The 134928-nt window shown below is 42.2% G+C and overlaps 1 protein-coding gene across 1 annotated transcript; it reads left to right on the top strand.

Annotated features, from left to right (window-relative positions):
- Positions 1-20984: 20984 nt before the first annotated feature.
- On the top strand, positions 20985-128678 carry B3GLCT (beta 3-glucosyltransferase). Its single transcript, XM_061170930.1, has 15 exons — positions 20985-21363; positions 35436-35485; positions 41151-41190; positions 54062-54171; positions 70601-70677; positions 71493-71604; positions 79767-79903; positions 84303-84366; positions 89148-89267; positions 90824-90893; positions 100833-100946; positions 103053-103152; positions 109652-109771; positions 118853-118997; positions 128081-128678. Exons 1-15 carry the CDS (start codon positions 20985-20987, stop codon positions 128246-128248), a joined length of 1806 nt encoding a protein of 601 aa, XP_061026913.1. The 3' UTR covers positions 128249-128678.
- The last annotated feature ends 6250 nt before the right edge of the window (positions 128679-134928 follow it).

The raw sequence follows: 134928 nt of genomic DNA, 5'->3' as shown, positions 1-134928 counted from the left end.
GCTGCCCTCCTGGCTCGAGCCACTCACCATACCCCTGACCCAAACCCAACGGCCACCCCATACAGGACCAGTGAGGGGATTCAGTGGGCTTACAGCAGACACAGCGTGACCACAGCCAGGAGAGCAGGTGAGCCATGGGAAAAAAATCTCTGTTGAAACATTTGTGGGTTAAGAGCAAACCCGAGTGTATCTGAGACCAGAGGAGTCGAAGTGTAAATAAATTGTAGAAATGAGGATGCTTATGCAGAGAGTAGGAATCCTAGAAACGTGAATTTATTCTCTTTGCCACCCAGGGGAGCCAGAGATTCATGAAAATCTTACACAAAGCTGCCTAAGAGCCAGGGACGAGGAATGTAGTATTTCAGTTTGGGCTTTTGCAACTTCAGGCAACAAGCAGACAACCAACCAACAAAAAAGAACAAAAAAGGAGAATGTATTGATTCACGTAACTTGCAAGTTTTGAGGTGCATCTGATTTGGGCTCAGCCATATCCAGGGGCCCAGGTGGGCTCATCATGACTTGCCGCAACTTTCTTTATCCACCTCTCATGTGAGCTCTGCCCCGCGATGCTTTCCTTCCATCGTGGGCCTTGCTCACGTGGGGGCAAAGCCAGGCCTCTCATGTGAGCTCTGCCCCGCGATGCTTTCCTTCCATCGTGGGCCTTGCTCACGTGCGGGCAAAGCCAGGCCTCTCATGTGAGCTCTGCCCCGCGATGCTGTCCTTCCATCGTGGGCCTTGCTCACGTGCGGGCAAAGCCAGGCCTCTCATGTGAGCTCTGCCCCGCGATGCTGTCCTTCCATCGTGGGCCTTGCTCACGTGCGGGCAAAGCCAGGCCCAGCTCCAGCTCGACGTAGTAATTACCCCTGGGAGGAGGAGAGGGGGTGGGCGTCAGGCACGTTTTCCAGAGAACCTCCCAGGTCTCGCTGAGCCGGGTGCTTTGTATTCCATCCTCGTTTTACAAATAGGACTCAGCTGGATTAAGTGATTCCCCGCACTGTGAAGCGGTTAAGTGGTGGAGCGGGTGTTAAACATGGAAGCCTGTGCTTGCTCAGTAGGGGAGGGGGAGTGATGGGGACGGTCCTGGAGGCTTTGGCTGGCAGGGTGGAGGGTGAGAGGGGGGGACGTGGGTGCAGGTGGGTGTGAGGAAACAGAACGTGCTTTTAGGTCATTCTTCCCTTTCTTCAAGCACAGCCTAAGTCATAACATCCCCAACAGGTGAGTCCCAAAGACTGGGACAGAATTTTCACTCCATTGGGGCGCAGGGCAGTCTGCGGGGATGGAGTGGGGAGGCTTCAGGAGGGTTGGCGGGGACAGTACTCCTGTGGGAGCCCGCACGGGGTGGAGCCCAGCCCTCCCCTAGGGAAGGGGTACGGAGGGTCCGCCAGCTGCTCTCAGGCGGTGAGGCTGGCCCAGGAGGTCCTCTTACCATCTGGAGCCCCGCAGCCTCGAGGCTCCCATTTCCCTGTTAGTTGGGACCGAGCTGCTAAGTCTGGTCTGTGTGGAGGCGGGCGCTGCCTTGAGTCCAGAGGGGTGGGAACAGCCCACAGAGATGACACTCGAGGCCAGTGGGGGCACAGTAGGGGGCCGACCGAAAGGACGGGGATTAACTGTGCATAGAGTGACTGAACTGCGATCTAGAGGTCTCTAGAAAACAAGGGTTTCTCAGCAAGCAAAGCTGACATTCCAGCTTCTCCTTGAATGGTCAAGAATGTTCAGGAGAACGCTAGGTAATGGGAAATGAGGTAATGTCCAGAGCACAGATGACCTGGAGACAGATGAAAGCCGAAGCCCGAGGAAGCCAGGCCTCGCTCTCGAAAATTTAATCCATCTGTGACTTGACTCTAGTTATTGTAAGAGCACAGCCCAAGCCTTACAGTAACTGGTTTTGTGCGCTTTGGATTTCTTAGCTTTCTTTTGATTTTACCTAAGAATTTAAAAATATTATATTTTGTTTTAGTTGGAAGGAAGGAAGGGAGGGAGGAAGGAAGGAAGAAAGAAACAAAGAAAGAAAGAAAAAGAGAAAACAACAGTCACACACACACACACACACACAAGACTTGTGAGCTGTGTTAGGGTTGATGACATTTGGATGGCGCCCAGGTCCCGTCTCACCCTAGTCACCTCCTTAGTTTCTGTAGAGACAAGATCAGGCAAAGGGGACCCCATTGCTGTGAGGCTTTTGCTTCAAACCCCAGTGTAGAAATCTATCGGTAGTGAAGGAGATCCTTTTGCTTCGGCTACCAGCAGACCTGAGGGGCAGCCTGGGCTTTCCCCCCCGCACCGGATCCACACATATTTACTGCTCTGATAACCATTCAACAAACATTCATTGAGTGTCTACTACATGCCAGGCACTGTTCTAGGCACTTAGTCTTTAGCAGTAAAGAACACACAGAAATCCTTACCCTCATGTAGCTTACATTCTAAGATAGGGAGACTGACAGAAAAATGACAGCTGTGGTAAGCACCATGAAGAAGACTAAAGCAGAGTAAGGAGGGAACGGGTAGTACAGGGTAATGTGTGTGTCTGTGTGTGTGTGTGTGTGTGTGTGTGCACATGCACGCACATGTGTATGCACTCCTACTTTAAATAGGATGGTAACAACTGAGCAGAGACCTGAAGGAAAGAGGGAATGACATACAAATATCTGGGGAAGAGATTCTGAGTGGAGGGAACAACACATGCAAAGGCCCTGGGGTAGAAGCCTGGTTGGCAGGTTCAGTGAGTAGCAAGGAGGCCAGTGTGCCCTGAAAGGAGTGGCAGAGGCAAGAGTGACAGGCAAGGGGGTCGGAGAGGTATTTGGGATCATCTACGACCATCTGAGGCCTCATAGGCCAAAATAAGATCTTTTATTTGCCCCTGAATGACATGTGAAGCCATTGGAGAGTTTGAGTAGAGAAGTGACATGAGACTCATGGCTCTCACAGGATCACTCGAGGCGCTGCATGGAGTCCATAGCAACGTTGTTCAATAGAAATATAACATGAGCCACAAACGCAAGTCATATACGTAATTAAAAGTTTTTTTCTAGTAGCCACCTTGACAAGTAAAAAGAAACAGGTGGAAATATTTTAATATATTGAATCTAATATACCTAATTTATTAAGAGCACAACCTGTGATCAATATGAAACGATTGAGCTCGTTAATACATTTTTTATATACTAAATCTTCAAAACCTGTTGTATATTTCACTCTTACAGCATCTCTTACTTTAGAAGAGTCATATTTCAAGTGCTCAATAGCCCTTCCTGGCTTGTGGTTATCCTGGGTAGCACAGGTCTACACTGCAGGGGGCAAGGGTGGAAACAGGGTCACCAGGTCGGATGTTCTTGAGATGGTGCAGATGAGAGAGAATGGTGAGGAAAGATGAGGCTGGGGGCAAAAGCACCCCAGGGATGAGCGATCCAGAGAAACAATAGCTGCTCCCTAAGGCAGAGGGTAGAACTCGCTGAATCTCCCACCCGTGCTCGCTGTAGGGAGAAGGAGGAACCGTGCTGGGAACAACTCCAGGCCTGACACAGGGCCTCACATTGGAGGAGGAGACTCCAAAAGTAGACTTTCGGCTCTGGCTGAGCATTGTAATCCCATTCTCATGACACTCCAGCACCAGGAAAGCCCCACCATCTCTAGATCCCCAGGTTATTATGGAGACTTGACCGTCTTATCAGCACTCTTCCACAGTGTGCCCTGGGGTGGGGAGTGGGCGGAAACTCTGTTTTCCCTTTGAGGCCTGAATTTCCTGATTTGTGTTCTTGGCTTGTTAATCTCAAATGCATTCGATAGTCAGGTTGGGTCAACCATATTTCTTTCTTTTTTTTCTGTTCAGAATGTGTATTTATTTATTTTTCTTTACTTTTTTTTCTTTAAAAAATAATTTTTATTGGAGTATAGTTGATTTACAATGTTCTGTTAGTTTCAGGTGTACAGCAAAGTGAATCAGTTATACATATACGTATATCCGCTCTTTTTTAGATCCCTTTCCCGTATAGGTCATTACAGAGTATTGAGTAGACTTCCCTGTGTTATACAGTAGGTCCTTATTAGTTATCTATTTTATGTATAGTAGTGTGTATGTGTCAGTCCCAGTCTCCCAATTATTCCCACTCTCCCCTTACCTCCCGGTAACAAGTTTGTTTTCTACATCTGTAACTCTGTCTCTGTTTTGTAGATAAGTTAATTTGTACCCTTTTTTAAGATTCCACATATAAACAATATCATATAATATTTATCTTTCTCTAACTTAGCTTACGCAGTATGACAATCTCTAGGTCCATCTACATTGCTGCAAATGGCATTATTTTGTTCTTTTTTTATGGCTAATATTCCACTGTATATATGTACCACATCTTTATCCATTCCTCGGTTGATGGACATTTAGGTTGCTTCCACACCTTGGTTATTGTAAATAGTGCTGCAATGAGCATTGGGGTGCATGTATCTTTTCAAATTATGTTTTTTTCCAGATATATGTCCAGGAGTGGGATTGCTGGATCATATGGTAGCTAACCATATTTCTATTGCTCTCCAGAGAGAAGGTTAGGAGACAATCCTGGGTGCCCCTTCTAGCACCAAATTATGACTTTCATGGGTCTTCGGCGCTTTTGTCTTCATGAGCCCTTTTTCCCATAAAAAATAAAAACTATATTTTACTAACCCATTGGTAAAAAGATGAATCTATTAATATTATATATTAAAACATTTTCTTTGACCTAAAGTTATTTTTTTCTTCTGATTTTAAAAGAACATAAAACATTGTCCTGGGCCGCTAAAAGAACTGTGGGCCCCAGACACCGTGCCTCTGTGCCCAGTGGGGGAGTTGACCCTGGGCCCTTCACAGAATTATCCTCCCCATCCTCCTCCCCCTTACCTCCCACAGAAATCGATAAGGGCATTTGAGTCCCCCAAGACCTTTATGATGTGGCCTCTAAGCTGGCTCAAGGCAAGGCATTCGTTGCTATACCCGGGGTCACACTCAGCGACAGGCTGAGAACTCATCAATAATTGATTTCCATGCCCAACTGGGTTTCCCTCAGTTTTACATAGTGAGCATCAGGTGTGAACCCAGCCTAGCTAACTCAGGGCTAGTATCCAAAATAACTCAAATTTTGCATCAACATATAACACTTTAACCCTCTCATTTTTTTTTCCCACAGAGAAATTAAAGTTGAAGGGACAAATAAAAGATGTATTTTTTTTTCTTTTTCCCCTATTCTTCAAAATCTGGCCAGAGCAGTCACAGGTGCTTGGTGGATTCTGGATTCTTTTCTTTATAAATTTATTTATTTATTTATTTATTTATGGCTGTGTTGGGTCTTTGTTTCTGTGCGAGGGCTTTCTCTAGTTGCAGCAAGCGGGGGCTACTCTTCATTGCGGTGCACGGGCCTTTCACTGTCACAGCCTCTCTTGTTGCGGAGCACAGGCTCCAGATGTGCAGGCTCAGTAGCTGTGGCTCACGGGCCTAGTTGCTCCGCGGCATGTGGGGTCTTCCCAGACCAGGGCTCGAACCCGTGTCCCCTGCATTGGCAGGCAGATTCTCAACCGCTGCGCCACCAGGGAAGCCCCTGGATTCTTTATTCAATTGCTCAACCTTGGCCACCTTCGACTGATGTAACCTCTTCAATACCTCCCATGGGTGTCACTGGGGGGTGGTCACCTGTAGTTTGGTTCTCCTCCTTCCAGGTACCTTGTGGGATAATACTTTCCCTTTAAATTTGGACATGGCCACGTGACCTATTTTGGTCAACAGAATGGGAGCAGGAGTGTCGTGTGTTACCTCTTGGTGAAAGGCTTTAGGACAGTGTGTGTACGTGACCATGTTCTCTTTCCCTGCCCTGGGTCCACCGTGTGGCAGAGATGGGGTGAAGACGTGTGTCTCTGACTGAGGACACCAGAGGGCAGAATGCCCTGATATGGACATGTGTTGTGCACAAAAATAGGCCTATATTTGTTTTTTGTGGGGTTTTTTTTATTTGACAGTGAAGCAAATCTGAGGCTAGAACACTTCCATGGCTGTATTTCTCCATTTCCAGGTCTCTTTTGTGTCTCTCTTTTCTAAAGTTCTCTGAGGTCAGTATAAAACATACGAATGTAACATACTGGTTACACGCTGTAATATGGTTCAACCATGTTCAGTGTTTGGCTTGTGGTAACATTTCCTAGAAAGGTTGACACATCCCCTCCCTCATGTGTGGCTTCGCAACTTACTTTGCCCAAAGAGATGTGAACAAAAATGATGTGTAGTTTGTTGTATTTTTTCCCCTTTTGGTATAACTGCCAAGGTCCCAGGCATAGGCTGCTCTGTCATCTTGGGTCCTAGAATCAGAAGGATGTGGAGTAGAACTTCAGCTGACCCTTGACAGACACTTAGTATGAGAGAGAAATAAATCTTTATTATGTAAGCCTCTGAGAGTTTGGGGGTCATTTGTTACTTCAGTATAGCACAGCCTAACCTGACAGATACATAACCTCAAACCCATGAAATTTCAAAAACACCAGTAAATCACAGAACCGAATATTACCATTATTGGAGAAGAGGAATTTTCAGACCTCATTTTCAGCCTCCCTCCCCATAGTGGATGGAATACTTTAACCCATATTTATCCTTATTCTCAAGCACTGTAGTGCTTATGCAGAAGGAGAACTTGATGATCTGAATGATTAGAATTCAAGACATTCCCTGGCCTGGGTTTTGCTAGTGAGCTGTGTTGTTGGTCTTAAAAGTCTAGACTGACAAGACCTACTCCTTTTTTTTATGTTCTGCCTCCTCAGGGCCCTGCTTGTCATTTCTCACCAGTTGATTGCCTGGGCAAGTGGATTTGCTCTGCTCTACTGACCCAGGCACCTTAGACTTGGAAGGGAAGGATTGGAAGCAAAAGGCTTCTCTTAGCCTCTTGGCCTCAACCATATTCAGCCATATGCACCCAGCCTAACTCCAGCTCAGCAGTAGAGGTTGTCGTTCTAGCAGTTCTTCGGCTACTGTTCCTTGCGGGTAAGACAGTTAGGAATAAATCCCAAGGGGGAAGGATGAAGGAGTGGTCTATTACCCTAAATGCCACCTCAAACCCTAAGCAGCTCCTTTAATAACATATACAATCTACTGTTAATTTCCTTATCTGTAGGGTTTCCCAGACAAAAGCAGCATTCCTAATAGCTCACCCATATTATTGTTTCCAAATACCCCTTAACAGAAATGTAATGCTGTCTTGAGGGAGAAGGAAACAGAGAACAAAATAAAGAATACGTGCTCAGTTAAGACTCTTTATGGACCTATTTCAAGTTAGCTTTTTCTAAAAAAGAAAATATTGAAGGGTATGTTTTGGAGGTTTATTTGCAGGATGCTGGGAAATGATGCTCTAGAACTTCATGCAGAATCAACACTCCCCAGGCCCCTCCCCTCCAGGCAGGTGCACTCAGGCTCTCCTCAGAGAACTCACACAATTTTTAACACGTTAATACATTGTTGCCTGATTAGCTTGGCCATCAGCAGTATAATTTAAACAACTAGAATGAACATCATGAAGGACCACAACATAAGAGTATTTTTTAAAGATTCTATTTTTTAACAAGTGTTCACTCTCAGATAATTCTCATAAGAAAAAGCACTGAGGGACTTCCCTGATGGTCCAGCGGATAAGACTCCGCGCTTCCAATGCAGGCAGCCTGGGTTCAATCCCTGGCAGGGAACTTGATCCTGCATACCACAGCTAAGAAGTCCAAATGCCACAACTAAAAGATCCCGCATGCTGCAACAAGGATCCCGAGTGCCGCAACTAAGACCCGGTGCAGCCAAAATAAATAAATAAATAAATATTAAAGAAAAAAAAAAAAGGAAGAAAAGTTTGAGCCTTGAATGCCCAAACTGAATAGAATTTTCAGAAATGGGAATTGTGACTATTTAAAGTATATTCCTAGTTTTTTGGGTTTTTTTTTTTTTCCCGACTCAAAACTTGTGTGAATAACTGGGCTTTTGGCTTGTTTGGGGAGAATTTCACATTTGCAAATTAATGACCCAGTCCTAGCTGAGATGGTAATGTCCAGATACTTCATTTCAAAACAAACTCAGATCTAGAATTTTTAATAGCCCAGGCCTGGGATTGGATTGTGTTCATTTGTGCCCTAAGGCATACATCCAAGACTGACAGGAGAAAACCCAACTGAGCACGAGTGTTGGGACAGTTTGAATGAAGGAGAGCAATTTGCTTGAGTTTTACACTGCATTTTTTCCGTAAGTCATTTAATGCACCAACTTCTACAATCAGCCATTACTGAGAAATTATGGGAACCTTGAAGTATTTATAAACAATGATTTCTAATGTTATATAAGTTAATTCAACAGATATTTATAAGCACCTACTTTGTGTCAGGCACTGTGTAGATACACAGGCAAATTAGACAGGGTATTGAAACAGAATTATAATAGGATATGAGAGATGATATGAATATGATAGAATTATGCCCGAAGGGTGTGGTCCCAGGGATGGGGGTGGAGAGAGACAGGAAAGAAATATTAGAACTTGTCTGCATATTTTTTATCTCACACTTTAAATTTTTCTATTTTTGTATTTTTTAGATAGACATCATTGGTCCAGTGACACACATATAATTTATAAACAGACATAGGTAGCTATGGTGCATAATTGGTCGTTTAGAGAACACTGCTAAATGAGACCAGAAACAGGAATTGATTGAGGTGTGATCTGAGGTGTGGAGGACTCAGAATAACTTCCCCTAATAAGCAATATTAGATCTGAATGCCCCAGGAAGCCTGTGATTTTGCCAGGCAGAAAAGTGGAGGGAGCGTGTTAGAAGAAGAATATCACAGTGTCTTTCACATGTGTGAAAGAATATGACACTTTAACCACATGTGGGGAGGCTGGAGGGAGCCCTGCATCCGTGTTGGGATCGGCAAGGGGAGGGAGAGGCGAACCAGGTGGTGGAAAGGTCGAGACCAGGGTGTGAAGGACTGTTTGCCAAGCTCTTGGCCCTGTGTTTTACCCCGTGTGAAGGACTGGAGGGGAGGAAAGAGAAGGACGGCTGATCAGACCTTCCCACTGCCCCACTGGACCAATCTGTGGGATCCTCTTCCTAGTTGTGATGCTGAGTGGGTCTACCTCTGCAGGAGGAAGAAGGAATGAGAATCAAAAAACTCTCCTGCCTCACCGAACCTCTAAAATGTAGCCCCGAGCAGGAGAGGGCCTCAGATTTTCAACTCTTGGACCATAATGGTCCTCCAGCAGTCCATAGCCAAATCCGTACTGTTGGTGAGCACAGAGGTGGTCTCAGACATGGGGTTAGATAAGCATCGTCTTTGTACTGACTGTCTTTTCCACTCCTAATAACGTGTTATTCCTATTACTAGATACCTGTCTGAAATCACAAATTACCAAATTGTGAAACCAAATGCCCTCTTGAACAGTCTGCAGTACTTAATATTGTTGGCAACATTTTTGTACTAGTTCTGGGTCTTAGTTGCAAGTAGCAGAAATTGCTCAGGCTGATTTAAGGAGAAAAGCAACAGAAAGGTACTGGGTAGCTCAAATAATCTGGGGGGATTGGGGAGTGGACATGGCAGAGGGGCAGGGAACCAGGCCTGAAGGCCAGGAAACCAAGAATAAGTCCCTAAATCCTGCTGGAGATTGATCCATGGAATCTGCCGCTGGCCCTGGGCATTGCTGCTTACACTGTTGGTGGCACCAACACTGGATGACCTGTTGCTGCTGCCACCTTTCACTGCAGTGTCCCCTGCAGCATCCCTAGCCATTTGTTCAGAGCCTGGGACGTGGGTGTCTGATCGGCAGGGTCAAGGTTATGCCCCCACTTCCTCCCTAGCTGCAAGGGAGGCTGGGAAAGTGATTAGGCTTTGCTCAGTAAGGTGAGGAATTCCCTCAACATAGCAAAGGGCTGAGATGCTGGAGAGTCAAAAGGAATTCCCTGGTGGTCCAGAGGTTAGGACTCCACGCTCTCACTGCTGAGGGCCCCGGTTCAATCCCTGGTCGGGGAACTAAGATCCCATAAGCTGCGAGGTGCAGCCAGAACAAAAAAAGGAAAGCTGCACATTCACTTTCTACCTCCTTCTGAAATGCCTGGTCTGGCTCCCCACAACCTGTCTGAGTGCTTTGTCACTCGCTTCTCTTCCTTTCCTTGACCCTTAAGTGAGGACAGCCTCTGTGATATCATGAAAACGTATTTGGTCTTTTCTTTGGCTCCTGGCACAGAGCTCCTAAAACCCTTGGAACTTCCTAAGTGATAAGCGTGATAGCAGTTTCTTTCGTTCTAATGAAGTGACTCTCGGTGGGCCCCTAGATACTTCAGGGTGGGGCTGGTTGCCAGAAAGACCAAGCCTTGATTAGAAGCTTGGAGCTTTCAGCTCCCCTCACCCCCATCACTCCCAACCTCCAGGGAAGAGAGAGATTGAGGCTAGAGGCTGGAGATTGAGTTAATCACCAATGACCAATTCTTTAATCAATCATGCCTATGTAATGAAACCTCCATAAAAACCCGTAAATGATGGCATTCGGAGTGCTTTCAGGTTGGCCAGTACTTCCATATGCCTGGAGGGTGGGGCACCCCAATTCCCTGGGGGCAGAAGCTCTTGTGCTTGGGACCCTTTTGGATGTTGCCCAAAGTACCTCTGCTTCTGGTTGCTCATGTACATCTTTTGTAATAAACTGATAACCCTAAGGTGACTTCCTCAGTTCTGTGAGCTGTTCTAGGAAATCACTGAACCTGAAGAGAAGGTGGTGGGAACCCCACATTTTTAGCCCCTCGGTCAGAAGTATGGGTGATGCGGGCTTGCAACTGGCATCTGAAATGGGGCAGTCTGTGGGACTGAGGCTTTTAACTTATGGGATCTGACAGTAAGTCCAGGTAGATAGTGTCAGAATTGAATCATTGGACACCCAGCTGGTGTCAGAGGGTTGGAGATGGGGTGTTGGAAAAGTATTTGGTGTCAAGAGGAAAAAACCTAACAGCCCTCAGGATGGTGCCCCTAACTTGGTGTTCTGCCATTTCCCACTCTCTTTGCTCTTAATGACTCCTGTGAACTTTTTTTCCAATTCTTTTGTGGGTCACTTCGAATCTGTACTTCAGTCACTGACCCTTTTCTTGGTTTCATTCTTCGTGTCTATCTGCCTACTGAATGTTTCTATTTAGCTGGCCCACCTTCACCTCGAATGCAATTTGTCTAATACAGAAAACAGAAACACTTAACATGCCCTTTTCCCTCACTTCTCTGACCATGGTACTTGGCCACTCAGATTCCAAATTCAGAATCACGCTAGATTCCTTCTGGTTAATCCTCAGTCTTTTCGATTTATCCTTCACGATGACTCCTACATTCCCTTTCTTTTCCTAATTCTGCAGCCACGGCTCTAGTTCAGCTCCTGTCGACTTATGCCTGGACCATCACAATAGTCTTCAAACCACCTCACTGTCGTCTGTATACTCTGGTGCATCCAGATTCTCCCTCCAGAGACTTCTCTGGTGAGAGTCAGTCTCTCAGCAACACAAAGGGTCACTACTGACTATCAAAGAAAGCACAGCTTTGTAAGCTTGCCATTCAAGGCCTCAACCATCTTGCCTCAACTTCCTTCCACTGTGCTAGCTTCATATATTCCGTGATTTAACCTCAAACATTTAAGCAGACTGAGGGATGCTACCTTGAAGGGATCATAGAAAGAAGAATATGTTGATTCCAAACATTGAGAGGTCCTTTAAATTCTGTGCCTGCCATGTTCTCTTCTCTTCCAACACCACTGCCCCACTTTAATTTCTCCCTATTCTCAACCAACCCCTGGGTGCTTCAGTGAGTCACGGCAGCTTCCCCGAGCAGAGGCATAAATGGATCTCAAGATTTGGGGTCTCCTTTCTTCTCCTTCCCTTCTGTCCCTCCCAAAGTAGATGTCAGTGTACAAAGCAGGGAAACACCAAACCAGGACTTACCTCCTCTCAAAAGCCAAAGAACATGACAGTTTAATTAAGCCAGAGATTCCAACATCCACTTGACTTAAAGCTAGTAAAATGCTATTTCTGAAAATTGTGTTTCAATTGTGGGAGACATTATCATGCCACAGCTATTTTATTGTTATTGAAGTCAAGGAATTATAAAGGAAGTATATTTTTAGAAGAAAAGAGACATAAATCACATTTTGGTTCTAGCATTTTCAATTAAATGATGTCCGTTTCGCTAAGCCTAACATTTCTCTCGTGGATTAATGAGATGTCCTCAGGGCCCTGTGGCCTCCTTCCCTGGGCCTGGTCAGGTGCCCCCTCCCCTCCCAGGGACTTGTGTCCTCACCAGGGCCAGTGCTCACTCCTGGGCTTGCTACTGTCCCCTGCAGACAGCTTTCCTGTCTTCTCACCCTGAAGTCATCTGTGTGCTAGAAGACACTTCCTGATGTGATGAACTGTGGTCACACTGTCTATGCGCCTTCCTGCAAGTATTTCTCTTACTTCACTGACTTTATGTCTGTACGTCATTTTCCCCCTTTTTCCATTTCTACCAGTTTGGGTCCTTCCCCCATTTCATGACCTCTATTCAAATCCCACCATCTCCCTGAAACCATCCTTGATTATCCCAGCCAGAGTTTTCTTTCTCCCAAGAACACTCATAACTGCTCAATTTGTCTAGATTTCCCCTCTAACGGCCTTGTGTGCGATTATTTGTGTGGTTACCTGGTACATAGTGAGGAGCCGTACACAGGTAAGGTGACATACTTGTCGTCTCGTCTTTTCTTTCCAGATATTTTGTGAGTTTCTGAAGGGGAGAGGCTAAGTTCTAAAAACTGAACCTTTAGATTCCACCTATAAGTGATGTCATAGGATATTTGTCTTTCTCTGTCTGACTCACTTCATGTAGTATGATAATCTCTAGGTCCATCTATGTTGCTGCAAAGGGTATTATTTCATCCTTTTTTATGGCTGAATAATATATTTTATATATATATATATATAACCAAAAAAAAGGGATACATAGAGTTCCCTGGTGGCCTAGTGGTTAGGATGCTGGGCTTTCACTGCCGTGGCCCAGGTTTGATTCCCTGGTTGGGGAACTGAGATCCTGCAAGTTGTGCAGTGCAGCTAAAAAAAAAATAAAGAGATACAAATGAACTTACTTAAAAACAGAAATAGACCCACAGACATAGAAAACAAACTATACATAAAATAGATAACCAACAAGGACCTACTGTATAGCACAGGGAACTATACTCAATATTGCAATATTCTGTAATAGCCTATAAGGGAAAGGAACCTGAAAAAGAATATATATATTCAAATATATATATATATATATATATATACACACACACACATGAATCATTGTGCTGAACATCTGAAACTAACACGGCATTGTAAATCAACTATTCTCCAATAAAATTTAAAAAAGAAAAAGAAAAGAAAACCTTGAACCTTGTTGGTGCCCCCTCACACCACCTGGCATCGCATCCTCAGAGCAGATGCTGGGATGTTACAGGACGGAGGTGCAGAGCAAGGATAGGTGGTGTGTAGCACCGGGCTCAGCAGTACCCAGCTCTCCTCTCATCTGGCTAGGAGGGCTGCACCTTCCCCAGCCTGCAGTGAAACCTGCGCAGGGGTGACTGTCGCAGAAGCATTTGTCTGCTGGCGCTCGTGTTCCCACTGCAATGATGGCCGTGAAAGGGAACTTGAGCTGAGATGGCAGCTAGCCTGGAGGTCACCCACGATGCAGAACAGCTGGCCTGGAGGCGCATCCAGGCCAGCAGCAGACCCGGCAGGATCAAGAAAGCCTTGGTAGCTTTAAGCCACTGAAATTTTCAAGTTGTTTGTTACCATAGCATAACGTTGCCCATCTAACTGATATTTGTTATATTAACTCCTTAGTGATTAGGAGTATAAATAGGTAATTGAGAGGCAAAGTGGGATTCTTGGAAACTTGGCACCTTAAATGCAACAAATCTAAACCAAAACGGGGAGCAATTCAGGGTAAGAAGGAGCATTTTGGAGTCAGACTGACCAGGGATTGAGTCCTGGCTCCTACAGTTTACAAGTTATATGTCTTGAACTGGCAGTTTGCAAGCTTTTTGGTCTTAGGACCCCTTTGTACTCTTAAAAATTATTGAGGACCCCAAAGAACTTTCGTTTATGTGGGTCATGTCTCAACATTTGTTGTACAATATTAGATATAAGACCAAAGATTTTTAACAGTGATTTATCAATTCATTAAAAATAACTATACTTAACCTATCACATGTTAATAGATTTTTATGAGAAATAACTATATATTCCCCCCAAATTAGAAGACTGTCATTAATTTACATTCTTGTAAATTCTTTTTAATAAATTTTTTTAAAATCTATTTATTTTATTTATTTATTTTTGGCTGCGTTGGGTCTTCGTTGCTGCGGGCAGGCTTTCTCTAGTTGTGGCGAGCAGGGGCTGCTCTTTGTTGTGGCACGCGGGCTTCTCATTGCCGTGGCTTCTCTTGTTGCGGAGCACGGGCTCTAGGCTCAGGCTTCAGTAGTTGTGGCATGCGGGCTCAGTAGTTGTGGCTTGCAGGCTCTAGAGCGCATGCTCAGTAGTTGTGGCGCACGGGCTTAGTTGCTCCACGGCATGTGGGATCTTCTCGGACCAGGGCTCGAACCCGTGTCCCCTGCATTGGCAGGCGGATTCTTAACCACTGCACCACCAGGGAAGCCCCCATTCTTGTAAATTCTTTAATATCTTGTTTAATAGAAGATGGATTCTTATATTTGTTTCTTCATTTTATCTGTTGGGATATATTGTTTTGGATGAAGTAAATGAAGAAAATCCAGCTTCACAGATACACAATTGGAAAATGGAAGGGTTTTCAATAATCCTTCCATAAAATTGTGGACATTCTTTGATATTACACCAAAATTCGAGACAATCAGGAGTTTATTAAAGGTTAGTTGTAACATGAATCTGAAGCCCTATCAGTGAACTTCTGTATGAGGTTACATTAAAACCCATTGGTCTGTCTTTTACTTTGAATGGAACTTTTTAAAAGCCCATTCATGAGTTTGTAACATCTTACATAAGTTGTTTGGAAAATATTGTTTCCAAGAAGTTGCAGGACTTCCAAACGTTGACACATGTTGTTATACAGTATCAAAAAATCACATTTATTAACACCGTCATTGACACTGAAAAGTCTTCACGGATGGGGAGGCTATGAAGCTCATGGGAGCAGAAACAAGTTGTCCAAAAGTCGTCTCACGTCAAAGCTTGAATCTTATAGTTGTCACAAGTAACATCAGTTGTTTTCCTCGAAGTGGCAGGCTCACTTTGTTTATTTTTGAGAACATGTTTGCCCAGTCCCTAAGGCTGAATAACCATAGTTTACCTGTCAGTCTATCAACTAAAAACCATGTTCTGTGAAAAAAGCAACTAGTTTAGCTTGCAACTTGAGCAATCACACAGGTGCTTTTCCTTGAGACAACATCCTAGTTTGACATACAGCAGGAGTACTTTAATGTTACGCCTCAGTTTGCCCCACAAAATGTTAAAAAGATGTGTGCTCAAGGGTGTAGTTTAATAAAATTATTAATTTATTCCGCTTTAGCAAGGATCCTCTTAAGTGAACTCGGCTCTTTTTTTTGTTGCCACTGCCTTGATTAGCGCTAAGGCAATAATACTTTTTCCCATGAATGCTTTTGCACCACTGGTGGGAATTCAACACAGAAAAAAACCCCAAGTAATGTTGTAATATTTAGTACTGTTATAAAAAGTTTTGACTTGTGAACCTGGGTACCTGAAGGAGTCTTAGGGACCCCTGAGAGGATCATGGACCACACGTGAGAATTGCTGTCCTCATGTAAGCCACCTGACCTCTCTAAAATAGGAATAAAGCTGTTTTGAGAACTAAATAAAATATTATTTAAGAAGAAATAATGCATGGAGAGTACTTAGTATCGTGCCTGGTATATAATAAGTGTTTGTTAAATGTTTGCTACTACTATTAGTCTATTGATACTGTGAGGGTATAGCTACCATTTACAATAGTAGTCGTGATGATACTCTATCATTTTTCTCCATAAACTCATTCCTTTGGCAGATCTCCGTTTTAGTTAATGGCTCCATCTGTCTCCTTTTGTGGTCCCTTTCTTCACTCCAGCCAATATCTACTCACTCACAAGTACTGTTGATGTGACCTCTGTCACACCTTCACAATGGTCCCTTTTCTCCCGTTCCTGCTGCTACCACCCTGCTTACAGAGTGTGATTTGGTGGAAAGAAACTTCCATTAAAGGCAGTTCTGGCTGTTGGTATTTGACCTGCCTGAGACTCAGTTTACTAATCTGTAAAGTGGGAAAAACAATAGTCCTTTTATATATTTTTTAGTGAGGATTAAATGAAATAATATATTTGAAAGTAACTGGCAGAGTGTCTACCTATGGCAAATGTTCAGTGCACGTTAGCACATTTTAACAATACAGTATAAATTCTTCAAATCCATGAGCATGGATATCTTTCCATTTATTTGTCTTTTTCTTTCATTTATGTCTTGCAGTTTTCAGTGTACAGGTTTTTCACCTCCTTGGTTGATTTATTCCTAGGTATTTTATTCTTTTTGATGCAATTGTAAACGGGATTGTTTTCTTAATTTCTCTTTCTGATGTTCATTATTAGTATACAGAAATGCAACAGATTTTTGTGTATTGATTTTTTATTTTTTACTGAATTCCTTTATTAGTTCTAACAGTTTTCTGATGAAATCTTTAGGGTTTTCTGTATATAATATCATGTTATCTGCAAATAGCACAGATCCCACTACTGTTGGTGGGAATGTAAATTGGTAAAGCCACTATGGAAAGTAGGAAGGAGTTTCTTCAAAAAATTAAAAATAGAACTACCAGATCCAGCAATTTCACTTCTGGGTATTTATCTGATGAAAACAAAAACACTAATCTGAAAAGATATGCACCCCATATTCACTGCAGAATTATTTACAATAGCCAAAAGATGGAAATGACCTAAGTGTCCATTGTTGGATGAATAGATAAGGAAATTGTGGTCTATATTTGGTGGGGTATTTTTGAGCCATAAAAAAAGAACGGAATCTTGCCATTTGTGACAACATGGATAAACCTCGAGAGCGTTATGCTAAGTGAACTCAGACAGAGGAAGACAGATGCTGTATGATCTCTCTTATATGTGGGAGTTAATATATACACACACCAAGCTCATTGGTGGTTACCAGAGGTAGGGGGGGTAGAGGATGAGAGAAATGGATGAATTTTTTTAAGTTTAAATAAATTGAATTCTAAAAATGGATCATAGAGGGGAAATAAAATATACTTAAATTGCAAAAAAAAAAAGTTAGATGCAGACACTTCCTATTGCTCGTGTTGATAAGCCTATTGGGAGCGATTCCTGATCTCTACTGAGAACGGAGGCTATGTGATTCTAGAAAGGAGAACAAAAGAGCCAAGTGGATAATCTATTTCTGATCAGAAGTTTCTAGGAGATAGCTTTTTCTGGTAGAGAAGACTTTACACCTTTTTCTATCTTAAAAAAAACCCCAAAAAACAGAATGGCAACAGCGTCAGATTTCTGGGCTTGTCCTGGGGGCCTGCCGAGATGGTAACCTCTTGTATTTCCTGGATCTTGGTTCAGGGCTGATAGTCTGTAGGAATCCCACGGTTAAACCTCTTATGGTAAAAATGGTGGTTCCGCTAATAATCTTGGAATAGCTTTGGAAGCAAAGGGAGACAAGCTCCTCCAGGGTGTGGGAGAGACCCCCATATGAATTGTCATCGGAGTGTTCCTCCTGAGCGCCTGCTGCAGAAGAGGCTGTGGCCAATGGGTCTACTCCAAGCCATGCAGGGTTTTGCTGTCTCTTCTCCCGTAGGGGATAAAGATTCCCTTGCTTCCCTAAAGGTTAAAGCCTCAGGTGAAGTGACTGGTTTCTCTCCCATGGCCAGGTATGCACTGACTCTGGGGGTATGGGGCATGGTTAGCAGATGGTTAAATCATGGGTCTGATTATCACAAAGACCCAGTTTTAGACATTCTAGTCCTCCGTCAGACGCCAGGCCGGATTTTAGGTTTGGAAAATAACCCCCAAGGGCACTCATAGTTCATAAGGCCACTTTTCAGTGTGCAAAGAGAATGGCCTTCCTGACGCCGTGTAAGAGGGCCCTGAGAATGGAGAGTTGGAATCTGTCCCTTGGTCTTTGCTGATTCAGGACAGGATGCCCAGTCATGGGACAGAGGCAGCCAGCTGGGCGGGGCTGGGCAAGAAGCCTGTGCCCTTATTGCCACTCCCCAACCCACCAGACAACTTTGAGTTTTGCTTTGTGCATGTGTGCCTCTGCCTGGGATGCCTTTCCTCTTTTTTTCAGCCTGGGAACCTCCTATTTCCCCTTTAAGACCCTGCCCTAAAGTCACTTCTGCTTTTCTGACCAAATCCCAAGGCGCTGATAGATTCTGTTTTCGCCTCTGTATGTTCCAAAGTGTTTCCACCTGTGCTATAGCATAACATTGCAGCAGGAACATTACTTCTGAACGTTTCTATCTCCCTCACTGGACTGTTGAGTTCTTGTGCCCAGGGCCACGCGTTATGCTTCTTTGTATCTGCCCCAGAGCCTAGCAATAGGCGTGCCAGCTAGAAGGCGTTCAGCGTCAGCTGAATGAATGAATGTAGTCCAGTCTTTTGGGCCTATAGTTATTATGAGATCAGAAACCATCTGTTTGGAACTTATTAGATTATTTGGCTATCTATGGTTTTCTGCATATATCTTTATGTTCTCCTTTAGTATTTAGAAAATTCTTTTAAAAATTACCGGTCTGTTTTTTTTTTTTTCTTTGGCTGCGCTGCGAGGCATGCGGGATCTCAGTTCCCTGACCAGGCATCAAACCCGTGCCCCCCTCAAAATTACCAGTCTGTTTTAATCATGATGCAATAGGGCCCCCCCAAAAGAGGTGACACCCTGTTCTACCCCTGCACAGGGGAAGGGCATACTTTTGAGGGCCAGTGTGGGGATGGCATCTGGAATTCAGGTGAGTGAAACCCAGGAAGGCAGAGCTGTGACCTGCCCTTTTTTCATATCACAGTCTTACAGTGCATGAGATTAATTGTTCTCTATTGAAAGGTGTCCCCTTACAGTTGGTGTTCCAGGTGCTGAGGCAGGCCATGCATCACCAGGAATGTTAGTGTCCCCGCGAGCACGTTTGGTTCCAGGAAACTCTCAACCTGTAATCGGGAGGGAGCACTCCCAGCAAGTCCATTTATCACATGATTAGAGAAAGTGAAAGGTAATCCTTTTTAAAATGTGAGTTATGGAGCTTTGTGATGTGCCATTTATCTGTGTCTGCTGTGGGAAGGAAGAACACTGGGGCAAGTTTATGACTTAGACGGTGCTCTCGGCTGTATTTAGGGCTGTTTCCCACACCTTTACTCCACATGATGAATTTGGATGAAAATTTTGATTAAGCACCTAGAGTTGCTTGTTACCAAACATGGAGTAGGTATGTGAACACATACCCAGTAAGTAAGCTGCTTAATTTCTAGGCTTCTGTGTCTGTTTAAACACCTTGGTTTAATGTTTAATATCTAATATACGTGAGGAATATTTTCTTGGAAGAAAGCTAAACAGCTTTGGAAATTGGAAAACTTCTAGAACTCTAAACCAGGCAGGTGGGTTTTAAAGAAGGATAGAAGGGATCAATGCAGTCAACCATAAATTTGCAAACCTTCACTAAAAAAGGCACTAAAAAGGAAGGCACTTCACTAAAAAGGAAGCAGTCTTACATTTCTTTTCCCTCCCAGATAAATGGTGTTGATGTGGAGCCACAAACCTTGGCTGAATGGAACAAATGACACTATTTGCATTCACATAAAATGGAAAACACACAAAATACTTAGTTCCCAGTTTTAAGATGGCAACATAAACCAGAGAGAGAAAACCCTTTGTCTCCAGACTTCCTTTTAAAAAACTTGTAGCAGCTGTTGTAAGGACAGAGGACCATACTGGCCTCATGTGTTCAAGGTTAAACCTCCCAGGGAGCATTCATGTTTATTAGTCTCAAGACAGCAAACATTCATTCAGCACCTGCTTTTCTATATTCCCCACATCTTACTGGTATCCCTAGGGCCTGGCACTGGTCTTCATGCAATGTTTAGCAAGTGGGTGAACGCTGCATGTCCATGTGGAAGATGCTGGTGTTCATGGGGTGCCTGGCACACTCCCGGGCACAGAGTGGGCATCCAAAAAATATGACGAAGTATGAATGAAAACATTGGTGTGACCTTCAGGAGGTCACGGTCTAAACTCAGGTGAGCATGAGCCCTTGGTCCTGCCTCCTTCCTGGGAGACAGAAGTGAGTCAAGGCTTGGGGGAGGCAGAGCGGGTGCAGGACCCTCAGAGGGGGCTGCAGTTCTTCCTCTGTAATTGCTTCCTTTTAGGCCACCATCTTCCCGGCTGGGGAGGGACGGTCACCTGGGGACAAGAGGGACTTTCCAAAGGAGGTTTCTGTGGTCCCTCCACTTTCCTGCATTCTAATGTAATTTACTTTTTATCAGACTTTTGAATAAAAGTCCCTCCCTCTTCCATTATGGTGAACACTTAAAATTACATTTACACAGAATTACGTTTACACAAATTTCTATTAAAAGCCACATTCCAGGCCTAAGCTATTGGCCAAATTCCATTAAAAAAAGAATATGAAGTAAATTAGTTGAGCTGATTAAAAGCACCTTCATCAAAGTAGAACATTGGTGCCAACGATGTTGAGTTGAATTATTGATTTTTTTTACAGAGCAGATGGTACATTAGCAGGAAGAAAAGTGATTCTCCTTCCCCTCCTCTGCCGCCCATCCCTCCCCGCTTCACTCTGGGGATAAGAAGGGGCACCAGTGACTTACTGGCGACCAAGGAAAGGGAGGTGATGGAGTAAGGTGGGAGGGCACGAAGGCAAAGGATGGGGCCTAGGTGAGGGAGAGGAAGGAAAAGGAGGGGTGGAGACCGCAGGGAGCAGAGGTCAGATGCCTGGAAGGAGGGCGCTGTCCCCACGGAGGAGCGGCCACCTCTACCCGCACCCCGGCCGCGGACCCCAGCCCCGGCCGCGAGCCAGGCGGGCGCGGGAAGGGCGCTCCCGATACCGGCCGCCAGAGGGCGCGTCCGGAGCCGGCGCGGAGCTGGGGGAGGGAAGAGGGGAGCCGGCGGAGGAGGGTCAGCCGCGGCGGCAGGGGCGGCGGCGGCAGCGGCGCAGCTCCGTTCCCCGCGCGTCTCCCGTCCCCGCGCGTCTCCCGTCCCCGCGTCCGGACAGGGCGCGCAGCCCCGCCGCCGGGATGCGGCCGCCTGCTCGCCGCGGCCGCCGCCTGGCGCTCCCGGCACTGCTCTCGCTGCTCACCTGCTCCCTGGGTAAGTAGCGGGCGGCCCGGGCGCGCACGGGAGAGGCGCGGGCTCCCCGGGAGCAGCCGCCCGCGCCCCGCGTCCGCGCCGAGGGAGACGCCGGGCGGCCCAGCCCTGCCCCGCGGGCGCCCGGGCCGCGCCCGCGGCAGCGCCCTCTCGCGGCGCCCCGGCCGGACTCGGCTCCCCCGGACCCTGGGGCCCCGGGGCGCGCCTTCCCGGCCCCTTTCGGCTCGCGGGGTCCCGCCGCCGCCGCGGCCCGACTCGCGTCTTCCCGCTTCCTTCCGCTACGAGCCGGCGGCCGGCCGGCCCACGAGGACGCGGCGCCCACCCCCACAGGAAGCGCGGAGTGAACGCAACTGCGAGAAACTTTGGATGGAGGGAAGCGGCGGCCGCGGGCCCGCCCCCTTGCCTTCCGCCCGCGCCCCGCCGGGCCCCCCCGCGCCCCGCCGGCCCCCCGCGCGCCCGGCGCTGGCGGCAGAGGCTGGAGGCGGCCGGGCTCCGTGGCCCGGGCCCCCGCGCGCTCCGCTCCGCCCGGCCCGCGAGGGCGACCGGCGGTGCCCCCGGGGCTTCCTGAGCGGTCTCGCGGACCTGCCCTGGCCCCCTAGGCTGGGATGCCTACCGGGCACCAGCCCCTTCTACGGATTCCTTGACCAGGAAGGGAGGACCGGTGTCCGGCTGGGCCTCCGTGTATCGGTCGTGCCTCTGGGGAGGCCGTGGGGAAGCCTTCCCGAATCTTGCGTCTTCATGGGGGAAAATTAGAGAACACTTCTGTAAACAGTGCTTGTCTGCTGCTGCTGTAATGCCCTTTCCCTTTTTTCTTCCATGCTCCTCACAAGAGCGTGCTCCCCCCTTTATCATAAAATAATGTGATGAAAGTTTTTTAAAAAAATCATTGCAATTGACTTTCATGATGTGTTCAAGCTTGGAGGAAAAATTATTCCTTTTCAGTGTTCTCAGGGTTGTTGTCTTCTATCCCAGACTTTTGTGTTTCCAGCCTGTTAAGAGGCAGTAATTTCAGAGTTTTAGAAATGGCAGACTGGTGCAATTTAGGAAAAGACATAGCGTCATCGTACACTGCTGTTTTGGTAGCCCACCGGACAGCCGTTTTGATTTGGACTTAAATTCTCCGAATAAGGACCTTAATCCGTGTACCCCTGGCATGTCTATAGGAGCTCAGTAAGTGTGGGAAAATCGAGTGAGATTAATTGGTAATTGTTCAGATGCGTGATTAAGTAAGTAACAATGTAATTTAAAATGTTTGGGCACCTTGGGCAGAGAAGGCTATAACTGATGGTGGGGAGCAACTGAACTTGGCGGGGATCTGCTTTAGTGGGAGGAAGAGTGCATTGCTTGGGAGGGGGGCGGACAGCCCTGGGAGAAGGGGAGGCTTGAGGGGTGGGACCGGGGCTAGGGGACTCCTGGCTGCATCAGTTGGCCTGCTGCCTAGACGTTTTGCAACTCACCAAATGGGGTGGGTGGTAACTGAAATTGGCATTCTATTTATAGCCCTGCACTTTGTAAGATGTACTGGGGATATAATACATGTATATAATATATTCACTATACAGGCTGAAGTGCACACTTGTGTTGCTATGTGTATCTGTTTTTCACTGCACGTAAGGGAATATCTGCACTGTCCACACTTGGTGTAAGGCAGTATCTGCACTGTCCACACTTGGTAATACATTAAAGGACGTAAAGAATGAACTAAAATGTCCACATATTTTTAGAGATGTCTATTAGCCTTGTGAAGTTGTCAGATAAGCACGATAAGTAAAACATAAAACCTATTAAGAGTTCCCCGGGAGACATTTGGCTTTGTGAACTAGCTTTCATGGGTTGGTACAGAGAGGAAGCTGTATTCTTCCAGGTCTGAAGTAAATCTTGAGTTCCTTTTCTTGAGCTCTGCTTTGATGTAGTGGAGGGGCACCGAGAAATAAAAAGCTGTGGTAACCAGTCTTTGTATATCTTGAAATCGGGGTTCTTGGACTCTTGCTGAAATAGAGAACATGATAGGAGTTCCAAGGCATGTGAACAATCCAGACAGAGTAAAGATACCTTAAATATTCCCTTATAAGGGCGGGGTGGGGGCTGACTGTATATAGTTTAGTTTTCCCACAAATTGTAGTATATTCATTTGAGCTTTTAGAGAAAAGTCAATATAGAACATTTATTTTAAACCCATATGGTTATAGAGACAAAATCCACTGCAACTTCAGTTCTGAAGTCCAAAGCTAGTACTAGACTTAGAAAATTTATTCATGCCTCTAGGTCAGCCACTGTGTGGCTTCTCGTTGCCTTGAGTCTCAGTTTTCTCATATAAAACAGGAGGCGTAGACTAGATAAAATACTAGAACTTTGCCATTTCTTACAGTTTTAACTGATTCTGTTGTAGCAGAATCTGCTATCTGCTACTCCAAAACCCTTAGTTCCTTCTTTTCCTGGATGAAAAACCTCTTAGCTAATCAGCACTGTTATGGACTGAGTTGTGTCTTTCAAATGCCTATGTTGAAGCCTTGATCCCCAATATGACTGTATTTGGAGAGGCGCCTTTAAGGAGGTAATTAAGGTTAAAAGAGGCCATAAGGGTAGGGCCCTAATCCAATAGGACTGGTGTCCTTATAAGAAGAGGAAGAGATGCCTGACAGGCTCAGAGAGAAAAGGATGTATGAGGACACAGTGAGAAGACATCCATCTAAAAGCCAAGGAGAGAAGTCTCAGCAGAAACCAACCCTGCTGGCACCTTGATCTTGGACTTCTAGCCTCTAGAACTGTGAGAAATAAATTTCTGTTGTTTAAGCCCCCCAGTCTATGGTTTCTATTATGGCAGCCCTAGCAGACTAATAATACAGGGGTAAGGGGAAGGGTGTAGGAGTGGTAGTGGTGGTAGCAGTGTGTCTAGTGGACAACATTTTTCAGTGGCCCTTGCAAACAGCGGTAGCCAATGAGCTATCTGTAGAGCTCTTTGGGTGCGTCTCTTGGTAAAGCTTATTAAAGGTGGCTGACCCAGCTGAGATGCAGGTCCTCTGCCATTGTTTCCTCCTCCTTCCCATGGCCTATTATGTGACTCTAATGGCTGGAGCTACAGTGGCCATCTTGTGACCACGAGGTGACCTTGAAGACAGAAGCCAGTAGTAAGGATGGTAGAGCAGAAAGGATGGCACCACCTGGGTGCAAGGTGGATGTGGAGTGCTATGCCAGGCCAGCATTGCCTATTTCCATACTTGTATTGCATGAAAGAAAAAAAATCTGCCTTGTTTAAGCCTCAGTCGTTGGTGGGGGCGGGGGGTGGGTTATTACATGCAGCCAAACCTAATTCTAATTGATACATCTGTGAAGAAGCGTATTTGAACCAGTGGTAAAATAATAGATGTTAACGTTTATCTTTCGTATCCCTGTGTCTACTCTGAGTCGGGATTATATTTCTTAGCGCCTGCCAAAATTAGGGATGATTTTTCATTCTGAGCCAGGTCTTGCTCAGATTCTTTTCATTGCAGTAAGTCAGACATTTTAGGACCCCAAGAGTCACACCTGGCTCCAGGTTGGTTTGTGTTTTTTTATTTTGGATTTTTAAGCCCTCCGTTTATCTCCTCAGCAGTACTCAGATATTATTGGCACAGATTTTAACCGTCTGGATGGATTCTCTGTTGTCCAGGTGGTCCAGGACCCCCAAGCTGGCATGGCCCCCTTGCTCATGGACTTGACCCAAGGGAGCTGGCCTGTGGCCAGTAGTCAGGCTGGGGGTGGGGGGCGGGTGGTGGAAGGGGAGGGAGGAAGAGCAGCTGTTTCTCATGGGGGTGGGGGAAGGGAGGAGATGTCCAGACCCTCTTGTTAACTTCTTCTGAGGAAAACACTGTGGGCCTAGTATGTGAGCAAGTCGTAATTACTGATCTCATTTGGACCATTAAGGGCCAGGTTTTTTGCTTTTCATTAGAAACATTATACAGCAAGCCTAATTTGCAAACGTTACACGTTTTGCTTCCTTGTAGCATTACAGGTAGTCCATCTTGGTGTTGAGCAGATTCTGGCTGAAGAACAATATACAGGAGTGCTAATTCCATCTTTCCAAATATAACGGAAAAACGATGGTGGGTGTCAGGGGTTTATCAGACCTCTTAGTGATTGAGAGTCTCTCTTAATGTCACATTTCAACCGTCTGATCACTAAGCTCCTTCCAGAGAAAACAGATTCAGTGTAGGTGCTGATTTGAACTACGAGAACGTGTTAATAACTTAAATAGTATTAAAAGGAAGAGCTGTACGCACAGTTTCTTCATCTGTTCCGGAAGGGTCGAGTACTGTCCACTATGTGTCAAGCCCTGGGGTTGACAGGGCAGGAAGGAGAGCGATCTAGTCTGTCCCTACCCTTGGGGAGCTTGCAGTCTTGAAGGGGACATTGAACACGAACTGCACCAGGGGCACGATTGCAGCCTGCCCGGTGCTGTGGTGACGGCGTCCAGGGCTCTGTGCTAAGTGTCGCAGGGACGGTGTGGCTTTTTACCTGGAGCCTGGAGCAGTGGCTCCCAGCAGGGGGCCATCTTGCCCCCCAGGGAGCGCTTGTAGACGGCTGTCACGGGGGCTGGTTTGGCAGGAGAGCTGCTGAGTGGTCTGCAGTGCACGGGACAGCTCGCACCCCAGAAGAGTCGATTATCCGGTCAAATCGTCAATAGTGCCGGGCTGAGAAACCTTGGAGTTTCTTTTTTTCTTTTTTTTTTTTTGCCACATCGTGCGGCTTGTGGGAACTGAGATCCCGGACCAGGGATGGAACCAAGAGGGCCCAACATTGAAAGCCCGGACTCCTAACCACTAGGCCACCAGGGAACTCTGGAGTTTCTCAAGGAAGGGCATCAGAGCTCAGACCCAAAGGGGAAGCAGAGAGCAGGTCCCTGGAGGGAGGGAGGAAGGAGGGGAGCACGCCCGCAGGGGCAGAGCTGTGCTGGAGGAAGCTGGTGGAGAAAGGACAGGACTGGAGAGGGGAGGGGCTGGACGGTCAGTCGGGGCCGCTTATGCAGGGCTGTGAAGGCTAGTGGAGGAATTCTGGACTTTGTCCTTAGAGTGGTAGGGGGTATTGCAGGGTTGTCTTAGGAGAGTGACAGTGATTTGACTTCCATTTTAACAAGCTCACGCTCGTTAGAACAGGGATGGGAGGGGCCAGTGTGGACGTGAGGGGCCAGTGAGGAGGCCACGTGAGAGCTGATTAAGAACCTGAGGCGCGGTGGTTGACTGGCCCAGTGGGCTGAGAGGAGGGTCAAGGATGTCATAGGTTCTTGCTCTGAGCTGTAGGTGGAGAGCACTTCCGTTTACTGATACAGGCACTGATGGAGAGGGACCAGATTTAATCAAAAGAAAAAATTTTTTATTGTAGTTAAATATATACAACATAAAATGAATCATTTGAACCATTTTTAAGTGTACAGTTCTGTGGCATTAAGTACCCAGATGGTTTTCTAAAATTTACTTTTAATTTTAAGGGGAGGTGAGGATGATGAGTTCCATTTGGTCAAGTTGAGTTTGGGGGTGCATGTGAGATGCTTAGGTACCACGTCTGGTGGGCAGTTAGATCTGCTGGTCCGGAACTCAGAGGAGAGGTCAGCTCAAGAGAGATTTGGGGGAAATTTGAGTTGTTTTTTCTTTTCTTTTTTAAAGAAGAGAGCCTTGATTGACAACATAAATTTATTTAGACGTTTACTCAGAATGTATGTGTACTGAAGATTTGGAAGAAGTTGGGGAAGCATACAGTCTATCTGTAAAGCTGTAGGTTTAGACAAAACAAATGAGTTAAAGTACCATCAAATAAGATTTGAATGCATCTCAAGTATAGCAATGCTGGTCTCTCCGAGGGATACGACTTGCTTCCACTCATAAAGGAATATTTTATGATCTGAAAAGGTGATATGTTTTGGTTGACATCATTGCTTCCCATAAGAAGCTTAAGGCTCTTTGCACATCACGCTGAATTTATCTTCTCCAGATCCTCGAGGGTGGATATGCAGGAGCTTGTTTTTCATTTATGGAATGAAGGAGGTAAAGGAAGATAAATGGCCAAAGCCTGTTGGGAGAAAAGCCTCGTTCCGTTCCCTTGAGTGCCAGTCTCCCTGACCATCCCAGTGCGTGTCAGACTTCAGCACATACGGGGACACCTCAGGGTCTTAAAGAGTTCACTTTGTTAAGGTCCCCTTTGTTAAAATGCAGGTTTCTGGGTCCCAGCCCGAGAATTTTCTGATTCAAGAGAGCCAAAATGAGGCCCCATGGATCTGCATCTTTAATAAGGGGCCAGGTGAGTTGTGTGTGCTGGCAGGTGCAGAACCCTTCTCAGGCCCCCCTGGTCCAGGTGTAAACTGGGACTGTTACTGGGTGATTTTCCTGCAAGTCTGTAGAATGTAAAGGTGATTGCTGGTTGCTTTGTCTTTGAGATGAAGTAAGGAGCTGTTCTGGAGAAAGCAAAGTGTGGAACTGAGGCCTGATATTCGGCAGTCAGGTGTTCTGTCTCTTTGGAAAGGGAACTAGAAACCCCAGAATTCGAACTAAGAAGTCTTCCTCTGGTTCCGGCATCGTTTGGCAGATTTATAGACGCTACTGGAGGGGCTGTAGTGCGTGGGGCATGAGTCTCAAAAACAGGAGCAGTACATTGTTGGAGCAGAGATTTTTGGATAATAGACAGGTGAGTTCCCAGAGGCGCTAGAACACCTCAGGCCGTGGATGCCGCGGATTCAGTGGCACCAACGGGGGTGCTTTTTGGGACCGACTTTTTATGTTATAAAATTAAGATACCAAAAGCCAGGCATAAATGAGCCTGACAGTTAACTGCTGAGTAGACTGTAGCAGTGTAAAGGAATTGTACGGAGTGCCCATTTCCTCGTGTTTGTACGTTTGCTCTCCCGGAGCCCCTCTGTGTGTTCCGGAGTGGGCTGTGTCATCAGGATTCTTCGGCCCCTCACCCATGACTCAGCCTATGGAACGTGCTTATGACTCTCTCCCCAAACTCTGTTTGAGTTAGAATTTTCTTGTTTTCAGATCCTGAGTGGCAGATGGGTTTTCGTATCATCTGTTTAAATGAGATACGAATCAAAGAAGCCAAAGATCTTTTCCTTCCTAAAATACATGGTTATTTCCTTTTTCTTCTTTTTCCTCCCATTTAGTGTCCTTCCTGCGCGTATGCTTACCCTCTGGCACGTAGAATATATTGGTCCTGGCAAACGTCGTTTCCAAGTGAGGGAAAATCTGTGTTCCAAACTCCACTTTCCCACTGACTTCTGTGAGGAAACAGGGGACGTGTTTGGAGGCGAGAGCAAGTGTGGGCAGCCGTGGGCTCGGGCGAGGAGGAATGTCAGGTCTGTGTGCTCCCTGCCACAAGGGGCTGCGCCTCTCGTTGCTTCTCCCAACTGGCTGCATCCTTTGTAAGTGAACCCATGGAACACCGCAAAGGGGTTCCCAACACGAAATGCCGTCCAGCTCTCCACCTGCTGTGGTGGCAGAATTGTGCTGGCGTTGTCCCCAGGGCGGCAGATCTCTTTCCCTGAGAGTTTGCGGTTGGTACGTGGCACCTGAGCAAACGGCTCAGCTCCAGCTCTTCCCGTAGGCCAGGCCCGGCCCTGGACGTGTACAGGCACTGCCTTAGTCCTCCCTGGTTTAAGTTCCCCCTGTACAGGGAGGGAGGCGGACGCCCCCAGAGGCCTCGTTGCTGAGCTGCTCAGCGGCGGGTTGGATGGCACGTGGTGCGTGAGTTAGGCTCCGCGTGTGACCCGGGTGCTGCGCTCGTCCGCGTGGTCACGGGGTCCCGCGATGCGGCGTCTTCCCTCGTTCTGTGGAGCTCTCAGGAGAGGGCTCCTCCAAAGGCCACCTTGGAGGCGCCTTACACGCCTGCCTCCTCCTCTCTGCCTGGCCATGCCTTATTGTCTCCTTTGCAGTTCTGTCCCTGAGATATCGGGGCTCCCCTGCCCCCGTCTTCCCCGTCCAGCCTTGCGCCCTCAGTTCCCTCGCGCGTGGACACACTGAGCATGGAGGCTCCCCTCGCGCCTCTGCGCCGAGCGGCTCACTGGGGCCCAGGCTGCCGTGGGGTGTGTCCGCTTGAAAGCCCAGCAGCACCTCGGGAGACTGGGAACCAGACTGAGTTTTCCCACAATCCGCTCACCGCTCATTATACTCTAGCGTGTGACGGGCACCCCAGTCTACCCGCCCCTCGGGTCTGAAACCCGGAGTCACCTGCACTCGTCTGTCTGCCCGCTCCTTCCCTGCTCTCATCCACCTGCAGGGTCCGTCTCAAGGCCTGGAGACTCTGCCTCTTCAGTATCTCCAGCTCCACTCTCGCTCCCCACGCCGCTCTGTCCAGGCGCCGCCTCGTCTTAAGTCAGTCCCTGACCTCCCATTGCCTGGCTCCGTTACCCTCCCAGCTGGCATGCGCGTGTGTCTTTCTTTGTCCCTCCACAGCCCACCCCACACGCTGCCTCTGGAAACTTGTCTAGGGCACACATTTCCACATGGCACTCCCCTCCTTAAAAGCCTCCCAAAGCTTTTAATGGCACTCAGAACAAAACCAGACTCCCTAGCACTAACCCCTTTCCCATGTGGCCCTGTCATCCCCAGCCTCACCTCTGGCCCCAGTCACACCCTCCCCCCGGGGTGTCCACGCCCGGGTCGCTCCCCTCCCCCTGGCTGTCCATGCCCAGGTCGCTCCCCTCCCCCCAGCTGTCCATGGTCTGGGCACACTGGGCTGTTTAATGTGCTTTGTGTGCAGAAGCCCGTTTCCAGGCCTCCTCCTCTGTACTTGAAGTCTCTGCTGTCTGGAGTTTACTTGCTCAAGCCCCACGTTGAGCTTGCTGCCCTGCTTGGTGCTTTGCCCTCCCTCTTCAGGGGCTCCCTTGCAGGTGCCACTACAACAGCTGCCAGCAGAGGGTGCCCATCTGCACTTGGTCTTTGGTGGAGGGACTCGTCTGTCACGTGAGACCATCAGCTCCTTGGGGAGCTGCTTATTCATCTTCACCCGGCTCCTGGCATGACGCGTGGCCCGTAATACATGCAGCCACTCTTTGATTTTCTGTTGAACAAACAATAGCATAGATTAATAATGATAGTGACGGTAGCTGCTCACGCCCAGAGCCCTCAGTGTGTGCCAGGCCCTGTTCTGGGCCCGTTCCATGGGCTCCACCACTGGATCCTCAGCCGCCAGCGGCTGGCTCTGCCCTCTGTCCTCAGCCCTGCGTAGTGACGGGCCCTCCATCCTGTGGTTGGGTGCCCCCTCCTCCCCCTGACATGTCCACAACCCTGGAGACAGTGGATTTGTCAGAGGAGGATGAGGAAAGCAGGTCCTGCCCCAGTTCCTGGACCAAGCGCATTTGTTTCTGTTTCCTCTGCTGCCAGGGATTATCTTCAAAGCAGGTAGTTGGAACAAAGTAAATCGGCTGCAGGCCTTGCATCCTGGAGCTTCAGGCCCCTTCGGAGGAGCTGCGATTAAACCTGGAAGCCCTGGGGAGCCCGAGCCGCTGGGGCAAGGCTGTGCCACTGAAACCTGTTCAGTGAAGTAGGTCGCAGAGAAGAACGGACCAGGGGGAGCCCTGAGCCAGGGGGCTCCAGCTGCGGGCTCCCAGGGGTGCAGTGAGCTCCGACCTGTCCGGCCCGGCTCAGATCCCTCCCTCCCGGCTTGTGTGGAGGACCCACGACCACCCGGCCCCACGGCGGTCGATCGTTTGTTTCCTCTTCCAGCAGGGCTACTGCCAGCACCTCCTGAGCCTTTAGTCTATGCTGAGCCCTCGCTGGACACTTTCCGCCTCGTCTCACTTCATCCCAGCAGCTCTCCTCTGAGGGGGTCATTTAACGTCTTACTGCTTTCGGTTTTTGGTGTTTAATTTGGTTTCTCTGATAAATGTTACCGGGAGAGCTTGGGAGGGTAAGTCCGGCACAGGAACAAAACAGTTAGGCGTTAGGAGGCGCAGTCGCCTTCCTGCCTGGGGTGGTCCTGCTCCCTCCCCCCCTCCCAGGAACAGAAGACAGTAGGTTAGTGTTGCTTAAATCACTGCAATTAATTCCTCTCCCGTTTTCTCGCACTCGAGGGCTAGGCTGGCCTATAAATCTTAGGCCCAGGTTAGCTGTACAATTTGATTTATCTCTCGGGATAGGTGTGCTAACGCACATTAGCTGGCTTGAATCATTTAAAGTTATCGTGAGAAAGGTCTTATTTCTGTTGCCTGCCCTGATTTGCACTTTAAATATAGTTCCCTGTAGCAACTCACAAGAATTCATGTTGAAAATAGAAAAGGGAAAATTACTTTTAAACAGCAGTTTGGCATAGAAGAGCATGATTTACTTTGGAATATTTCTCCAACTGCGCATTAAGGCCAAGCTTTCAAGAATATTTTTTTTCCCCACTGAACCTGGAAATTATGAAGCCAGACAGCAAACACTGAGCCTCAGGGGGCCTCCCCTCCCCCCCGGGCCCCCCCTCCTCTGTGTGAGATACCTACTCTGTGCTCTTGTTAGGGTTGTTGAAGGTGACAGGTCGTTTCTTACCTCACTTGCTAATTTTTCTCACTTTCCTCCTCTGTCAGCACCATTTCTCCTTCATTTCCACGAACTGCAAAAGCTGGCATTTTGTTGGTAGGAATTCTGTAAATGATTCATTATTTTAAATTTGGATTTGTTAATGGTGTAGCATATTCTGTGCCTTCAAACTGCATTTGGTTCCGTGATGATTTCTTTTGTTTTATTTAGATTATGGAAATGCAAAGATAAAACCAACTAGTATTTTTTGGTAATATTCATCTAATGGGGATTATCTTGCCATATTATGATTTGCTCTTATGCCTGAAAGTAACGGCATTTCTTATGTTATCGCTTTAAATATTGTATAATTTATTTCTATCGTGGGAAAAAGGAGTTCTTAGTTTCACAGCAGAGTGATAGGGAGAAATATGTTTTGTTTCCTTTTTTTTAGAAGGATATTTTACCGTTAGGCCGATGTATTTTTGGAGAGAAATCAAATCTAGTTTACCCTTCCCTCAGTGCAGCCTTGTCTGAATAAAAGTATGGTGTCTTTATTCCATAGAGACAGGGAGGATTTGTGGAATTCACTTGATTTACGGGGAACATCTTTCCTCTCTGTAATTCCTACTTTAAACTGTAACACTGTCAACTAATATTAGTTGCTTATTTATGAAAGGTGATATGTTAGTAGTATTTAGAACCAACACCAACTAGACAGTTTTTCTTCAGTACAGAGTCTGTGTTCTGAAGGGCAGGGACTTTTGTGTTGACATATTCTTCTTTATCACGTAGCTACCTGGCCTGGCAAAAAAGTGAGGTAAGACTAACCCTGGTTATTAGCTGAGGGGTCACTGAACTTGTTAAACTGGGAAGGTTATTTTTCTTGATAAAAGAGGAAATTCTGGGGGCTTCCCTGGTGGCTCAGTGGTTGAGAGTCTGCCTGCCAATGCAGGGGACACGGGTTTGAGCCCTGGTCTGGGAAGATCCCACATGCCGCGGAGCAACTAGGCCCGTGAGCCACAACTGCTGAGCCTGCGCGTCTGGAGCCTGTGCTCCGCAACAAGAGAGGCTGCGACAGTGAGAGGCCCGCGCACCGCGATGAAGAGTGGCCCCCCGCTCGCCACAACTGGAGAAAGCCCTCGCACAGAAACGAAGACCCAACACAGCCAAAAAAAAAAAAAAAAAAAAAAGCTGACGCAGCCACAGATAAAATAAAAATAAAAGTAAATTAAAAAAAAAAAGAAAAAGAGGAAATTCTTACCCAGAGAGCTTTGACTGTCCATGTTTGGAATAAGGCATCGATGGGTTTGGGGAAGATGGATTTTTGAGTCTCAGGTCCTGCATTAGATTGACCTCAGTTTTTATATCCCGCAAGTTGCTACGGTGTTCTGTTTTCTGGAATTCTGTGATGCTGAGTGGTGAGTGGTGTTGATGTGTTGCAACCTCCCTGTATGATGTTTATTAATAATTCTATTTTTGAGATCTTCTTGAGGGTTTTAAATGTGCATGCTAGTTTAGAGATAAACAAAACCAAAATATTAAATACCCAGAAACAGAATTTAAATGGTGTTTGAGGTTAAATCTCTCCTCTCTTCTTAGAACTTAATGAATGATTTGGGCTCTGCATTTGCTTTGGCGTGTGTGTGTGTGTGTGTGTGTGTGCGTGTGTGTGTAAAAAGTGAGAAAGCAGATCATACCCTAGTGAACATAAATTAAATGGGGGCACTAAGCTCCTTTGTTCTGCTGGGTTGGCAATGTTCATTGTAAGGAGGAGACAGCCCTTAAGTGACGGATTGGGAAGACTTGCATTCATTCGTTCAGTCACTCACGTGGATAAATATTTATTGACCTTCTGTGTGCTGGCTGTGTTCTAGATTTGGGGGCAAACAGTACATAAAACCACATTCCCAAAGAAAAAAACCCCATATTCCTGCCTTCATGGAGCTTACGTTAAACTAATATATAAGACAAGCAGTAAACAGATAAGTATATATTATGTCAGTGGTGGTAAGTGCTCTGGAGGAGAATAAAGCAGAGGGAAGGGCGGGGGCAGTGGTGGGCTTCACTCATGGGAGCCACATACAACACCTGTTGGCCTCTCAGTTCCCCCAGAGAGGTTCATTTGGATTTCACCCTGCCTTCTGAAATGTCATCCTGGAAGTGGGAATGATTAAACCACGTTAGTCGTTTGCTTCTTAGCATGAATATGTGTTAGATTATTTCCTTTGAGCAAATGTTAGTTGAGAGAGAATTTGAGTTAGCGGATGTCTGGGGATAGGGTGGGAGGGGTCAGAGGTATCGGGGTGGGTGGCGTTGTCTCCTGCTTCTGAGTAGGACCTCCTGCTGCCCAGGGACCACCCCCCAACCCCCATGGCCCTTGCACTGCATTACTGCTCCTTGGAATTGCCTGGCCAGCCCTTCAGTACCTTCTTGCTCCATGGCATGGCTCGTTTTTTTCCTGGGAATGCTAACTGGGGAAAGCAAACTCTACGAAATGCTTTCCTCTTAGCTTTTCAGGAGACGTGCACTGTAAAATTAAGGCATTATTCTTTGTCTGGTTAACCTTCCTGACTGTTTGGTTTATCATTTTGCTTTCTATTTTCCACATGTTACTGTCAGGTTACTATTACTATTATTTTTAATGTGGAGCCTGGATGTGTCTCTAGGGATATCTTTGTCTGTTTACGCGCTCCGACTCACAACGTTAAATCATTCTAAATGGGGAATGATTCTAATTCCTCTCGCTCCCCTGGCCCCGTGGCTTCAGCAGGGTTCTGGTAACTCTCTCCTGCGTGCAGCGCGCTGCTGACCCGAAACCGCCGAGGCGGAAAGCTTGCCCCAGATTTAGCTCTGCGGCCCGCCAGGCTCTGGCAGGCATGTGAGAGTAGGAATTTGTACTTCTTCCTGCTCGATTCTCAGCAATTCCCCTTTGCTTCAGAAGGCACCAGAATCCAGGTTTCTAAGAAGTTGTATTCCGTATGCATCTATCTTGTGGTTTATAGCTACAGACACGAGTGGTATACTCAGATCCTAACTCCTTTGATGTAGTATTTCCTTAGCTGGTAACCTGAGCATGTTGCCTTCACACCGATGGATAATCTTAAGTCTGGAGAGAGGCGGCCTGCGGTACCAGTTTGTAGCAATTGCAGGTGCTTTTAAAAATGAGCAAAATTGGGCTTCCCTGGTGGCGCAGTGGTTGAGAATCTGCCTGCTAATGCAGGGGACACGGGTTCGAGCCCTGGTCTGGGAAGATCCCACATGCCGCGGAGCAACTGGGCCCGTGAGCCACAACTGCTGAGCCTGCGCGTCTGGAGCCTGTGCTCCGCAACAAGAGAGGCCACGACAGTGAGAGGCCCGCGCATCGCGATGAGGGGTGGCCCCCACTTGCCGCAACTAGAGAAAGCCCTCGCACAGAAACGAAGACCCAACACAGCCAAAAATAAATATAAAAATAAATAAATAAATGATTACTATAAAAAAAAAAAAATGAGCAAAATTGATCATGTTAAAGTATGATTTTTTTCCCCATTTGAAGTAAAACTGTTGAATATGAGAATGAATCCTTATTGCTGATTTTAATGTAAAAATGTTTCTCTTTTTTTACAGCTTTTGCTTTGGTTTCTAAAGATGTGAAGAAGGAGGTCAAACAGTCTAAGGTACTAATTGTAAAGTCAAATCTATTCCTCCTGTCTGAGGTTTGTCTGTATTTTCTTTAATAGGAGCTGTAATGATTTCATCTTTCAATGAATTAATGAAATGCTGGTTAACATAGATTTTTGAACCCACAGCAGCAACTTACAGATAGGCTTGCTTGAAAAAAAAAATCCTTTATAGTTAAGGCAGATCCACTTGGTTTTAAATTTCATTTTAAGAAAAAAGGTGCTTGGTTATGAAGCTAGACATTTTAGAAGTCTTGCTTGGATACCGTAGTTTTCTCCAGTCTTACTGTGTCTTAACCTTGGCCTTAATTTTCCCAGCCTGTGAAAGGATTATGCTGTGTCAGGGTCACAAGAGCCTGAGTGTCCCTCACCTTGAAGGTGGCACCCTCTGAGAGGGCATCCTGGGGACTGGTCAAGAGACCCCAAAGGTGACTGCCAGGCTCCTTGCACAGTCAGAACCCGAAACCAAGACGTGGGGGACCCATGGAGAGGGGATAGCACTTTTCCAAATCTCAGAGCTGCTCCTTTTCCATCATTGGTTGCATTCAAGAACTGCGTCTAAATTTTACCATTTGGGGTTGCGTTAGATCAGTTTAGCATATGAGAAAGAGAATGTTTTAAAAATATGAGTTGTTTTTGTCACATTAATTAAGGCTCAGTTGACTATTTTTTTACCTCACAATTTAGTATAAAAGCATTTTTAAATAGAATGTTTCTTTTACCAACAGAGTATGATTGTTCTAACTATACCATGGGATCCCTAAATGCGAATAATAATTCCTTACAGTTTTAAGATTCTTTGTGATTAATAAAGCATTTTCAGACATTTCATTTAATTTGATTTTCTCAGTGATCATGTTATTGCTAAGCAAAGCAGACATTCCCATGGAGAGCAGAGAAAATTTACCCTTGGAGAAGTCAAGTGATTTGATCGAGGTCACATGGCTATTAAAAGGTGAAGTCAGAATCCAAATTTTCAGACTCCTTGAATTTTTCACACGGCAATTTTGTATTACATTGTCACGTGCATTGTCACGTGTGTGTTTGGCAATAATGAGGCTCATTTATAATAAATTTAAGGGTTATTAATAGGGAATTAAAATTTTGTGTAATAAATTTAGAAATTATAGCCCATTCTTTCAAATGGAGGTTTTTACTAATCTTTTCAAAAGAGGAAATATATATATATTTGGCCTTAAATACATATATAAATAGAGATAGAGAAAAGGTGAGTCCTATATCTTAGTGTTATCTTTCATGCAAAAGTATTAAAGCCCTTGAAAAATGCCGTTAACCCCATCTGTGCTTAGGCTGCAGAGCCGAAAAGCCATTAATCCCATGAGGAGCGGCAGTGATAAAATGTCTACTGTAGCCCATACCCAAGGCTGGGAGATGGAGGAGAATCAATTTGTCCGAGGTCATCTGTCGATGAACCTGAGATAGGAGTTAAGGCTCTTACCAATAACCGCGTTAATCCGGGATTATCATTAGTTTATCACTTAGCAGAACCGATCGGGATCTGACACTGCTGCCCAGAAGGCCGCCTTCCGTCCTGCTCACCACACTGCTCGCTTTGGTCGAGGGCTCTGGTTCCCTAGAACTAGGCCAGCCCTGCTCAGGGCTGGGGTCCTTTCCCAGACCGCTCAGATTCTCTGGTTGGCAGCTGGTAGCTTCATACCAGAATCCCGAGGCTGCCGGTGCCCTGTCATCCTGCCCGGGGCTTGACCTCTGGCCCAGGCTCCCCTCCTGGGCTCCTGGCCCCTGGCTCTGTCAGATTCTCACCCACCCCAGCTTTCCGTGGAGCCTGCCCTCCCAGGTTCGGGCTCAGGCTGCTATCTCAGCCAAGCCACCAAACTGTCTTCCAGTTGCAGTTTTGCCCGGCCTTACATTCTGTGCTGGCTTGTGATCCTGGACCCTGTGGGACGTAGGCTTAGAGCCGGGCTCTGGAGCCAAACTGCTGTGGTTCACGGCCCTTCTACAACCCTGAACCCCTGCGGGACTCACCAGACCTCACTGTGTTCATCCGCCTCGTCTGTAAGACGGGGTAACAGGACTGCTCTCAAAAAGCGGTTTTGAAGATGAAGTGGGTGTGTGTCCACCACCTAGAGCAGTGCCATTCCCTGTTTACATGCTGACCTGCTGTAACAGCAAGGAATGTCTTATGCAGCCTTTCAAGAGGTACCCACACAGATCAAAGTAACAGAGGAACCACAGACCTTACTGCTTTTATCAGTTAAATTTCTTTTATGGCGGTCGTTGACTTCATATGAAGCGGATGATGAGGATGATAAAAAGAGTAGGAGTTAATAATTACTGAGCATTTGCTTTGGGCAGACATTACATCATCTGACGAAACCCTCACAACAACCCTGGCAAGTAGGTCTTGTAATTGGGATTCCTATTTCACTGAAACCGAGCCCTGAACTAGTGCATGGTAGAGGCAGAATTAGAGCACGGGCCCAGCTTACAACTGAGTGTAATGATGACCACATCTGAATCAAATGAATGATTCATTCATGAAATGATTCATTTCATTCATCAAATGAATGATTCATTCATTTTATTCGAGATCTAGGGGGTGGTGATTGTTTGCAACCGTGTAGAAGATGCCAGTTTACGTCTCTTTCTTCTTAAAAGATTTCATAACAAATTCTTTGAGGTTGTTTTATCTTCTTTTAATGAAGGATTTATAAACTAAGCATCGCATATATGGATTGCAAGTGTTGAAATCTATTGTGCCTTAAAAATAAAACCTGCACGGAAGGGTGACTTGGATTTGTCTTTTCCTTGCTAGGATAGGAGCTGTCTGGGGGTTAGATGCCCTGGTAGCAAATGTCGTTCCTGTCTGAGTAGCAATTCCGTTGACTTAGAAAACTTTGACAGTGAGCACATTTTGATGGATATTGATGTCAGTGTCAGAAACATGCGGCAGCAGAGATAATAAAACAAACCATGTGTTTCTTCTTAGGAAGAACTAAGCCTTTTCACGAGGGAAGCTGGAGACAGAATTTTAAATGTTCTGTCAATTCGTTCATTTAGTCTAATTTTCTTTCTCAAAGGGGAAATTACTGAAGACCATTCTGGTTCCGTTTCAGTTCACCTAATTCAAGTATTTCTTGGATATTTTATTTTTACAGTTTACAAATTGAGCCATTTGAAATGGCTAATCATGTCCTAGCTATTGTGTCAGGCAGTCGGAGCTGCAGGGCTTAATAACAAATAGAAAGCTGTGGAATTTTGGTTGATTTTCTTTGGTTTTACCAAGGCATCTGGTAGAAAGTCCAATTCCTGTTCCAGCTTGTTTAGTCTGGAATCACTGAGTTCAGGATATTTCTTGTGTTCTACTTCTGGATAAAGGTGACTTTTGTTGTAGGTATTACTCTTAGTGTACTCTCAAAATATAGTTCCATCTAATGACACATATTTTCTGAAGAACGCCTCTGGAGGAGGACCGGGCATGTGTTATCGGTGGGTGTAAGGAAGGAATGCTGGAAAGGAGACAGAGACCTGGATTTTAATCCTGGCTCTGTGGCTGGAATGGCTGTTGGACATTGGGCAAATCCTGTATCTTTCTGAGCCTCCCTTACTTGCAAAGGGGGGAGTGTTGGATTGGATCATTTCCTGTGCTATTTTTTAAAAATTGTGGTAAAATACACATAACATAAAATTTACCATTTTAACCATTTTTAACTGTACAGTTCAGTAGTGTTAAGTATATTCATACTGTTGCACAAGCCGTCTCCAGAACTCTTTTCATCCTGCAAAACTGAACCTCTGCACCCAGTAAGCCACAATTCTCCATCCCCCTCCCCCAGCCCCCCACCACCCTGCTTTCCATCTCTGTGAATTCAGTGGTCCTAGGTACCTCATTTAAGTGGAGTCATACAGTCTCTGTCTTTTTATAACTGTCCTATTTCACTTAGCATAATGTGCTCGAGGTTCATCCATATCGTAGCAGGTGTCAGAATTCCCTTCCTTTCTAAGGCCGTTGTATGGAGGGACCACATTTTCTTCATCCATTCCAGTGCTATTTTTAAATCTAAAATCTCCAATTTTCCATTATCCTCATCTGGCAGCCAAAGCCGTGGCCTGGCAAGGAGAAGGCAGCCTGGCCCAAGGGGAAGCCGAGGGTTCCCTCCCCGAGCGCAGGCCATGGTCCTGGCCAGAGGGGCAGTGAGTCCACATGCGCTAACCTAGGACGATAGCCTGGCTCTGCTTCAGCACATGTAGGGAAGTGGCTTGAGCTTTCCAGTCTTCTTTAGTGGCTCTTCTGAAAAGAGCTTTATCAGGATTAGGTAAAGTGTCACTTGATCCCGAGGTACAGCGAGTCAGTACGTAACTCTGAGGTTCTTCTCGACTCGGTGGTATTTCTGTTCTTGAGACAAAGATAATTTCAGAAAATGCTACCAAAGGTGGCCGCTCCCCTGTGTTCCTCCCTCTCCTCCATCGGCTGTCACGGTCCCTCCTGCATCCTAAGAGGACACGTCTCTGTGGCAGCATCTTGGCTTTTAAGCTGTTCCAGTTTTGTTGATAAAGGCTCACAACTGCATTTCTTGTTGCAGTCTGTGAAGAAAATGGAGGGGTATTTGGCACCGTCCATTTGTCATAATTATAGCATGTGGCAGTTGCAAATGGAAAGGAGCAGTTAGAGAGAAAATTTCTTCTGCCAGAGAAGACAATGAAAGTGGCAGATTTAGCTGCTGACACTCTGTGCTTTGTCAGAGAAGTCTTTGAAGAGCTCCTCCCCTGATTTACCCATGATCAGGATCAGGTACTTCTGTGCTCATGTGCCCACGTCCAGATTTCTGCGTCTGAAGCTCTGCAGCTTTGAGACGTCCCTTCTGTGCTCATGAAATCTCATGAGCCCGAGGCTGACCCCCTCCACAGTCTTACTCAGGCCCTCAGGGCTGCTTCTCAGGTAGGAGAGAACACGGTGGTGTCATTCTTTTTTCTTTTTTTTTTAGATACACCACGCAAGCACAATATTTATTTATTTATTTTCTTGCTGCGCTGAATCTTCGTTGCGGCGCGTGGGGTTCTCTAGTTGTGGCGCACGGGCTCAGTAGTTGAGGTGCGCAGGCTTAGTTGCCCCGCGGCATGTGGGATCTTATTTCCCCGACCAGGGATCGAACCCACGTCCCCTGCATTGGAAGGAGGATTCTTAACCACTGGACCACCAGGGAAGTCCTGGTGGTGTCATTCTTGACGGCAGTACGTCTGAGCCCCCAAAATGTTAAATATGATAATTAGTAGAGCTCATTTACCCGAGGAACACACAACTAGAATCGGTACTATCTCTGATATGTTTGTAATGCTTAGCATTTGCAGGTTTTTAAAATTAACCCTCCCAAGAGCATCATGAACCATCTTACTCTGGAAGAGCAAGCCTCACCTCAGTTCAGTGACTTGCTCAGGATCGCATAAGAGAGGAACGGCCCCATAGGAATCTTATGCTGTGATGCAGAAGTATTGATACATTGTTGCTGTCCCCCCCCCCACCCCGCCCCTTAATTTTGGTCTCTTTCTTTAGGGAAGCATTTCCAAGCTCTCATTTTCAATGTCTACCCCCAAATGTTAATATGTACCATACATATTTATTTGGTGTATTGCTAGTTTTGTTATGTGACGAGATTTATCTTTTTCTCTTTTATTTAAAATACAGAATTTGGAGAAAAGTGGTATATCAGAGAAAAATGACATAGGTGAGTAATGATTTCTTTTTTAACTTAAGAGTATGTATCCAGCTGTATTTCTTGTAAATTATATTTCAGTGAAGTGAATTTTCCTTTCTGATTTTATTTATGGGATAAATATTGTTGTCCAAATAGTCCGTCTTTGGCTCAGCCTGGTGTTTACCCTCATGAAGACACAGGGAGAACACTTTTCAGATTGACATATTGGAAGTAACAGCTAATATGTTGGATTTAATTCCCTCGGCCACAGTTTACTGAGTTGCCAGTAAGGACAGATTCCCATGCCAGGGGGGCCACTGTGAGGGTGCAGAGGCGAACGAGACAGAGGCTGTTCTTAGGGTTGCACACTTCGCGGGATGAAGGGTCAGCCGTGGCCTTCGCTCACGTGCCCTCCGCTTGGAGCCGGTCGCCACTGCTGACCTTCAGGCAGCACGCCCGTCCCCTTCGGGTCAGCTTGGCAGCCGCGTCTTCTGTTAAACCATGGGGTGAGGCCGCTCCTGGCTGCCTTGCAGACACACTGTACCCGCCTCACAGCCCATCAGCACCCGTATCTGCACTCCCTTTTACACACATCTTTCTCCCCCCATGTATTGTGAGCATCTTCAGGGGTATGACCATGAGTTCAGATTCGGATTCCGTGGGCAGCGGGCCCCAGGGTGTTGATGGGAGGGCAGGGCCACGCCTCTGTGTGTTGGATCTCTTCCCAGAGGGTGTGAACTTGATCATTGTCAGTCATCCCAGGGTGGGCCGTGGAGACCTGGGAGGTGGGCCTTTGGACGGGGGAAAGGGACGCTTTCCTTCCTAGGCCCTCCTTGCCTGGGCCTGGGTTCTGAGGCGTCTAGAAGGCAGGAGAGGCCCCCCTCCGGGTGGCAGGGTAGGATGGCCTGTGCTGGGCCCGGTGTGCGGGGACCACACGGGGTGGGCTGGGGTCTTCGGATCTGAGAGCAGCCGTGTTTAAGGAGCCACAGGGGTTCATTGCTCTGCCTTCCCTGCATTACAACACCCTGTGTGGCCGAGCTACTCCTCACGGGAGGAGACTTAAAATCCTCAGAGATTTTACCTCTGCGGCCAACCCTTGTGCGTTCGCGCATTTGGCTGTGTGTTTATTTTGTGGGAGCGGGTGGGCCTCTTCATAGTAAGTGGTTCTTAAATGAACAATGGCCCTGGTCTGGAATGTGGTCTTGAACGTACCTGGGGAGCTGCCTGAGCAAGTGAATCTACAGTCTCCAAGTTGCAAATGGCAGATCCAGTGATACTGAACTTGGTATCAGTTCATCTGAAAAACGACTCGGGGAGCTTATTTGCTCCAGTCTTAACGTCAGTCTACAGGACCGGGGTGGCGATGGGGCTACTGAAGCAGCCATCCCAGCAGAATCAGTGCCTGGATCCTGGTCTCACAGTGCTCAGGGCTGGGTGACCGACTCCAAGCGTGGGGCAGTCTTTTTTCCTCTTTCGACTCATTGCCTAATCAATACATTCACTGGTGACCATTGTTCTCACCAAGTACGACATCACTCGAGTGGCTCTTCCTCTGTGTGTGTGTGTGTGTGTGTGTCCATCCCCCAGCCTGAAGTCCCAGGCACTTGTTATGCAGCTTTTGTCAGAAGACCATCACATTGATTTCTCATCGGAAAAACACCAGCGTGAGACAATTTTTGACCGAGAGAGATTAGTACTTAGTGGAATGGTTGGTGCATGGTATATACTCAGAAATGGAGAATTAGAGAACCTTTGATTACTTTTTCTTTTTTTGAATTTTTGAATTGTATTTTATTTATTTTTTTGTACAGCAGGTTCTTATTAGTTATCCATTTTATACATATTAGTGTATGTATGTCAATCCCAATCTACCAGTTCATCCCACCCCCCCACCACCCCCGCTGCTTTCCCCCCTTGGTGTCCATACGTTTCTACTCTACATCTGTGTCTCAAATTCTGCCCTGCAAACCGGTTCATCTGTACCATTTTTCTAGGTTCCACATATATGCGTTAATACACCATATTTATTTTTCTATTTCTGACTTACTTCACTCTGTATGACAGTCTCTAGATCCATCCACGTCTCTACAAATGACTCAATTTCGTTCCTTTTGATGGCTGAGTAATATTCCATTGTATATATGTACCACATCTTCTTTATCCATTCGTCTGTCGATGGGCATTTAGGTTGCTTCCATGACCTGGCTATTGTAAATAGTGCTGCAGTGAACATTGGGGTGCATGTGTCTTTTTGAATTACGGTTTTCTCTGGGTATATGCCCAGTAGTGGGATTGCTGGGTTATATGGTACTTCTATTTTTAGTTTTCTAAGGAACTTCCATACAGTTCTCCATAGTGGCTGTATCAATTTACATTCCCACCAACAGTGCAAGAGGGTTCCCTTTTCTCCACACCCTTTCCAGCATTTGTTGATGGTAGATTTTCTGATGATGTCCATTCTAACTGGTGTGAGGTGATACCTCATTGTAGTTTTGATTTGCATTTCTCTAATAATTAGCGATGTTCAGCAGCTTTTCATGTGCTTCTTGGCCATCTGTATGTCTTCTTCGGAGAAATGTCTATTTAAGTCTTCTGCCCATTTTTGGATTGGGTTATTAGTTTTTTTTAATATTGAGCTGCATGAGCTGTTTATATATTTTGGAGATTAATCCTTTGTCCATTGATTCGTTTGCAAATATTTTCTTCCATTCTGAGGGTTGTCTTTTCGCCTTGTTTGTAGTTTCCTTTGCTGTGCAAAAGCTTTTAAGTTTCATTAGGTCCCATTTGTTTATTTTTGTTTTTATTTCCATTACTCTAGGAGGTGGATCAAAAAAGATCTTGCTGTGATTTATGTCAAAGAGTGTCTTCCTATGTTTTCCTTTAAGAGTTTTATAGTATCTGGTCTTACATTTAGGTCTCTAATCCATTTGGAGTTTATTTTTGTGTATGGTGTTAGGGAGTGTTCTAATTTCATTCTTTTACATGTAGCTGTCCAGTTTCTCCCGCACCACTTGTTGAAGAGACTGTCTTTTCTCCATTGTATATCCTTGCCTCCTTTGTCATAGGTTAGTTGACCATAGGTGCATGGGTTTATCTCTGGGCTTTCTGTCCTGTGCCATTGATCTATATTCCTGTTTTTGTGCCAGTACCATACTGTCTTGATTACTGTAGCTTTGTAGTCAGAAGTCAGGGAATCTGATTCCTCCAGCTCTGTTTTTTTCCCTCAAGACTGCTTTGGCTATTCGGGGCCTTTTGTGTCTCCATACAAATTTTAAGATTTTTTTTTCTAGTTCTGTAAAAAATGCCAGTGGTAATTTGATAGGGATTGCACTGAACCTGTAGATTGCATTGGGTAGTATAGTCATTTTCACAATATTGATTCTTCCAATCCAAGAACATGGTATATCTCTCCGTCTGTTTGTATCATCTTTAATTTCTTTCATCAGTGTCTTACGGTTCTCTGAGTACAGGTCTTTTGTCTCCCTAGGTAGGTTTAGTCCTAGATATTTTATTCTTTTTGTTGCAGTGGTAAATGGGAGTGTTTCCTTAATTTCTCTTTCAGATTTTTCATCATTAGTGTATAGGAATGCAAGAGATTTCTGTGCATTAATGTTGTATCCTGCAACTTTACCAAATGCATTGATTAGCTCTAGTGGTTTTCTGGTGGCATCTTTAGAATTCTTTATGTATAGTATCATGTCATCTGCAAACACTGACAGCTTTACTTCTTCTTTTCCGATTTATATTCCTTTTATTTCCTTTTCTTCTCTGATTGCTGTGGCTAGGGCTTCCAAAACTATGTTGAATAATAGTGGTGAGAGTGGACATCCTTGTATTGTTCCTGATCTTAGAGGAAATGCTTTCAGTTTTTCACCATTGAGAATGATGTTTGCTGTGCATTTGTCATATATAGCCTTTATTATGTTGAGGTAGGTTCCCTCTATGCGCACTTTCTGGAGAGTTTTTATCAGAAATGTGTGCTGAATTTTGTCAAAAGCTTTTTCTGCATCTATTGAGATGACCATATGGTTTTTCTTCTTCAGTTTGTTAATATGGTGTATCACATAGATTGATTTGCATATATTGAAGAATCCTTGCATCCCTGGGATGAATCCCACTTGATAGTGGTGTATGATCCTTTTAATGTGTTGTTGGATTCGGTTTGCTAGTATTTTGTTGAGGATTTTTGTATCTATATTCATCAGTGATATTGGTTTGTAATTTTCTTTTGTTGTAGTATTTTTGTCTGGTTTTGGTATCAGGGTGATGGTGGCCTCATAGAATGAGTATGGGAGTATTCCTTCCTCTGCAATTTTTTGGAAGAGTTTGAGAAGGATGGGTGTTAGCTCTTCTCTAAATGTTTGATAGAATTCACCTGTGAAGCCATCTGGTCCTGGACTTTTGTTTGTTGGAAGATTTTTAATCACAGTTTCAATTTCATTACTTGTGATTGGTCTGTTCATATTTTCTGTTTCTTCCTGGTTCAGTCTTGGAAGGTTATACCTTTCTAAGAATTTGTCCGTTTCTTCCAGGTTGTCCATTTTATTGGCATAGAGTTGCTTGTAGTAGTCTCTTAGGATGCTTTGTATTTCTGCAGTGTCCGTTGTAACTTCTCCTTTTTCATTTCTAATTTTATTGATTTGTGTCCTATCTTTTTCTTGATGAGTCTGGTTAATGGTTTATCAATTTTGTTTATCTTCTCAAAGAACCAGCTTTTAGTTTTATTGATCTTTGCTATTGTTTTCTTTGTTTCTGTTTCATTTATTTCTGCTCTGATCTTTATGATTTCTTTCCTTCTACTAACTTTGGGTTTTGTTTGTTCTTCTTTCTCTAGTTCCTCTAGGTGTAAGGTTAGATTGTTTATTTGAGATGTTTGTTGTTTCTTGAGGTAGGATTGTATTGCTATAAACTTCCCTCTTAGAACTGCTTTTGCTGCATCCCGTAGGTTTTGGATCATCGTGTTTTCATTGTCATTTGTCTCTAGATATGTTCTGATTTCCTCTTTGATTTCTTCAGTGATCTCTTGGTTATTTAGTAATGTATTGTTTAGCCCCCATGTGTTTGTCTTTTTTACATTTTTTTTCCCTGTAATTGATTTCTGATCTCATAGTGTTGCGGTCAGAAAAGATGCTTGGGAAAAAAAAAAAAAAAAGAAAAGATGCTTGATATGATTTCAGTTTTCTTAAATTTACTGAGGCTTGATTTGTGACCCAAGATGTGATCTATCCTAGAGAATGTTCCGTGCGCCCTGAGAAGAAAGTGTAATCTGCTGTTTTTGAATGGAATGTCCTATAAATATCAATTAAATGTATCTGGTATGTTGTGTCATTTAAAGCTTGTGTTCCCTTATTAATTTTCTGTTTGGATGATCTGTCCCTTGGTGTAAGTGAGGTGTTAAAGTCCCCCACTATTATTGTGTTACTGTCGATTTCCTCTTTTATAGCTGTTAACAGTTGCCTTATGTATTGAGATGCTCCTATGTTGGGTGCATATATATTTATAATTGTTATATCTTCTTGGATTGATGCCTTGATCATTACCAAGTGTCCTTCCTTGTCTCTTGTAACATTCTTTATTTTAAAGTCTATTTTATCTGACATGAGTATTGCTACTCCAGCTTTTGATTTCCATTTACATGGAATATCTTTTTCCATCCCCTCACTTTCAGTCTGTATGTGTCCCTAGGTCTGAAGTGGGTCTCTTGTAGACAGCATATAGATGGATCTTGTTTTTGTATCCATTCAGTGAGCCTGTGTCTTTTGGTTGGAGCATTTAATCCATTCACGTTTAAGGTAGTTATCGATATGTATGTTCCTATTACCATTTTCTTAATTGTTTTGGGTTTGGTTTTGTAGGTCCTTTTCTTCTCTTGTGTTTCCCACTTAGAGAAGTTCCTTTAGCATTTGTTGTAGAGCTGGTTTGGTGGTGCTGAATTCTCTTAGCTTTTGCTCGTCTGTAAAGCTTTTGATTTCTCCATCGAATCTGAATGAGATCCTTGCTGGGTAGAGTTGGGTAGAGTAATCTTGGTTGTCGGTTCTTCCCTTTCATCACCTTAAGTATATCATGCCACTCCCTTCTGGCTTCCTTAAGTATATCATGCCACTCCCTTCTGGCTTGTAGAGTTTCTGCTGAGAAATCAGCTGATAACCTTACGGGAGTTCCCTTGTATGTTATTTGTCGTTTTTCCCTTGCTGCTTTCAATAATTTTTCTTTGTCTTTAATTTTTGCCAATTTGATCACTATGTGTCTCGGCATGTTTCTCCTTGGGTTTATCCTGCCTGGGACTCTCTTCACTTCCTGGACTTGGGTGGCTATTTCCTTTCCCATGTTAGGGAAGGTTTCGACTGTAATCTCTTCAAATATTTTCTCGGGTCCTTTCTCTCTCTCTTCTCCTTCTGGGACCCCTATAATGCGAATGTTGTTGCATTTAATGTTGTCCCAGAGGTCTCTTAGGCTGTCTTCATTTCTTTTCATTCTTTTTTCTTTATTCTGTTCTGCAGCAGTGAATTCCACCATTCTGTCTTCCAGGTCACTTATCTGTTCTTCTGCCTCAATTATTCTGCTGTTGATTCCTTCTAGTGTATTTTTCATTTCAGTTATTGTATTGTTCATCTCTGTTTGTTCATTCTTTAATTCTTTTAGGTCTTCGTTAAACATTTCTTGCATCTTCTCGATCTTTGCCTCCATTCTTTTCCTGAGATCCTGGATCATCTTCACTATCATTATTCTGAATTCTTTTTCTGGAAGGTTGCCTGTCTCCAGTTCATTTAGTTGTTTTCCTGGGGTTTTATCTTGTTCCTTCATCTGGTACATAGCCCTCTGCCTTTTCATCTTGTCTCTCTTTCTGTGAATGTGGTTTTTGTTCCACAGGCTGCAGGATTGTAGCTCTTCTTGGTTCTGCTGTCTGCCCTCTGGTGGATGAGGCTATCTAAGAGGCTTGTGCAAGCTTCCTGATGGGAGGGACTGGTGGTGGGTAGAGCTGGCTGTTGCTCTGGTGGGCAGAGCTCAGTAAAACTTTAATCTGCTTGACTACTGATGGGTGGGGCTGGGTTCCCTCCCTGTTGGTTGTTTGGCCTGAGGCGACCCAACACTGGAGGCTACCCAGATTCTTTGGGGGGTCTAATGGCCGACTCTGGGAGGGCTCACACCAAGGAGTAATTCCCAGAACTTCTGCTGCCAGTGTCCTTGTCCTCACAGTGAGGCACAGCCACCCCACACCTCGGCAGGAGACCCTCCAACACCAGCAGGTAGGTCTGGTTCAGTCTCCCCTGGGGTCACTGCTCCTTCCCCCGGGTCCTGATGCACACACTACTTTGTGTGCGCCCTCCAAGAGTGGAGTCTCTGTTTCCCCCAGTCCTGTCGAAGTCCTGCAATCAAATTCCGCCAGCCTTCAAAGTCTGATTCTCTGGGAATTCCTCCTCCCGTTGCCGGACCCCCAGGTTGGGAAGTCTGACGTGGGGCTCAGAACCTTCACTCAAGTGGGTGGACTTCTGTGGTGTAAGTGTTCTCCAGTTTGTGAGTCACCCACCCAGCAGTTACGGGATTTGATTTTATTGTGATTGCGCCCCTCCTACCATTTCATTGTGGCTTCTCCTTTGTCTTTGGATGTGGGGTATCTGTTTTGGTGAGTTCCCGTGTCTTCCTGCCGATGATTGTTCAGCAGTTAGTTGTGATTCCAGTTCTCTCAGAAGAGGGAGTGAGAGCACGTCCTTCTACTCCACCATCTTGAACCAATGACTGGTGGCGCAGTGGTTAAGAATCTGCCTGCCAATGCAGGGCACACGGGTTCGAGCCCTGGCCCCAGGAGATCCCACATGCCATGGAGCAACTAAGCCTGTGCACCACAACTACTGAGCCCGTGTGCTGCAACTACTGAAGCCTGTGTGCCCAGAGCCCGCGCTGCACAACAAAAGCCACCACAATGAGAAGCCCATGCACAGCAACGAAGACCCAACACAGCCAAAAATAAATAATTTATAAAAAAGGAAAAAAAAAAAAAAGGATAGCTTTATTGCTTTGCTAGCAAAGGGAGACACACCGGGCTTCTGCCTCAAAGAACTGTGTGTCCCGACCTTTGATTGCTTTCCCCTTCACAGAAGAGTTAATCCTCCTACAGGGCTCCCTCTGTAGCCATCTCCGGTCCTGTCTCCTGAAAGTTCTACAGCTACCGTCGGCTTTAGCACCGAGTGGGTCCTCGCTGTATCCTTGACTATCTTCCCTTCTCGCCCGTCACACTCATCATTATTGTCAGGCACTTAGTGTGCGACCCATTTATCACGCATTCCTGGAGGAGAAACAATGACAATCTGTCTTGAGTTGTGACAGTGTTTGCTAAAGGCAAATTGCAGTGGGTTTAGGGAAGTATCAGCAAAGGGATGGGGGAATAGCGGAATCGTCTTATTTGGTTCCACTGACCGGGCAGTGAGAGCTTAAGAGTCAGGTGGTTGAACGGCATGAACAGAGAAGACAACCCGGATATCTAGACTCGGCCAGAATGCGATGCAGTCCAGGAGGGCTTAGGATGTATGTCAGGAAATATTTCTTGGTGCCGATATAAAGAGCAGCAGGAATTTAAGAACCAAACTGTACTATGCTGGTTCTTTTCTGGAATGGGGGTAGGGCTGAATGTGATCGTCGTTCATTGTGTCAGGGTTGTAGGACCTGGGTACACCTTTCCGCTTTTGCCTCACACAGGTAACTCCAGCACATGCATTCCGTTCCTTACCTCACCGTACAGCCTACCCTAACTAATACTTTCAGGGCCCAACACTCCATTTGCTGTCCCAAACCTTCACTGCTCTCTCTGTTGGAAAAGTCGTCCCTGGGTGTCCCCAGGACTTGGTGTCCTCATCACATCCTCTGGGGAGGCCCTGCTCTCTGGGGTCCCAGAGCGCTCTGGGGCCCTTCCCCAGTTTGAAAGCTGTTAATCTATAGACCCGGCCTCTTTGCGTGGCACGTAAATCCTTCCTGACCTGATCTGGCTGACGCAGCCTTCCTCTCTAACTTGATCACTGACTGTTCCCTTCATCCTTTTCTCAGAAATGCCTGATAAACTCCCTGGTCACCTCTCAGGGCTGCTCCCAAGATAAGGTAGACTGTGGGCTCTGTGATAACTCTCTTCTTTCTGCCACTGATCTGCTACCTTCTGTGCCTGAGTCTGTAGAAAACTGTTTTATTTTACTTTTTAAATGTTTATTTCATTTTTATTTTTTTAATTTTTAATTTTAATATTTTATTTTTTTGGCCGCACTGTGCGCATGTGGGATCTTAGTTCCCCGACTAGGGATTGAACCCGTGTGCCCTGTAGTGGAAGTGCGGAGTCTTAACCACTGGACCACCAGGGAAGTCCCACTGCTGCGTTTTAGAGGGAACTCAGGAAACACCCCTCCCCAGAAGCTCTCCCTGCACTGGCTCTCCTCCTCTGTGCCCCCAGGGTCCCCGCTTGGCTCTGCAGTGACACCCACGGCCTTGTGCTGTGATGGTGTCTTCTGAGCTAGACTCCCGTGCTGGGGTCACGCTTGCTCCTTTGTGTATCCTGGATCCTCGTGCTTAGGAGAGGCTTGGAGATGTTTGCTGAATGAGTGCACACAGCATGCGAGATCCAAGCACGTGATAAAGGAAGGGGATGATCTCTCAGGAGCAGAGGAAACAGCACAGGACCCAGATAGGAAAAGGGGAAGAATTCGCGTTTTTTCTTCTCCCCAAGCCTCGTCCCCACACCAAAGGGCTGCTTCTGTGCCAACAGTGGGAACTTTGCTGATCTGGTAGAGGAGGTGGTGGGAGTTGATTCCTGCAGGGTTAACCTTTTGACAGATGGAGCTGCTCTTTTTTTTTTTTTTAACTTAAAAAAATTTATTTATTAATTTATTTAATTTATTTTTTGGCTGCGTTGGGTCTTCATGGCTGCGTGCGGGCTTTCTCTAGTTGTGGCGAGGCGGGGCTACTCTTCGCTGTGGTGCACGGGCTCTAGGTGCGCAGGCTTGAGTAGTTGTGGCACACGGGCTCAGTAGTTGTGGCTCTCGGGCTCTAGAGTGCAGGCTCAGTAGTTGCGACACACGGGCTTAGTTGCTCCGCGGCATGTGGGATCTTCCCAGACCAGGGCTCGAACCTGTGTCCCCTGCATTGGCAGGAGGATTCTTAACCACTGCGCCACCAGGGAAGTCCGAGCTGCTCTTTTAAAAAAATTTATTATGAATTATTTTGAACATACAGGAAGCTACAAAGAGTAACATTGTGTATCTACCACTCAGATTAAGAAATAAAATATTCCTAACACAGCTGTAGCATTTAAACCATTATCTTGATTTGGTGTTCATCATTCTCCTGTGGTCTTTTATACTTTCCCGTCATATTTGATATGTATACATGCATATATATGGTACATATCCATTTTTTATATATTTGTGTTTATATTTTTGTAAACCATTGATTTATACTGTATGGTTATTCCCTCGTGCCTTGCGTTTTCAGCATTCTGTCTGTAGGGTTCATCTCCAGTATCCATCTGGCTTGATCCATGAAGTGTCAGTTAATCTTTATTGCTGTGTAGTAGTCCAATTTGTGTATCCTGGTAGTGGGTATCTGGTTTGCTTCCAGTTTTTTCTTTTTACAAAGTGCTGCTGTGAGCACTCTTGTTACATACCCTTGTACATGCATTGAGAGTTTCTCAAGGATGACTAATAAGGGTGGAGTTTCTGGGTCATTGCACATGTGCATCTTCAACTTTATTAAATTTTTCAAAAATTATTCTTTGAGGCTTAATGACTCCAGTCTTAAAAAAATAAATCTTTTTCATTTTGATAAGTCAGTTACGTTAATGTTTCAGATGTAGTGGATCGAAGGTTACATTTCAGTTGAAGTAGAAGATACCCGTTTGAGCCTTATCTGTGTGTCTGATTTATAGAGCCAAGAAGCTGATTTAAAACAGAGATCGGTATGTGGAAGGTTCATATTTACATAAACTCCTACAAAGAAAGAACGAGGTCATATTCAGCAGGTGGTTCAGCATTTCCTTTTAAATCTTTTGTTGAGTTTTAACCAGAGAGCATTTTGGATTATTTTTAGGATCTGGACTGCTCACTGTGGAGCTATTTGTTGTATGAATATTTGAGTGAATAAATGAATGGAACTATAGAGCTGAACATGAGAACGATAAAATATAATGGAATAAGTTAGCATCCCTGAGTCGAGGGGTTAAAGTGAAAAGCTCCTGGTTGGGGGAGGGTCCTCACATTCATTTACTGTCAGCCTGCTGGAGGCTACAGTTTTTTAAATTTAAATTTTTAAAAAAATTTTATTTTATATTGGAGTATAGTTGATTAACAGTGTTGTGTTAATTTCAGGTGTACAGCAAAGTGACTTAGTTATACATATACATATATCTATTCTTTTTCAAATTCTTTTCCCGTTTACAGAGAAAATTCTTTTCTCTGTTTCCCAACAGAGTTCCCTGTGCTGTACAGTACTCCTTGTTGGGTATCCATTTTAAATATAGCAGTGTGTACATGTCAACCCCAAACTCCTAGTCTATCCCTCCCCCCGACCCTCCCCCCCACCCCCCCCACCCTCCCCCCCACCCCCCGTAACCAGGGGTTCATTCTCTAAGTCTGCGTCTATTTCCGTTTTGTAAATAAGTTCAGTTGTATTTTTTTTTTTATTAGATTCCACATATAAGTGATATCATCTATTTGTCTTTCTCTGTCTGACTTACTTCACTTAGTATGATCATCTCCAGGTCCATCCATGTTGCTTGGAGGCTAAAAGTTTATGTGACATCTGCCTTCGGCCAACACCCCTATCTGGTGGCAGGGTCCTGACACAAGTGCAGTTTCTTTTCTTTATCACGAGCTCAGAACCTGGGCAGGCCTGATGTGCTTCCCTGGTGCGGGGCCTGAGCAGCCCCCTCTGAGGCGAGACCTCTGTGGTCTCCCCTGGTCTGGACCCTGTCAAGACACCGGCTGCCCTGAAGCCAGGCTTAGCTGGAGGCAGATATGGCCAGTGTTGCTGACAGGCTTTTATGTAGCCCTTCCTGCCACAGCCCTGCTGTGTGGAATCGTGGCTGTTTTCCTGGAGATAACACTGCATCCTGGCCAGGTGCCTTGTGAGGTCATTGCTGAGTGTCACCTTGAAGTGCTGTCCAGAATATGCTTGAGGTAGAGTGTTAGCTTGCTAGGGCTGCTGAAACAAAGTGCCACAAACCGTGTGGCTTCAACAGAAGTTTGTCTCCCGGTTCTGGAGGCTGGGGTGGTTTCCTCTGAGGCCGCCTTCCTTGGCTTGCAGGTGGCCGTCCTCTCCCTGTGTCTTCACAGCATCCTCCCTCTGTGTGTCTCTTGCCCAGATTTCCTCTTTTTATAAAGACGGCAAGTATTGTATATCGGATTAGGACCTATGCTAATAACCTCACTTTAACTTGATCACCTCTGTAAAGACCCAATTCCAAATAAGGTCACATTGTGAGGTACTGGGGGTGAGGACTTCAACACATGAAGTTTGGGGGACACAATGCAGCCCCTAACAGGTAGACACACTGTAGGATTATGTGTGAATTGTTAAAAGGCTTCTTGCAAACATTGGATTTTCAGTGACTAGGGAAGTGAGTGTTCTTTCCCACATTAACATTTGCTTACTTTCTGACAGATGCAGGAGCAAACACAGTTTGCTACCACAGACTTGGTCTAGTACAGCGAGCTTATTTACTTGCTAACTTCTAGGAAGGAAGTTGCAGAGATCAGTTTAAAAAGGGAGATTTTGTTACTAGAATTACATATAAATTGATTTTTTTCCCTAAGAGTTTATTGCCTGAAGGCTTGCCTTGTGGTTGTTTTTTTTTTGACTTGTTTTCAAGTTTATTTCAGTCGTTGTTAAAAAAATACCTGAAAACTTTTTGTTATTGTTGTTCTAGATTTAAAAGGAATTGCATTTGTCATCCAGAGTCAAAGTAATTCTTTTCATGCAAAGAAAGCAGAACAGTTAAAACAAAGCATCTTAAAGCAGGCTGCAGATGTTACACAGGTATGTGGAGATGACTTGGAATGTCAGATAATTACTTATTTCTGGATTCATTTATGTTTTCCAAAGCTCTTGGTCCATAGATGATCAATTTTATTTAGATAAAATAACCTCTTTTTCGTTTTGCTGGCTTAATATGGGCTATATTGTTTAAAATGCTCTAGTTAATTTCTAATGCTCAAAGCATCATATTCTAAATTATTATATATATATTTTAAGAGAATTATATAAATGTATAGGACTATCATGGTTTCATCATAAAGTATGATAGAAAAAAGTGGAAGAAATAACTTTTTAAAGGCAGAGCTTAAAATAGCAAAGATAATTCATGTTCAAAATTTTGGTAACAAGTTCTAAGGCAATTTTTATGTTGAAATAACACTTTTCATTAACCTTAGAGCGGTGCTTCTTCTGTGAGTTTCTTAATCCATTTTCTAATTGGATCTTATTAATTGAACTTTTGATTTGATTTATAATGTAATATCCAAGAAGGATTATGGAGAGAAAGATTGACACGTCCAGGTACACTTTAATGACATTTAAAATAGGCGTGAACTGAGTTTAAATCTGTTCTGAATGATGCTGGAGGTTTGGGGCAAAGGAAGATCTACCTTCTTGTGCTGCCATATAGGAGCTTTCTTTTTTAGCCAAGCAAAGAAATTCCTCCCAGCCCGCTCCACTATATGGCTGTGGCCTTCAAGACAGAAGTGCTGTCTGGAGGTAAAAGCCATCAAGAGCTCTCTGACAAGAGACCTGTGTGTTTGACAGACCGCTTCTTTCTGTTGGTGGGAGCCGGGAAATAAAGGGTTGGAAATATCAATGGAAAAATGAACAACTGTAATGGTATTCAAGGTTAAGGCACTGCTGACAGTAAGGCTTACTGTGCTTAATCTTTAAATGCTTTACGTATGAAATTCATCCCCCCTCCCCACGTCCCCGCAAGGACAGACCCTTGGTTCCTCTACTTGGAGCATCATACCTTCTCAAGGGAGAGGAAAGTGTTGCAGGCTCTAGACAGGTGGTGGTTTTTTGTTTTTGTTTTTTTTTTGGGGTACTTGGAGATAGGAGCAGCTTGATGAGTTTAAAGTTCCCCTTTGTCTGGAAACCCAACTTTGGAGATTTTCTTCTACTAAACCTTTTCAGATTCCATCAGAGAGGAAGTCCTGCAGCAACCTTGACAGGCTGGGATTCCTCCGTGGGCTCTGGTAGAGACCTCCGCGGGGGTCGGGGAGCAGGGGCCCACATAGTCCCTCAGTGGGGTCCGGGTGAGCATCCATGGAATTTAGCTCCGTTGGGCCTTGGCTGTTACCCCAAACTGTGAATCAGTGATGATGTCAGGACAGAGTTATGTATCGTTTGAATTCATATATGAATTAAGGGCACATATATCTCTGTACCTTGTTCCCAGAAATACCTTCTCTTTTGTAGAGGCAGATTCATGTGTGTTTTATTTATTTATTTTTAAAATAAATTTATTTATTTTTTGGTTGCGTTGGGTCTTCGTTGCTGTGCGCAGGCTTTCTCTAGTTGTGGCGAGCGGGGGCTACTCTTCGTTGCGGTGCGTGGGCTTCTCATTGCGGTGGCTTCTCTTGTTGCGGAGCACAGGCTCCAGGTGCATGGGCTTCAGTAGTTGTGGCACGAGGGCTCAGTAGTTGTGGCTCGCGGCCTCTAGAGCGCAGGCTCAGTAGTTGTGGTGCATGGGCTTAGTTGCTTCGCGGCATGTGGGATCTTCCCAGACCAGGGCTCGAACCCGTGTCCCCTGCATTGGCAGGTGGATTCTCAACCACTGCGCCACCAGGGAAGCCCTCATGTGTGTTTCAGATTATATATCTTCCCCATTTAATTCATACTGATAGACCTTGCTGTTAATGTGGGTGACTACATACTTTGCCAGCCAAGGCCAGTTGATTGAGTATACCCCCAGTACTTCCTCTACTATTTGTCAGCTCCTTTTTTGTTGTTTTTTAATTGTGTGGTTTTTTTTTTTTTTTTGGCCTTTTTTTGTGCAAATGGGTGCACATCACTGGCTCCCTACCTGCCTTTCCCCCTTCCCTCTTCTGGGAAGAGTAGCTTCCAGGGAACCAGGGGCAGGACAGTGCTCCTAGGACTTGGTTCACAGTGGGGAAGAGGCATGGGGTACCTTTTGGTGGGAAGCAATATAGATTATAAAGTGTTCCTCCTTCTTGTCTGCCCTGTAGGCGGAAGGTGCTGCTAGCGGCTGGGAATGCCTGCTTCTTCGGGAGGCCTGGGGCTCTTTAGAGGATCAGGCCTGGGATGCAGGACCACTGGGTACTTAAAACTGGCAGTAGACTCTGGGGAGGATGGTTACAAGGTCCCGTCTAAGCTGCACTTGGTCATCATATTTAGTGATGGAGGCCAGGTGGCTGCAGCTGATAGGGTGTGGATCCAGTGGAGCCATGGGAACCTCCTTACCTTTTGCCAAGACGGTCTTACCAGAGCTTGTAAACTAGAGACCCCGTCTCTGATCCCAGCTTCATTTCCCACCACTCATCCCCTTGCATTTTTTTGCTAATAGTTTTGAACTTCTCGTGGTTCCTGGGGTCACTTGTTATGCCAAGCCTCTGTTCCCTTGCACAGGATGACCTTCATGTTGACAAGCTCCTGGGTCCCAGTGAAGCCTTTCTGTGCAGCGTCTTGACCTGCAGGGACAAATCACTTCCTCCTTGGTTCCACTTTTATTGTATACTTTTCACTTTGTACTATTTTTATTTGTTACATCTCTGTCTCTTTTATAAATTTCGAGAGCAGAGAGTGTGTCTTACTAGTTTTTGATGCCTCAGAACCAAGCACAGAGCTTTCCATGTACTGAACCTGGTCCTCAGTGAATGTTCATTAAACTGAGTCCCTGAAATTCATTATCTAATTTTTCCTTATTCTCTTTTCTGTTGTAATAGAAGTTTCCTTTTATTTCTCTTATAGTATGGTCACTTTTTTCTTACACTTTTTTTTTTTAAATTGAAGTATAGTTAATTTACAATGTTGTGTTAGTTTCAGGTGTACAGCAAAGTGATTCAGTTTTATATGTGTGTGTGTGTGTGTGTGTGTGTGTATATATATATATATATACTCTTTTTCAGATTCTTTTCCATTTTAGCTTATTATACAAAAGTAGGTCTTTGTTGTTTATCTATTTTATATATACTAGCGTGTATATGTTAATCCCAAACTCCTGATTTATCCCTCCCTTCTCCTTTCTGCTTTGGTAATCATAAGTTTGTTTTCCCTGTCTGTGAATCTGTTTCTGTTTTGTAAATAAGTTTGTGTGTATCATTTTTTTTAGATTCCACACACAAGTGATAGCATATGATATTTGTCTTTCTCTGTTTGACTTCACTTAGTATGATAAATTCTAGGTCCATCCATGTCGCTGCAAATGGCAATATTTCATTCTTTTTAGTAGTATTCCATTGTATATATGTACCACGTCTTCTAATCCATTCATCTGTTGATGGACACTTAGGTTGCATCCATATCTTGGCTATTGTAAATAGTGCTGCTATGAACACTTTTGTCTACACACACACAAACACACACATACCCTGTATGAAATCACAGGTTCTTTGAAGGCAGATGCTGTGGCTTGTTCTGTTTTTGATTCCTCCATAGCACCTTCAGCATAGTGGGTATTCAACATAGGACAGTTGAAATGAACCCAGAATAAATTGAACAAATGCAAACTAAACGTTATTTTAAGTAAATTATTTTATCTATTAAACATTTTTTTGTTAATTTTTATATTGATAAGGGCCAACCCCTCTCATATTAAATATAACTACTATTTTACTTCTCCCAGGGAAGCCACAGAGTTTAGGGAGAAGAGTAGACTAAAACACTGAGTGTGTGTTGATGCTTGGAAAGTATGATCTCATGATTAAGTGAATGACAGTGTGGGAAAGCAGCAGAAAGCTCACTGACTGCTCTCACACAGACAGTATAACAGTGACTAAGCGGAAGCAGGGCGGGCTCTGTCTCCCATCACAGAAGCGAAAATGGCTCATACTCCTTTCTTGGCTTCCCCTGTATCCGGGGAGCAGAAAACCATCAGGCACGCTTGCCCCCGAGTCTGAACTGGGACTGGGAATGGTCCAGGAGGAATGCTCTCTGGGATGTGGCTGTGATAAATGCGGGTTCTCGGGCCTGAAATGACGGGGGTGCTAGTGGCCATGACAGGTGACCAGTGCTGGTGGGGTTGGTGGCAGAAGCCAAGCTGCACTGGCTGTGACAGAACTCCTATCCCCCCACCCCCACCCCACCTCCCCCGCTGGCTTCTGCATTAGGACTGGGAGTGTTGATCCATTCACACAGTGTAAGTTTCTCCTCCAAATTCTAATTTTGAAACATTTCCAATTAGGAGGAAATTGAAAGAGTACCTCAAAAACCATGTATCTTTCTTCAGAGTCAACAATGTTTCAACATTTTCCATCTTTGTGTGCACAAACCCTCTCTCCACACACATAAACAGATTTGTTGAACCATCTGAACCTAAGTTGCCCACATCATGACCCTTCACATCTAAATAGTTCAGCACGTGTCCCCTAAGAGGCAGCACATTCTCTAAGTCCATGATTCCCTTGTCACTCTTAAGAAAATTAAAAACAATTCTTTAATATCATCTAATAGCTGCCCCTTATTGAAGATTCTACAATTCCTAAAAATACTTTATGTCTTTCCGTTTCTTTAATATTACAAGAGTCACTCCCTTTTCCAGCCATTTTCTGTATGTGATGCATTTGAAAAATACTTTGTTTCAGATTCTTTTAAGAAGTTCCTTTTCTGCTCAAACCAGCCCCAGTCTCTTCCTGTTACAAATCTGGTCTGGTCCACACAGCTCTCCTTGCTGAAGGAGCACATCCACATGCACCGGAAGGTGACTTTCCCACATGCTCAGAAAAGAGTAGTGATTCCGAGAATGGGCTATGAAGTCAGAAGGTCTGGGTTGGAATTGAGCCCCATCACTAGCTGGGTTAGGGCAAATTACTTAACCACTGTGAGGGTCAGCTTCCCAAACTATTATTACTAATTACTTCCCAAATTATTACATGAAAACACGTAATATTAATAATAGTCTCTACTGAGTAGAGTTGTTGGGAGGATTAAGTGAGTTCATGAGTGTAAAGGGCTTAGAATCATTGTCTGGATTGTTGTCTGGATACACTGTAAATGCTGTGCAAAGGCTCTCTTTAAAGATGCACCCTCTTCCTGGTAAGTTCTCCCAATTCCTCCCTCTATAGCTCATTAGTTTCCTGAGAAAATAGCCCCTAATGGAAGACATTACAGGCATACTTCATTTTATTGTGCTTCACAGATACTGCATTTTTTTTTTTTTTTTTTTTTTTTTTACAAATTGAAGGTTTGCGGCAACCTTGCATGGAGCAAGTCTGCAGGCACCAATTTTCCAACAGCATTTGTTCACTTCGTGTCTCTGTGTCACATGTTGGTAATTCTTGAAATATTTCAAACTTTTTTTTATTATTATTGTATTTCTTATGGTGATCTGTGATCAATGATTTTTTGATGTTACTATTGTAATTGATTTGGCTTTTTTTTTTTTTTTTAGCAATAAAGTATTTTTAAAATTAAAAAAAAACAAAAACAAAAAAACAATGACTAAGGAAGGTGGTGATTGACTTCCCCCGCAAACAGTCCATCTTGGGGGAGGCAGCTCTGCCCTGGTTTCCTTCTGTCTCGTTACTTTGCCGTAAGCTGAGGAGCCTAGTCTTCATCTACGTTGTTGAAGCGGGCTCACCACCCTTACGTCTGTCTGCATGCTGCTGTGTGGAGGACAAGCAGCTTCCTTTTAAGGATATAGCCTTGAAGTTGTACACACACAATATTAGCAACTGTGTTTTCGTGGATGCATGATTCTCAACTCTCAAAACTTACAAAACAGTTCTATTTCTCTAAAGCATTGAACTTTTCTAACAGTTTATTCTGTGCTTCTGTTTAGTTTCAGTATGCTTCTACTTAATTTGTATAGTCCTTTGCATTTACAGTTTGCCATTTAGACCACCTGTTTAGCTGGTGACTTAGATTGCCACTAGGTGGCAATATTGGTTTTACATTTAAAGACACCTAATTAAGCAGTATCATCAAGCAAACCCCTCTCCCACAGCATCTAATCTCCGTGATAATAAATGGAGTCTAGACTAAAGCAATTGGAAACCTCCCTTTAATTATCAGATAGTCTGTTTTTCTTATTCTGAAATTCTTTCCTAGCATGGAAGCCAGCTATGAGTACTGAAGTAGTTATGACAGAACTTCGTTTTAGCACTTGGATTTAATTTGCGTACAAGATCCAGGGTGTACTGTTACGACTTAGGTAATTTCATATTTGGGTTAACAAGTCTTTTGGTAGTTGAAATGGCTGGAAAGATTTTACAGTTTGCAACTGTACATGATACTGGTTCATTTTTTTCTCTTTGTAGAGTTCTTTATGTTACGTATGTGATTTAAAGTTGAATTTATTCCATGAATAGCATCTCGGAGATCCACAGATTGTCAAAAGCTCACACCGGGTCTGTAGACAATACCTGGGGCCATGATGAGCTACCCTGACCTAGAACTACATGAAAACAGAGAAAGAAGATTAACTGCAGAGAATTAAGTGCTGAGATGCACAAACTATAGGGCAGCAAAGTCACTTGGAGAGGCAGGTAATGGCTCCCTAGTTGCAACGTGACTGGAACTTGTTTTAAGAAACTGACATATTCTTGAAAAAGAATTGACAGCCTCGTCATCAGCTGGGGAAGATGAGGATGGCCAAATCCGGGGCAGAGTTGTCAGGGCATCCCCAGAGCTGTGGCAGGAGCGGGCTGGCTCCTCTGAGGGGTCAGCCCCATGGTTTGCGAGGTATGCGCTGTGCCTCTAATGGGACAGGATGTCACCTGCGACCTGAATCATGAAGTCTTCAGGTTGCAGTTTTTGTTTTCTCCATCGATTTGCCCACCACGAGCATTCACCACAGTTGCTTAGTGAGGGAGGAATCAGCCATAAGTTTTATCATCTGAATATTTATCTGATAGTCCAAAATATCTCTTCCACACCACCAGATGTCTAGAACTGCTGTTTATTTATTCATTACTCCTGTCGGGTTGCACTTGACTACGAAATCTGCCAAAAATTAAGGTGCAAAAATTTAATGGTTTCTGCAGTTAGGCATCTGCTTCTAGCTGTTCTCTTGTGCTTTGGCAAGGCATTGCCTACGCCTGTTTTGCCTCAAGGTGCTAAAATGTGGTCTTATTGAAAACACAAATGTTTTTCATTCTTCACATGTGAGTATAGAAACAGGAGCCTAAGCGAACTTTCTATCTGAAACATAACACTGTACTCGGAGTCGTTACCAGAGTGGTGAAGCTGTTTCCCTTGTTTTCTGAAACAATCTGGGTCATTGTGAGTTGTCACTCCCATTTCCAGGTTTGTTGCTTATAATGCAGTTCATAATGGTTTTGAAGTCTATAATGATATAGTTCTTCTAGTCAGGAAGCTAGCAGACTTTACCAAGTGCTTCCTATGTACAGAGAACCATTCTGGATTGCTGTGGAGCAGAGTTAGAGAGGAATTAGAAAAGATACTCTAGTTCTTTGAATTACTTATAAGATAGATGGTAACGATCTCATAATAGAAATGACTGTATCATTAAGTAGAAATTAGAAATCCAAAATAAGTCTATTAAAATGTCTATTCAACAAATATTAATTGCACATCTGTAGCTAATTAGGTACTTTTGAATGTAACAGGACATCTCTAGACAGTCCATGGGGCCCTTGAGAAAGACGATGGTCACGAAGCTGTTTAGGAAGTAGAGCGATATGTAAACAGCACATGAAGGAAGACTTTTATCAGATCAGATAGGAGAGACAGGAAATTAGCTGGAGGGATGTTGGTTTGGAACAGGGAACCAGATCTGGAAGACGAAGACATGAATCATCAGGAAGGTTTGCTTTTGGGATGCTAGGGGACCTAGGATTTGTTCGGGGGGGGGGGGTGAGTAAAGTATGTTTTAGCAGGAATAGTGATCTTTTTAGATCAATATGGATGGAAATTAGAGCTGGTAATATGGTTGACCAGTACAGGGTTCCTAAATGTACATCTACAGATAGAAGAATGCAGATTTGGAAGAAGTGCTATCTTTTTTCTGGAGTGTTTTCTCCCTGCATTACAGATGGAAGGGTAATGTGAACTTATAAAGATTGACTATTCAAAGAGGTGCATGAACAAAAGCCAGGTGGAGGTAAGGCTAACAGAAACCCATAAGGAGAGTTTGTGTGACAATCTCTGAATTAATCAGGCACTTGAGTGTGTTTTGTTTTAAACACCTATTATGTGCATGGCATCTGTGTGTCAATTGCGATTTGACTTCTGCTTTTTGAACTTGAAAAAAATTCCTTCTTGAGTAAATGTTCGTGTGAAAATTCTTTTTTTTTTTTTTTTTTTTGTTACATGAAATGGGGACAGACAGCTCAGTCTCTGGCGAAGACTCTGTTGGAGAAGCTTGAGTTTATGTTGTGATGGAGAGGCTGTCAAATGAGAGTTTTTTTCCCCTTCTGGGACCTGGGATCCGGTAACCAAGGCTGATCCTAGATTGACATAATTTTTACTGCACCTTCAGAAATGTATCAACACTTGCTTAAAATTATAGAAACCATTAATGTTCGCCAAAGGAATTTCAAAATAAGATTAAATGGGAAGCAATAAAGGAGAGAGGAGAAAGCATCATTGTGTTTTTTTAAAACTAGGTTCTAGTAAAATAAAGACTCATGCACATTTTGAAGACTCTGAAGTATGACCTTAGCACAAGGCACAGGTCATGTATGGTTGGGGAATCACTTTGAATGGGAGACAGGGAATAAGTCCCTGTAGGAGTGACTACTCAGAGAGAGGGGACAGGCTGAAGTTAGAATGAAGGCAGGACCCGAGGGAGGGGCAGAACCACGGATAAGTTATGGATCCTTTTTTTTTTTTTTTTTTTTAACATCTCTATTGGAGTATAATTGCTTTACAATGGTGTGTTAGTTTCTGCTGTATAACAAAGTGAATCAGCTATACATATACATATATCCCCATGTCTCCTCCCTCTTGCGTCTCCCTCTCACCCTCCCTATCCCACCCCTCTAGGTGGTCACAAAGCACCAAGCTGATCTCCCTGTGCTATGTGGCTGCTTCCCACTAGCTATCTATTTTACATTTGGTAGTCTGTATACGTCCATGCTGCTCTCTCACTTCGTCCCAGCTTACCCTTCCCCCTCCCCCTTCCTGTGTCCTCAAGTCCATTCTCTACATCTACGTATGGACCCATTTTTAAGGCATTCTCCAAATACAGAAAAGAAAATTCAGAAGTGGGTTAGGCTTATAAGGTTTTCTTTTTGGGGGGGGGGTGTATGGTGCCCCTGTAAATTTCATTTTATGGCAATATTGGATTACATTTTCTGTTTTAGGCCAAAAGGGGCCAGACTAGCTGCTTAGAAACCTCCATACTCTCCCTTCCCACAGCTAAATACCTTCTGAAGAGAATAGACACTTCCAGTTTTGTTGCCTTCTTTTGTGGTATGAACTTTATTTAAAAGCTGGCAGAATCACAACCTTACAGATAAATGATTCTTTCTGCTTATTCACAGAAAGTTTTGGAAATCACTGTTTTCTCAAGAAGAGTTAGGTCTTGGCTCATTAGTTTAAAAAACCTCATTTCCATGCGATAAGCCAGGAAAGCTGGGAGCAAAGCCTTTCATAGATTAGCGTGAAGAAGCTTGAGAAAATGGCCTTGTGTTTTCTAGTTTTAGACTGTTTTTTATTGGCAAGGAGACAGCGTGAGGTGCTTCATTAAAAGGTTAGCTGTGAGAGTCAAGTCGCTTTCACAAAACTTTCCTTTTTAGGTGAGAGCAATTGGATGCTTAATTACTTAGTGAAAGTTTGTTTTTTGTTGTAATCGGTAGGTGTTAAGTAATCACATTAAGTTATTTATTAAAGTGGAGTTCTTACTACGTTGCTGTTGAGTAAGAATTTATGCATCCATTTACCAAATCTTTGTGGAATATTTGCTTAGGCAAGGGCCTGGGCAAGATGCTCCATGAGGAAACAGAGCAGTGAGACCGAGTGCACGTCCTCAGGGGCTTGCTCAGCTGTAATGGATTCTTCACACCATGTTGTGAACGTGGGTCTGTGTTTGGCGCCCAGCATTTGGACACCTTCCCTTACTGGAGATTTCTACCTGGTGTGAATCTGGTGGGAGTGGGCTTGGCCCACTCAGGACATCAGAGGCCAGACTTGGGGTCTCCCCAGCTCATGGAGGGTGGCCAGCTGGATGTTGCCATGCAGGACTCTGAGTCTGGAGCTAGGGACCCATACAAGTGGTTTATTTATTTATTTACTTACTTAATTTATTTATTTATACTTGGTTGTACGGGGTCTTAGTTGCGGCAGGTGGGCTCCTTAGTTGCGGCTTGCCAGCTCCTTTGTTGTGGCATGCAAACTCTTAGTTGCGGCATGCATGTGGGATCTTAGTTCCGTGACCAGGGATCGAACCCGGGCCCCCTGCATGGGGAGCGCGGAGTCTTAACCACTGTGCCACCGGGGAAGTCCCAAGTGGTCACTTTATTTATTTATTTATTTAAAGAATCAATTTTATTTATTTATTTTGGTTGCGTCGGGTCTTCGTTGCTGCACATGGGTTTTCTGTAGTTGTGGCGAGCGGGGGCTACTCTTCGTTGTGGTGCACAGGGTTCTTCTTACAGTGGCCTCTCCTGTTGCGGAGCACAGGCTCCAGGCGCACGGGCTTCAGTAGTTGTGGCACACAGGCTCAGTAGTTGTGGCTCACGGGCTCTAGGGTGCAGGCTCAGTAGTTGCGACACACGGGCTTAGTTGCTCCGCGGCATGTGGGATCCTCCCAGACCAGGGATCGAACCCGTGTCTCCTGCATTGGCAGGCGGATTCTTAACCACTGCGCCACTAGGGAAGCCCCCCAAGTGGTCACTTTAGATCTCACTCTCCTGGTGGTGACATCGGTGCCCAGGGGACCAAGTGAGGTGGCCGTGCATGCGTGCACGTGTTGGAGGAGGCCAGTGCTCTGGGGCAGGTGATGCCCTGCAGGGCGACCCTTTCCCAGTGAGTCACCGTGGAGGGGGGCCCTGCCTGTGCCACCCTCTGGGAGGCTCGTGCTGGGGGCAGGGCCCTGCACGTCACTTCTTGCAGCTGCATGAGCAGCCACCATGAGAACCCAGGCCAGGCAGCAGCCCGCCCGCCCTGCCGGGAAAGGTCAGCGGAGGCTTTGTCATGACATTTGAACTGAGCCTTGAAGAAACAGGAAGAGTTTGCCGGGGCAACTGTGAGGGCCTCCACTGATGGAGAGAGTAAATCTTGGGTCTCGCAGGATGTTGGCAAAGGGGTCAGCTACTCTGTGAGCTACTACCATGAGTTCACATTTGGGGAGGTGGGCTTGGAGGCACTAGTGAGACACCTAATACGCGGCGCCAGGGTCTGCAGTAGGGACCCTGGAGGAGGGTTGGAAACCATAGTAGTGACCACAGCTGACGTTCACTGAGCGCTCACCATCACCGGTACTTTACCTCGTGCTCATGTCAGTATGCTGTGCCGCCTTCAGGCGTCAGCTCATCTAAGTCTGTGACGTGGTTTCTGTAATTCTCCCCATTTGCAGAGAGGAAACGGGCTTAGAGGGATTGAGCGACTTGCCCATGCTCACATCACTAACGAGCAGTGCGGCCAGGCCTGCGTCTCAGTTCTGATCTGCCTGCTGACACACAGGTGGGGCCTTAATCACGGGGCCAGGCGGCAGGTCGCTGCGGCTGCTGTGTGCACGTAATTCCACGCCAGTTCGTAAACAGTGGTCTGTGCCCTCTCTCACCTTACCCGGCTTTTTTTTTTTTTTTTTTTTTAATACCATTTATCCTTGGCATTATATTCTAGATATATTTGCTTATTGCCTGTATCCTTCATTAGAACTTGAGATCCAAGAGGTCAGATCCAAGACTCTGCCCGGTCTCTTCACAGCTGTTTACTATGTTCCTAGAACAGCGCCTGGCACATAGTAGTTGCTCAACAAATATTGTACAATCATAATAATATTAATAACCATCACATGCAAGCTTGTGCCAAGTGCTTGACATGTATTAACTCACTTGATCCCCAAGACTGTTGTGACCCCCATGTTAGAGATGAGATAACAGACCACAGGCAGGTCTGGGAACTTGCTCAAGGCTGCAGGGCTCAGAAGAGCTGGAGCGAGAATTCTGATGCAAGCACTTTGGCTCCAGAAATCAGGTCCCTACGTGCTAAGCTTTATTGCCTTTCATGAACGAGTGAATGATTAGTTAAAACAGAGTTATATGAGCTATAAAAATGTACATAGTACTGCATTTCACAGTAAATATTTAATAAAAAGAAATTATATCAATGATGAGGTAATATTTTTCTCTTGTTAGGAAATATATTTTTTCTGGAGAAAAAATATATTTTAACATAGGCTCAGATTCCTGGAATGTTTGTTATTATAGCATCACTGTAATCTCCTGGTCCACATATGAATCCTGGGTTTTTAAAGGCTAGTAAATGTGTCTGATACATGTTCCAAACAGGATATTATATCCTCATAAGATAGACCTACTTCTTATGGAAGAAATAACAATAAACAGATGTTAATTTTTGTCATGATTTATTTGTTGGTCTAAAAGCTCAGTTCAGTGCCTAAGAACTATGTAATAGTTGGAATTTGGAAATACAGTTGAACTGGAATCAGTCTTAAAAGCAGGATTCAGTCCTTTAGAACTTTTGCCTAATACTGAACAAATATCTTGGGTTTTGCTTTCTGATTTAGTACTTGGTCTGAATAATGAGACCGAATTAGACCATAAACTTATGTACTTAAGGTATGGACAAGTAACAAATATTGGGAAATAGTCTGTTGACAAGGGAATAGGCCAGCATCATGGAGTTAAATTAGTTGAACTTTCTCCAGACAGAGGCAGAAAGACTAAAGTGGTTCAAAACCAAATTTGCCTATGACATTTAAAATATTAATCTGCCTTGATCCATGGTCAAATGTTGGCTTTTTCATTCATACTATTTCTAGATATAAATTTTTAATGATTTCTGCCTCCATACCAAGAATAATGGGTTTTCTCCATTCTCAAAGCATTTTTAGAATGCTCAGCTATGAAATCAAAACCCTTTCCCAAATAAAGATGATGAATATGTATGAGAACCAGGTAATGAAGTACAGTGTTGGTTTTGAATTTGTTGGTTCTCAATAATTATTAATGGCATTAAATATGAATATGCCTTGATAAAAAATGTTCAAAGGAAGTACTGCCTGAAGGTCCAGTAGGCTTTCTGACTTCAGAATGCTTATTAGGATAGCAGTAGATGCCAGTGATGGAAATAAAGGTAGATTTTGGTTCAACAAGACAAATAGTGTTAATGTAAGATGTTTAAATTACTGTGATCAACTTGTTCTTTTTTTTTTTTTCCTTTTCTGTCATTTACCCATATTTGATTATTTTTATTTTTAGTCCCTTTATGCTTGCCTCTGTTATGGTGTTATCTCATTTTTGATAGAATTTTACCTTCAACTTTTAGGTTTGAAATAGTTTCATGGTTTGGTGAATAGCCATCATTTAGATTGCTGACAGGCATGACTGCCTTTGTTATAGCTTTTAGCTTTTATTCCAAAGGGCTCTGTTGATAGAACATTTTCTTACTTTTTCCTTGATTTTTCATTTGAAAACTCTTCCTTATTCATCCCTGCAATTACATACTAAAAAACTCTCTTTTCATCTAAAAATGCTGTCAGGTGGTGATGTGGTATCTTTAAGGAGGTTTAAGTCTTGTGGATAGAACAGACAGTAGATATAAAGAACATAAATTATTACAATCCCGAGTGGTAAGAACTGATATAAGATCATTTGATGGAAAATTTTATTGTGACCTTTTAAATTATTTTATCTTAGAGGTGCCAATACATATGAGTATGTGTGTATCTAAATCTGGGTCTGTGTGTGCATTCACACACAGAATATATACACACAGACACACAAACATACATGCATATATATATATGCACACACATATATAAAACAAGAATAAAAGCTCTTGGTCCTTTTTGAGGATTAGTAGACAAAAGTTTACTTATAAGTAGAATGGCTTTGGCTTAATCAAGAGTTAATCAAGACCAGGTTTCTGAGTATCAGGGGAGGACCTATTTTATATTTTTGAGACAAAGGTATTCACACATACTTGGAGATAGTTATCAACATAGCATACTAGTTTTTGAAATGTTTCTATTTGGAAATACAGGGGTACAGAAAACTTGATTGCCATTTTTGTGTTCACCAACTGAAGCAAATACAAAATCCAGGCATGTGATTTAGTAAACAAAAAGTAATGGAGATAGGAAAGACTGTAACCCACTAGTAATCCAGAGAGTTTATTTTAGTCTAGAATATAACTCCTCCTTTGCGCTGACTAAACCTTTGCCTGCTGCAGATTGTCATGACAGAAGGTATTTGTAGGTCTGCCTCTGCACCTCTGCCAGGAACGTGCCCTCACAGCCTTTCTGCAGAGGTTACCTGTCCGGGTGTAATACTTGTTGACATCACTTGTATAGTTCCTAAAACTTGGAAGGGTGGTTCTTGTTTGGTGACCACATTTTCGTATTTATTTTTGCTCAAAACAATTTTTTATTTAAAATATATTTTAAAGCATATATGTAATAATTTCATCCTTCTGACCCAAATATTTTCATTTTTCTGGCTCCTTTCCAGTCTCTATTCATCTGTGATTTTGTTTTACCTGGTTGGAATTATGTGTTTTAACATTTGACAAAAAGACATTCCCATTGTCATAATGTCTTCATTATTATAATTTAAGTTGCTATATAATAGCTCATTTGCAACTTATTTTCTTGTAAGACTTCTTTTAGTGTTTGCTGTGTTTCTTTTCTAGCTAGTTCATATTAGCGTGCTCCCATAATTATTTGAAAGTTTTATGCAAATATTAATGTTACTAGTTTTCTTCACACGATTTTTGCTCTTATATAATCCTCATGAATATGTATGTGTGTGATATATATGTATGTGTATATATGTAATATGCCATATGTATGTACAAGTATATAGCTATATATGCATGTATATGTATAGACATGTATATATATATATGGCATATATATGTATGTGTATATAGCATATAGCTAATATATGTGTATATATATACACATATACATATAGCAGTTTTTGAAAAGACAATGAAAATTACTTCATTATTCAGAATCAACAGTAGGAAAGCCCAGATTACATTGGGGAGCTGCTAATTCAACCTTTAGGAGTTTGCTTTTTCTCTCTGACGTGCCATATTGTTAGTGTGGTTTAACCTTTGATTACTGTTTTTACGTTTCATATTTGTACACGGCAGTTAAAAAAATACTGCATGCGATGAAGAAGTGAGGCTTATTTGATATCCCGAAGATTTATATTGGAAACCATTCTTTTCTTCTTAAATAATAAACTTATGTGAACTTAAAGAATGGTATGGCATCTACTTTAGTGTGGTAATACTTCCTATAGTTAAGCATGTATTCTTAAAGTCTTTTGTAACGATTACCGGGCTGTAGGCACTACAAAACACAGAATATCCTACAGTTTGTTGGGGGCTGTCCAAGCATATTAGGTGTCTGGGTTTTGACTTGTCTCAACTTGAAATAGATTAAATAGTGCTTAACTTCAAAGCTCACATTTATAGCTTTAAAGATATGACTCTCTCTCTCTCTATAGTAGAGCAGGTATGTATATGTAACCATAGTTGTGTCTATTTCTGGATCTTAGTTCCTCCTAAGTTTATAAATTTTGATATTCCATCATTACGCTGTTACTGTTGTTGCCTGAATACTTGAGGATTCTATTTCTAGTGTTTAGACCCAAAGCTCTTCATTATGATGGTGTTTTAGTGTTTTTAGGGCACTCTAAAATTTTTTCTTCACTTGAGGTAAATTGGCTATTATATCCTCTTGTTTAGCCCGAAGTGTTTTATTTTCCACGTGCTTCCTCTGTTGTGTACACAGAGAAAGCTGTCTTTATGCCTCTGAGTTTGCCCTGACTTCCGCTGGGCTCTTGCCTTCCAGTCGCCTTTGCACGTCTGCAAATTCCAGGTCTGCTCCAGGTGTCACTGGAGACCCTTCCTGGAGGGCCTCTGCGCCGTGCGGAGCCTGGGGGCTGAGGAGGTTGTGTGGCTTCAGCTAAAATCCTTCACTTCTAGTAGCTCCCAAAGGGAAGGAAAAAAAGACGAGTAGGAAGAGCAAAGCGTCAGATCTTTAAAAATACCTGGTTTTAAATTTGAGTCTTTTTAAGAAATTGTTGCGGTCATATTGTGTTTTTTATTTGTTTCTCTGCTTTGACGACTGTTTCTTCAGGAAGTCCCCAGAGTCCTCCTCCTTCACCAGCTGGCTCAGCAGGAAGGCGCGTGGACCATACTTCCGTTGTTACCGCAGTACGTTTCACGTGACACGTGCTCATTATTGGCATCTCTACCTGACGCTCGTAGGCTCCCTAGTTTTCTTACTCAGAGGGTGTTTTTTCCTCAGAGTCAGGAAGGAAAGTCAATTTGGACTCTGTGACCGCTACGGTAATCGGATTTCTTGATGATTGATTCTTTTTTTTTTTTTTTTTTCCTGTTTCACTAGGCAGTGGGTTTTATTTGAATTAATCTACACTGACCGTAATTCCCCAGCTCCTTACTGTTTGTCTTGTATCTAAAACACTTCTTCCCAAGCTATACATCATAAGTACTACTTCAAACCAATTAGGTATTTCTTGGATTTTTTTACAAAAATGATTCAGTTCTCTGAGTCTCCCGTTTTTATATCTAGTGTACCATGTGTCTTTAGAACTACTTTAACTTAATATTAGAGTAATTAGATATGTTTATAGTCAAACTGCATTATTCATAGTTTAAGCATTGATGATTGATTCTTAATCATGAATAGCTTTTATTTTTAAATATGTTTCTTTCCTAAAAGATATAATGTCAATATATTTGATATTTTATTTGAGAATTATGTCTCTTCCGAATTGGGGTTTGTCATAGAAAGAATTAACTTTAAGAAATCTAGCTGTTTCATAAACCATTAGTATCTGGCTTTCCTATAAGCTTAAACTATACATGGAAGAAAAATATTATGGGAAAAAAATCCAGATTTCTTGCCATTTTGTATGTCCTTCATCCATTTCCTGTTTATCAGTTTTAAACCTTATTATAAGCTCACTTTATAAAGGTGATTACTATAACCTATTTGTTTTTGTCAGCTTTTCTGTAACATATAGCAGAAATTCATCATGGATTTTCTTCTGTGAAGAAGAGACAAGAATACAAATTCCACAACTCTTAGAAGCACTCAGAAGATATGACCCATCAAAGGTAAATACAATTTCAATACAAGTGTTTTTATTTTGGAGAAAATGCTTAAAAGAAGTTTAATTTTGATTAAGAGGTTTTTCCATCTAATAAAAACACTTAATTTAAAATTAAGAAGAATGAAATAGGCTGCTCTTGCCTTGTGAAACGGAGTACATTCTGTCTATGCAATGTGTATCTCTCTCAAAAAAACCTGCTTTCACTTAAAAAAAAAAAAAGAAGAATGAAATAACAGTTGAATATCTGGAAGCAATGTTAAATACTTCTCTTTGACGTTTGGAGCTTTCAGAAGGATGGAACTTAAAATGAGCCATTTTTAAATGAAAAAAATCTATTTATATGGGTTATCAATTTTAGAGAATTAAAAAACTATTGATATAACCTAGAGTTAAGAAATAAATTTAAATTGGTTATTTCTCTTTATCAACAATGACCACATTATTTTAGACAAGAAATATTTTTTGAGTACCAACTGTGTATCAAGCACTATGATAGCGGAGGCTAGGACAGACAGACAAGGGTCCCGACTGCCTGGATGGTACAGAGTAGCAGGGAGAGGAGGGACCATATACCATGTTCTTGGATTGGAAGAATCAACATTGTGAAAATGACTCTACTACCCAAAGCAATCTACAGATTCAATGCAATCTCTATCAAACTACCACTGGCATTTTTCACAGAACTAGAACAAAAAATTTCATAATTTGTATGGAAACACAAAAGACCCCAAATAGCCAAAGCAATCTTGAGAACGAAAAACGGAGCTGGAGGAATCAGGCTCCCTGACTTCAGACTATACTACAAAGCTACAGTAATCAAGACAGTATGGTACTGGCACAAAAACAGAAATATAGATCAATGGAACAGGATAGAAAGCCCAGAGATAAACCCACAAACCTATGGTCACCTTATCTTTGATAAAGCAGGCAAGAATATACAGTGGAGAAAAGACAGCCTCTTCAATAAGTGGTGCTGGGAAAACTGGACAGGTACATGTAAAAGTATGAAATTAGAACACTCCCTAACACCATACACAAAAATAAACTCAAAATCGATTAAAGACCTAAATGTAAGGCCAGACACTATAAAACTCTTAGAGGAAAACATAGGCAGAACACTCTATGACATAAATCACAGCAAGATCCTTTTTGACCCACCTCCTAGAGAAATGGAAATAAAAACAAAAATAAACAAATGGGACTTAATGAAACTTAAAAGCTTTTGCACAGCAAAGGAAACCATAAACAAGACGAAAAGACAACTCTCAGAATGGGAGAAGATATTTGCAAATGAAGCAACTGACAAAGGATTAATCTCCAAGATTTACAAGCAGCTCATGCAGCTCAATAACAAAAAAACAAACAACCCAATCCAAAAATGGGCAGAAGACCTAAATAGACATTTCTGCCAAGAAGATATACAGATTGCCAACAAACACATGAAAGAATGCTCAACATCATTAATCATTAGAGAAATGCAAATCAAAACTACAATGAGATATCATCTCACACCGGTCAGAATGGCCATCATCAAAAAATCTAGAAACAATAAATGCTGGAGAGGGTGTGGAGAAAAGGGAACCCACTTGCACTGTTGGTGGGAATGTAAATTGATACAGCCACTATGGAGAACAGTATGGAGGTTCCTTAAAAAACTAAAAATAGAACTACCATACAACCCAGCAATCCCACTACTGGGCATATACCCTGAGAAAACCATAATTCAAAAAGAGTCATGTACCAAAATGTTCATTGCAGCTCTATTTAGAATAGCCAGGACATGGAAGCAACCTAAGTGTCCATCATCGGATGAATGGATAAAGAAGATGTGGCACATATATACAATGGAATATTACTCAGCCATAAAAAGAAACGAAATTGAGATATTTGTAGTGAGGTGGATGGACCTAGAGTCTGTCATACAGAGTGAAGTAAGTCAGAAAGAGAAAAACAAATACCGTATGCTAACACATATATATGGAATCTAAGGAAAAAAAAAAAAGGTCATGAAGAACCTAGGGGTAAGACGGGAATAAAGACACAGACCTACTAGAGAATGGACTTGAGGATATGGGGAGGGGGAAGGGTAAGCTGTGACAAAGTGAGAGAGTGGCATTGACATATATACACTACCAAACGTAAAATAGATAGCTAGTGGGAAGCAGCCGCATAGCACAGGGAGATCAGCTCGGTGCTTTGTGACCACCTAGAGGGGTGGGATAGGGAGGGTGGGAGGGAGGGAGATGCAAGAGGGAAGAGATTTGGGAACATATGTATATGTATAACTGATTCACTTTGTTATAAAGCAGAAACTAACACACCATTGTAAAGCAGTTATACTCCAATAAAGATGTTTAAAAAAAAAGAAAAAAAAAAGCAATTACCATTAAAAGGGAGACGTTTAAGGGAAACATCGGGCGCTGTTAGAAGCACACAGCAGGGTGTCAGACCGAATCTGGGAAGGTCATGACAGGAAGTGACATTTAATCTGAGCCCGTGGGATGAGTAGGAGTTAATAGGAGAGAGTGCTCTAAGCAGAGGGAACAATATTTGAGAAGGTCTGGAGGTGAGACAGTATGCATCTTGGGTGAGAAGTTCACCGCTACTTTCATATTTTAACATTTTTATCTTGTGCAGATATGTTGCAGCTGGATCTTGTTTACCTCTAAGTTCCGTCTGAGCACTGAGCAGTGTTTAACACTTAGTAGGCGGTCAATAAATATTTGCATACGACTGAATAACTCTGTAAGGTCAGCTGTCCTGCTGGGCTATGTTCAATGTCTCTGGAGGTTTAGAGGCAGCCCTGGAGTTACGTGGAGAGGAAATCAGGCTGTTCAGTTCTCTTGGAGCAGCCCAGGCTGCGCGCCCTGATCAACTTACGGAATTCTTTAAACGTGGAATAAGCAGAACTGGGTCCTTTCTGGGACTACTGGACACCTGCCCCACCCCTGTCCTGACGCCCACTCCAGAAGTGAGTCAGATTTAAGGAGGATGTGGAAAAGGAGCCGTGGCTTCTGGGTGCCCGCTTGGTTTGTTGATGTGGACACACAGAGTTCGGCAACAGCGATCATTAGGTTGATTTCTCAAACGCTGGAAAGTTTGTCACTATAATAAAACCACTGGTCTTGATGTTTTTTAAATGCTGGAAGGACCCATTCTGATTTCTCTTCATGCATTTGATTTCTGGGAAAGTACAGATATAATTGAATGAGAAGGTTGTTAGGTTAAAAGAATAATTCCTTCAAAGGAGAAAAGAATTATGAACATGTCTCATCTAGTCTTTTCAGATGATGCTGAGCAGCAGCTGTGTACTCGGTGCCATATTTTATGTAAAACATTTGTTAGGCTTTTATGTTTGCCTTTGACTTGAGAAAAACTCCCAGATCTTTTTTAGGATGTAGGAGTTTTCATCTCCTCCTAGTGTTCGTTTCACCTGGAGATTATTTTTTCCATTATCCATAGCTCTAATTCTGTACAGAAGAGGGTGACTCACTGTACTTTTTAATGAAAATTGGAATGATAAATAAGTTCAGAGCAAGTTCATGAAAAGCAAGTACAGAGCCAGAGGTAAAATGAGATGCTTTCTTCTTTTGTGAGCAATACCATGTGAAAAAACATCTAGGATGCTTTGTTTCTTTTGAAACTAGCATTAGGGAATAAAAATTACATAATGTTGAAGTTAGCTCAAACCAGTGTGTTTTCTTCCCCCTACTATATGAAATTTTAGGAAAAAAGTATAAGACAAACCTGGCTTTGATATTGACAGAGATAAACGACATTAAACTCATAATTATGTGTTATTTTGTTGGATTCGGACATTTTTTCCCTTCAATATCATTTTGTCATTCTTACTAATGCAAATTTATGCTGTTATACAATATTTTAAATGAAAAACTTTAATCTTTATTAAAGTAATTAATCTTTGTTAAATTGCCTTTCTAGGTGATTTCTATAAATTTCTATATCTTATTGAAGTCTTTCTGTTTTTTCCCCACAGTATGCTTTTAATATGTGTGTATTTGCTGAAATGTCTTTAATTTTTAATTTTTAATAGAGGTGAAACAGGAGTGCTGGCAAAGAGTAATTCTAACATACTAATAGAACGTTGAGTTATTCTTTTACAGTCTGTCTTGATTGTAATTGTCTTTATTAAGAAGGCATTAAGAAAATTATTAAGAAAGATGGGGGAGTGTCTCTTCACAGAATCTGTATTAATTTCTCCCTTAGAGTAGTTTACAGTATAACCCCCCCAAAAATATTGAAAAACAATCTTATATACTAGATAATAGCTGAACACTGCTATTAGTTGTTGAAACATAAAAACATGTTCTGCATAAATTTATGTCTGGAACAGATTATAATAGTGAAAGATTATTGAGAAAGGTGCTAAAATATACTGAAGTGTTTATTTTCTTTAAACAAGCTATATTTACATGGTGTGTTAAATGTGATGATTTTCATATTGGTTAATGTTTAGTTGTTTGATTTTTTAAAAAGATCTTGAATATTCTATCTCAAGCCAAGGCTATTTGCCTTATAATTACTTCTCTTGCCCAGTGGTGACTTAATATATCCATAAGGTGTAAGGAAGAAATCCTCGGGTGGAACTATGAACCTAGACACAGTTGTGTACTGGCTTTCACGTATGTTCATTTATGACTTGTTGCTGAATTGACCCAAACTAAGACTCTGGGAGGTATTTGGAACACAACCATGAGCAGAAGAGGGCCCTGAGGAGACAGCACTGTATCCCTCCTCCTTTTATTTTCTGCTAAGGGATAGGGAGTGAGGGGGTGATGGTTGGGTAAGAGAGAAAATATACAAAACTTTTAGAACTTAGGGTACTTGAGTTAAATTATCTGCTGACATTTCTTTCATAGTTGCCTTTGAAAGCTCTCCCGGGCTTGCTGCATCATTTAACACAAAACTAGGGGCACCTGGGACATTTAGGTATCCTGGGATACAGCAATGAGCAAAATGGACAACATCCCTGGTCACAAGGAGAGGACAGTCTTTTGCAGGGGAGACAGGCAAACGTGAAACAATGTGTCAGATAGTAATAAGTGCTATGGAGAAAAATAAAGCAAAATAAGAGGGATGAAGGATAGATTGGGATGGGCTTACTTTTCTGTAGGGGGTGTTCAGGAAAAATCTCACAGATCAGGTCACATTTGAGCCAAGTGTGAAGGAACCGAGGGGAGGGAGTTATGTGCTCCCTACTCCTATGTCCAGCCGCCTACTTGTCTACCAGGAGCCTCAAACTCAACTTGTTCAGAACTGAACTCTTCATGCCCCTTTTTAACCTCTTCCATCTTCAGTCTCCTGCATCTCAGAAATGGCATCACTGTCTATTTAGTTGCTCATATGAAAAAACCTGGGGCTGGTGATTGATTCCTCTTTCCCCTCAATCTCACGCTGGCACATTCAGTGGAGTCTCCCTCCAGGATACACCTCTCATCTATCTTCTCGCTGTGTTGAATACTATTACTCTGGTCCAGGCTGCCGTCATCTCTTTACTTGACCATGATTTAAGCATCCTAGCTGCTCTCCTGGTTTCCATTCTTGCCATCCCAATAATCCAGTATCTCTGTAATTCAGATCTTCTTGCTCACCTGCTTAAAAACTTCCTGTGGTTTCCCACTGCACCTAAGATAGTTTCATGAGGTGTCGCACTCCAGGTTAGCAGTAATTTTCTATCACTGTAAAGATGCTCCGTTCTTTCACGTCTCTTGTTTTTGTTGAAAAGTTAACAATGTCTTATTTTTGCTCCTTTGACAGAAATGTGTACACCTCTCCCCCAAAATTACTTTCAAGATTTTCTCTATCTTTGGTTTTTCAACCAGCATTTGCCTATGTGGTTTTCTTTGTGTGTCTCTTGATTAGAGTTTATAGAGCTTCTTGAATCTATGGCTTGATGACTTTTGTCCGTTTTTAAGAAGATTCTAAGCCTGTGTTTCTTCAAATATTGATTGAGTTCCATTGTCTGTCTCTTCCTGTTCTGGGTTTTGAACATCATGTATTTTATTTATTTTTTTATTGAAGTAGAGTTGATTTACAATGTTGTACCAATCTCTGCTGTACAGCAAAGTGACTCAGTTTTACACATACATACATTCTTTATTTAAGTATTCTTTTACATTATGGTATGCCAGGAGATTGGATATAGTTCCTGTGCTATACAGTAAGACCTTGTTGTTTATCCATTCTAAATGTAATAGTTTGCATCTACCAACCCCAAATTCCCAGTCCATCCCTCTCCCTCCCCCCCTCCCCCTTGGCAACCACACGTCTGTTCTCTATGTCTGTGAGTCTGTTTCTGTTTTGTAGATAGGTTCATTTGTGCCATACTTTAGATTCCACATACAAGTGATATCATACGGTATTTGTCTTTCTCTTTCTGACTTACTTCGCTTAGTTTGAGCATCATGTATTTTAGACCTTTCACTGTGTCCCATGTTGCACTTAAGCTCTTTTCTGTATGTTCCTCTTTGTTTTCTTTTTTGTGCATAGATGTGGATATTTTTTACTGACTTACCTTCCAGGTCACTATTCTCTCTTCTGTTATGTCTAATATTCTCTCGAATTCCTAACTTGAGTTATTGCATTATTCAGTTTTAGAATTTCCATTTGACTCTTGTTTATAGATTCTAGTTCTTTGGTAAAAATCATCATCTTTTCATCTATTTTCTTAAACATATTAATTATATATTTTTTAAACTGCAAAACCTGGTTTATCTGTGAATCTCTATTTCTCATTTTTCTCTGTTATTGGTCTGGTCTTGTGCATTTAATATTCTTCTGGGTTGTAGACCTTGTCTGGGTGGGTCTATCTACAGACTGCCCTTACTTCTAGACCCTTTTCCCCCGGCAGACCCTGCACTCCAGCCTTGGGCTCCCAGAACTACTGCTGACGTCTCTGCTCAGATTTTAGCCACTTCACTGCTGTTTTCCACTTGGTTCTTGTGTCTTCCCTTGGTTTTTGTGCAGCCTAGGAGTTGAGGGAAGCTTGCAGGCAGAATTTGGGGCTCACTCCTCTGGGATCCCCTTAAATCTCTACCATCTTGGCAGCTTGCAGCTCCAGCCTCTGTCTCTGCAGTGCAGCCAGATCACACGAGTCCCCAGCTGCCGCTCTCGGTTGTGTGCCGTCCTCTGCTCGGGGAATCAGCAGATTCCTTGAGGGTAAAAGGAGGTGAATATGGGGCTCCCATGGGTGGGCTCCCCTTCTCTCTCAGATGTTAGCCCTCACATCCTATTTGCCTTTGTTGTTTTTTGATGCCCTCAGTCATTTGCTCTAAGAATTTCTCCAGCTTGTATACTTGTTCTTGGTGGGAGAGTCGGTCTGATCCAGGCTGTTCTATTGTGACATCTGAACCCTGGTCTATCTCCTGCTTCTCTTTCATACCATGTTTCCCATACCCAGTATATTCCAGCCACACTGCACTTATTTTTTGATAGAATATATCAAGCTTTTTCCCACCTCAGGGACTTTGTATTAACTGCGTCACCTGTTCTTCCCCAGATTTGTGCTTAGCTGGTTCCCTGATGTTATTTAATCTCCGTTCAACTGTTACTTCCTAAGAGGTTGCCCTCTCTTTCCAGGGTCACCCGTCACTCTGTTTTATTTTCATCATAGCACCATCTGAACTTACTTTATTTACTTGCTTGCTTTCTGTCTCCCCACTATTGTGTAAGCTCTGTTCCCACCTGGCGTGGGATAAATGTTAATTGATAACAAATGATAATAAATGTTAATTGAATGAATGAATACATGAACAAAACAGGCACTGATTCTGGAAGGAATTTTTCAAATTCTTCTTTGCAAACCTCAGTGGGACATAAAGGAACACTGTTTTCTTCACATTAATAGTATTTTGATATGGAATATTCTATAAAATACCACTTTAATGTGTTTATAGTATAATGATGACTAACATTTTGTTCATCCTGATGATCTGATCTTAAGTTACCTTCTTTATAGACCAAGATTATGCTATATTCGTTATCATATGAGTAATAATTATATTTTTGTTAAAATTCTTTAGAAATATATAATCTGTGCTTATCCTCTATCACCCAGGATATTTAACTAAAACTAATGATACCAATTTGTTTTTGATCGTGCATGAAATGGCTTTTAAAAAAAAATTTTATATCTTTATTTAACAGGAATGGTTTTTAGGAAAAGCATTACATGATGAAGAATCCACAATAATTCACCATTATGCCTTTTCCGAAAATCCTACAGTTTTTAAATATCCAGACTTTGCTGCTGGCTGGGCCCTTAGTATTCCACTGGTAAACAAGTAAGAATTTATTAGACTTTCTCTTCGTTTCGTTTTGTGTATGAATCAACTTCTGTTTCGCCGAGTCTTGCAGTTGATGGATCTGAGTGACCTTTTCAGCAGAGGCAGCGAGTGGTCGTGCAGGGAGACCCGCGGCAGGAGCTGGACACAGGCTCCGTCACTCACTCATCCCCTCAGACTCATGCTCAGGCGCTCTGTCCTTCCTCTTACTCACCTGCAAAATGAGGCGAATGATCAACCGTGAGGCTGAGGGAGGGCCCGCGAGTGCTCAGGACTCGGCACCCAGAGGTGTGACCACTGTTGTGAGCTCCAGGCGTGACTCTGATTGTCAGTAAGGAAATGAATCAGCAGCACGCCTGGGGTTAGGGTGATGACTGGTTATGTGCATGGATGTGTAGATGCGTTGAAACGTGGGCTGGGCACGGGGCATACCTAGCTCTTGGTGTGATAATCACAGTAATGCTGTTTTCGATGTGAAAGGGGAAGATAAGTCGTAATTCAGGAGAAGCATGGCTGTTGACAGTCCTCTTAACCTAAATAGTTCTGATTAATTGTGAGTTTTTGTTCTTTAGGGAATGGAAAGTTGATAGTGCAGTTGTGGTTTTTATATCTGCAAAGATGAAAATGTTTCTGTTATTTCTTTCTTTCTTTCGTATTTATTTATTTATTTATTTTTGGCTGTGTTGGGTCTTCGTTTCTGTGCGAGGGCTTTCTCTAGTTGCGGCAAGCAGGGGCCACTCTTCATCGCGGTGCGCGGGCCTCTCACTGTCGCGACCTTTCTTGTTGCGGAGCACAGGTTCCAGACGCGCAGGCTCAGCAGTTGTGGCTCACGGGCCTAGTTGCTCCGCGGCATGTGGGATCCTCCCAGACCAGGGCTCGAACCCGTGTCCCCTGCATTGGCAGTCAGATTCTCAACGACTGCGCCACCAGGGAAGCCCCTCTGTTATTTCTTACAGTAAGTGTCCTGTTTCTAGGGTCTGGAGTCCTGAAAAGCCTTTTAGCCCATTGTAGTAATATAAGGTAGTAGCTACTTTGTCATTTGTGGTTGCTGAAACTTCTGGACTGCTCCCTTGACATTTGAAAGTTCCTTACAATGTAACACGCTCCTTCCCAATGTAGATGCAAGTAGCAGAAAAGTATGCAGAGTGGATGAAGGGAATATTGTTGCTGGAATTGGAAGCAGAGGTGGGTGGTCGGTTGGTGCAGGAGTTCAACAATGTTACTGAGGAGAGGCTGGATCTCTCTGTCTCTCCAGCTTAGTGCACAGCATCATTTCATCCTAAATCTGGTTTGCTTTGTGGTTTCAAGGTAGTAAGGGCTACGAACTTCTTATTTATGTACAGCAGGAGAGAGCCTCTAACCATGGAATGAAAGTACTTATCCCCAGTCTCTAGGTGGATCCTGTCCAATTAAAGTCAATTGGGACAACTTCAGGCCTATACCAGCCTGTGCACCATTAACAGCTGCCAGCGAACTTCAGTGCATCGGTTGGGATCAAACTAATTCTGACTCTGGAGCCCCTTTATTGGCCTGAATAATTAATCAAAATCAGAATTCTCTTAGAGGAAGGAAGGAGAGGCTCTGTATCATGTGGGTAACCGACAGTGCCCACCACGGGAGTGTTGATTCCCAGTGTCTCCTTTCCTTGACCTTACGGCTCACTTGGTAGGTAGGGCAACGATTTATAGTTACTCAAGTATTTCTTCTGCTCAAGTCACCAGAAAAACTGGTGACTTAAAGACACTTTATGACACTCACTTTCTTAGACTTTCTCACCGAAAATATTTTTGGGGCTAGCAACCCTGCATCAGTGAGTGTTGAATAAACACTGCCCAACATTTCCCAGTGCGCCAGCTACGTGATCTCCTAACAATAGCATCAGTAAAAAAAAAAAAATACTTGCATCTTTGGAGAAACGCTCATTGATTTTCAGTAAGATGACTTCTTCAAATAGGTGTTACTACAGAACACTGTTACTGGTTTCCCCTGTTGTTTTTTCCATCAGAAAACCTTTTCTAGATTTCCTGCAATATCTTGCTCTGTTGACTGTCTCACAAGTGGGACTAGAAAAGTCAGGTAGGAAGTTTTCCTGGTATGGAGTTGAAGGAGCCCTATATTTGTTGCAAGTTTCCAGTCTAGCTGGTTGTGTCATTAGAACTGTGTTATTGGGACATGACTTAGTGCCTTCTAAAAATGGGAAAGCTGAATGTCAAATTCTTATTTGCCAGGAACTGAATATTTAATGAAGAAATATTTTCGCAAAGTATTTGGGATTTCTGGCCTTGTTTTTTTTGGCATTGTTGGTTCCTGAAATTAGCATTTGAAAAGCCCTTGGGTATAGCCCTTGCTTGGTGTATAGAAAAATGAAACCTAGTTCCCACCACTAGGACTGGCCTTTTAAGTAGGGTGAATGCCCCCCTGCACACTTTTAGAACTGGGACTTCTTTGCAAGGTGACTGGGTTAGGCCCCGGGTGTCCCATGAAGCTGATTCATCCATGCGAAGTTCGTAAGTAACCATCACTGGTTCTGGCAGATTCCACAGGCTGCTAAACGTAGCCGCTTACAGATGTCAGTGTACATACTGATTTGTTTCCAATCAGTCAGTGTTCATCTTAAAGAGATTCTTTCCTCTTAAAGAGATTCTATCAGTGGCTGTCACATTTTTCTCTGGTTTCCCTCAGAGAAAAATGTACAAGAATTGAATGAGAAAGAAACTTAAAAAGTCAAGAAGAGGAGAGAGCATGTTTAGGGTAACAGTTCAGAGGTGTTTATTGTCTGTTAAGAAGGGCTGTGGGCGGTGTGGCCATCTGACAGTGGATGTCACATGCCATTGGATTCTGACCACAATTCTGTGTTCCTTGTCTGTGGCGATGAGCCCAGGTATGACTTCTCTTTTTTCTTTTTTTTTTGTCTTTGGTGTCTGAATGTGGTCAGCTCAGATTTTGAAGGCACTTGGCATGAGTCCAAATCCCCAAGTTACCTTGAAAGAGTTTATTCATGAAAACTGGCTCCAACCAAGCAGAGTTCAAGGTGGACAAGATTCCACGCCAGGGCAGGTTTTTCTCTTTATATATGTCAGGAATGTTCTGCGAATGCAGTCTCTTTATGCAGTATCCTCACCCACCCCTGCTCATGGGCCGGTGGGCAGGTACTGAGCGGGAATGCGGCACAGGTTCCATGGGGCTTCTTTCAGAGCTGTGTGCCATCAAGCCACATTCATATCAACCGTGGGGCCGGTGCTTCATGACTACACGTAAATTATAACCTGTGTCCTCCTTTATCTTTCCTCCGATTAGAGATAAATTTTTAAAGAAATGTCTGTGGCTCAACCAGGCTAAAAACTCAGCGAGGACTTTTGAAACTGATTACTAGTTTTCCTTTTAAAATTACTATTATTTCTTTGTAGTTAAAATATTTATTAGGAGGTTCGTAATTGAAATGAGGGTCCCGTCTGTAGCCCTGTAATAAACGTAAACCCTGTGGCAGTTCAGTGGTCTTGGTAAGCATGTCGTTCTACCTCACTCAGCCTGGAACGGAGGAACGTATTGCGATTCGCCCCCGTCCCTGCAGACCGCTCACCGAGTGCTCGTCTGGGCCCGGGCGGTGGGCGCTGTTTGCGGGTACCGAGCACGAGGAGTGCGCAGGGGGCTCGCCGTGTGTGACGAGTGGGGCTGTGCTTCCCACTCTGGGGGCAAAGGAAGTTTCCATTTATTCTCGTGGGCAAGTCTGGACACCCTTGAATTCGGTCTTGGAGAAAAGGCTGCCAGGTAGAGGTTGGGTCGGGGCAGCTGGGCGTCCGTGTGGCCAGGAGCGTGCTTCGGGGGCGGCCGGTGCGCGCTGAGGAGCCCGGGCCCAGGGGTCTGGGCCTTTCTTCTGTGTTGAAAAGAGCCATTACGGCTTTTCTGAAGCAAGAAAATGACTTGAAACTGTTATTCTTTCCCGAAACCACATGCTCTCTCCCCCAGGAAACTCCACAAACTGTAATTCATAGGGTCATTAAAAGTAGGAGACTGAGAAGTAGGAACTTCTGTTTCTCTATCAGGCAAGCTTTTTTCTTTTCTTTTTCTTTCTCTGTCATTATTTGGTCAAGGATTATCAGAAGTCAGCACACTCTGTGGCTTTTTAAAAGACATTTATTGTATTGTATTGTGTTTTATGTTATTTTCCAGATGTTGAATAACGAACACTACATTTGCAACAAGCCTGACATTCGTGTCCTGGTTCACAAATAATTGTGTTTTCATAGTCCCTTGCCTCAATGAAATTAAACGCTTATTTTTATCTTAAAATTTATATTTTTATTTGTTTTCAAACATTAGAAAGTCTCAAGAATGTGTTATTCTTGTTTGATGCTTTTTTGGTTTTTTTCAAAAAACTCAAATTGTCTCTATTTTCTAGGCTTACCAAGAGATTAAAGAGTGAGTCCCTGAAATCCGACTTTACAATAGATTTAAAACATGAGGTAGGTCATGATTTGTTTGGTTAAAAGTCTTTGTAATCAAGAATTCGTGTCTTTTGATACAAAAGGTGTCTCGTGTTCCCTGAAAGGTGCATCCCCTCCACCACTCACATCCATATTCTCCCAACAAGGAAATTGCACATGCTACAGTCTGTGAGGGTCTTCTTCTTTAAGCCCATTTTGGTCACGTAGGTGGAGAAGGAACAGTGGAGAAAACAGTTGTGTCTGTGATTCTTCATCCTTTGTTTTTAAGCTAGGTGGACGGGTCCAGAGATGGATATTTAAAAACATGCAAAAATGTCAGTAAAATACCTCTGGTCTTATTTTGTGCTTTGGTTGCACATATGCCTTCGACACGTCTCTGTGCTGGACCAGGATTGGGCCAGCTGGTCCCCCAGCACCCTGGCATTTAGTGGACATCTGTGACCAGTCGTCCTGGAGGCCGGTGGCGGGCGTCCCGTCCTTAGTCCATTAATCTCTCCTGAATCATCATCAAGAAGGTCTCTTTGTGCATTTCATTCATGGGTACATCTGACTGCCTGAAACAGACCTGCTTTTCCCTCTGTAGGAATCTGTATGTTAGGACATTGGGGCCAATCGTGACTCAGTCCAGCAGTGCTGGCAGCCTGCCAGGAGCGAAAAGGGCACTCACAAGATTTTAATTTGGGGAGTATTTTTAAATGATGAAATAGGTTATTTGAGGAGAAATATTCATGTCAAAAATCATTCTCTTCCACAGAAGGGAAAGAATGACTAGTTGAAAGCCAGGGTCTGTCTAGATATTTTTAATGAAAAGTCAGCTCAGGTATAGATACCCAGGTTTGGGAGTCTATGAAACACTGAATAACATACAAAAAAACCCTCTAACATACGTGAAAGGTATAAAGATCAGTCAGAATATCTATGCTTAAGAGATTGAACTTGATCAGTTGCTTGGAGGCTACCTGTAAGTATCTCCCCAGGGGGGTCCCCCTTTGTTCTAACGAGAGTCAACAACTTTTCTTGAATTCCCTCCCTCTCCCCCTTTTCTTCATGTTTTATAACATGAATGTATCTCTGAATAATATGTAGTTTTGCATCCTTCTGGCCTTTATATAAACAGAACTGTACCCTGAATAATGTTCTAATTTGAAAGTCATCCGTGTTGATACGTGTGGCTTTAATGAACTATTGTCACTTTGTATAACTGTCTCTCCTAGGACCATACCACAGGGTATTTGCCCGGTCTGCTGGTAGTGGGCCTCTGGGTTGCTACTGGTTTTTGCTATTGCAGTCACCACTTATATGAATATTTTTGACATGTGTCATGATGATCATCTACAAGAGTTTCTCTAGGGCAGAAGCTTTTAAACTGTTTTTTGACTGTGACCGACTTTAAAAAATACATTTTTCATTGTGACTCAGTATATTTGTGGGTTGTTATTGTGTTTTGTTATTGATTTCTAACTTAGTATGATTGGTCTATATAACAGTCATTTGAAATATTTTTAGGCTTGCTTTATGGCCTAGTTCATGTTCACTTTTCATAAATGGAGAAAAGGATGTATGTGCTGTAATTTGGGGGGGGTATAATCTCTTTATGTCTATTAAAGAAGACATAGATTAATCAGTTAATCTATTGTGCTTTTCACATATTTTATTTCCTCCCTCTCTCCCTTCTCCTACTTTCGTTTTTGTCTGCTTGATCTGTCATTTACTAAGGGAGGAATGTGAAAATCTTCCATGATAGTGGTGACAGTGTCTCTTTGTGGAACTGCCAACTCTTGCTATTTATACTCTGAGGCTATGTTAATTAGATGCATACAAGTTTAGAATTGTTACCTCCTCTCGGTAAATTTATCTTTATCTCTAGTAATGCTCTTTGCCTTAGCATTTATTTTGTTGATAGGAACACTTCCATACTAGCTTTCTTTTGGCGTTGGCTTCATCATTGTTTTTGATTTCTTTCTTTCAATTCTTTTGTGTCCTCTTTTGATGCATCTCTCTTAAAGAGGACGTGTTTGTTTTTTTCTCCCAGTTTGACAATCTTTATCTTCAAACCATACAGCAAATTTACATTTACATTTTTCATGATTACTAACACTTTATTTTATCCTTTGTCTCCCAATTTTTCTTTTGAAAATTTCCTTGCTTTCTTTTAGATTTTTAAAATTTTTATTCCATTTTTTTTCCCTCCTCTGTTATTTTTGAAGTTCATTCTCAATGTCTGTTTCTTTTCTTTTTTTTTTTTAATTTTATTTATTTATTTATGGCTGTGTTGGGTCTTTGTTTCTGTGCTAGGGCTTTCTCCAGTTGTGGCAAGTGGGGGCCACTCTTCATCGCAGTGCGCGGGCCTCTCACTCTCGCGGCCTCTCTTGTTGCGGAGCACAGGCTCCAGACGCGCAGGCTCAGTAATTGTGGCTCACGGGCCCAGCCGCTCCGCGGCATGTGGGATCTTCTGGGACCAGGGCTCGAACCCGTGTCCCCTGCATTGGCAGGCGGATTCTTAACCACTGCGCCACCAGGGAAGCCCTCAATGTCTGTTTCTTAATGGTTATTTTAAATACAGTAAGCCCCTACATACGAACCTTCAAGTTGTGAACTTTCAAAGACGCGAACGTATTATAAACCTGTTAACAGTACAGTACTATATAGCCTATTGTGTTAGTTGGGTACCTAGGCTAACTTTGTTGGACTTACGAACAAATTGGACTTACGAACTCGCTCTTGGAATGGAACTTGTTCGTATTGCAGGCGACTTACTGTACTTTAACATGTACAGTAAATGGCCAATTAATCAATAGCCTAAAAATCTAAGGGCCTGAGCATAACTCTGATTATCCCTCAGTTTTTATGCTCTTTTGTCCAGTATTTTTGTTCTGTCTTTTTTTTCAACCCCGCAACTCAGATACCGTCCTTACTTTATACAGTTAAATCATTTGTATTAGCTTAACCCTGTATTTGCCGTGTCTGTGCTCACTATTCTGTTTTGCTTCTTGGACCTGCCAACGGGGATCATTTTTATTTTTCCTGAAGTATGTCCTTCAGAATTTCCTTTTTAGTGAGGTGGCAAATTCTCCGTTTTTTTTTTCTTTAAAAATAATTTATTTCAGCTTTGTTCTTGAGACATAGTTGCATTGTGTGTACAATTCTAGGTTGTGAGACATTTTCTCTCATCACAATACTGTTGTTCCCCTGTGCTCTGGCTTCTGTTACTGTTGTTGTGTTAGGAAATCAACCACCACTCTTACATGGTTCCTTTGTCAGTTATCTGCCGTTTCTCTGGCTGCTTTTAAGATTGTTCTTTGTCTTTGGTGTTCTGCAGTTCACTATGGTACATATATGTCTAGGTGCAGACTCTTTTTTTCTAATCCTGCTTAGCATTCATTGGGCCTTTCTATAATAGGATTGTTAAGCAATCCTATTTTTTTTTTAATTACATTTAAAAAAAATTCTCAGCCATTGTCTTTTCAGCTATTTTCTCATCCCCTCTGTTATCTCCTTCTGGAACTTTAGATATATGCTAGAGGTCTGAACTTCTCTTTTACAGTCCCCATCTCTGTTTCTTGCTGGGCTACATTTCAAATAACTTGGAGGACTTCATCTTTTAGTTCCCTAGTTTTTATTCAGCTGTGTCTAATATGCTGTTTATCCTCACCATTAAAATGTTCATTTTAAGCATTATATTTTTCACATCTACAAGTTCTAGATATTTCTTTTTCAAATTTGCTCTCTTGTACAATCTTTCAGAAATTTTGCTCATGTTTTAAAGTTTTTCTTTTCTTTATAAAAATATATGAAACAGTAATTTTCTATTCTGTGCTTGATCATTCCAATCCCTGAAGTCTTTTGGGCCTGAGCAAGCTGTGTCTGCTGGCTCTTGCCCATCATCTCGTCTCTTTGTACTACTTCTTGTGATTTTTCTGAGTACTTTTGCTCCTTGGGAACTGTGGCAGTCCCCTGAGTCCTATATTAAGGTTGTGGGCTCCTCAGGAAGGATTTGCATTAGTTTTTGCCTGCTGCTAGAGGCTCAGGCTGACTTAGGGCCACTTTAAATTACTCTGAGGTGTTTCTGGAACACGTAGGTGACAAATGAGGGAGGCCTGGCTTTTGGTTACAGAGTCTCAGGGTATCTGGAGATGATTTTTCCCTCCATCTAGTGCCAGTTGTGGGGCTTTGCTGTTAGACACGCCCCACCTTGGGCGGGTCACGGGCTTTATTCTCTTAACATGCATCAGAACCTTGGCATCCTCAGAGCCCAGCTGATACCTACTGGGGAAAACTACCCTCAGAGGCCTTTTTCCCCAGGTTCTCACTTTCCATTTTTGTCCTCATAAGCTCCACATTTTTGTGCCAAGTTAGCAATACATTTAAAATGCTTTTAAAAATATTTTATCCCAATATTTTTAGATATTTTCAGCCAGTCGGTTTTTCAGGGTATGTAATTACCATCCTGAAGGAAACCAGAGTCATGATATTTCCTTTTATCTTTCTCTGTGATGTTTTAGAATCCCTAAAATAGCTTCCCTAAAATTGCTTATGACAATTTGGAATTTTTTGGAGGTCAGAATACTGATTCTTAATTGTTTATGGTTAATAAAAGATTAGATTGCTCCACATGGAATTACTATTTTTGTAAGTAAAAAAAACCCCGAAAATCCTGTTGTATGATGACATATTGATGTGGTTCAATTTAATATTCTCTAGAGAAGGTAAGGTCTTCTGGCCCTTGAGATGTTTCATACCTTTGTGGACCTGTGGTGCTGGTTAAGAGCTTTCATTCATGCCAATTTCCTGTGTGACAGATCGCTCTCTACATCTGGGACAGAGGTGATGGACCGCCCCTCACTCCTGTGCCTGAGTTTTGTACAGACGGTGTGGACTCTTCCTGTGCCACCACATTTCATTCTTTTCTACCGCTTTGCGTAAGTAATAGAAGGACCGCTTCCTCGCGTGTCAAAGGAAAACATACATGCTGTGCACAGTGTTGTCCTAGCACTTTCCATCCTAAAAAACCCCAACATCTGCCATGTGCCAGGTGAGAACTATATATCATGTTTCTAGGGATATTGGCCCCATAAGGTAAGCACTGTCGTTACCCTGTTTTGCACAAGAGAAGAGAGCAGGGTGGCACTGAGAGCTGCGGAGGTGTAGCCCGGAGTCATTTCTTTTGTTGAAGATGTAGCATGTAGCTGTTGGAATTCCTATTCTATTTCCTAGAAAGGCAATCTCAGACATTTCCCGTTATTCCTAAGCCTTCTCCTCGAGCCCACCCCCTTTACTTTGTCAGCCAGTGACCTCACTTTGATCTCACCTGAGACTGTCCAGAACTTTTAGAATGAACCTACTTGTTAGGGGAGACCCTTGGACCAGTCCCCAGGATGGGCCTGAAGACCCTGGGACTCAGCTGGGTGGTTAACAATCCTTCCTCATAATGAAAAATATATTCACTACCTCAGATGTTGTCTGTTAATTTCAAGTCATTGATACAGAAGTCTGTGTGTTGCATTTTCAAAGAGGAATATATGTACACACAGATAAACACACTGCAACAGTGGGAGAGAATCTGTACTGTTGACATAGTTCCTGAGGGGGAAATGTCTTTTTAGACACTATGCTTGCTTGTTCTTTAATGTTCTCCTGGACAATCTGGAGGGGTTGACCTCCTAGTGCCTTGAGTGACATGACAAAACTGCAGTTACGTGTCGCTATAAACCAGCCCCAAATGATGCAGAATTAGGATTGAGTATCACTACAGGCTTAAGATGGTGATAAAGGGGCCAGAACACACCGCCCCACCCAGCCCCCTCCGTGAAGCACCCACGGCCTGGGTGTGGATTGTCCACAAGCCCCTCCGTGAGCCCCTTCATCTGAGTGATCGGCTTGGGCTGGAACCAGGGCAGGGCTCCAGGCTCCTCCAAAGTGTTTGAAGTTATCCTGCCTTTGGCAGAGGACAGAACATTGCTGTTGCCTAGATTTGGGTAGACGATAAAGGGCCATAAAAATACTTTAACATCAAAGTAAGGCTGGGCCCCCAGAAGGGAGTCATCTCTTATTTTACACTAAAACATCCCCCTACTTCTCTCTCCCTTTGTCAAAATCTTCACCAGCTGGAAAAAGGAAAGGGGAAGGTAGCCAACATTTACTGGGTACCTGTGATGCGCTTAATAAATAGTAGTAATAAAAGCAGCCATACGGGTGGTTATCATCCCAATTTCCTAAATGAGCAGACGACGTTTAGAGAGCTGAGGACACTCGTCCAGGTGACACAGTGGAAATGCAGAGCTGGGATCCTGGTGCCGGTCTGCCTGAGCAAAGGCTTTGTGGTCAGCGGAGCTACAGTTCCTTTTTTCCCCTAAAACTTAACCCTGGAGACAAGTTTGATGTCCCTGACATTGGTGAATTTGAACTTGAGAGCATGTGAGAGCTAATGTGGATGTGCACATGTATGCATATATTTTTCTTTTTTTTCTTTTTTTAGGGAAATCCAGTGAAGAAGAAGGATATTTTTGTTGCAGTAAAGACATGCAAGAAATTTCATGGTGACAGAAGTATGTTTTGGGTTATTCATTTTTATTGAACTTTAAAAATCCAAACTGCCTTTAAAAAAACAGTACAAACCAGATATAAACTCAACCCTCAAAATAAAAGGGACAATGACAAATATGTCATTGAAGTAGAAGCAGTTCGTTTAATCAGTATTCCTCATCATACCACCTCAATCACCAAGATCAATTAGAAAAGACAATTTTGTATTGCAACATGAGTGGTCATAGCCCTTCTAAGGACTGATTAGAGCAGTATTTTAAATTGGAAATGGAAAAGCTCAGCTGTGGCAATCTAGGAGACAGTAAGTGAATAACAATCCATTTTGCAAAACAATGTCCTGTTATGTCCGAGTGCAGTCTCGGAGCTGTGTGAAGAGTATGAGAGGGGATTTCAGGGTAACAGAATGCCAGAAGGATGTTTTTCTAACACTGTTCCTTCTTTTTATATTTATTTCAAATGCACGCATCAGAACTTTTAAGTAAGGACATGTATTTGCTCACATGTAGATATATAGAGAAAAGGAAAAATGTGCCTTACAAGCAATGGTTCCTTCTTAAGGAAATCCTGCATGTATTGATAATGTTGTTTTTTTTCAAATTGTTGGTGTCATTAACAGAATTCTACTAAATTACTATGATACTATTTTTTAAAAAGCCTATCTTAAATATAAATACATAATTTATCTTTTTTCACCTTATTTCAAGCAGCACTTTTCTGATATTGAAGGTTAGACAGTCTTTTGCATTTTCTAATTTTAGCACATATTTTAATGTTTTTCCAGGAACAGACTCAATTTCACCAAGTGTGATATTTATAGAGGAGAGATTTCTAAACCAGCTGTCTTTTTTTGTGGGATTAGAGCTATGTGGGGAGTTGATTTATATAATTTATGTGATAATATATTTACAAATTATATTTTAAAGGGGAACATATTTTCCAAATAAAAGAATATTATAATTTGGGATTAAAGTGTTGTTTAAGACACTGACATAAATTCAAATCTTGTTATAGTCAACACTATCTTAAAAGTACATTTACTATAAACCTTCATGGTTACCTAAAATAGTCATGATAAATTCTAAGTCCTATTAAATCAGCCTAAATAAACATATGCATTCATTATATGAGTCCTAAAATACTATCAAAAATCAATATAGCACTTAAAAATTTCATTTATCATAAATTTAACCTAGATTTAATATTCTTTTGTTTTTTTCATAATCTGTAAGGGCTCTGTAGGATGATTTTTTTTTTTCATGAAGTTTCTTTTATTTATTTATATATATTTTTTGGCTGCGTTTTGGGTCTTCGTTGCTGTGCGTGGGCTTTCTCTAGTTGCCGCGAGGGGGGGCTACTCTTTGTTGCGGTGCGTGGGCTTCTCATTGCAGTGGCTTCTCTTGTGGAGCACGGGCTCTAGGCACGCGGACTTCAGTAGTTGCAGCATGTGGGCTCAGTAGTTGCAGCACAGGGGCCCTAGAGCGCGTGGGCTTCAGCAGTTGTGGCACGTGGGCTCAGTAGTTGCAGCATGCAGGCTCATTAGTTGTGGCTCATGGGCTCTAGAGCACAGGCTCAGTAATTGTGGTGCACGGGCTTAGTTGCTCCACAGCGTGTGGGATCTTCCCGGACCAGGGGTTGAACCCGTGTCCCCTGCATTGGCAGTGTAGGGTGATTTTTGACAAACACCTTTCATTAAAAAAGTGTGAAGGCACTGCAGAAATACAGAGGCTCATGAGAGATTACTACAAGCAACTATATGCCAAAAATGGACAACCTGGAAGAAATGGACAAATTCTTAGAAAAGCACAACCTTCCGAGACTGAACCAGGAAGAAAAAGAAAATATAAACAGACCAATCACAAGCACTGAAATTGAAACAGTGATTAAAAATCTTCCAACAAACAAAAGCCCAGATGGCTTCACAGGCGAATTCTATCAAACATTTAGAGAAGAGCTAACACCTATCCTTCTCAAACTCTTCCAAAATATAGCAGAGGGAGGAACACTCCCAAACTCATTCTACGAGGCCACCATCACCCTGATAACAAAACCAGACAAAGATGTCACAAGAAAAGAAAACCACAGGCCAATATCACTGATGAACATAGATGCAAAAATCCTCAACAAAATACTAGCAAACAGAATCCAACAGCACATTAAAAGGATCACACACCACGATCAAGTGGGGTTTATCCCAGGAATGCAAGGATTCTTCAATATACACAAATCAATCAATGTGATACACCATATTAACAAACTGAAGGAGAAAAACCATATGATCACCTCAGTAGATGCAGAAAAAGCTTTTGAGAAAATTCAACACCCATTTATGATAAAAATCCTGCAGAAAGTAGGCATAGAGGGAACTTACCTCAACATAATAAAGGCCATATATGACAAGCCCACAGCCAACATCGTTCTCAATGGTGAAAAACTGAAACCGTTTCCACTAAGATCAGGAACAAGACAGGTTGCCCCCTCTCACCACTATTATTCAACATAGTTTTGGAAGTTTTAGCCACAGCAATTAGAGAAGAAAAAGAAGTTAAAGGAATCCAAATCAGAAAAGAAGAAGTAAAACTGTCACTGCTTGCAGATGACATGATACTATACGTAGAGAATCGTAAAGATGCTACCAGAAAACTACTAGAGCTAATCAATGAATTTGTTAAAGTAGCAGGATACAAAATTAATGCACAGAAATCTCTTGCATTCCTATACACTAATGATGAAAAATCTGAAAGAGAAATTAAGGAACCACTCCCATTTACAATTGCAACAAAAAGAATAAAATACCTAGGAATAAACCTACCTAAGGAGACAAAAGACCTGTATGCAGAAAACTGTAAGACACTGATGAAAGAAATTAAAGACGATACAGACAGATGGAGAGATATACCATGTTCTTGGATTGGAAGAATCAACATTGTGAAAATGACTCTACTACCCAAAGCAATCTACAGATTTAGTGCAATCCCTATCAAACTACCAATGGCATTTTTCGCAGAACTAGAACAAAAAATTTCACCAATTGTATGGAAACACAAAAGACCCCACATAGCCAAAGCAATCTTGAGAAAGAAAAACGGAGCTGCAGGAATCAGGTTCCTGGACTTCAGACTATAATACAAAGCTACAGTAATCAAGACAGTATGGTACTGGCACAAAAACAGAAATATAGATCAATGGAACAGGAGCAACATGTAAAAGAATGAAATTAGAACACTCCCTAACACCATACACAAAAATAAACTCAAAATGGATTAAAGACCTAAATGTAAGGCCAGACACTATAAAACTCTTAAGAGAAAAACATAGGCAGAACACTCTGTGACATCAATCACAGCAAGATCCTTTTTGACCCACCTCCTAGAGAAATGGAAATAAAAACAAAAATAAACAAATGGGACCTAATGAAACTTAAAAGCTTTTGCACAGCAAAGGAAACCATAAACACGACGAAAAGACAACCCTCAGAATGGGAGAAAATATTTGCAAATGAAGCAGCTGACAAAGGATTAATCTCTACAGTTTACAAGCAGTTCATGCAGCTCAATACCAAAAGAACAACCCAATCCAAAAATGGGCAGAAGGCCTAAACAGACATTTCTCCAAAGAAGATATTACAGATTGCCAACAAACACATGAAAGGATGCTCAACATCACTAATCATTAGAGAAATGCAAATCAAAACTACAATGAGGTATCACCTCAAACCAGTCAGAATGGGCATCATCAAAAAATCTACAAACAATAAATGCTGGAGAGGGTGTGGAGAAAAGGGAACCCTCTTGCACTGTTGATGGGAATGTAAATTGATACAGCCACTATGGAGAACAGTATGGAAGTTCCTTAAAAAACTAAAAATAGAACTACCATACGACCCAGCAATCCTACTACTGGGCATATTCCCTGAGAAAACCATAATTTAATAAGAGACATGTACCACAATGTTCATTGCAGCACTCTTTACAATAGCCAGGACATGGAAGCAACCTAAGTGTTCATCGACAGATGAATGGATAAATAAGATGTGGCCCATATATACAATGGAATATTACTCAGCCATAAAAAGAAACGAAATTGAGTTATTTGTAGTGAGGTGGATGGACCTAGAGACTGTCATACAGAGTGAAGTAAGTCAGAAAGAGAAAAACAAATACCGTATGCTAACAGATACATATGGAACCTAAAAAAAAAAAAAAAAGGTTCTGAAGAACCTAGGGGCAGGACAGGAATAAAGACACAGATGTAGAGAATGGACTTGAGGACACGGGGAGGGGGAAGGTAAGCTGGGACGAAGTGAGAGAGTGGCACGGACATATATACACTACCAAATGTAAAATAGCTAGCTAGTGGGAAGCAGCCGCATAGTACAGGGAGATCAGCTCGGTGCTTTGTGTCCACCTAGAGGGGTGGGATAGGGAGGGTGGGAGGGAGACACAAGAGGGAGGGGATATGGGGATATATGTATACCTATAGCTGATTCACTTTGTTATACAGCAGAAACTAACATACCATTGTAAAGCAATTATACTCCAATAAAGATGTTTAAAAAAAAAGGGTCAAGGGAAATGAACTAGCTGCTTTTTTTTTTTTTAAAACAGCAAACAGAAGTGCTCAAATTGATTTATTTGATCTTGAAGCTGCATTTGGAGTACAATATCAATGTTAGGAATGGGGGTGGTAGTATTTTCTCTTTAGAAACACATTTTTCAAGTTGACAGTTAAGCAGTAAAATTAGGGACCGTCCCTGTTGTAGTTTTCATGTTCTACAGAAATGAGAAAAAAAGTTTGCTAATTTTAATGTAGTCGTTTATAATAATCTAGTTTATTGCTTTCTTAACTTTGCATAAGGTTGTGATGATCCTTTCAGATATCAAATGCTTTTATATTTGAATTTTGAGTCAAAGTTCTTTAAAAATGATAAAATCTTCGAAGCCTGTTAGGAGCATTAAAACCAAGCCTCCCAAAACCAGATGCACTGATTTTACTGCTCTTAATTTGGATCTGGGATCACTGCAGCCTGAGACCTAAGAGGTATTTTGAGGATGTCACAGCTGAGTTGCTGTGACAAGCCATTTTTAAACTTGGACCTGTTTGTTTGAAAAGATAGTCTAGGCAGCAGGATTTTAGGGGCTCTGATGTCCATTTTGCTTGATGGAAGTGAAACCTGCAGGATTTTAGGGGCTCTGATGTCCATTTTGCTTAATGGAAGTGAAACCTGCCCAGGCCAGTGGGCTCTGCTCCTCGTTTTGGAAATCTAGTCCAGTCACCAGTTGGCCCAGAGAATTATCCAGTAATCGTTTTAGTTTCAGTGACAACGCCACAGTAGCTGCTTCTGACTGCTAATCTTTTTTTACATTTTCTGGTGTGTTTTTCACATGTATCCTATCATCTGATTTCATGTTGACAGTTCCTTGCGATGTGGTCATTATTTTTATTCACTTGATATCATAGAGAAAGCTGCCTATGGGTTGAGACACAAATAGCCCGGCATCTTGTAGACTGAGCAGGGGAGCTGGGGCTCAGGGTTTCTGGCTCCAGATCCCCAATTCTTTCTGCCACAGAGAGCTGTGCTGCACTCTCTGTGGATGTATTGTAAATCTAATGCTTGATAAACAGTATTTGATAGCTGTGTTGATGCTCTGCTGTGCTCAGGGTCAGTTTTGACGTGGCCAGAAGCTGTGGCAGGAGGCTTTTTATTTTCAGTAGGAGGGGATCGCCAGGAATTCAAACCCTCAGATGATTTAAAATATACATTGAGCTGGGAATTCAGATTCCCATCTTGTCCTCGCCTATTACTGCTCTAGTCAAGCAGAATACGCGAACTGGGGGGTTTTGTTTTCTTTTTTCTTTCTGTATGCACTCTGGTAGAAACACCTGAAGTTACAAAAACCAAATGACAGTGAAGGAAGAAATAAACACAGACAAGACTGTATTTATCTGTGAGCAGTTGAGAGCCGGCTGCACAGTCAGTGACTTCTCCGGAGGCAGGCTCTCACTGTGTGTGCGCTGCCCTGGGTTCCGAGTGTAGGTGGACCCTAGCCATGGCCCCTACTCCCGGCTTCTCCAGGGATGAGGGTGAGGGATGGAACATTCTGTTTAAGGCTGTAGTCAAGGCAAGGGAACATATACATTGAACTCATTTTTCATACTCTTTTGGAAAAATTGATAATAAAGCCAAGTTCCAAAATTAGAAAAAATGATTTTACATCTTGTAATTTTTTTTTTGCCCAACAGTGAAACAAGTGTTTAGATAACTGCTTGTGTCTTGATTCTGATTTAGATGAAATAAAGCAACTTAGGACACAGTTAGCAAAAATATACGCTATGTTTTGGCTTAAGAAAGAAATACATATTGACAGCATTGGAACAGCAGTGCTGGCTGACATGCAAGCAGTTGGTAGGGTTTTAAAGAAACTTTGAAGGTATTACATAAAGTGATGAACTGCCACAGCATGTGAAGTTATGTTTAAGCAAGGAAAAGATCTCTGGAGTTTAACGTTCCTCCTGATCACTTCCTCTTGGGTTATATGTTTTTCCTTGTGTGACGTGAGCTGTCAGTGAATGTTACGAATTTTCTCTGTGTCCTTCTGCCACGTGGTTCCCACGCGGGTCTCAAATACCTCGTGGCAGCCACCGTTTCTGTTCGCGGTGGATTGTGAGGTGTTTCTCCTCCTGCGGTCTCCCTCTTATTAAAGAGGTTAAATTGCCATTTGCTCAGCCTTTAGTTCCTTTTCACAGCTTCCAGAGCTCCTAAAAATAAACACTTTACTCCTTTCAGAATAAAAAAAACCCTGTTTGCTCTCTTCACTGTAGTGATCTTCCCTCTAGGTCTGAACACACTTACTCTGAAGAGTGCGTGGTAGCCGTGTTCCCTCTGGTAGGTACCATGGCGCAGTCTGCTCATTGAAAACATGAGGGTTTGAATGAAAATGCAGCCAGCTAGCAGGCCACACCCTGTGTTAGATGAAGTGAGTGCATGAATTATTAAGGAGAGTTTGGTTCTCCCCTGGCTGCTGTGCAGATGAAGATGGGCCAGACTGCCCTGAACTGCTGTGTTAGGTCAGCCAGGAGGGGGGCTCTTCCGTCTTCCAGATGCCTCATCTCTAAACCCAGGAATCAGAGCACACGCTTGGTGCTGTCGCTAAGTCTCTCCCTGAGAAGAGAAGAGAAACCAGGGCTTTACTTTGTGGTCATACTGAGACAAAAGGTCCGTTTGTTAATTGAAAACAGCAGACTCCTTAAATCAAAATGATCATGCACAATTGATTGTGTGGTAGATTTTGTACAGGGCTCAAGCGTCAGTTCATTTTCACTTGTAGTCACTTTTGCACGTCAGTTCACTGGGAGTAAAAGTGTGTTCTGGGCCTCGTAGGGAGATGCATCTCCTGCTTCCAGGCTTTAAAGCCACGTGGAAGACTTACGCCATCTGGGCAGAGGGTTTTTTTAAATAGTACAGTTTTTACTTTGCCCCAATTTTAAATTATCTTGTGGCAAACATTCTGGAAAGAGGCATTCACTATTGTTTTATTATGTGGGAGAAAGTATGCTTCTCTGTATTGAAAATGAGATAGATCACATAACTATATTGAAGTATTTTCTCCAAGTTTAATATCTTTAGGAATCTAGTGCCTCAATACAATATGAAATATATTATAAATAACAGAATGAATTCAATTTAGGATTTAAACAGTGACAATAAAATAGACCAATATTTTTAAAGTTTTAAGTAATTGTGAATCAACACTGGTTGCAAATAGTCTTCACCTGCTGTTGTAGGAGACAGCCTTACTTTACAAATGCACAGGTGTTACAGTGATCAGGGGACAGATGATACACTGCTGGATGCTTTTGGTGTTAGGGTCTCAGAACACGTTACTGTGTTGAAATGGTTTGTCTATTGTCAAATGATTGGTAATGGTGGTACCAGTCTTGTACCAAAGGATGAGTCGTTTATAAGAATAAAACCTTCCTTTAAACTAGTTCCAAAAAGAGCCCTTGGCCTTCTGTTGGAATTCTGACAAAACCCAGTCCTCAGTCTGCTATTTATTGAGCACCTACTATGTCCCCGGCCCTGTGCGGGGTGTTGGGCACTGAGTCTAACAGTAATTCTTAACTTTAGTGACATTTCTGTTTCATCTGTTTCAAACAAAAACTGGAAGCAAGTAGTTAGGTGTAGTGAAGAGCTAACTCACACTTGATTTTGATTTTAACTTCATTCAAATTAGAGAATTGAGAAGAAATGCCTGTGCTGTTTATTAAAGCTCTTAGAGCAAACAGAATCTGAAGGCTAAAGGCTGAGGAAAGTGCAAGCAGAATTTGCAGGACCCCGGTGCTGGGACCCAGGGAAATTCTTGGCCTTTCCTCACAGCTTCTTCCCGTTATGCAGTGGAGGACATTTTACCCAAGAGTGCGACCACTAGCGGCTGCAGGCTGCGGGGAGCCTTGTCTGGGTAAGTCCTGCTTATTATATGCAAAGCAAACTGCCACTGCAGGGCCAAGGTTGATTTTTGTTGTGCTGGAATTTGGACAGAGTAAGGATTTCTTTTCTTTTTTCTTTTTTTCCCCCCCTCAGCGACCTTATCTATTATTTACTGCATCTTTGTCCATTCTGGTATGGAGAAGTCTTTATATCTGCCTTTTTATGATTGCAGAAAAATTGCATTTTAATGTATAAAAATAATACTTAGTGGCTTAAAGTACGCAATTTGGAGATGACTATAGCAAATGTCCAGAACTCATCGGTCTTTTTCTTTTTTAAAAGCTGGTCAATAATGGCACTATAAAATGGTGCACTTTTGTATTTTCTACATAAGGGCTGTCTGAGTTTCTCTCCCAGTTTGCTGACTGACATAGCTAGACACTTAAATTTGGCATTGCATGGGTAGTTTTTGCATATCATTTATTTTTATTTAGATTGGGAAAAAGGGAAAGATAAGTGATCTGATAAAGTCTCAAAATATTAACTGAAGATTTGGTTCATCAGAGTTGAGATTCTTAAATCAACAGAATATAAAATCTAGATATGATGATCTTTTCTATTAAAATAACAACAGAAACCCCTTCTTAAAATTTAGAGATGCAGATAGTAACTTAAAAAAAGTACAGAAGAAAATAATTACTGGGATAGTTGGTCAAGTGAATTAATATCAAACAGTGATCAAGCAGATTTCTGTATGTCAGGTGTGGAGACACAGCTACCTTTGAGCATCTTGCCCTAAAATGCAGAAAACCAGGAGAGTTTTCTGCTGTTCGTGTTCACTGTATTAAAATAATTTATCTGTTCATGATAGAGTTTTAGAATCTGCAACGGTTCTCAATCTTATTTTTCCACATTTTCCGACAGTGCAGCTCAGTAACATCAGCCATCATATGCAGTGATTCTCAGGGGTAGGGTCATGCCCTTTATAGGGTTGGGTGGTCCTGTTAGAATCTTCGGGCAGAGATATGCGTAGTTTGAAAAGGTCCCCCCTCCACTGTGAGGGAGGCAAGTTTACATCTCAGCTACAACCACATACAATATTCCAATCCTTAGGAGTAATTATATTTCCCCCCCTCAAAAGCATTTAAAAAGTCCAGTTGTGAATTTTAAATGAAGCAGCCTATTGGGAAAAGAGAAAAATAATTAAAATTAAAATTAATGTAAACACAACAGTATAATTAGACTAGAAAATTTGTCCTTATATGGAGGCAGTGTATTTATCACCAGCAATGAGAAGTGCTCGGCTCTAGAGTATATGTGAAAATGCCTCAAGAAGAGGATTTTATTCCCGTGCTGTTGGCATTTCTCAGGGTAGAAAGCAAGCTCTTAGTCTTGAGACACCTGAAGAAGAACAAGTAATGCTTCCCTTCCTTTATAGGTGGTTATCCCGCCGCTTTGAGATTCCAGGCTTCCTAGATGCCTGTGCCAGTGACGGTCCCCTCTCTCATTTTTTCAGTCCCCATCGTAAAGCAGACTTGGGCGGGGCAGGCAGGTCACATCGAATACTACAGCGATTACGCAGACAGTTCCGTTCCGACGGTGGATCTGGGAATTCCGAATACAGAGAGAGGTGAGTCCTTAGTTCTGATGACTCTTATTCAAAAATGTCCATTCTGGGGAATTCCCTGGCGGTCCAGCGGTTAGGACTCTGCGCTTTCACTGCCGTGGCCCGGGTTCAATCCCTAGTTGGGGAACTAAGATCCGGCAAGCCGTGTGGCGACCCACCATCCCACCACCAAAAAAAAAAAGCAAAATGTCCACTCTGTAAATATAGTAAATTAGGACAAAAATGAAATATTTTATAAATAGTATAATTTTTGCCACGTGTAAGTTTCTTTCTTTCCTTCCCTCACATCTTTACCCATGGATGTGGACGGATTCTTGCAGTTTAAGTGCTGCTTTTAGTGCTAACAAAGGTTACAAGTTTTCAGTCGGTCATACTGATATGATTGACGCACATGACAATTATGCATATGACAGTTATGATAGAGTTTAATAATAGATTTCTTTGTACCTTCATAGTTCACTGTGGCCATAATGGGGTGTCCAGAGTTAATTTATCACCTTCCCATACAAAGCATCTCCTCATTTAATTTTAGCCATTTATCCAGCCAGGACTGTTACCCAACTGCTGCACGCCAGCCATTGGTAGATACTGAGGGAAGCAGGAATGAAGCTGACAGTTTCCATCCTCCTGAAGCTTATGGTCTGTTATGGTCTAGGACGCATTTTGCTTCTACTTCTGAGTAGCACTTAACCACATTCTACATGGGCTATATGTAGTATAAGCTCATATATGTATCCATATATATTAATATTTTAATTAGTAAATTGTTGGAAGTATACCTGCTTTTCTCTTCAGATTGCAGGCTTTCTAATTCAAAACATTTTTTATTTCAAAAAAATGGAAGTAGAAATTTGGCCACCTCACCTTCAGATGCTCTTTGTTCATCTTAATTTTTATCCAGTGTTCCTGCCATGTTTTTTCTTTAGTTTTCTGGTTTCTCCAAACCCTTTTATGAAAAAAAAAAAAAGAGTAAGTTGATTATCTTGTTCTATAGAGTAATTTATCTTGATTATTTTATGGTAGCGTTGCTCATAATGCCTTGATTGATAAAAGTACAGTGTAGATCAGATATGTCATTCCTGTAGTTATCGATTATTCTGACAAGGTTAGTAAACATATCACTAAGTCTGTCTGTTTTGGAAAAATGATTTTTGTTTGAATTTTCTTTTTTTTTTTTTTGTTTCTGCTTATCTTGCTTTTTAGACTTTGACTATAATAATCATTTATTTGTTGATGCATTCCTTACTTGATTTCTTAATTTATTTTTAGTCTGACCTTATTATTGCTCATATTTATATTCTACTTTATCCAAAAGGAATTTGAGGTGGCTTTCAAAAATACATACCATAATGGTTAAAAATAAAGAGATCAAGAATAAGGAAAATAAAGGTTAAATCAAGTGGTTTGTTCTCTATTGTGTCACCAAATACTTTGTTGAAAAGAGGGGCTTATTCTTTTTTATCGTCTTGAGTTCTCTTCTCAAGCATTTCATTGCTACCCTGGCCCCAGCATTTTCCATTAAAGCTTCGATATCTGTTGGCATCTAAGGGACTGTGCCTCTGTCTTACTCAGTACTGTATCTTTAGTGCACATCCGAGAACTGGCCACCATGTCTGGCATATTAGAAACCTAATAGCAAATATTTACAAAATAAATAATTGAAGGTGTAATATTGTACTTTTGCACCATTGTTTCCCTAAGGTTGTGATGCTTGAGGTTCTAATATTTCCCTTCAGAATAAGTGGATCTAAGGAAAGATGCCAGGCTCCTGTAATTTCTTCGAGGCTTACAACTTTCTTGTATGTCTGGCGTGAAGATACTAGTCCTACCTATACTTGACCTTGTGTAATTCCCCTCACCTCTCTAGGTCTTCAGTCCCTCATGTGCGAAATGAATGACTTTGACTTCATGATCTCTAATGTTCTTCCTGGTTCACTATGTCTATGGAAATTAGAAAAGGATAATTTTTAAAATTTCAAATTCTTAAGGTGCATGTCAGTGTTTACACTTTTACTTACAACACTTTAAAACTAAAATAATGTTTCCAAATGAATTATATATATTTTAAGGAAAATAATGCATTGTAAGTTTTCTTCTCACCTTTCCTAGGTCATTGTGGAAAGACATTTGCCATTTTGGAAAGATTTTTGAATCACAGCTATGACAAAATAGCATGGTTAGTCATTGTGGATGATGACACATTAATAAGGTAAGGAGTCATTCCTGTCCTAAGGTGGCTTTAAATTCTACATATATTCATAGTCAGAAACTGTGATGGGTACTTCTGCTACCGGCCAAGATGGAGTAACAGGGACTGGATTTACCCTCCCATCTGAAGCAACCCCCCAAAAAGGACACAATATATGAAATAAGTGTTTTTAAGACACTGATATTAGGCAACAAATGACAGTCATCCATGAGACACATGAAGCAAATGAGGTGAGTCCTATGACTGCCCCAGCTAAGTGTCGTAGAGAGTTTCCACGTCGCTGCTCAGGGAGGGGAACCCAGGTGGAATCCAGCTGAGCCCTTGAGTTGAACTGATGATGCTGAGAGTCTGGGGAGACTAAGGCCGTTAGAGTTTGCAGGATAGAGCACTGGAAAGGAGAGAGCTGCACAGGAAGAGAACGCTGCACATCTGTGGAGGCGCCCCTTAAGTATGCAGTAGAGTTTAGTCAGTGCATATGTATGAGGAAACTCCTGGAGGCTGGAGAAAGAACCAACCAGAGTGATTAGAGGGAGTGGTGCCCACCACTCTCAGAGGGCTGAGTATGGTACCTCTTCCCACCAGCCAGACTGGAAAACCCTTGATTCACAGGTATTGGGTAGAGTTTGTAGAAGGGTCTTGCTTTAATAGTGGGAAATAGCTAACCCTAGACTAAGCAGTGCTTTGGTCATGCCTAACAAATACTAAAGCAAGACCCCCAAAGACCAAACTGTTTCTAAGTAACTGGCCTGCATCCAAGAACAAAGCTCAAGAATATTTATAGAAACACAAAACATCTAGCACCCAACAAAGTAAAATTCACAATGTCTGTGTTTGAAACGGAGGAAACAATGAAATCTAACACATGTATAATTGGAGTCCCTGATGGACGAAAATCAAAAGAACAGAAATAATATGTAAATTACCAGAAATAAAAGAAGACCTTAATTTATATCTTGAAAGGGCCTAGTAGGTCCCAGGGAAAACTGACCTGGGCTCATCAGCTTCTTCACATATCCTAGTAAAACTGTTAGATTTTGATCATAAAGTCCTCTGAGTCTCTAGGCAAAATGATGCAATAATCTAAAGATCAAGAAGATTAGACTGGTGTCAGACTTCTCAAAATAACATAAGAAATATGGTAACAGTGGAGGAACATTTTCAACAAAGAAATTGTGACTCACGGATTTTATATGCAGTTAAGATGTTCTATTGAGGCTACAGAAAAGGTTCTCAGTGTACATAAACTCAGGGAATAGTGTACACACATGCCCTTCCTAAGGAATATATTGATATTAGGGAAAGAAGTTCATGCAACTAAGATGAAATCTGGGTAAAATGACTGATGGTGAGCATTTCATGTATTTAACTGTAGAACTAAAAGCACAGCAGGGATGGGGACATGGGTGAATAACAGTGTGTAAATGTTATATGTTCTGACAAAGTAGAAAGTTTGCAACTTCAAAAAAAAAAGGAAGGAAAAGGGACAATAGGATAAGATCATGGCCTGTTGTACAGGTAATGGATGGAATTCAAAGGATACCGATGTAAAACTGACAGACCAAGTAAGAAAAAAAGCATGATAAGACATGAAAAGTTAAATAGAAGATAAATACCAGAAAAAGAAAACTTTCTAATATCCAGAATGTTAGTAGATAAAGAAACACAGTACATATAGTATAATATGTATAATAATTCAAACCTAAAATAATTTTAGTGTGGAAATCAAACATCAGTCATATCACAAAATGTGAGTGGGTTTAACTCCCCTAATAAAAGAACAAACTTTTCACATTGGCTCATAAAACAAACCCCAACTCTATGCTTTATATGAAAGATACATAATCATTCAAAAAGTCTAACAGTAAAGGGATGGATAAGGTTTGCCAAGCCAATGGGAACAATAAAGATAAAAAATTCAATTCCCAACTCAAGTTAGGAAAAGAATCACAAAGTCAACCCCCCAAAAACAAGGAAGAAAATAATAATGAAGATAAATGCAGAAATAATGAGGTAGGGGTCAAAAAAGCAGAGGATCAAACTAATGAACCAAAATTTTGGTTCCTTTAAAAAAAGAAAAAGAAATCAAATTGTATTGAGTGATTTCCAGAAGATACCATTACATGGAAAAAGCCAAGTGCACAAGAATGTATTTAGTTTGCTTCCCTGTATGGAAGAAAGAAGGGGAAATAAAACATACCCATGTAGACTTACCTGTACAAAAGACAAATGGACAGATAAGCCAGAAAACCATGAAGTAGTTTCCAAACAGGGGTGGATGGGAGGATCGGGTAGATGTAGTGGGGGGGTGTGTGTGACCCTTTGCTGAGTTTATCTCTTAGTTTAGTTTTGACTTTGGGAAGCATGCTAATATTTTACCTATTGAAAAATAAAATAAATCTGTAAGGATGAGAAAAATCAACAAGGATGAGGAGAAAGCTGAAACAAATGAACCCAACTGCATTTCAAGTGAAAACATAATCACACTAAAGGGAAAGTATAACTAATGCAAATACTGTTGAAGACAGGATTTAGAGACACACCTTCAGTCAGGGGTGGGAGGAGGGGGGGATGTCAGACAACTCCTGAGTTTTCAGTCGCCGTGTGGGTGAAGCAGCTCTGAAGGTATTTTAGGTACACTGTAGGGCTGAGTAGGTGAGTAAGTGGTAACAGTGTTGGTTGGGAACCGTGGTGCTCACTGTGGGAGGAGATGGGATGGGCCAGGTCAAGGAAGAGGCCTAAGGTAGGGCTGGAAGATTGGGAGTGGAGAAATCTGCAAGAATTCATAATTTCTGTGAGACTCATGATTTCTAAAGTGTGTGTGTGTGTGTGTGTGTGCACGCCCACACAAATACATCTTCCTAGTTCTTCCCACCAAAGAAGACCAGAAGCAAAGATACCCCAGTAGCCCTGAGCAACTAATGACCAGAACTAATATTGCTACTTTCCTACTAAAAGGAACCAGTCTCAGAGAAATCACTGAGTTTAAGGCTGAGGCAAGGAAGATACAAGAAGATATTTGGAACATTCTTTTTTATACCAGAGAGTAAGGAAGTGCTTAGAAAAAAAAAAGAAAGAGAAGTGCATGTCCAGAGGACACAGAAGTGAGCTTGGAAAGGTTCTCTTTGGCAGAATCTGGGACAAGAGCATCAGTATGATTAAGGACGATAATGGATTATCAACCATTAAAATTAGGAATCAGGGAGTTCATGCTTATGATAAAGAAAGAAATAAAGTAAGTAAATGAGGCAGATCAGGCACCATAACAAAATATCACCGACTGGGTGGCTTAAACAACACAAATTTATTTCTCACAGTTTTGGAGGCTGGAGAAGTCAAAGATCAAGGTGCTGGCATGGGAGGTTTCTGAGGCATCTTCTCCTGGTGTGTGCTCACGTGACCTCTTCTTTGTGTGCCATGGAGAGAGTGCTCTCTGTTGTCTCTTCTTATAAAGACACTAAATCTGTCACGGCAGGGTCCTACCATTATGACCTCATTTAACCTTAATTACCTCCTTATAGACCCCATCTCCAAATACAGTCACATCCCAGATTAAGGCTTCAATATATGAATATTTTGGTTGGGGGCATAATTCAGTCCGTAACAGGCGGGCTCTAGCTAGCAGGATAACGAGGAGTTCTGACTGATAAATGTGGAGTGATGATGGAACTGGAAAAGTCATCTCTTTGTAACCATCATAGTAAAGATGGATTCAGGCAAGAATCATTAACGGATGCTAAACTCGGGGTGAATTTTGATGAGGACCAGGATATTTGCTGGTTGTTAAAGTGTCTGCCTGGAGACTGAGAAATAGCAAAGGGAAAATTCTAAGTGTCCAGGGGAGACACAGGCAGCGCCGTGTGATCAAAATAGATACTCCCATTGGAGGACAGGTGGACACCACATGCCAGACAACATCACTTATATAATACTGCACCTGGGAATGCGTAACCTTGCCTTTATTATGAGGAAACATCAGACGAACCCAAGATGAGGATCAATCTATTAAAAAGGGGGGTGTGTGGGCATTTATTATTTTAAAATACCAATGTCATGAAAGACAAAAAGCTAAGAACTGTTCCAGATTAAAGGACAATAAAGTGAATAATAAATAAATGCAGTAAAGGATCCTGGGCTCCATCCTGTATTGGAGGGAAAAATTGCTATAAAGAATGTTATTGGGTCAGTCGATAAAATTGGAAAATGGGTGTTAGCTTAGATACAAGCGCTGTGTCACTGTTCATAGTTCTGGATTATAATTAAGGCTGCTGTGAACCTTTGTGTACATGTCTTTGTATAGTCATCTGCTTTCATTTATCTTGGCGAAATACTGAGGAGCAGAATGGTTGGGACATATAATAGGTGTGTTAACTTTTTAAGAAACTTATTGTGTCAGTGGTAGAGTTTCTGAGGTGGCTAACTTTCACTGTTCTGAGAATACACACATTGATGTGTTTGGGGGGAAGGGGCATAATACAGATATGTGTGTGTGTGTGTGTGTATATAGAGAGAGAGAGAAATTGAGTGAGAATGATAAAACACTAAAATGTATTAATACAATTTTGATTGCACTTGAACATTTCCATACTGTTTCTATTCATTTCTGTGCCTCAGGTTGCCTGAAATGGTAACAGATTGTTAAATGAAGTTCTTTTCCTGGTTCGGTAGCCAATTCCCTTGGATTGAACTTGGAGATCTGCCTGCTTTAGCCACATTTCCAGTTTTTACCAAATATGAAGTATGTAATAGTTGTTGTCAGGCTCAGTTTATGCTTCTTCAGCTTTAATATGATCTTGCAAATACGGAAACGGTTAATGTTACTAGGAAAAGAAACCCAGATGAGATGTTAAATCCTAGTTATTTTAACCTCAGAAATTGAGGGTTTATGGTTTAATTGATAATTTTACAATATGCAGGAAGAAGGGAAATACTTCTCATTTCTTCACGCATTTGCTAGAAGGGGCTTTGAGCTTTTAGGGAGCTTTTTACCAAGCAAAGGCTGTGATTTCCTTAGAGATCTTTGTCTCTCCATGACCTAATGGTGATTTACTAGGTGTCCACACCCTTCCTTGCTTTCCCCTGCAGAGGTATTTATTAGATGACTTCCTGAATACTGATTCCAAACTAGGAGCCTAGAATGTTTAACTTCTGTGTCAAAAATAGGGTAGTTTTCAAACACTTTCTGGCCACTTAGAAACTGTCAACATTATCAGAGCCCTTGACCTTTAGGCAGATATAAACCTGATCAGTCAACTTGCAGACTCTGAGCACCGCACTTGTAAGAGATTTTTTTTCATACATCAAACTTGTTTTCTCTTTCAGCGTCAGCTTTATTAGCTGGGTGTAAGATGCATAAGCACAGATGGAAAAGACGGCCCTTCCTGTACCTCTCACAGACAGGAAAAATGAGACTCCAGAGCAGCAGTGTTCTAGATGTGAATGTTGCTCTTGAGAAAAGAATTCACGATTAATAATTGAGAGAGATGCTTGATAGATCGAGCTCTTAGAGATGCATGATGCTCATGAATCACAGGCTTGAGAAACACTGACATTTACTTCACGCATAAAAAATACTTAATCCAAAGTCGGCCATGGAAAAACTTTTTTCAAGGCACGCTGATTAATATCATGAGGGAAGCTAGGATTTGGTGTGTATGACCTGAAAAGCTCTAAATTAGAAGAAACAGTAGAAGGACTTTACAAGGCATTTGTAAGTGACAGAAGTTCTTAAAACATGGGAAAACTAGCCTTTCTTAACATCAACCTTTGTCTCCACTTAAAAAAAAATATTTATAGATTTTATTTTCCTATGAAATCTTTTTTTCTCATCCTTACAGCAGCCATAGTTGCTGGCATCCTTCTGAGCAGCTCATGGATATTCTCAAGGCCCTTTGCAAGACACACGACAAAGAAGCATAGGGGCCAGAGGTATAAACAAATAGACACAAAAGAGCGTAGATTAGGGAAGCCGCATTTGAGAGCGTAAGCACAGTGGTGCATCGTAACCTGAAGGTTTCCTGGAAAGCTTTGCTGCTCACACATTCTCTTCCCTACCTGCTGGCTGCCTGCCTGCCTGCCTGACAGGGACCTCATCTGTACTTCAAAAGTTCTTTTAGCCATGAAGAATTTTTTAAAATACCAAGTCCACCTGAAAAGGTGTGATGATCAGCTCACGCTCAGTGGGGAGCAGGACCGGTAGAAGTGAGCTAGGACATCCTCCACCCTGCCCACCCGAACAAGGCAGCCACGCCCGCCAGGGGCTTTGCTAAAACCGGAGAGGGGGCCCTTGTTTCTCAGTTTCTCTCCTATTTCCAGTAATGCACAGTGTTCAGTTTGTTTTTTCTTTTTTAAAAAAATCTTCTGTCTCTTGAATTTCATCTCTAAATGACTTCCATGTAGTATTGCATAATATGACCAGTGGGCTGTAAGAACCATGAAATATTTACTGTGAAAACACATTTGAATTAAGTGATTATTGCTTCTGTTCCCTTGGGAATCTTAGCATCTCCAGGCTCCAGCACCTACTGAGCTGTTACGATGCCAGTGAACCCGTGTTTCTGGGAGAGCGTTACGGCTACGGCCTGGGCACCGGCGGCTACAGCTACGTCACAGGAGGAGGAGGGTAATTATGGCTTTCTGCAGATACGCACAACGTTACACTTCCGTTTCCGGGATGCAGAGATGGGTCTGTGGCCGTGGGATCTGTGCTGATACGCAGGTGCTCTGTCAGTGGGAGCTGCTACTGTAATAGGAAAGTGAACATTAACAAGAACCCACAGTGAAGAATATTTTACTCCTTGAAGAGACAGTATATAAATGTATGTCAGGGAACTTGGTAGAAATGTCCCTTTAGTCGTGAGTGCTTCTAGGCAGCCAGTTAGTTTTGATAGTCTAAATGCAAAAAATTTTGGATATAGATTTTAATTTCAGAAAATAAGTCATTAGACTTTTTAATTACCCGGTGCTTATAAATCACATTTGGGAAAAGAGTGGTATAGAAGTTTAGACTTAAGCAATTAAGTGATATTTGTGTGGGATTTATAGGGTTTAAATAACAGTTAAAAATCAGTGCTTTTAAATAAGCATCTGCCTAATCTCTTATGGGGAAAGATTTTTGATTTGATTTATGTAAGTAAATCAATTGAGCAGTTAGTCTGTTCTATTATTTCTATAGTCTTTGCTATTGGGGTATTTGGGGAGAATCTTGTTATCCACTATAGTCATTTAAATTTATTCAGCAGGTTTTTGTTGAATGTCCAGTATGTGCTGGGCACCATTCTAGGCACTGGATTATAGACTTCTGAAGGCTAGGACTTTATATTCTTACTTTGGGATCTCCTAGATGAGAACCATTCCTGCTGCAGGACTACTACTGCAGGGTCATATTCCAGGTGTCCTGGTTTGCTCTGGCCCATTCAGTGGTGACTGCAACATGGTTATGGAGGTGGCCCTTTCCTAGTGATGACCAGGCCTGGGCAGGAGTACTGGTCTTTGTTGATCCATTGCTAATGTTGATCCTCCATTAGCCATAGGAGACAGAGGTCCACAGAGGCCTTTGAGAAGACACTAAAGCGTAAAGCCAAGGCGTATCGAGCTCATCCTCATTAAAAAAAAAGGTTCCAGCTCTTTGCAGGCTTATGGTGATGCATTAGTTTCCTGGGTGAGGTGCTGGTGCCCATTAAGCCAGAGCTTCCCCCTTTTATAAAGGGCCCTGTTCTTGGTACCGGGGGTTATGTATTTTGTAGCAGGAAGGTGTTAATACTTCGAACCCGGAAGGAACCACCACAGCCTCCTGGTCTCCCTGCCCTTCGTCCTCCTCCGCTCCGTGCTGTCCTCTGCGCCGCAGTCACACAGACTCCCCGAAAGCACCTGGTCCTCTCGCTCCCCTGCTCGGGGGCCTGCGCTGCCTTCCCATTGATTGTAGTGCGAACTCTTTCCTACTCTTGTCATCTGACTAGGAGATAATCGTTCAGATTTCAACCAGAGTCGCATTGATCTGGATCAGGCCTCAATTTTAACCACCTCTTGTTGGCCTAATTCCCAGCCTCCCGGGTGCTCCTGAGGCGGTGGAGCTAAAGTCTCTAGCGGGTCTCTCCTTCCGCCTTCCCGCCCCCAGACCCACTTTGCCCACTTGCTGCTCCCCTGGGAAGGGGTCCTCCCTGGAAGCACCCAGGCTTCCTGTCATCCATCTCTTCAACAGTTCCATAGGTTAATGTGAGTTTTATTTTATTTGGATTTTTTCTTTGCGTTACCAGGGGAGTGAAAGTCTTTCACATCCTTTTATAACCTCTCATTGCCGTTAGAATATAAGTCCAAATTCCTCACTGAGGCTTACCAGGCCTCTTGTGATCTTGGCAGATGCTGTTTTACCTTCTTAGCCTCATTTATCTGCACCCTCATCTTAAAAGAATTTGTGCTGAACCTGTTTCAGTTCCTGAGAGGCACTATTTCTTTAACTCCTCCGCTCAGATATGGCGTCTGCTGGTCTGTACACAGCACTGCCCCTCACCCCAGCCTTCTGCCTGTCACCTGGCCCGTCCTCCTCCTGCGTATGGACTTGACAGCGCTATCGGTTACTTATTCCTGGAGCCTTCAGCCTAGTCCAGCCCCTGAAATCTGGGTTTGATGCCTTTCTAATATACTTTCATAGCATGTTATACAAACCATTATCATTTAATTGCCTATTTACTTTTCTGTTTTCCACCCAGATTATGAATTCTTTGAAGGCAGCACCTGAGTCTCATTTCCCATTCCATTCCCCCTTCCTAGCATGGGGACTCATTTTTTACAGGACACAAGGGATAAATGAATAAATAGATGCATGAACACTGGTACTAATCTTTACATAACTATAACATTGACCAGTATAATATTCTGTTCTTAGTAGCACTTTACAAAGATGCAGAAACATTCTTCATGAGATTGTCTTATATCTACCATTGATAAAAGCTGCAGACATAATAGTTTCTCTAATATTACAAGAGACTTTTCTGGTGATCTAGCTTAAGAATCAGCTTTTTTTTAATCAGCAAGTCAGGATCAACTAATGGATGGTAAAACCAATTAATGGATCATACCATCATTTAAAAATAATGAAATACAGAATGGAATAGAATAACAGATATATCATGTGCATCACATGTAGTAAAAGTATTATTGTTATGTGATATTTTTCCAGTTTTTATACACATACACACACATACACAAAACATAAATGGTTGCATATGAACTGTGTTTCTTGTTTTCTCACTGTGTTATAGTCAAATAAGTTTTTGAAAACCATTGCCTTAAATCACCCCTCTTAAGCCCCACTTATCAGAGCTAACCCAGGAGTGTGGACTCCAGGAATTTATGTGTAGGTAGTCTGTATTGTTTGGAAAACGAGACCTTTGTACTATTTGAATCCAAGTGTCCGTTTTCCGCTTTGTTGCTTACTTCTTGAAAGTTTGGGTATTTGGAGGCAATTAGTTCAATAACTATTTTCTTTTTTGAAAATACTTCCTTACATATATTTGGGTAGGAAGCTGTGGTCAGGATGAAGAGGCCCTGGCAGTGTTGCCCAAAGAGACAGCCGTGACCTGTGTTCATCTGCTAGGAGTCTGGGGGGCAGGCCCGTTTCTGACGATGCAGTTTATCTTCTGTACGTGGTGTGTGTGTGTGTGTTTGTTGCTACGCTGCATGGCTATTCTTGATTTGCAGGTGTTCCCTTGGGCAAATCCCTCTCATTTCAGTTTTTCTTATTTTTAAAATTAGTATATTGTATATTAAAGGAAGTCATATTATTAGTCTTACAGCCTTTCAACATCTGTTTTTTATTAACATTCTTTTAATTTTATTTTTTTAATTGATGTATAGTTGATTTACAGTGTTGTGCTAATTTCTGCTGTCCAGCAAAGTGACTCAGCTATACACATATATACATTCTTGTTTTATATTCGTTTCCATTATGGTTTATCCCAGGAGACTGGATATAGTTCCTGTGCTATACAGTAGGACCTTGTTGTTTAGCCATTCTAAATGTAATAGTTTGCATCTGCTAATCCCAAACTCCCACTCCATCCCTCTCCCGCCCCCCGCCTCCTTGGCAAACACAAGTCTATTCTCTATGTCTGTTTCTGTTCTGTAGATAGGTTCATTTGTTCCATATTTTAGATTCCACATATAAGGGATATCATACAGTATTTTTCTTTTTCTGACTTCACTTAGTATGATAACCTCTAGTTGCATCCATGTTGCTACAAATGGCGTTGTTTTTTATGGCTGAGTAGTATTCCATTGTATATATGTACCACATCTTCTTTATCCATTCATCTGTCGATGGACATTTTAGTTGTTTCCATGTCTTGGCTATTGTGAATAGTGCTGCTGTGAACATAGGGGTGCATATATCTTTTTGAATTATAGTTTTGTCTGGGTATATGCCCAGGAGTGGGACTGCTGGGTCATATGGTAACTCTATTTTTAGGTTTCTGAGGAACCTCCATACTGTTTTCCATAGTGGCTACACCAACTTACATTCACACCAACATTGTAAGAGGGTTCCCTTTTCTCCACACCCTCTCCAGCATTTGTTATTTGTAGACTTTTTAATGATGGCCATTCTGACCGGTGTGAGGTGGTACCTCGTTGTTTTTTGTTTTTTTTTTTTAATGAATCAACAGTTTAAATTTTATTTATTTATTTATTTTTGGCTGTGTTGGGTCTTCGTTTCTGTGCAAGGGCTTTCTCTAGTTGCGGCAAGTGGGGGCCACTTTTCATTGCGGTGCACGGGCCTCTCACTGTTGCGGCCTCTCTTGTTGCGGAGCACGGGCTCCAGACGCGCAGGCTCAGTAGTTGTGGCTCACGGGCCCAGTTGCTCCGCGGCATGTGGGATCTTCCCAGACCAGGGCTGGAACCCGTGTCCCCTGCATTGGCAGGCGGATTCTCAACCACTGCGCCACCAGGGAAGCCCCTCATTGTAGTTTTGATTTGCATTTCTCTAATAATTAGTGATGTTGAGCATCTTCTCCTGTGCCTACTGGCCATCTGTATGTCTTCTTTGGAGAAATGTTTATTAAGGTCTTCTGCCCATTTTTCGATTGGGTTGTTTTTTTGTTGTTGAGTTGTGTGAGCTGTTTGTATATTTTGGAGATTAAGCCCTTGTCAGTTGCGTCATTTGCAAATATTTTCTCCCATTCCGTAGGTTGTCTTTTCATTTTATTTTTATGGTTTCCTTTGTTGTGCAAAAGCTTGTAAGTTTGATTAGGTCTCATTTGTTTATTTTTGCTTTTATTTCTATTGCCTTGGGAGACTGACCTAAGAAAACACTGGTGCGATTTATGTCAGAGAATATTTTGCCTATGTTTTCTTCTAGGAGTTTTATGGTGTCATGTCTTATGTTTTAAGTCTTTAAGCCATTTTGAGGTTTGTTTTTGTGTGTGTGTGCATGGTATGAGGGTGTGTTCTAATAACTTCATTGATTTACATGCAGCTGTCCAACTTTCCCAGCACCACTTGCTGAAGAGACTGGGAAACACATTTTCATATGTTTTTCCCATTTTATATTCTTGTCTCCTTTGTTGAAGATTAATTGACTGTAGGTGTGTGGTTTTATTTCTGGGCTGTCTATTCTGTTCCATTGATCCGTATGTCTGTTTCTGTACCAATACCACTGTTTTGACTACTGTAGCTTTGTAGTATTGTCTGAAGCCTGGGAGAGTTATACCTCCTGGTTTGTTTTTTTCCCCCTCAGGATTGCTTTGGCAATTCTGGTTTTTTTCTTTTTCTTTTTTTTTTTTTTTGGTTTTATGTAAGTTTTTGGATTATTTGTTCTAGTTCTGTGAAAAGTGTCATGGGTAATTTGATAGGGATTGCATTAAATCTGTTGATTGCTTTGGGTAGTATTGCCATTTTAACAGTATTCTTCCAATCCAAGAGCATGGGATATCTTTCCATTTCTTTGAATCCTCTTTAATTTCCTTTATTAATGTTTTATAATTCTCAGCATATAAGTCTTTCACCTTCTTGGTCAGGTTTATTCCCAGGTATTTTATTTTTTTGGTGTGATTTTAAAAGGTATTGTTTTTTTTTACATTCCCTTCCTGATATTTCATTGTTAGTGTAAAGAAATGCAACCAATTTCTGAATGTTAATCTTGTATCCTGCTACTTTGCTGAATTCATTTATTAGATCTAGCTGTATTTGTGTGGAGTCCTTAGGGTTTTCTATATATGGTATCATGTCCTTTGCATATATAGTGACAATTTTACCTCTTCCCTTCCAATTTGGATACCTTTTATTTCTTTTTCTTGTCTGATAGCTGTGGCTGGGACTTCCAATACTATGTTGAATAGAAGTGGTGAGAGCGGACATCCTTGTCTTGTTCCAGATATTAGCAGGAAGGCTTTCAGCTTTTCACTGTTGAGTATTATATTGGCTGTGAGTTTGTCATAAATGGCTTTTATTATGTTGAGATATGTTCCCTTTATACCCACTTCGGTAAGAGCTTTTATCATGAATGGATGTTGAATTTTGTCAAATGCTTTTTCTGCATCTAGTGAGATGATCATGTGGTTTTTTACTTTTTTTTGTTTATGTGGTGTATTACATTGATTAATTTGCATATGTTGAACCATCCTTGTGAACTTGGGATGAATCCCACTTGGTCATGGTGTATGATCTTTTTTATGTGTTGTTGGATTCAGTTTGCTAACATTTTGTTGAAAATTTTTGCATCTACATTCATCAAAGATACTGGCCTGTAATTTTCTTTTCTGGTGGTGTCTGTCTGGTTTTGGTATCAGGGTGATGGTGGCTTCATAGATTGTCTTTGGGAGTGTTCTCACCTCTGCAGTCTTTTGGAAGAGTTTGAGAAGGATCAGTATAAGTTATTTGCGTGTTTGGTAGAATTTGCCCGTGACGCTATCTTGTCCTGGACTTTTGTTTGTAGGGAGTTTTTAAAATTATTTATTTATTTATTTATTTTATTTATTTTTTTTTTGGTAGAGGAATTTCCTGAACACAGCTTTTTTTTTTTATTAATTAATTTATTTATTTTTGGCTGTGTTGGGTCTTCGTTTCTGTGCGAGGGCTTTCTCTAGTTGCGGCAAGCGGGGGCCACTCTTCATCGCGGTGCACGGGCCTCTCACTATCGCGGCCTCTCTTGTTGCGGAGCACAGGCTCCAGACGCACAGGCTCAGTAGTTGTGGCTCACGGGCCTAGTTGCTCCGCGGCATGTGGGATCTTCCCAGACCAGGGCTCGAACCCATGTCCCCTGCATTAGCAGGCAGATTCTCAACCACTGCGCCACCAGGGAAGCCCTATTTTTTATTTTTTTATTACAGATTTTATTTCACTTTTAGTGATCGGTCTGTTCGAATTATCTACTTCTTCTTGATTCAGTTTTGGTGGGCTGTATGTTTCTAGAAAGTTGTCCATTTTTTCTAGGTTGTCAAATTTGTTGGCATATAATTGTTCATAGTATTCCCTTATGGTTTTTTGTATTTCTGTGGTGTCAGTTGAGATTTCTCCTTTTTCATTTCTTTTTATTTGGTTTCTGTCTCTTTTCTTCTTGGTGAGCCTGACCAGAGGTTTGTCAATTTTGTTTACCCTTTCAAAGAACCAGCTCTTGGTTTTATTGATCAACATCTTTTTAATATTTAAAAGTTGGCAGAACAGACATACTATGCTGTAACTGGTAATTTTCCTTTTTTTGGGGGGGGGTGGGTAGAGCACACCAAAATGAAAGGCTTTCCTTTTCTTTTTCGTTCTACTGGATGCTGGCAGAAGAGAAGCATTTTATTCAAATAGGGTTTAAGAGGACGAGATGCCCACTGTGATTGGGACAATTAGTTACCTATGAAACTTTCCTTGACAGGGCATCAGGCAGACACTTTAAGGGAAATGTCTGTTTCCCTTATGGTGAACACATGTCCCCTCACACAGGCTCTTTCCTGGGATTGGTCAGTAGAGCAGGAATTTGGCTCAGCACGTACGTGTGAGGCCCTGAGTCACTGATGGACACTAGATTTTTAAGAGAGAGGCAGTTTACGGTGAGTTTTCAAACTTGCAGTTTTCCCTGTTGTATAGGTCATAAGCACTTTCTTTTTTCTTCTTGTGCGGTCATATTTCCTTGTATCACCTTAAATAAAGAGCTGCTTTTTCCTCCTGTTTGGTCATATTCCATCCAGTCTTTTGACATCTCAGCACAGGCAGGGAGTGTCTTCCCAGTCGCTGCATCACCAGCCGTGGTCACTGGTGTTAGTTATGTGGCACGGAACTGAGCCCAGCTGAGCAGGAATCGACATGTTTGTGTCAGGGATCGTGCTCAAGTGCTCTGTCCTCTTTCCTTCCCGACTAGACTGATTCATAGACCTCTCCCTCCCTGGGAAAGAGCTTTGCAAAGGCAGCTTTGTTCTCACTTGTTGGATCATTAGACTTTTACTAAGGGCTTACTGTATTTGAGACCCTGTATTTGGCTATGGGAATATATGGATAAATTTTAGATAGTTTTGCCTTCAAGAAAGTTGTTGCTTATTGGGAATGAACTTGTGAACCATATCAGCCCTATCAGCTATCGGGTTATTCATGATATGAGAAGATCCATTACTACTCTAGGACCAGAAGGGAAAGCAGAAACCTATCTATATTTTCTAAAAGAGGAGAATTTATTGCAGGAACTTGGTACAAATGTATTGGAAAGGGCCAGAGGAATAAGAGGGAGCAGGTGGCTTTACCCAGAGCTCAGTAACTACAGGAAGCGCTGTTGCCTCTGAGGCTGAAGGAGCAAAGGGTGCTGGTTTCTGGGCCCTATTGGTGTGGGTTGCTGTGGCCGCTGCTACTGTCAGGTTAACAGCACTGCATCTGGGGCAGACCTGGGATGGGCTCCAGGTCACTGCTGCTTTGGGACCATCATCGATGCTCTGCCATCCCATGCCGGCTGTGCTGGAGCCTGTGGCTACCCACCCCCCATCACCTGCCTCTGCCACAGAGACCACCAGAGCCAGAAGCAGATGGCCTCCCCCAGTACTGGGCCCCTTGTCGTCAGGACGAAGCCAGGACCCATCTGGCCAGGGAGTCTGGAAAATATTGTAGAGTTTTTAGCCTTCTGCAGTGCTGAGGAGAGCACAGAAAGGTGGGGATGGCTGTGAGTTCCACCAGAAAGTACCCAACGTATCTGGTCAAGCAGCGTCTTAGCACTATTTGAGACAAATCAATCTCTTTCTCCCTCTGTCTTTTTTCCCCTCTTTCTCGAAATTACCTTAAGGAAGCTTCTGTGGTCTGGAATCACTTGGACCACGCATGGTGTTTTTCAATTAGATTTGATCTCATTGTCAGTCATCACCTGTATAACTGAGGTACCTAGTATTTCTGGGCCCATCTACCTGCTGGGAATGTTGGCTGATTTTGTTACTGATCTCATCGAGAGTGTGTAAACTTAAGAACTATTCTAATTTTCCAGTGACATACTAGAAAAAGAACACTGCCAAGTGTTAGTGTATAGGATATATATAAAGAAATAAAATTGCCTATTAGATAGGCAAACATATTAAAAGTGCTTTTCTTTTCATAGAAACACAGAAACATTTTCCTCAGAATAACAAATATAAAACACTGCTGATGTCAACATCTTTATCAGAAATGTGGCTCTGAACTCTGTTTCCTTATTCAGATTACCGGTTGTGAGGAGCTAACCGCCTTCTCTGTCTGCTCTGGCTTCCCCCAGGATGGTCTTCAGCAGAGAGGCAATCAGGAGACTTCTCGCCAGCAAGTGTCGCTGCTATAGCAATGACGCTCCAGATGATATGGTCCTGGGGATGTGCTTTAGTGGGTTAGGAATCCCTGTGACACACAGCCCTCTCTTCCATCAGGTGAGAAAAATGTTTTTATTCCTACCGCAGAGGGAGAGAGGGGGGTTTTCTTCTCACTTGAAGGTACTACTACTTTCCCTTCACCTATTCTTCTGGAAACAGTCTTAAGAGCTGTGTGGACAGGCTCCAGGGGGAAATCCTTAACAGACCTCTTTGTCCAGAGGGTTGATGCTGTACCAGGGTACAGCATGAAGATGGAACACAGAAACATCTAGAAAATGAAATGGTGTTTGACCAGCATCCTTGCATGTAGGCTCAGGTAAAAGCTGTTCTTTTTTTTTTTCTTTGAGTTAAAAAAAAAATTGATGGTATTTAAAAATTATCAGATGCTATTTAAAAATATACAGGACTGACCTAATGTTGTCCCGCTAGCCACCAACTGTTTGCAGTTCTACACTGTCCTCAGTCCTTACACTGTCTATTGGGCTTTCTCCCCTTTGGTTGCTATTAAACTGACAGGCTAAACTTAATTAAGTTTCAGTATAATATCTCAATAAGCTTATAGTCTGGGGGTTATAAAAGAGATGAGATGATGTTTACCAGGGGTGGCTGGTGCTAATAGTTTCACCATCCTGCAGTGTGGGGTAAGAAGGGAATCCTTTTGCAATCTTTTTAGTAGTTTCTTTTTTGAAGAATCGGGTTAGTGAATATTCTGATCAGTGACTATTCTGATATTGTAATAATAATAGCATATATATTTGCACTAAAAATAACCATAGCCCACATTCACTTAATGCTCTCCTTTAAGAAATCCAAAGCTTTTTGAAATTTGAATGCATAGGTATTTTAAGTGCCCTCCCTTACACTGAAAATATAGTCTTCATGCTTTATTTAGTAACCAGTAGCAAACGCTATTATAGCCGTATAGAGAATTGGGCATGACAGAAATAGCACTATAGGAGATCACTTGAACAAGGCAGAGAAAGTGCTTGCATTACCAAGAAAGGCAGAATCCATTTCTGCGTTCTTGAGGGCTGCAAGGAAAGATAAAGATAGACGTTTATAATAAGAAATGTATGAGAAACCTCCCTCCTGGTACTAGTCAGAAGGTACTTTGCCATCTTTTAAAACCTTGAGCCTATGTGTGGTGTTATAGGACTTAGAAAAGCAAGTTATTCTCTCTTACCCTCTGTCTCACTCTATCTCATAATGTTTCACTCACAGAAAGGAAGGGTAATTAAAACTGTTGGTGTATAAGGGAAATAATTTATCACTGTTACTATCATAGTCTTAGGTTTTTATTTATTTTATTATTTATGTATTTATTTATCTATTTATTTACTTATTTCTGGCTGAGTTGGGTCTTCGTTGCTGCACGCGGGCTTTCTCTAGTTGCGGCGAGCAGGGGCTACTCTTCGTTGCGGTGCACGGGCTTCTCATCGCGGTGGCTTTTCTTGTTGAGGAGCATGGGCTCTAGGCCTGTGGGCTTCAGCAGTTGTGGTGCACGGGCTCAGTAGTTGTGGCTCGCAGGCTCTAGAGCACAGGCTCAGTAGTTGTGGTGCACGGGCTTAGTTGCTCCGCGGCATGTGGGATCTTTCTGGGCAGGGCTCGAACCCGTGTCCCCTGTGTTGGCAGGCGATTCTTAACCACTGTGCCACCAGGGAAGACCTGGTCTTAGGTTTTTATAGCAGCCTTTTTCACTTAGGGAAGAATACATTACTAAATGAAATGATTATTTTCCTTCTTTCTTTTCTCCTTATGTAAAAGTCCTTTGAAGATAATTAAAAACATTTTTTTAAATTGTTGTTTCCCATACTTTAAAACTCTTGATTTCTCTAATTCACATAATAAATTTTAAACCTTTCCAAAGTCATAAAGTATGCTCAAAATGTATCCTCCCCAACAGACACTCCTTTATCTTCTAATTCTTAAGCCTCTTTTAAGAGAGTTTGCTCTGATTTGGACATTACTTTCCATTTGTAATGTTTGAACACTGGTCCAAACAGTGTATTTGTTCATATTGAGAAAGAGATAAAATCTAGGTTCTTGGTAAGTTACAAGGGGCATTTGGAAACAAGCTCAGATACACTGGCATTTGGAAACAAGCTCAGATACAAAGTTGCCTGGGCCACATTTCTTCTCCTTTTAGTCAGGGAAGGTTATTGTGAGATCACAGGTTCAGAAGGAAGCCTCAAGGAATGTCTAGTATATCCCTCTGTTAAAAACAAAGTATCTAGAGCATGTGGTTTTCTGCTCTTCCAAAATTATATGCTACTAATGGGTATGGCAGTGTGCAATGGTCAGTGAATCCTCTGCACAAAATTGTCAAAATAACTATTTCAGGAATCTGGAAGTCAACCAAAAAGCACTGAGAAGCATTAATTCCTGAAAAACTCCTGTAGTTCTGGGTAAGAGCAACAGAGTCTGAGGCCTTTCTGCCTGAAAACCCCCCACCCTACCCGCCTTCCATCCCAGCTTGGTTGGAGAGAGCAGCAGTAGTTTCACCAGTATGGGCCTGGCTGGAAGAAAACAACAGGTTTGCTGTCAGAGGGGGTGGACTTGATTTGTGGGAGAGATGAAAACCCACAGGTATGTCAGCTAAAATTGTCAAATTTGGGTAGGAAACAAACAAGAAAAACCTACATCTTCACTGGCCTGAGGTTGTAGTCTCAGTTACGGGGAAGGGATTATTGGTCAGAAGTTTAATACCTAATACCCTGGAAATAAGAGAGCATAGTAGGGCTAGAGAAGCTGGCCACAATTCTCTGGCCCACTGGGAAACTATGTGCATGCATGTGGGACAGTGGATGAAAGTAATTACAAGCCAAGGCATGTTTGAGAACCCACTGAAGCTTTGAATGTCCTTTCCAATCCACACACAGATTGAAGCTTTATGGGTTTGAGACGTTTGAGCTCAATCTCTGCCTATATTACAAACTAACTACTAAGTTATTCAGGCACAGGAGTGACTTCTAGAAAGTCATCCTAAAGAATAAAAATAAGAACTAAAACTTGAGAAACCAGCAGCCACACACTCTAGGGAGAAAGATTCCACAGTGTAAGTTCAGGCAAATTAGTTTTTAAAAAAGAGTAGTAAACAGATTTGTGAGTTGCTATAATAAATACATTATTTAAAAATAACCAGTTTCCAGTCAATTACTGTGAAACATGCAAAGAAACACTGAACTCAGGGAAAAAATGTAGTCAATGGAAATGGACTCTGATCAACAGAAACTGACTCTGAATGGGACCAGATGTTGGGTTTGACAGACAGACAGACTTCAAAGCAGCTAATAAAAAAAAAAAAAAAACTCTATTCACAGAATTAAAGGAAACTGTAGTCAAAGGAAAATATGATTACGTTAACTCAACAAATGGCAAGTCTTAATAGAAAAATAATAGAAACTATGATAAAGAACCAAATGAAAATTCTATAGTTGTAAAACCCAATAAAAGAAATGAGAAATTATCTAAATGGACATAACAGTAGATTTGAGATGGCAAAAGAAACAATCAGTAAATTTGAAGGCCTATCAATAGAAATTACCTAATCCAAAGAACAGAAAAAAGACTGAAGAAAAATGAACACAGCCTCAAAGACAAGTGGTAAAACAAAGTATACCAACATACATTTAATGGGGGTCCTTTTTAAAAAGAGAAGGGAGAAAGAATGGGACAAAAACAATTTTTTTGAAGAAATACATTTTCTCAAAAATGTAATGAGAAACAATCTATTGATCTGAGAAACTCAACAAGGCCCAAGTAGGATAATCAGGAAAAGAATCACACATGAACATGTTATAGTCAAATCACTGAAAAACAATGACAAAGGGAAAATCTTAAAAGCAACAAAAAACCTAATGAAAGTGGAAATTAAAATGTTACTGGCTGATTTCTCATTAGAAATAAGAGGCCTGAAGGCATAAAGAAAAAAAGAAAGTTAACCAGAAATTCTATATCCAGTAAAACTATCCTTCCAAAATGGAAGTGGAATAAAGACATTCCCAGATAAACAAAAAGTGAGAGAATTCTTTGCTAACGGACCTTCCCTTAAAAAAAACTAAAGAAAATTCTTTGGGCTGAAAGAAAATGGCACCACGTGGTACCTGGAATATATAGGAAGGAATTAAGTACACTGGAAAGACTATGTATATACATGTTTGTGTGTATATGTATATATACACATATGTGTGTATATATACACATATGTGTGTATATAAGAGGAAAAATGTATAAACAAAATATATGGATGTGTATATACACATACAGATACTTTTCTCTTAATTTCTTTCACACGATTGTTTAAAACAATATAACTCTATATTGTTGACTTTATAACATAAATAAATGCAATATATATGATGACAGTAGAACAAAGGCAGGGGAAAGAAGTGGAGCTTTATTGGGGCAAGGCTGATTTTGTTGGAGTTAAGTCAGTATTAACCTGCTAAGTTAAAGATACATGTTATCCCTAGAGAAACCTTTAAGAAAGTAACTTTTTTGATGTTTTAGCTATATTTTTAAAGAGACTTAAATGTACACTAAAAGATTTTTAACAAAAAAGGGCAATAAAGGAGAAACAGATGGACAAAAAAATGTATTAAAAAAATGGCATATACACTACGGGAAAACTGTAGAGGTTGCTCAAAAAATTAAATATAGGACCATATGCTGCAGCACCACATCCTGGTATATAGCAAAAGGAAATAAAAACAAGGTATCAAAAAAAAATGGCATATAAAATGGCTAATGAAATACAGCTATATCAAGTATTACATTAATTATGAATGGACTAAATACCCCAGTCAAAGGGCAGAGATTGTCAGACTGGATAAAAAGCATGATTTGTCTATATGTTGTCTATAAGAGTCAAGTATACTTTAGATTCATAGACACAAACAGGTTGAATATAAAAGGAAAAGATATACCATGCAAACAGTTGATCATAGAGAGGAATGTAAATTGGTGCAGCCACTATGGAGGACAATATGGAGGTTCCTTAAAAAACTAAAAATAGATTTACCATATGATCCTGCAATCCCACTCCTGGGCATATATCCAGAGAAAACCATGATTTGAAAAGATACATGCACCCGAATGTTCACTGCACCCGAATGTTCACTGCAGCACTACTTACAATAGCCAAGACAGGGAAGCAACCTAGATGTCCATCAACAGAGGAATGGATAAAGAAGATGTGATATATATACACAGTGGAATATTACTCAGCCACAGAAAAGAATGAAATAATGCCATTTGCAGCAACATGGATGGACCTAGAGGTTATCATATTAAGTAAAGTAAGTCCAATAAAGACAAAAATCATATGACACTACTTGTATGTGGAATCTAAAAAAATGATATAAATGAACTTATTTACAAAACAGAAATAGACTCTCAGACATAGTTACCAAAAGAGATAGTGGGGGTTGGGGGATAAATTAGGAGTTTGGTGTTTATCTATTTTATATATAGTAGCATGTATATGTAAACAACAAGGACCTATTGTATGTAGCTCAGGGAACTATATTCAATATCTTGTAATAATCTCTAATGGAAAGAATATATATATATATATATATAAAATCTGAATCACTTTGCTGTACACCTGAAACTAACACAACATTGTAAATTAACTATACTTCAATTTAAAAATAGTTCTAAGAATTTAAATAAAAAAGATATACCATGCAAACAGTTGATCACAGAGAGCTTGAGTGGCTATAGTAATATTAAAAACAATAGATTTTAAGAACAGAAATATTACTAGACAGAAAGTGGGCCATTTTATGACAAAGGTCAATACATCAAGAGAATAAAACAATTATAAATGTATATATACAGCTAACAACAGATCTTCAAATTACATGAAACATAAATGGACAGAATTGAAAAGAGAAATAGACAAGTATTAACTACGTGACCTGTCACATATAAAGTATTTCACTGACAACAACAGAATGAACATTCTTTTCAAATGTATATAGAACATTCTCTAGGATAGGCCATATGCTAAGTCATAAAACAAAACTCACCTCCCAGAACAACGGAATGAAATTAGAAATCAAGAAAAAAAATTGGGGAAATTCCCCCAATATTTGGAAATTAAACAACACACTTTGAAATAACCCATGGGTCAAAAAAGAAATCATAAGGAAAATTAGAAAATACCTTCAATGGAATGAAAATGAAAACAACATATCAAAAACTTTGAGTGCAGCTATATAGTGGTTAGAAGGAAATTTACAGTTTTAAACATGTTAGAAAGGAATAAAGATATTAAATCAATAATCTAAGTTTCTACATTGAGAAGCAAAAGAATAATATCAAATCAACTATGTGGAATAAAAGAAATACTAAAGATCAGAGCACAAATCAATGAAATAGAAAACAGAAAAATAGAGAAAATCAATTAAGCCAAAAATTAGCTCTAATTTGGTAAACCTTTAAGCTAGCTTGACCAAGAGAAAGAGAGAGAAGACAAAAATTGCCCAAATCAGAAATGAAGGAGGGGTATCTTTATATACCCTACCACAATTATGCCAACAAATTAGACAATTTAAATGAAATGGAGATAGACGTTTCTCCAAAATAGACATACAGATGGCCAACAAACACATGAAAAGAGGCTCAACATCACTAATCATTAGAGAAATGCAAATCAAAACCACAGTGAGGTATCACCTCACACCCATCAGAATGGCCATCATCAAAAAATTTACAAACAATAAATGCTGGAGAGGGTGTGGAGAAAAGGGAACCCTCTTGCACTGCTGGTGGGAATGTAAATTGATACAGCCACTATGGAGAACAGTATGGATGTTCCTTAAAAAACTGAAAATAGAACTACCATATGACCCAGCAATCCCACTACTGGGCATGTACCCTGAGAAAACCATAATTCAAAAAGAGACATGTACCACAATGTTCATTGCAGCACTATTTACAATAGCCAGGACATGGAAGCAACCTAAATGTCCATCAACAGACAAATGGATAAAGAAGATGTGGCACATATATACAATGGAATATTACTCAGCCATAAAAAGAAACGAAATTGAGTTACTTGTAGTGAGCTGGATGGACCTAGAGTCTGTCATACAGAGTGAAGTAAGTCAGAAAGAGAAAACAAATACCGTATGCTAATGCACATATGTGGAATCTAAAAAAACGGTACTGATGAACCTAGCGGCAGGGCAGGAATAAAGTCGCAGATGTAGAGAACAGACTTGAGGACACAGGAGGGTAAGGGGAAGCTGGGACGAAGTGAGAGAGTAGCATTGACATATATACACTACCAAATGTAAAATGGATGGCTAGTAGGAAGCTGCTGCATAGCACAGGGAGATCAGCTCAGTGCTTTGTGACCACCTAGAGGGGTGGGATAGGGAGGGTGAGAGGGAGGCTCAAAAGGGAGGGGGTATGGGGATATATGTACACATATAGCTGATTCACTTTGTTATACAGCAGAAACTAACACACCACTGTAAAGCAATTATACTCCAATAAAGATACTAAAAAAATTTTTTTTAAATAATGATGAATAAATACATGAAATGGAGAAATTTCTAGATTACACTTTTTAAGCAAGGCTATTTCTCAAGAAGAAATAGAAAATGTATTTAAACTTATATACATTGATGAAGTTGAATTAGAGAAGCAAGAATGCTTCCTAACTCAGTTTATGAGGCCAACATTAACCTAAAATGTCAGAGATGTACATTGTATCCCTAGAGCAAGCAGCTAAGAAAATCACTAAAAAAAAAAAGTAGGTAAAAAGTTAACAAAGGAATTAAAATGGTACATTACAGAAGTAAAGGACAGGCCAGTGTTACTCTTGAACATAGATGCAAAAATCCTTAATAAAATATTAGCAAACTGAGTCCAGCAATATATTAAAATTGTTGCTTGTTTTTCACACTTAAAAATGAACTGTTGGAGATAAAAGTAGATGTAACACAGGAAAAAATAAATCCATAATATTTTTGCCTTTATTAATGCAGATTCCAGAAGTGATTAATTGCCTCTCAGGAGTCATCTCTGCAAGTGAAGAGCTGGATTATTAAGCATTAGAATGTGCTAATCATTTCTGATAAATGAGGTCATAGAAAAGAACAAGACAAAACTAGAAGAGTAAAATGCATCCAAAGAGGCATCTGTGATGCTGAGAAGTCTATAATCAACCTCTGTGCCCAAAATGCCAAAAGGAAATCCCAGACAGGCAGGGTCAGTGTGAGGAAGGAGGACTTAGGAGCAGAGGGGGAGCAGGGTGGGAAGCTGTACACGCGGAAGGAGAGCTGGCTTAAACTGCATGAGAGGGACAGAAATTGGGCAAAATGTCAACCTTCTTATCTGTAAAGATTATAGCACACTGAACAGTGTAACAAATGGAGATTGTATTTTAGACACACACTTTTTTTTACAGCTGTACTGAGGTATGATTTATATACCATACACAATTCACACACAGTAATGGTTTGAATGGTACCTTGAAAATTTTTAGCAAATTTCCAGAGCTAGGCAACCACAAACCCTGTTTTAAAACACTAGGATCATGCCCCCCAAATTCCCTTGCGTGAATCTGCATTCATTCCCCACCCCCATTCGCAGACCCAGGACACCACTGATTTGCTTTGTCTCCGTAGTGTTTCCTTTTCTAGGCTTTCCCTACTCTGAAAGACATATGCCTAATTCCAAGTTAGAGCAGCGGACAGGCAGTGGGAACGCCCAAAATTCCTTGCCCCACCTCGCCACACAACCATGTATGGCCAAAGTTTCTTTAGACCTGGGAAATAAGTTTTTCTGCCTTTTTGCAGAAGTCATAATAGTAACTTAAATGACTTACCAAGGAAAACTTTTCATAGTTATTACCACAGTTGAGGAATATCCCAGAGGCATGACTGTGGAACCTAGAAGCAAAAAGCGATGCATTTGGGATACGAAAGTTAATTGGAGATGCAGAAGCAAAGAGCCTACACTTAGAGGGAAGATTTTAGTGGAAAAGATTTTCCTTCTTGCTTTTAGATTCTCATAACCAACATCAGATATTGAAGGAGAGCAATCGTTTCATGCATTTAAATGCTATTCTGAAGCAAAATTGTTTTCGATGAGTGAGAGAGCGGGATTCTCTGTTCTTCCTGCAGGCTCGGCCTGTGGATTACCCTAAGGACTACCTATCTCACCAAGTTCCCATATCGTTCCACAAGCACTGGAACATCGATCCCGTGAAGGTCTATTTCACATGGTTGGCACCCAGTGAGGAAGACAGAGCCAGGCAGGAGACACGAAAAGTCTCTAAAGAAGAGTTATAAAGCATGGTGGCCTGTGGGCACAGGTAGGACACAGAAGCAGAGACTGGCATTGTCCTGCTGTGCTGGATCACACTGCTTACGTGCGACATGCGGCGTCGGAAGCTTCTGAATTAGGTGGACGTTATTATGTGGTAATTTTTGAGTTGAGGGTGGGGAAGGAGTCATAGGGAAGACAGAGATTTTTGTTTTCTGGGAAAGATCACTTGCTTTAGCATTATGCAGTTATTGTAATACACAATGATTACTGTGTATTTTTCAAGCTGTGAAACAGCAGCTTTATTTCTGTCCTAGGAAAATAAATGGTACCAGAATTTTCCTTCCTGTCCTGTCTCTTCATTATAATGAAAGTTTCAGTTGGGCATGAGTCTGGAGAGACGTGACTGTCTGTTATTATATACATAAAATAAAGAAGAGGGAAGGTCTCTTGATCTGGATATTACAATGGGGTGAACTTTTTAACCATGTTATTGATGATTGAAATTATTTCCTGGTAACTCAGCAGGAAGATTGCTGTATTAAGGATCATTCATAAAACATCATAAAAGTCTAGTGATGAAAAATCCCCTGTAGTCTATAATCCGGGTTGTTACGTTTTATCTATTTTTCTGTTTGTACCTCATAAAAAGAGAATAATAAGTCTTCTGCGAGAGCTTTCTCCTTTAGAGGTTCATCTGTGTTCTATTTCTCCCTGAAGCCCTATCTTTATGACCTACTTGTAACACAAAAGTGTAGCGGCTGCTGCCAGAAGATAATGTTCTCAGTATTTAAAAAAAAAACGTTGTCGTATTTTATTCAAGTCACTGAGCTCTTAGTCTCAGGAAGTGAATTAAATTAATTGTACCTGGTGTTTTACTCTTATTTTTATTTGTATGTTATGTAATGACTCTCTCCAGACTCAGAATAGACCCCCCAGTGTAAGGGAGGACCGCATGGTGATTTGGCAACTTCCCAGGGTTCTTAAACAATGAAATTTGCAGACAGTATTTTGAAACAGCTCTAATTTCCAAATCATATCTTTAATATACAGTAACTTAATACATTAATTTTAAAGCATATTCTGTATTTAACATTTTAACTATATAATTCAGTTTTCTAGAGGTATTTGCATAAAATTTGATTTCGATATGTCTTAAACTAGTTTTGGTATAGTAAAATACTTTCCTCTTTTTTTTTTCATAAAAATTGTTATTCATTAATTTTGCCTGTAATGTTTTTATAGCCACGCACAGGGTTTTAAAGCCATGCCACCAGAAGTATCCATGCGTGTGTTTTTTAACAATACATTTTTCTTGTAGCTTATATGTAACTGATTTCCAAAATGATGCAATAGTATGTACCATTTTTTCCAAACTAGCAAATACCAGGACTGGTGTGTTTTCAGTGGTAACTGAATACACTGGATTCACTTCTGTGAGAGTGGATTTTGTGGTCTGTCCCAGGAATGGATCCGGGATGATCAGCTGGCTGTGAAGCACCCGAAGGATTTATAGATCCGGCCGAGCTGTTGCTGCTGACGTCAGTACTGCTGTCATAGCTGGGATCAGTGTCACTGTGACCATCACAGTCACCTCCATGTCATCTGTAATCGTGCTCCTGGAGGGCCTGGCTGCCTAACCCCGTGGAGAAGAGCCTCCAGTTCCTACTCTTGCCTAACACTGTCACACTCAGAAAAAAGTGTTCTCATTTGATAGGACTGTACTGGCATCCGTACAGGAGGATCCACATCACGCTTTCTCTGTCTTATGATGATCAGTGCCTTCTACTGATACCGGAGCACCTTCTCTGGTACTTTTAGGTGTTAGTTATGTTTACTTTTTGGAACGATGTAAGCCTAACCACAAGTAAAAGACCTTTGCCTAAATTTCTGATTTCTCAGATGTATTTATTAGTCCAAGTGGAGTGGGAGTTGGGAGGGCTGTGAGGAAAAGGAATGAATGAAATCAGAGAAAAAAGTTGGCAGCTCAGTAAACACAGTTTTTAAAAGGAAAAATAAAAACCTATCCTTTTAAGAGAAAACCATCAGACATTGAAGATATATTTATACAAAGTCTATAAAACCATTATCTATTTTATTATATAATGAATTGGAGATATTTTGGAACTGGTTCTCACAGAATCTGTAACTTAAGAACCAGTTTTGAATCTCTACTTTCCTGGACAGATACTTTCCTATTCATATTTTCTTTGCCTTTTAAATAGAAGTTTGCTTCAAATGGCTATTTTTATACTGGGATGTCAACATCAAGGAGTTATAGGTGGAATCACTGGAATGCCATTTTTTGCTTTTAAGCCACTTCTGCTGATATAGCCAAAGCAATTTGTCTGACAATGTAGGATTTTTACATCTTTCAGCCAAATTGGAAATCCAGACACAAACACGGCCTTTATAGACTGGGAACACAGAACAATAGCATGCTGGGCTGCAAGTGATGCTATGCGTGGGTATTTAAATATCAGTGCTCCTGGGTTTCCTGATTTACTGAATACCTTTAGTGCTTCCACATCCATATCATTATAATTGTTTATGTATTTTCCTCAAAAATTAATAATAGAGTAGACATTTGTAAGAATGTTTCTGTTGTCTTCCATTCATAATCAGAGACAGAACTTCTGTGGACTAAAATGAATCAATGATTCATCCAGCAACTGTTTATTAAACCCCTACTATGTGTCAGACCTTCCAGGATGCCCCTTGTCTCTTCTACTCACCACTCTATCCCTGGCATCTCTGAATGCCTGGCACACAGTAGGTGCTACTGTTTTATGTTCCCAAGCTTTCTATAAACATGTCACCTGCAAAATGTGCTTTCCTCCTATCTATAGAAAGTGAAGGCTTTGTTTGTTTCTGGCATCAAGTCTTTGAGCACATGTTTTCACTTTAAAGACACATATTTCTGGAGGGAGTTGGGGTAGGTACAAGGGAAAAGGACATAAACCGGTAACAAATGAACAAGATGATTTCTAATAATACCTAAAGACACTAAGAACAGGGAGACAGAACTGGATGGGGGCTAGGGACTAGTTTGGATAGAGTGGTCAGAGAGGGCTGCTAAGAAAGTGATGGTTGAGTGAAGACCCCGCTGAATAGACAGTCAGGAATGCAGAGATATGTGCGCAGTAACAGCAAACGTGAAGGCTCTAAGGCGGGGACGAATTTGGCATGTCTGAAAAAGAAAGCAAGCCTGTGACTGCTTAGCTGTCATCACTGTTATTAGTAAACATCCAGGTGATGTCCAACAGTTGCTACGGAAGTCTGGAGCTCAGTGGAGCAGTCAGGGCTGGAGTTATAATTCTGGAACTCATCAGCATTTTTAAAGGTTTTGAAAGCCACAAGACTGGACAAGATCGTGCAGGGAGAGAAGGAAGTAGAGTCAGCCTGAGCAGGACGGTCAGTGAGGTGGAAGGGACACCTGAGCAGGACGGTCAGTGAGGTGGAAGGGACACCTGAGCAGGACGGTCAGTGAGGTGGAAGGGACACCTGAGCAGGACGGTCAGTGAGGTGGAAGGGACACCTGAGCAGGACGGTCAGTGAGGTGGAAGGGACACCTGAGCAGGACGGTCAGTGAGGTGGAAGGGACACCTGAGCAGGACGGTCAGTGAGGTGGAAGGGACACCTGAGCAGGACGGTCAGTGAGGTGGAAGGGACACCTGAGCAGGACGGTCAGTGAGGTGGAAGGGACACCAGGGTAGGCAGGGGGCGCTGTATAAGGGAAGCCAAGGAAGGAGTGTTGTGAGACGCAAATGATCAAGTGTGTCATGTGTTGCCGAGAGGATAGAGAAGTGACAGTGTGACTGAGCAGCATGGAAGTGACCTTGACAAGACTGCTCCCAGTGAGTGGGGCAGGAGGCGGGCAGGATGGGAGCTGAGATTGTGGAGAGCGATTATAAACATTTGGGCGGGGGGGATCTATAGTTAATTCTTTTTATGATTTAAAGACAAGGGAACATGGGGTCTTGGGAGTTTATATTTTAAGATGGAAGATTCTAGGAAACGTCTGTATGAGATGCGAATGGCCTCGTAGAGAGAGAGGATGACGAGTGACTGCATCGACGGTCCTGGCAACATGGGATGGAACCCAGAGCCCAGTGGGGGAATCTGACAGGAGGGTCTACTGTCAAATGGGGGGGACAGTGTAGGCACAGAGAAAGGTTTTTAGATTTGCTGATGTGAAGATATGGGTGTTTACATCTGATCATTTCTATTAAGTGTGAGAGTGTTTTTTGCTGGGAGTGTTTGACTTTTTACATGGGTTTGCTTTATGGAAACTGCAACATTAATAATAATAACAACAATGACAACCACTTACACAATGCTTACTATACTTGGCACAATTCCAAGTGTTTCACACATTAAGTTATTTAATCCTCACAATAACCCTCAGAAGTGAGTACTAGTGCTTTCTCCAATTTATATTGGAGGTAACTTGAGGCACAGATTAAGTCACCAGCTCAAGGTCACACAGCTAGTCAGTTTTGAACCCAGACATTCTGGCTCTAGAGTTTGTTCATGTAGTCTCTGTGCTCCTTCACCTCTATCAAGAACAATGTAGCCTCTTCCCCAACTGAATGTATATCTAGTTCTGAAACACTATCATAGGTAAAGATCACCGAGAATCCAAGAGTTAATCATGAAGTAACCCTATATAAGAGAGAGAAAAGGCAAATATGATTATATATCAAATAAATTATAGCAGCAATATGTGCTGGGAGGTTAAAAAAGGAAGAAACTGACTAATTGAAACTGAATTTTGAACTTTCGTACTAGAACTTTGGAAAACAATACCTCTGGTAAGGGTTAAGATCCTCATACACTGTGACCCAGAAGTTCTACTCTGAGGCATATACCCTAGTGAGACACTCACATGCTTGCACTAAGAAGCATAAACAAGAATGTTCACAGCAGCATACACAGTTCAGGAGAGCTGAAAGTTGGAAACAGCCTACATGTCCATTGCTTGAAGGATTACTAAGTTCTGGAATATCTTTACAATATCACATTATGCTGCGGTTAGTACGAATGAAATACAGCTACATGACACATCTCAATGTTAAGCAAATTTTAAAGTCACAGAACAAAACGTATAATAGGATCTCCTTTATATAATTTAAAACCATGCAAAATTAAAAAATAAACATGTAAAGATACACATCTAAAAAATTAAGAAAAGAGAAGGATAAACACAAAATTCAAGACAGTAGTTACCTCTGCAGGAAAGACAGGAATATGCTCTCCGAGGGAGACACAGGGGACTCAAAGGTAATGGTTATTTCTGTTTCATAAACAGGTTGGTGGGTACATGGGTGTCTGTTTTATAGGTGTTCTTTATGCCTGATAAATATGTTTTGAATATTCCCTGTTCAACATTTAATTTTGATGTAATTAATGTTAATAATGACTTGCTTTAATTAAAGAGCAAAAATGTCTTGTTTAGCACCGGATGTGTGAGTATTAATTTCCTGTGAGTCTTAACTGTTGTTCCTGCAACAACTTATCACAAACTGGCTGGCTTTCAAAAAACAGAAATAATTATCCTGTGTCCTGCCTGTAGAATTTAGGGAGTCTATCAGCCTTCTTTCATCTTGTCCTGTTTTTGTCCCTTCTGATTCAATCTGGCAGCATTTCTGCTTATATAACAAGCTCAAAAACCTTTTGAATCTCCCGTGTATGTTAAGGGGATTCAGGCTATTAGACAAAGGCTCCTCCACAGATCTTTTCTGATGATGTCATCCCTATTCCCGGCTCCTGCTGAGATGATTGAGGGGCTCCACTGGTCATCAGGGAACCCTCTGTGTGATGGGAAACTCTAACCTTTCCATCCTTTCAAGGCACTAGCCAATGACTGTCCAGCTACACCTGTGGCTTTCTTTTCGGAATGTGCTTTTCTAATGGTGAATCTCCTAATTTTAGCATCTTTTACCATGTGGATTTGCTGAAATTTTCCCAAATCAAGTCCAGGTTCATTTTTCCTTAACAGTTACCTCAATTTATCTCTTTCCTCTCAAATTTTCCCATAAACTACAAGAAGAAACCAGGTTGCATATCCAATACGTTGCTTGGAAATCTCAGCAAAATATCCAAGTTCACTGCTTGTATGTTCTGCTTTCCGTATAACTATAGGACATAATTCAGACTTCCTGCTAGAAGAATTACTTCCTAGACTTCCTGCTACTGCATAACAAAGGATCCCCTTTCCTCCAGTTTCCAAAAATATTTTCCTCATTTCTTTCTGGGCCCTCACTGGCAGGGCCTTTAAGGTTCAAATACCTACCAGCATTCTGTTTCTAATAATATGTGTGTTCTCTAAGAAAATACAGGCTTTCTCTCCCTGCTCCTTACCTCCTCCTGAGTCCTCACCAGAAGCACCTTTAACATCCACTTCTACCAAAAGTCCGTTTAAGGCAGTGTAGGCTTTTCCTATCATGCACGTCAAAAATTCTTCCAGCTTGTACCCACTACCCAGTTCCAAAGCCACTTCCACATTCCTAGGCATCTGTTACAGAAGCGTCTCACTTCCCAGGACCAAAATTTGTCCCTGTGGCTGATGTAACAAGTTACCACAAACTTAGTGGCTTTAAACAACCAAAATTTATTATCTTACAGCATCACTGGGCCAAAGCCAGGGTGTTGGCAGGACAGCGTTCCCCCCAGGGGCCCTAGGGGAGAATCCATTCTTTGCCTC

This window comes from Eubalaena glacialis, chromosome 16 (genome assembly GCF_028564815.1).
Source record: "Eubalaena glacialis isolate mEubGla1 chromosome 16, mEubGla1.1.hap2.+ XY, whole genome shotgun sequence".
In the NCBI taxonomy this organism is placed as follows: Eukaryota; Metazoa; Chordata; class Mammalia; order Artiodactyla; family Balaenidae; genus Eubalaena; species Eubalaena glacialis.
The sequence above is the reverse complement of the archived record's forward strand: the minus strand, read 5'-3'. Positions and strand labels throughout refer to the sequence as shown.

Coding starts and splice junctions, on each gene's coding strand:
- B3GLCT (XM_061170930.1), top strand. CDS start 20,985: ATGCCTGGAAGGAGGGCGCTGTCCCCACGGAGGAGCGGCCACCTCTAC. Junction 71,605..79,766: donor GAAGATATGACCCATCAAAG/GTAAATACAATT, acceptor TTTATTTAACAG/GAATGGTTTTTAGGAAAAGC. Junction 84,367..89,147: donor CAATAGATTTAAAACATGAG/GTAGGTCATGAT, acceptor CCTGTGTGACAG/ATCGCTCTCTACATCTGGGA.